Source organism: Lactuca saligna, chromosome 8 (genome assembly GCF_052625555.1).
Source record: "Lactuca saligna cultivar CGN05327 chromosome 8, ASM5262555v1, whole genome shotgun sequence".
Classification (NCBI taxonomy): domain Eukaryota; kingdom Viridiplantae; phylum Streptophyta; class Magnoliopsida; order Asterales; family Asteraceae; genus Lactuca; species Lactuca saligna.
Window position 1 is genome coordinate 3,675,586 of NC_136424.1, and position 139,034 is coordinate 3,814,619.

The following is a 139,034-nucleotide window of genomic DNA, read 5'->3' on the forward strand; positions in this document are numbered from 1 at the left end:
GTCTAAATGGTGTTAGACATAGCAAGGGTTGCTGCAACGTTCATGAGTGCTTATGAACTGGTTTTGAGCATTGGAATAAACCCGCGCTTGCTGGAATCACCTTATGGAATACGATATAAAAGGTGATCGCAAGACGATAATATCATATGGTCTTAAAACCTAGATATATGGTTTATTATTTATTAATTGATTGTGCATTGATAATGCGAAAACGCATCAGTAACTTGATGTTATAAAACGCATTGTTGTGTATAGTTGGTTAATGAATAAGTAAATGCATATAAGTCGAAGTTTATCTGTAAATTTTATCCTAAGAGGATAGAAGAGATATCTTGGCCACTCGATGATTTGATTTGACTTATGTGCCGGGCCCGGTCAGAACTGAATTGATGTGTTCGATTAAGTTCTATGTCAAATAAATCGGAGATCGAGAAATCTAAATGCTAGACTAACCATTCCATAGGATTGTCAGCATGATATCTAACAGAGGACTGTACGATCCCTTATCTAAAGGACAAGATTGATTAGATCAGAGTTGACAGCGTCTTTGAGAGCTACGATTGCAAACCGAATTGTACTTGTATAGTTACTAGACTTATCCAAGTGGGAGACTGTTGGAATAGTGTCTAAGGCTATAACTATATTCGGTTGTGCATGGTCCTTTTGGGTTGCCTTCACCATAGCAACTTGAAGGATGATTTATTAAGAGAGAGTAAATATTATAAGGAATAATATTTAGCTATTTGATTAATATAAGTCATAAATTAATTGGTATTAATTTGGTGACTTAAAGAGATTAATTAAATAAGAGGGTATAAACTGTCAATTGTTTGATAGTTAGACTTTAGACTGTAAATCCATTAGGATATACCTTGGACGGATTCTAAGAGCTTTTAGGATAGCTCAAATCGTCCATAGGGTTATCTATGGAATGGATTTGGATAGCCTTAAGAGAAGATTATCCAATTAGGGTTTAGGGTGAAACCCTTAAGGAGTCTAATAGTATAAATAGCCCCTATGGGTGAGGGAATTCGACACACAACCTTAAGTAAGGAACCTCTGGTCGAATTCCTCCCCTCTCCTCTCTCCTAAATCATCTTGCTTGCTATTGGTGTTTGTAAGCCATTAGAGGAGTGACAATTGTGACTCTAGAAGCTCCAAGACAAACAAGATCAACAAGGAATTCAAAGGTATGATTCTAGATCTGTTTTAATATTGTTGTTTAACCTAATTAGCCATTAGAAGTCTTGGATTCAAAAGCATGTTTATTAGAAAGCCTAGATCCAAGCATTAGGGTTTCGCATGCGCACATAGGAAAGTTCTTATGGCTAAAACCCATCACCTGGAACCGGCTTCCCAAAGCTAAGGAAAAGCGTAAACCAATTGTTGTAACGTTATCTGAACTCCCAGCTCATCCAATGAAACCCTAATTCCCAGGGTTTGAGACCTATTTAAAGGGGCTTATGGCCATCATTTGCGGCCACCAACCCCTAGAGAGAAAACCTAAAGAGATTTGAGCGTTTTGGGTGAGAAAAGAGACCATTATTGACCTTTGGAGCTTGGTTTGGCAAGGCAAAGGAGATTCTAGCTAAGAGAAGGCAAGGGAAGTGGACATTCTGTGATTTTTGGAGCTCAGAGCATCATCTTGGAGGTATATCTTGGTTTCCTTTTTCGCTTTTATGATGAACATGGGGGTTTAGGGTTTCTTGACCCCTTTGTTGGTTAGATTTGATGTCCATTTCGTCCCTATTCATGATAAGGCTTGAGATGAGATCCATAGAGGTCCAGAAGAGCTGTATTCCTTAAGCTTTATGAGTGTTCATGAGAGTATTGGCCTAGAGTTATGAGATATGGGGCTAAAACATCATTTATGAGCAAATAGTTGTTGTTTAAGCCCCAAGGTTTGGACTTTACGTGATTATCATGCTTGGGGAGGCCAGATCTATGAATGTATGGAACAGATCTGACCTCAGGAGCGAGTTTGAGTTGTTGCATGGCATGGACTCGCCGAGTCCGAAGAACAGACTCGACGAGTAGCATGAAGATTGCCCAACACCACTCAGCGAGTGGTCTTGCCGAGTTAAGGGATTGACTTAGTGAGTCAGGGAGAGTCAGAGTGAGTTGACAGGTGGACTGAGTTAAGCTGGGACTCGCCGAGTTGTTCTTGAGACTCGGCGAGTTGAGTCGTGGAGGCCCCACAACTCATGCCAGATGGAACTCGTCGAGCTAGGAGAATACTCATCGTGTCAAGTGAGGATCCCAGGGAAATCAGTGTATGCGCATAGACTTGCCGAGTCGCTATAGTGCACTCGCCGAGTCCGGTCAAAGTTGACCGTTGACCATTGACCAGTGTTGACCTATGTTGACTTGATAAGGGATAGTCAACCTTAGTTGTGAAGTGTTATTTAGAGATGTATTGTGTTATAGGAGGATTATAGATCGGGAGATCGAGCACGAGTGATTTCAGGGACTTGAGAGTTACCGAGATACGCGAGGTGAGTCTTCTCACTATACATACCTTGAGTAGGTGACTAGAGTTATGTGATACAATGCTTGTATGCTATATTTGTGTTATGTGTTGCGCTGCATTATTCTTTGTGATTTATGTTGTGCATGTTTACAGAGTTAGAACCTGAGGGTTCACAGAGTTTGGGTGCACGGACCCACAGAGTTATAGGGTCGAGTGGCTAATATGTGTTATATGTGGTATTTTGGGGAACTCACTAAGCTTTGTGCTTACAGTGTTTGGTGTTATTGTTTCAGATACTAGTGATGACCGCGGGAAGGCGTCGGCTTGATCTGTACACACACATGGGATTTATGATTTTCAGATCTTGGGATTTTTTGTATTACTTGAATTGAATTTCAAACATGGTTTTTTTATGAATATTAAGTGAATTATGTTTTTATAAAATTCGAAGAAAACTGTCTTGAAATTTACGATGTTACAAGTTGGTATTAGAGCCTTGGTTTGAGGGATTCGGGTACACCTTCGGGAGTATTTGAACTCAAACTGAGGATTTGGAAAATATTTTCAAAAAGAAAACCAAATTTTCAAAAAAGTAAAAGATTTCTAGAGAAATTCAGAGGAGAAACGTGTGTACGATCAGTCAGCGCCTGAACGGTGATTTCCCAAAATACTCTTATATTATATGTTTATGAGATTGTTATGATGTATTCTCTTGCTAAAGTAGGCTAGGTATTCCTATTAGGACTAGAGTGCCCTGATTTGTGATGTCTTAGCCTAGGGAGAGGTGAGCTGCTATGAGATGCTTGAGAGAGAATAGGTAGCACCGAGGAGCTTATGAGAGATATGTTAGAAAGTGATATAGTACTTGGAAATTGGGATTCGAAGTGGAGGATTTGGGGTGTATACTGAAACGGTGTGGACAGTAGTATTGGGCCCGTACTACTGAAAGCATCGGGGTGGTGTACGGTCCAAGTAAGAATCTTCGGAATACCAAGGATCAAGGAGGGATGAGTGTCGAGTGTGAGTATACTCGAATGGATTCTAATTTATCATATGTTGTATTTCAGAGATTGATCATGGTGAGGACACGTCATATGCCAGAGGGCGTTGGGGCTAGCGATGAGGAGATCCGTCGGATCATTCACGAGGAGGTGGCTGCGGCCATCAGGGCAGAGATACCAGAGATGTTCGGGTCTATTAAGACCACGCTGATTGAGACTTTCGACGAGCGTTATGCTGCTCTTTCTGAGGCTGGTGTTGCGGCGGCTACCGCAGCTGTTGCTGCTGCGAGGCTGCAGGGTGGTGATGCGTTGGTGTTCCGGGAGTTCGGCAACACGAAACCAACAGAGTTTGATGGGACCCAGGACCCGGTGACGGCTATGAGATGGATTTCTGAAATGGAGGGGTGTTTCATCACTTGCTCATCTCCTGAGCATTTGAGAGTACGGTTCGCGCTGAACCAGCTTCGCTTGGGAGCGAAGGACTGGTGGAAGTTTGTAACAACGCACTTTTCGCCTGCTCAAAGGGAAACATCTTCGAACTACTGCTCCAACATCCATGGTATGCAGATGGCATATAACTTTATCATAAGCATGAAATATATTATTCTGAAATATACTTACTAACTCGATGCGGTACCATAACAATAAAATCATAAGCAGAAGCTGAAATGAAATACATACCAATGGTCTATTGCGGCTCAATCTTGACTTCCTACGTAACCATGGGAGACGGAACTTGAACTACCCCTCCCAGCTGGAGTATCTGTAATGAAACCGGAGCTGCCTTAACCCTTATGCGGGGGCAATTCGCTCTGATGTGTCCAGGCTGATGACAACGATGTCACAACTCTTCCTCCAATGTGCATTCTTGACGCTTGTGACCCTTCCGCCCGCACCTTCCGCACTTAGATCTGCTACGAACATCTTTCTGTACCACTTCGCCCTTTGGGTTTTTGACTCCTGCTACAGTCGAACTCAACTGCTCGGTTGGTTGGCTCAAACCATGTTCCCGCTTCCTCTTTCCAAGGTGCACATCTAACCCAATCTCTTGCTTCCGAGTTACCCCGACTACCCCACCAACGACCTGCATAGTCGCTGTCTGATGCTGAAACCTAGCGGTTACCCTGCCAGTAACAAGCTCAATAATATCGAGTAACTCCTCGTGGACGGCCCGCGAAACCTCCACAGCAATCCAATCCTGAAGTGAACTCTCCTAGAGACAAGGTGCATAACCCACCTCCGATCCCCGATGACAAGAGCTGATAATAGGACACTCCCTTTCGAGGGATCCCGAAGATCCATAAACATTGGCATATAAAACTAGTCTTTTATTAAGTTGATTTTTAGTATTACATACACATGTCTTAAAAAAATGAGGATTTTCTTTAATAAATGCAGAAATGGACCAAAATACCCCTTAAAAGTGGAATTGCAACAAATCATTAAAACAACAAAGAATATCCTTTCCCCTGCCAATCTTGGACTCAATGCTGAAGACAAGCTTCATATTAGGTATTGCAATTAAATGTAAACAAACAAAAAGACCATAATACCCTTTTTTGTTATTTTCAAAAGAAAAAAAAAGAACATGCATTGGCTTCCATCTCCCCCTTGTAAAAATATTCCTTCTGGTGTGACTTGCTTAAGATCTTGTTTGTATTTAGACAAACCAAAGTCTTCAAGATCTGGATACATGCTTCTGTCAAGCTGCATCAAATTCAGAATCATGTATTCAACCACTAAAAACACAATATGGAACTTCAAAATAAAAACACAACACAAAATTGATTTATTTATTATAGCATCTTACTTCTATTTATTCGTATAACAATGTCATGTAAAGACAAAACACCTTTCACTATTATATGAAGAAAATAACTGGAGGTATAATACTATAACTAGGTAGATTCATCAAAGTATGATGCCTTAATATGAAGAAGATTGAAAGTATAAGGAAATAAAAGTAAGAGGCTATTTTTAATTTTGGTGGCCAGATTTTGGGTATGATCAACTACCCCTTGTCTGTCATACCCGACAACACCAAACTGTTGGTACAAAAAAATATGAAATTTTGTATAATATTTCAAGATTAAAAAGAAAGAAATTGGTGGGAAATAGATATAATACTTCTTAACCCACCATTTGCCAAAAAAAAAAAAAAAAACACAATGAGATATATAGGCTGACAATAAGAACATTTTGTTTAACTGTAGCAAGAAACTCCTCCACTATAAAAGTAAAAAGAATCTGTTAGTACTTATAATCTCCATTTTTGTAACCATATTCCATAAATTTCAGTTAGTAAAAATAAAAGCATTTACATAAATTTCAGGATGATCAAAGGATCCATGGTGTCTGAAAATGATACACATACACACATGTTGGTACAAAGAGAAGCTAAATAATTAATTTTAAAATGATAAAATTTAAAGTATTAGAACTGTATGTAAATTTGAGACAGTATAATTAGGTGAAAAACTTACACAGATGGGTATAGCTTCAATAGGTGATGGGTCTATGCATCAGCAATAACCTGCTCCTTTGTCACCTACAGCTTACACTCACTGCATGGGTAAATTAGCTAGTAAATAAGTTACTTAACATGAAAGCATTGTAACATGTAAACAGATAAATTTATATACCTCAACATTTGGTTGTCGAACATCTGATTGATGCATACAACATTTGCAATTAATTTGAAGCTCTATTATAGTCTGTAGGGTTCAAGTGAAAAATCAGTTTCTTGTCTACAAGCTAAATGAAACAGAGCTTCAACTTTTCCGTATCATCTAAATAACAAACAATGAGATTCAGCACCAGTGAGAACATCTCACATATAATAATAATAAAAAAAAGGATACACTATTTGATCAAAAGAAAGACCTTGTGTTCTTTATTCTTGGAATCTTGGAAAAATACATAAATTTATCATACCCATCATACCATATACTCTGTTATATAATCATGGGGCACTGCAGAATACAATAGGTTGAACTCAATTCCCCCATGTATTCCAAAAATTTCATGTTGTCCTTCCTGAATGAAAATACAGTGATTAAGTAAAAAAGAAGCAGAAGTGTTGTCAAGATGTGATTAAGTAGGAAAAAAAACCATTATCATGAAATTTGAGTTTCTTACTCCATGATATGATCTGGTTGGACCTTTCATATATGCATGCCAAAGGAAGATAAGAAATATATATATTATATATAAGTAAAATAAGCATGTGCATTATTAGAAGAAACAATTGACATTTACTTACAAATCCGATGGATAGGACTTAATTTCAAGACTTCCACCAGCAACATTGGCAATCAGGTTTCCATGGGAAAGTACAACTATTAGACTAGGATATATATATATATATATATATATATATATATATATATATATATATATATATATATATATTATATTTTGAATATATTTGGAGATAAGGCATGTATATCAGGTCCTAAAATAAAGGATCTCAAATTGTACCTTATATATATCATCAACCAACACAGAAACGGGACAGAATCTTTTGATACGCTTTTATGGTATCAGAGCGCTCTCCTTGATTTACCCTAATTCTGCCGCTAGTCCTCCTTCTCCCCTGTGATCGGATTTCTTCTTCTTTCCTTTCAACGATCGCAACCTTCAATCAACTACTATGGATAAGCTACATCCAGCAATCACAGTGACAAACATCCACAACGTCATCCCTGTAAAACTTGAGATGGAGAACAGTCAATACTCGTCATGGGCTGAACTTTTCAAAATCCATTGCCGAGCATTCGAGGTGCTTGACCACATCATCCCTCACACCATACAGCCTTCCTCTTCAAGTACAGAAAAAGCAACAGATAAAGAAGCTGACAAAGACAAAACCAAAGCAACCACTGATCAACTCTAGAATCGTGTGGATGCCATTGTGTTGCAATGGATTTACAGCACAATTTCTCATGACCTTCTGCACACCATTCTTCAACCTGACTCAACAGCAACCCAAGCTTGGGATTCTCTAGCCAACATCTTTCAGGATAACCGCAATACCCGTGCGATCTATCTTGAACAACAATTTAACAATACCCGGCTTGACAGTTTCTCCAATATCACCTCATACTACCAGACACTAAAAATTCTCTCTGATCAGCTTGCAAACATTGGCTCTCCTATCTCAAGTCAGCGACTAGTCTTACAACTTATCTCTGGACTTAATTCTGAATATGATGGGGTTGCCATGCTTCTCCAACAGACGATGCCTCTCCCAGACTTCTATCAAGCAAGGTCTAAACTAATATTGGAAGAGACACGCAAAGCAAATCAGCAACAACCTGCCACTGCTCTCCATACCACCACCTCTCAGATTACAGCCGCCTTACCATCCCCCTCTCCCTCTGAACCATCTCCTCAACCTGATGCCCCTCCCTACTCAACAGGGCATGGCAGCGGTCAAACACGGGGCCGTCGACGTGGTCGTGGGACTCGTGGACCACATCAACCCAGGTATTATTCTCAGCAGCAACAACCTTGGTGAAATACTTTTCAACAACAGCCGATGTGGGGTTGGTCACCACCAACATGGGCAATTCCTCCATGCCCTTATCCGAACAGTCCTCGTCCTTCAGCTCCAAGACAACAGATGGGTGCCCCAGGAATTCTAGGACCGAGACCACCCCAGTCAAACTATGCAGCATCTGAGATCGGTTATGCTCCAACAGATATCGATCAAGCATTGCACACTATGTCGCTTAACCCACCGGACAACAATTGGTACCTTGATTCTGGCGCCACATCCCACATGACGAACACACAAGGTAATCTCCCGTCTTCTTTCAACAAGTCTCATTTAAAACATATTATTGTTGGTAATGGCTTCCAAATCCCAATCCAAGGTACTGGTCATTCCACCTTACCAACTCCTTTCCCTCCTCTTCAACTAAATCACATTCTTTATGCTCCTAACCTAATTACCAATTTACTTTCTGTTAGGCGTTTAACAACTAACAACAACATATCTATTGAGTTTGATCGTTTCGTTTTCTTGTAAGGGATTTTCAGACCCGGATACCTATAATTCGATGTAACAGCACCGGATATATATAGGGATGAGCATAGGCGGGTACCCGTCTCATTTGGCGAGAACCGGAACCGGAACCGGCGGTTCCTAAAAAGTTAGAACCGGAACCGGAACCGGTCTAGGCGGTTCTTAAATTTTTGGATCCAGTCCCGGAACCGGCGGTTCCGGTTCCGGGAGCGGGTAACCCGGTTACATTAACTTGTTTAACTTTTTTCGATAAAACCGCAATTTAGTTCGATCCACATCGAATCAATTCGGACCAAAAAAGGACATAATATATTCTAAACCGGTCTAAGTAACACACACATATTTATATGAAATACCAATATATATATATATATATATATATATATATATATATATAAACCGGTTTCGGCGGGTACCCAGCGGGTAGCGGTTCCAAAAAAAAGAGAATTGGAACCAGAACCGCTTAAGGCAGTTCCATAACTTTAGGAACCGGAACCGGAACCGCTTAAGGCAGTTCCAGTTCCAGAACCGACAGTTCCAAGGCGGTTCCGGTTCCAAAAGCGGGTACCCGGTTCCGATGCTCATCCCTAGATATATAGATGCCTTATCTCCAAATATATATATATGTTCAACTTTGGTAGACTTGAAAAAAAACATTAGTGAATAAGAAATAGAAACCTTTGGTGTCCACTTGTAACAACATCATCTGGTTTTGGTGGATGAAAACAGAAGGGTGAATGGTTGTTACTTCCCTAAAAACCACCAATTCATATGGCAAATACATCGGTATGAAAAAATTAAAAACTCAAATAATAATAAAAAAACTCTTGTTATTGGAGGTAAATGTTTAAGTCTGTTATTACGATAACAAGACAGAATTTGCAAAAAGTTCAGCAAAGCCAAACACACTACATTATGATTCAACAAAAAGGATTTGAAGTTACCTGAGTAATAAGTTTTGAAAATGATACAGCATCTTTTGGGTCTAGTTTCACTAGTGTGATTGGGGCTAAATGCAAGACCAGGTTCTCAGAACATCCCACGTATACAAAAAACAGGATAAAAAGATAGGGGCAAAATAGTCATATTTCACTTGGACTTCACTGGCATTTTGCAACACCATCAGTCCCTACCAGGGACAAACCTTGCAACAAAACGATACTTTTATCAACCTCTCGTGCAACAAACGAAATATCTAGATGAAAACCATAACTTTTGAGATATATCACAAGGATAAAATTGTAATTTACTCTATAAATAATAATAATGGCATGTTACCTGGCAATAACCAAGATCAAAGTTGTAGAACTAGGCCTGGCAATGGAGCGGGTTTTGACCCTGATCCGATCCAAACCCTTAAAATTATATGGGTTTGGAGTATAGTTTTTGATCCGTTTACCCGTTAACGACCCGTACCCGCTAACTCTTTTATTAAAAGGGTCAGGTATGGATCAGCACTGATCCGCTCCGTTTATAACCCGCCCCATATAAATTTTAGAAATATAAATTTATATTTTATATTGCTTTACATTAAATTCCAATCAGAAATCCAAAGATTAAAGGCCAAAAAGCCTGCACATTCATTCATTATAATCAAATCCATGTAATTTAAATGGAAGAATGAGAAGCAATGGACTTTAAAAACTTTACATGTAACTAACAGGATGATCAACGGATCCATGGTGTCTGAAAAGGATACACATACACACATGTTGGGACAAAGAGAAGCTAAATAATTAATTTTAAAATGATAAAATTTAAAGTCTTAGAACTGTATGTAAGTTTGACACAGTATAATTAGGTGGAAAACAAGGTTCTTATCAGAGACACACTTCGTGAGATCACACACGTGGAAGGTATCGAGAAATTTGTTGATTTCTTGAGGTAACTTGAGTTTGTAAGCTATCGGACCAACTTTTCCCACGATCTCCAGGGGTTTAGTTTTCCAAATATAATGACACTTTTACATGGTGAAAGTGTCATTATACTAAACTACACAGAAATTAGAGATACCTAACTGGCTATGCTAACGTGAGACGCAAACCCCTGGAAATCAAAGAGGAGACATCTATGTCCATACAAGACCTGAAGAGTTTTTTTTTTTTTTTTTCCAACAAACAAGCAGCCTTTATGCTAACGTGATAACTATTGCTGTATAAAAACTCTACTAGCAGTAAGTGGGCATACCATGCATCATCGATGCATATCAAACAAACACGAAGCATGTCTTCTAAATTTTGTATCATCCTTCAACCCTGTCTATCCGTTTGTGAATAAAATGTTGTACTCATGTCTAGTTTGGGTTCCTAGGGACCTCTGCAACAATTTCCAAGATCTAGAAGTGAATCTGTTATCTCGATCTGAGATAATAGATATTGGCACACCGTGTAGTCTGCCTATTTCCTTAAGATGGGTCCTGGTAAGTTTCTCTATTTTTTTATTTTATATGATGGTTAGGAAATAGGCAGACTTGGTCAAACGGTCAACCACTACCCAAATAGTATCATAATCGATCGAAGTTTTTGGCAACTTCATTATGAAATCAATGGCTATTTGTTCCCATTTCCATTATGGAATCAATGGTTACCCTCATAGAACTACAATGACCTGTCATGTCCTTACGTTAAAAACAAAAACAAAATACTTAAATAAAAAAGCAAATTTTCAAATAATTTGAAATGTATGGTCATTTGCATACCACATCTTTCTCGATCAAACCCTTCCTTTCTCTAATTTTTGTAAACCTATACTCTACAACATGAAATTGCAATAAACATAATATGTAGGTGATGGAAGTTGGAGGGTAAAATGGTCATTTACCTGCCAATGGTTTTTTTATAGTCATGTACTCTAAGATACCACCCCTCTGTGTATGTTGAATCTTATGAATAAGATCCCATTAAAAATGCCCAAACCTGGAATTACATGTCATTAACAGATTTAGTTAAAATTAGCCAAAAGGGTAAATACGTAAATTTTACCAAAGCATAAAAAACTTGGAATTACATGTCATTAACAGAAGTGTTGTCAAGATGTGAATAAGTAGGAAAAAAAATCATTATCATGAAATTTGAGTTTCTTACTCCATGATATGATCTGGTTGGACCTTTCATATATGCATGCAGAAGGAAGATAAGAAGTATATATTATATATAAGTAAAATAAGCATGTGCATTATTAGAAGAATCAATTGACATTTACTTACAAATCCGATGGATAGGACTTAATTTCAAGACTTCCACCAGCAACATTGGCAATCAGGTTTCCATGGGAAAGTACAACTTCAGGGCCAGACTTACATAGAATGAAACTAAGCCCCCAAATCAAAGGGCACCACATAACCCAAATTTCAATTAGGGGATCTCGATCCGGATTCTCCATTCGCGCACATCAGCAGAACCGCATAAACCATTATCCACGGAAGCCATTCTCTGTCCTCTGATTTCATTCTCCATTCTCCTTAAGCCGCAAAAACCACTACCTGTTTGATTCTCTGATTCTTCTTCCTGGCTCTTATCGATTATTGATTATTGAAAAATCAAAAAAAAAGATTGTTGATTATTCATTCTGAAAGTCTATCAAGTTTCAAGAACTCAACTGATTTGGTGATTCATGAATCTTGAAAGGCATGTTCTTCCTTTGATTCTCTATTTCTCTATAACCGATAACTGTCCATTGTTGATTATCTATGATTGTGAATTTTGTGTCTTGTGATAATCTGATAATCTATGATAAATTTTGTTATTTTGATGAAGTTAAATCTATTTGATGTGGAAATCTGTTTTGATATAGAAGCACCCGATAATTAAAAAGTCTTAATTTCTACCTTTCCATTGTCACTATTTCTCAAAACATGCTTGTCTTTTTGTAAAGTATATAACGTCTTTAATGTACTTTGGTATGAATATTGCAATATAAAACCAAATACTAACCTTTGGAAACTGGGACTTATCATTTATGGAATTCCAACATGACCATAATAACAAAAAGTAAACAAGCTTATGGCAACTGGAAACCCATTCTACTTCCAGAGTTTCCCTTTCTCATGGAATCCAATTCCATCAAAAGCACCAGCTCAAGATATAGCCAAGAACAGAATCACTGATGCAATTACCCAACCAGCAAAAAAACATATGCCAACACCCCTTAATTTTCTTAGCCAGGTTATAGGCAATACCACAAGAGCAGTCACCAAAACAAACCCTTTTCCATCCAATTTTCATTCCAAAAATATCAAAACTTTCCTCTGGAAATGTGTAAATTTTCACCTTCCGTAATTAATTAAAAACTCAACTGCCACCAAGAAAAGCTCGAGGCACATGAAGGTTGAAATAATTGCCCTCCCTTTTCTCCCAAATGCCACTTTGCCTATGTTAGGGTATGTTTTGATGACAACGGGGTCTGAATCCAGGCATACGGGATAGAAAGTATTCCGACACCTATATAACGAACAAGATGATGTTTGTTAGCTGGGTAATATGAGATCATGCATAAAGTATCTAAAAAGGCTAAAAAAGTTAACGTTATGTCTTATATGTATTCACAAAAAGACATGTACATAATAATAATAAAAAAAAAATTCTAACTCCTCTATTTAAAAACCTTTTTAGATTGTTATTGCCGCTCCCAAGCCCGACTAAAAGAGGAGGGCTTATAACATTAAGTATAGTAAATACCAAAGGGCCCCAAATTTGCAAAAAGTTCAGCAAAGCCAAACACACTACATTATGATTCAACAAAAAGGATTTGAAGTTACCTGAGTAATAAGTTTTGGAAATGATACAACATCTTTTGGGTTTAGTTTCACTAGTGTAATTGGAGCTAAATGCAAGTCCAGGTTCTCAGAGCATCCCACATATACAAAAAAAGACAGGGGCAAAATAGTCATATTTCACTTGGACTTCACTGGCATTTTGCAACACCATCCCAGGGACAAACCTTGCAACAAAACGATACTTTTATCAACCTCTTGTGCAACAAACGAAATATCTTAGATGAAAACCATAACTTTTGAGATATATCACAAGCACAAAATTGTAATTTACTATAGTGGCATGTTACCTGACAATAACCAAGATCGAAGTTGTAGAACAAGTCAAGAATATATCATCACCTTAATAGAGCGACAATTACCTGTCAGTCCTTACCTTAAAAACAATAACAAAATACTCAAATAAGAAAACCGCATTTCAAATAACTTGAAAAGAATTTGCAATAAAAATAATATGTGGGTTATAGAAGTTGGAAGGGCAAAATAGCCATTTACCTGCTTAATAGTCATATACTCTGATGTTTTAATTAACTGAGACAAGATAAATAGCTTGTGTATTGAGTGTATATTGAGGATTCTTCTCAAAGAGAAGACCCATCTTTTTTCCCTAAAAAACTCTCTAAACTGTCAAATTAGTAGTGTAGTTTGTGAGGGTAGAAGAGTAAAGTTAGTTGCCACTTTTTGAATTGGATCAGAATCGAATGGAAACAGAAGCAGTCGTTTTGTTTGAAGTAGTCGTGCATTAAGTTGCCCTATCAAAACAAAATTAGACATGTTAGAAACCGCAGCTAAGAAATGGAATAGCGGATACCGACAGAGTCGGGATTCGAGATTCCATTTCATGACGTATTTGGTTGACAGACAATTGGGACATAATTCAGTTCTGTTGGATTTTCTTGAAATTCCATTTTTAGTAATCGCTTCGCAGCCAAGAATTGGAATTGTGGATTCCAAGGGAATTGGAATTCGAGATTCCATTCAATGTTGCATTTGGTTGAAAATTTGGACAGAATCAACTCTGTCAAATTCCTTTAAATTTATAAATTGAAAAAAAAAACACCAGAAAGCTTGTGATTCATCTTTCATGATGAATAATGATATTGGAGAGAGATCACTCAAGCACTGTGAGAAAAAAAATAGTTTCTTACAAACATTAGCAAAATATTGTGTATAATAAAAAAACCACAAATAATTAACAATTTAAATTTAGTTTTTTTGCAATGTTCGTCCCTTGCACTAATGGTGTTAAAAAAGGTTTTAAAGAAATATGACTGATTAGTTTTAAGTAAAATGACTTTTTTGCCCTTATCTTCATCTTCTCAATCTCCTTTAGTTTTCTGTTTTTTTCTTCAGTTTGTTGGTACCCTGGATCTTAATTTAGTTTTGGTTTTAGTTTAATTTTTGGGTTTTGGTTTGTTTAGAATTTAAGATGAAGATTTGAGGAATTTTAGGTTTAGAGGATGAAGGAGAAAAAGAGGGGGACAAAATAGTCATTTCACTTGGACTTCACAAACATTTTGCAATACTATCAATACCAGGGACAAACCTTGCAACAAAACTTCTATACTTTTATCTGGATGAAGATAATAACTTTTGAGATATATCACAAGGAAGAAATTGTAATTTACTCTATAAATAATAATAATAATAATGGCATGTTACTTGGCAATAACCAAGATCAAAGTTGTAGAACAAATAAGTCATCAATATATCATGCACAATGCATACATTTGGATTATCATCGCCCTCATAGAAAGGCAATGAGATGTCAAGTCCTTACCTTAAAAACAAAAATAAAATACTTAAATAAAAAACCACATTTTAAATAATTTTAAATGAAAATGTATGGTTATTTTCATACCTTATCTTTCTCGATCAAACCCTCCCTTTCTCTAATTTTTGTAAACCTTTTAGTCTGTTTCGGAGAAATACTGAAATTGCAATAAATCTAATAAGTGGTTGATAGAAGTTTGAGGGCAAAATAGTCATTAACCTCCCAATTGTTTTTGACACCATACTGCGTCTTTGCGTATGTTGAATTGTATGAATAAGATCCTACTAAAATTGCCCAAACCTGGAATTACATGTCGATAACAAATTTAGTTAAAATAAGCCAAAAGGGTAAATGTGTAAATTAGGAAAAAATTTCAAAGTACAATGTCTTGATAAAGAAAAAAGTTGAAAGTACAATAATGTAATAGAAAGAAAATGAAAACATGATGCTATAAAACGCTTATATAAAATGCACATGGATTTGATTCATGATCAAATGCAAGTGTGTTTCTCTTGCTCTGTCTGTATCACATGCAATTATGAACTTCATATATATATAAATATATATATATATATATATATATATATATATATATTCGATAGCCTAATCACAATAAAGTTGATATTTAAGGAGTGAAAACCTCTTTGTGGACTGAAACAAATTCTTTTAGAACCTCGGGATCCATTGCACCATTACTCTAACAAAAACGGATAAATCATTCATATATTCATTGATAATTGGAAAACAAAATTATCTTCTATTAAAGTATTAAGATAGGATCCAGTGACAAAAATTGCAATACCTGATCCCATTTATTGTACAGATCACCAGAAAGAATGAAATGAAATCCATATTTTCTTAACATAATTGGAACAAGCATCACAGCTGAATGAAGAGGTTCCTGCTAAAAACTGAAGTTATTTTAGAAAAATCCCAAATATAATAATTTTTTTCACAAAAGGGAATTGACTATTACCTCATAAGAGAAATGAAAGCAAACACCAACACCCTCTTTATCCACCAAAGGCCACACCATGAGGCATTGATGTCCTAATATGCTAAATAAAAGCACACCTTTTAAATAAATAAACAGAAATGACAAATATTTGTTGTAAGGAACTACCAGACATACTACATAAGTGCTGAAGGTGTTTTCCGTGCAATATTCAGTATCTTTTTTGATTGATTCAACATGAAGTATGCTAATCCCATCATTTCCTGCAGATAATCTGAAATGTATGGTCATTTGCATACCACATCTTTCTCGATCAAACCCTTCCTTTCTCTAATTTTTGTAAACCTATACTCTACAACATGAAATTGCAATAAATATAATATGTAGGTGATGGAAGTTGGAGGGTAAAATGGTCATTTACCTGCCAATGGTTTTTGATAGTCATCTACTCTACTAACATACCGCCTCTCTGTGTATGTTGAATCTTATGAATAAGATCCCATTAAAAATGCCCAAACCTGGAATTACATGTCATTAACAGATTTAGTTAAAATTAGCCAAAAAGTTAAATACATAAATTTTACCAAAATATAAAAAACTTGGTCACAAGGTTGTCACAAAAGAGTTGTAAAGTTGTTTTCCCAAGAAAAATTTGATCAGAAGAGGGTCCTGAAAGTTATTCACAACAATCAATGATCTCTGAAACAAAAAATGAGTTGTTATAAACAACAATAACTTCTAAATTTATTTACGGTTTATTTAATTTGATTGAACGTAGAAATGAAAGAGAAGAAGATGACAGGGGCAAAATGGTCATGTACAAATATTTAACATCGGTGTTGTTAAAGTTGGCAAAATGGTCCTTTTCATAAATTTAGCATATAGGTTGTTTGAAGTTGAGACCAAACATTATCAAACCAAGAAATGAGTACCATATTTTAAAAAAAGATTTTTTTTTTTTTTGCTCCTTCAGCATATATGATAATTCTGTTTTTAAGGAGAGATAGAACTTTGTTGAAACTTCATCACGCTCCTTGAAAATGGAAATGAAAGAGATGATGATGAAAGGGACAAAATGGTCATTTTCATAAATTTAACATCTACTTGACAACCCTGGTACCAAAAGCGTTATGAAACCATGAAATAAGGACCAAAATTGCAAAAAAAGACTCCTATTAGGACCTAAACCACCAACCTGACAATAAGAACATGTTGTTTAACTGTAGCAAGAAACTCCTCCACTGTAAAAGTAAAAAGAATCGGTTAGTACTTATAATCTCCATTTTTGTAACCATATTCCATAAATTCCAGTTAGTAAAAAGAAAAACATGCAAGGTCTAACAAACAGACCACAATTACATATGCACATGAATTTGACATTAATAACTTTTTAATTAAGTGAACTTTTCAACATAAAAAAATAGATTGAACTCTTTGCTAAAAGAAAGCAATTTTTATCAAGTCAATCATAGATATAGACACAAATCCATAAAATATAAAGATGTCATTATTATTCAGGTAGCACTTTATCAGTGCAGCACTTAATAAAAAAGAAAAAGAAAAAGAAAAAAAAAAGGTTATTTGCCTTATATCAGGAGCACTACACAGCCTGATTGATATAAGCTTTTTTCCAAAATCGGTTGGATATGCTAAATATCAAACCCATCAGATGTAACATATCAGGAAAAATTAAAGCCCAAAATTTACAAAAACATGGAAGAATCTGAGCAAAACCCTTAAAACATGGAGAAACGTAACAGAAATGAGTATACAGGTTCTAAAAGAGCATGCCAGGTGTCCCCAAATAGAAAAATCCTCCTCCTCTTCATAGAAGTATGGCAGTTTTAGCAATGCCATACAAATACAAAGCCATTTCACTTCTTAATTAGGTAAATCTTTTTAGGTCCCAAAAAGCAAAAAAAAAAAAATTGAAAGTTCGATGCTATAAATTAATGGGTAGATTATTTGAAGGATAATGTCACAATAAGAAAAAAAAAATCGAAGTACAATTTTATAATTGGGTAAATTTTTTGAAGCGTAATGTCCTAATAAAAAAAGATGAAAGTGCAATGCTATCCATAACTGCTGCAACTGAAAAAAGGTTAAAGGGTTTATATTTACGGATGGTTTCATAGAATTGTTATTTTTCCAGAAAATTGTACTTTATGAAAAAATCCAAGTCACAAATTGTATTACAGGAAATGCACTTACATAAAATTCCCAAGGATTTGGTTCATGATCATCCTGCAAATGTATGAACTTCACAATATATATTTGATACATTTAAATCATAAGAAAATTGATATTTATGGAGTGAGAAGCTCTTTGTGGACAAAAACAATTTTTTTTGGAATCTTTGGATCCATCATATTAGTTGATAGGAAGGATCCCTGTCATTTGAAGAAACAACCAAAAAGCCTGCACATTCATTCATTATAATCAAATCCATGTAATTTAAATGGAATAATGAGAAGCAATGGACTTTAAAAACCTTACATGTAACTAACAGGATGATCAAAGGATCCATGGTGTCTGAAAAGGATACACATACACACATGTTGGTACAAAGAGAAGCTAAACAATTAATTTTAAAATGATAAAATTTAAAGTATTAGAACTGTATGTAAGTTTGAGACAGTATAACTAGGTGAAAAACTTACACGGATGGGTATAGCTTCAATAGGTGATGGGCCTATGCATCAGCAATAACCTGCTCCTTTGTCACCTACAACTTACACTCACTGCATGGGTAAATTAGCTAGTAAACAAGTTACTTGACATGAAAGCATTGTAACATGTAAACAGATAAAGTTATACACCTCAACATTTGGTTGTCGAACATCTGATTGATGCATACAACATTTGCAATTAATTTGAAGCTCTATTATAGTCTGTAGGGTTCAAGTGAAAAATCAGTTTCTTGTCTACAAGCTAAATGAAACAGAGCTTCAACTTTTTCGTATCATCTAAATAACAAACAACGAGATTCAGAACCAGTGAGAGCATCCCACATATAATAAGAAATAGAAACCTTTGGGTAAGGAAAGGTTCAACTTTGGTATACTTGAAAAAAGAAACATTAGTGAATAAGAAATAGAAACCTTTGGTGTCCACTTGTAGCAACATCATCTGGTTTTGGTGGATGAAAACAGAAGGGTGATTGGTTGTTACTTCCCTAAAAACCACCAATTCATATGGCAAATACATCGGTATGAAAAGATTAAAAACTCAAATAATAATAAAAAACTCATGTTATTGGAGGTAAATGTTTGATTCTGTTATTACGATAACAAGACAGAATTTGCAAAAAGTTCAGCAAAGCCAAACACACTACATTATGATTCAACAAAAAGGATTTGAAGTTACCTGAGTAATAAGTTTTGGAAATGATACAACATCTTTTGGGTTTAGTTTCACTAGTGTGATTGGAGCTAAATGCAAGTCCAGGTTCTCAGAGCATCCCACATATACAAAAACAGACAGGGGCAAAATAGTCATATTTCACTTGGACTTCACTGGCATTTTGCAACACCATCAGTCCCTACCAGGGACAAACCTTGCAACAAAACGATACTTTTATCAACCTCTCGTGCAACAAACGAAATATCTAGATGAAAACCATAACTTTTGAGATATATCACAAGGACAAAATTGTAATTTACTCTATAAATAATAATAATAATGGCATGTTACCTGGCAATAACCAAGATCAAAGTTGTAGAACAAGTCAAGAATATATCATCACCTTAATAGAACGACAATTACATGTCAGTCCTTACCTAAAAAACAATAATAAAATACTCGAATAAGAAAACCGCATTTTAAATAACTTGAAAAGAATTTTGCAATAAACATAACATGTGGGTTATAGAAGTTGGAAGGGCAAAATAGTCATTTACCTGCCGCCATTGCTTTTTGATAGTCATATACTCTGATGTTTTAATTAACTGAGACAAGATATTGCCTCTGTGCGTATGTTGAACCGTATGAATAAGATCCCACTACCTGGAATTACATGTCATTAACAGATTTAGTTAAAATTAGTCGAAAGGGTAAATTCGTAAATTTTACCAAAAGTTTTTAGCTTCGTTCTAATTGGCTTTTGCCTTTTATTCACACACAAAACTTTTGCTTCCGCTCCAATGCATAGAGATACTACTAGTGGTCACAGCTTATCTTTTGTAATCAGTGTATAATTTCTATGTATCACATGCAATTATCAAATTCATATACGGATTTTATGCTTCAGATTAATCAGCAAAATATCTTTGCTATCACATGCTTTTCTTGTCAATATAACTCTAGTAAGCTGATTTATAGGCTAGAAATATGAGATTCAGGGTGATAAATATCTTGTGTATTGAGTATATATTGAGGATTCTTCTCAAAGAGAAGACCCATCTTTTTTCCCTAAAAAATTCTCTAAACTGTCAAATTAGTAGTGTAGTTTGTGAGGGTAGAAGAGTAAAGTTGCTTGCCCCTTTTTGAATTGGATCAGAATCCAGTGGAAACAGAAGCGGTCGTTTTGTTTGAAGTAGTTGTGCATTGAGCTGCCCTATCAAAACAAAATTAGACATGTTAGAAACCTCAGCTAAGAAATGGAATAGCGGATTCTGACAGATTCGGGATTCGAGATTCCATTTCATGATGTATTTGGTTGACAGACAATTGGGACATAATTCAGTTCTGTTGGATTTTCTTGAAATTCCATTTTTAGTAATCGCTTTGCAGCCAAGAATTGGAATTGTGGATTCCAATGGAATTGGAATTCGAGATTCCATTCAATGCTGCATTTGGTTAAAAATCTGGACAGAATTCAACTCTGTCAAATTCCTTTAAATTTCAAATTTGAAGGACTTCAACCATTCATGATGGCAGGTGGTTTCAATTTCATTACTCTTTTTTTTTATTAAACGGCCAAAATACCCTAGATCACGGTTGAAATTTGGACCTAAAAGAAAACACCAGAAAGCTTGCGATTCATCTTTCATGATGAATAATGATATTGGAGAGAGATCACTCAAGCACTGTGAGAAAAAAATTTGTTTTTTACAAACATTAGGAAAATATTGTGTATAATAAAAAAAACCACAAATAATTAACAATCAAATTTAGTTTTTTTTTTTTTTTTTTGCAATGTTCGTCCCTTGCACTAACGGTGTTAAAAAAAAAAAAAAGGTTTTTAAGTAATATGACTGATTTGTTTTAAGTAAAATGACTTTTTTGCCCTTATCTTCATCTTCTCAATCTCCTTCCTCTTAAATCATAAAAACCTAAAACACCCAAAAATTAAAACAAAATCAATATAATAAAAAAACAAAAAATTCTAACCAAACAACCTTTAGTTTTCTGTTTTTTTCTTCAGCTTGTTGGTACCCTGGATCTTAATTTTGTTTTAGTTTTAGTTTAATTTTTGGGTTTTGGTGTGATTAGAATTTAAGATGAAGATTTGAGGAATTTTAGGTTTAGAGGATGAAGGAGAAAAAGAGGGGGACAAAATAGTCATTTCACTTGGACTTCACAAACATTTTGCAATACTATCAATACCAGGGACAAACCTTGCAACAAAACAACTATACATTTATCTAGATGAAGATAATAACTTACTTTTGAAATATCACAAGGAAGAAATTGTAATTTACTCTATAAATAATAATAATAATGGCATGTTACCTGGCAATAACCAAGATCAAAGTTGTAGAACAAGTAAGTCATGCACAATGCATACATTTGGATTATCATCGCCCTCATAGAAAGGCAATGAGATTTCAAGTCTTTACCTTAAAAACAAAAATAAAATACTTAAATAAAAAACCACATTTTAAATCAATTGAAATGAAAATGCATGGTTATTTTCATACCACATCTTTCTCGATCAAACCCTCAGAAGTTCCTGGAATTACATGTCATAACAGATTTAGTTAAAATCAGCCAAAAGGGTAAATGTGTAAATTAGGTAAAATTTTCAAAGTACAATGTCTTGATAAAGAAAATATTGAAAGTACAATAATTTAATAGAAAGAAAATGAAAACATGATGCTATAAAACACTTACGCAAAATGCCCATGGATTTGATTCATGATTAAATGCAATTGTGTTTCTCTTGCTCGATAACCTAATCACAATAAAGTTGATATTTAAGGAGTCAAAACCTCTTTGTGGACTGAAACAAATTCTTTTAGAACCTCTGGATCCATTGCACCATTACTCTAACAAAAATGGATAAATCATTCATATATTCGATAATAATTGGAAAACAAAATTATCTTCTATTAAAGTATTAAGATATGATCCAGTAACAAAAATTGCAATACCTGATCCCATTTCTTGTACAGATCACCGGAAAGAATGAAATGAAATCCATATTTTCTTAACATAATTGGAACAAGCATCACAGCTGAATGAAGAGGTTCCTGCAAAAAACTGAAGTTATTTTAGAAAAATCCCAAATATAACATTTTATTCACAAAAGGGAATTGACTATTACCTCATAAGAGAAATGAAGGCAAACACCAACACCCTCTTTATCCACCAAAGGCCACACCATGAGGCATTGATGTCCTAATACGCTAAATAAAAGCACACCTTTTAAATAAATAAACAGAAATGACAAATATTTGTTGTAAAGAACTACCAGACATACCACATAAGTGTTGAAGGTGTTTTCCATGCAATATTCAACATCTTTTTTTGATTGATTCAACATGAAGTATGATAATCCCATCATTTCCTGCAAATAATATATATATGCACAAGTTTTAGGAACAGAGGGGTATTTCTGGAAATAAACAAACAAAGTTACAGACTAATTTCTTTTATAAGCAGTGGATAAAAGATGGAAATCACACAAAACCTTTATTTGAGATTCAATGGAACTAAAACCGTATCTTTGTAGTAGCCTTGCAACAGAAAAATCACAACACCTCTTGGAAGTATCCTCATTTGATTAACATTCAAGCATTTTGACCTTATGCCCCCAAAAATCAAACTTCAATCTCTAAAATCCTGCAGTAAGAAAATTACATACTTGAGTCCTAATATTTTTGTAGCAATGACAATCAAAATCTGTTTCAAATATGAAAATTTTAAAGTTCATCCTAGTGTATATTAATTGGAAGTGAAACCTAACTTAATTAAATAGAAACACACAATTTTATATGCAACTTTTAGTTAGAACCAAAATACAATTCTATTTCTGAATGAGTTAAAAACGCAAAGAATAAATTATCTTTCCCTAATTGAATCTCTAATCGCTCAATAAGTTGTTTAATATTTAAATTTGGCTTGTGCTTATTTGCTTCTCTCTACATAATTTAATCTAATAACATTTTCACCCTCAAAACAACTCTTCAACTTAATTAAGGCATTTCATCAAACACCTAACAGTGTTTACAACTAAACAATACTTTTTTAGGTTTCAAGACTACTTAAATTTTACCGTTGCTTGACCAATCATCTTCATTCACTTGATGGGTGCTTTCTATTACGTGACCTGGTTCAAAAAAACAGCAAAACAAAAAATAAATGGACGAGAAATAGAAAGAAAAAAGAAACCCAGAAATCAGAGGTGAAAAATACACAATTAAACTCACAACCTAGAAATCAGAGGAGAAAGACCTGGACTATTTTTCTTGATCGATGACGACGGTGAACCAAACTGACATCGGAACCAGACGTCATACTACAACTACAAAGAATAAAGGTAGAACCCAATAGCCCGATGAATCCAGTGAAGAGGGGATTAGCCTAATTTTAAATACCTAACAAAAACAAAAACGAAATCAATAGAATACACAAAAAATAAAAAATCAAGAACATTACCTAACAAAGGAAGAGGGAAACGCAGAGGATTGTTCGAACGCCTGAGAATGAAAAAAAGAGGAAACGGTGGCGTCGATAGAAGAAAAAAGGGAGGAAGATGCTGCGTGCAAATAAGACCCTCTTCTTCAAGGAAACATGTATGTCTCCGGCGGTGTTTGGAGAGAAGCGAGAGGGACGAGTGAAGAAGGTTATTTTAAGCGCGAATACACCGACCCAACCCTTTCGACTTCCAGATTTCTAACGGTTCTTTTTATAAAACATTCCTAAATTACCGTACTAACAAAATATCATTTCCATTTATCTTAACTTAACTTTTGTTTTTTACTTTTCTAAACCACGTTTTTATCTTTTACTAAAAACTGATCCTTACGTTTTTTATTCTACACTTTGACCCAGCTTTTTTTAATTTTATTACAAATTTGTTCTAAACTTATTTTTTTGTACAACTTTCTTTTTATATATTTTCTAAAATTTAGGCTTTTTTTTTTACAACTTTACAAATTTTATTTTTTACAAATATTCTTTTATTTGTGTTTTATATATGTTTTTTTTAGATTTCTCTGATTTTATAAAATTTATTTTTTAATTCATTTTTTATATTCTACAAAAATTATTTTTTACATATTTATTTTTTTAATATGTTTTTAAAAATTAGTATTTTTTTTTTAGAAAATTCTTTTTTACAAAGATTAATGTCTTAGTTTTTATGCATGTTAAGGAACTTAAATAGGGTTCAAAACCCTCAAATTAGGGTTTAGCATCTGATCACGTACGCGCAATGTACCAAATGGTATGCCAAGCGTACGCTCTTCAATACACATCTTTATCAGCTAGTATGCTCGACGTACTACTTGTTGGATTAGGTGTCTAATCTCATAACTATAATTGGTATAAATTTGAATTGATGGTAGCACAATCCTTTTGGGTTGCCCTCAAACCTATGAATTGGACAAAATTGTTTTGGAGATATAGAATGATTTATTATTTGATCAATAAATTGAAATGAATGGTTTGTTAATATATTATGGAAATAATATATTAATTAGAAATAGTAGCTTGATTGTTCAACATAGATTGGGGCATTGTGATCTGTTTTCCCATTACCAAGGCTAATTCGACATCAGTTAATGCAAGACAACCGTAGTAATTGTCTATAAACAACTTGATATGAGAAAATCCATTTAAGAATCTTATTTGCTTGTCATTTGAAGCTTTGAGACATCAACTCCTTTCAAAATTCTTGCAACACAAATCAGGTCCTGAAGATTCAACAAAGGGAAGTCAGCTACCGAGAAGTCAAATGCTACATTGTTTTCTCAGACAACATGATATCGAAAATTCTACAACACTATCTCGAAGAAAACGTCTTTGGAAATGTTTAGAACTCGGACTATCTTGACCAAAGACCAAATATCCACTTCCCTTTTTCCCAGTATTGCATGGAATTGAATCTTCATTCGTTTATATTCTTCTTTGCCTTCGAACTTATCAAATATTTGATATTGTTCAGCCATGAACATCATTTTGTTGATTGGAAAGTCCAGCTCATTAAAATCAGTGTTGTTTGTAGCATAACTCTTATTGGGAACTTTTTCGAAATCGTGCATCTCTTCACTTATAACCAGGCTTCAATATTTTCGTAGCAATAATGCTTTGAAGGATCACCCTTTTCAAGACCAGGAGGGTCGCTTTCCCTTTGACGAAGAATGCTTTGAATTTGCCTTTACCTTTCTATTTCTTTTCCCAAGGACACCTTTTTCTCTTCGACAATTGGTTCTGTAGAGATACCCTTACCTTTCATTTTCATATTTTCTGTTGATGGAGGTGGCTTCGATGAACTTGATCCTCCAACACCAGAACCAATCACAACACCTTTCGTCAATGGTCTTGTTGTTGTTGTTGTTGAAGTAGTTGTAGACAAAATATTTGGCAATGAAGTGCGAAATTTGTGTAGACTTGATCTTTCCAACCACTTTCACATCACCATCGCCTTTCCTTGATCCACTCACTCCCATACCAACGTTCGATCCCATGCCAACACCATCCTCCCCCCCCCCCCCCTTCCACCCTGTGTGAATAGGTGAGCAACCGTTGGCATAAAGTTTACCAGTTTCGTGTGGAGCTAACTCTGTGTGAATAACAAATTCCAATAACCGAAATTTCTGAGTTAAAAACTTAGGAGTAAGTAACTCAAATGAAGAAGATCCAACTTTCGAAACTAATACAGTAAGAGTATTCAAGATTGTTTTCAATACTGCAACTTCCTGAGCATCAGACTCACCCTTCGTATCAAATTTTGGAATAAAGGAGTTATACCACTCAACCAAATTGGTGACAGCATCAACAATGATATCCACTGTGGTGTAAAAAGAAGAATAATCATGATGAAGAGTTGCAACCTCCTTAGCCATTTCAGAATGATGTTCCTCAATTTTCAGGTTCACATCCTCATGAGCCTTTTTGACATCCTAAACAAACAACACATGTCGTTCCTTCGCAACCGCTTTCAATTACTTTAATGCATTTAAGAAAGAATTAGATTGAGACTTCACCCGCAATTCATTGCTTCTATTAGGCATGTGCATGGGTCGGTTTTGACCTAAAACCAAACCCAAAACGATGATGATCGGTTTCTGAAAATTTGAACCCAAACCGAAAACCAAACCAATGGGTTCAGTTTATCGGTTTTCGGCTTTAAACTTCGGTTTCACGGTTCGGTTTTGGTTTTTTAATTCAAACCAAATCTAAAACTTATTTCTTAATCTTACCTCAACTCACTAACTATATAATGGTGAGGATATGTGATATTTAGATATCCCAAGCGATGTGGGACTCAATCAACGTTGGGGATAATAGAAAGAAAGAGGGCGGCAAAGTTATATAGAAGAGAATAATGGTCGAGTTTCGGTAATGGGGCGATGTGGGATGTGGTTAACTCATTGGCAAAATAAATGGAGAAAAAAGACGCTAGCAAGTTTCGAACCTGCACCGATTCCTACAAATGCCCAACGTGTTAACCACTAGAGCAACGTATTTGTTTGTGTTTTATAACCCAATGACTACGTATATATACATATATAAGTCACAGTACATATAATATATGAAATTTGGTTTGGTTCGGTTTCTATCGGTTTTACCAAACCCAAAAACGAACCCAAACCGAAAATTTTGGTTTTTGAAAATTCTAAACCCAAATCGTCGGTTTATCCTTCGGTTTCGGTTTTGTCGATTTTTTGGTTTCCGGGTTCGGATTTGCTCACCCCTAGCTTTTATCCATCCAATCCTAAGTATCCTTTAAACGAAGCTCATGGGCCTTGATCATAACATCAACTTCAATAACATAAACAATATTTCTACCCCCAACATCAACCTGAAGCTGCAATAAGGAGTTGATCTTCCTATTGAGTATTTTGAATTGTTTACCAAACATTAACATATGATATGGGATGTTCTCCACTTCTGGATCAAATTGGATTTCAGCAAAAGATCCCATAAATTCACCATCTTCTATGGTATCATCCTCGTGAATGGATTTGGGGCCATCCGTAGATTGTGACGGATATAAAGAAGTGATTGGTTGATCCATAATGTTTTCAAAAGTGGGTGAATAAGTGGATTGTGGTAATGTAGTAAAAATGGATGATTAAAATGGTGGTAGAGAAGTTGTGGCATTAATAGTAGATGTTTCGAAAGAAGATGAAATGATAATAGTAGAAGTATCTTGGGCTTCGTTATTCAACACCCCATCACCCTTGTTGACATTTGTGTCCATATGAGATATGTTCGCAGGGATGCTTGAAGTTCGAACATCCTCAGAAACTGATTCAGCATTCGAAACTTCAGGTGGTGTGACTATAGTTTGCTCAGGAGTGGATTGTTTCGAATGATCACCTTGATTGATGGTTGTGTCCACAAAAGATATTTCCACATTACCACCAAGACTACCAGTTTCCTCGAAATTCGACTTAGGCCTGGAAATCGTGTCGTGTTCAGGTTGGCGGGTCAAAATATGTCAACCCAAACACGACCCATTTAAATCTACAGGTCACGGGTTGGCGGGTTTGGAACATTAATCCATATATGACCAGCCAACCCATTAATTTATACGGGTTCATAGGTTGGCGAGTTCGTGGGTCAGATTCTATAAATAAAATTCACAATTAAATATGAATAAATTCTTGATGATTGATGCAAACATATCCGAATTTTAGACACTTAACTACTTAATTCTTAAACATCCAAATGAAAAATAAAAACAATCATAGAAACATGTTCAAACTAAACATTAATACAAATATAGATAATACTTATTATATAATACTTATCAAATATTGATACTTGACACACAAATACATTTAAAAATAAAAAATATATTTTATATACCTGCTCCTTATTATATAATACTTATTAAGTTGTAGGTGACAAAGGAGCAGGTTATTGCTCTCTGCTCTTACGAATTGTTTCTCATACTCGCTATTTTTTTTATTCTCATCGCTCCTTTTTTTTTTCAAACTTACAGATATTTTATCTTTATTTGTTAGAAAACATATATTGAAATCCACGTTAATTGTGTAACGGAACATACAAAAAGGAAAGTTTATTAGCCTATTGAGTATAACTAAGAGATGAGTGACTTACACAGCAATTTGAGAGTTATTGATGGTTATTTTGTAACATCAAGCAAATAATAGTTAGATATTTAATTTATATATAATATTTACTAAAATTTAAATAAAATTTTGAATATAAAAGAAAGTTGTCAATTAATTATATATGTCGTCATTAAGACGATTCGTTGGATCTAATTAGGGATGACATCGGTCCAAACTCATACTTAACTGAATCGAAGAACCAAGAACCAATTTAGTGGAAAATAGAGAATTGAAAACACGATTAAATACCTCATTTTTGGTTATGTCTACTAGTAAGTGTGATCTTTAAGGATATGTGGTTTCGGACCCGACCTAACCTGAATTGAAAATTGAAGATATTTAAAATAGAGAGAACATCACACATATACAAAAAATAGGAAGAGGGGCGATGACATAAAAAGGCCCACAAAAATCACAACACCACTTGGAAGTATCCTCATTTGATTAAAATTCAAGCTTACCTTCCTTATGCTTCCAAAAATCAAATTTCAATCTATAAAATCATGGTAAGAAAATTAAAAACATAAGTCTAGATTTTATTTGTAACAATGACAATAAATTTTTTTTACAATATGCAAATTATATAGTTTATTCTAGTGTATACTAATCGGAAAGGAATCCTAACTTAATTAAACAGAAACAAACACCTTTATATGCAACTTTTAGTTAGAACCAAAATACGCTTATATTTCTAATTAAGTTAAAAACAATAATGATAGGTTTTCTAGCATTCTATACACACTAGTTATGGCAACGTAAGCAATATAAAATTCTATGTGTACATACACCCTAAAGGATCTAGGTTTATTCTATTATAGCAACCTACTTATGAAAATAACAATAGAATTACAAACCTCTTGGTGTTATTGATCTTCTTGATCTTTTGGAAGACTCCTCAACTAAGATTTGATCACAACCACCTTTGCTTCGGATGAAGAGGTAGTAGAAACCCCTTTCGTTTCACACCTAACTCTCCAAGAGAGTACCAAACAATAAACTAGGATAAGGGTCAATTTCACAAACCCTACGAGGGTAAGAAACCATCCACTAAGAAAGGAGAGGAAGAAGGACAGCGAAAAATCAAGCCAAAGTTCAAGGAGAATGAAAATCCCAACCACCCTATTTACAACATGGATCCTTACATTAGTTCCATCCCCTATCCCATGTTGGATGGAGTGAATTTTGTGTTTCATCTCCCATCCCTTGTGGGATGGAGTGATTTTCAAATTTCTCCATTCCAGTCAGTTAACATTTAACTAATTAATATTCAACCATTTAATTAATTAAAACTATTTAATTAATTCATAATAATTTATAATTTAATTATTAAACTATAATAAATTAACAAACTTATTTTCTCTTATTTCTTTTTATTCAATTGGGTCATAAGGGCAAACCAAAAAGACCCTGTTATTATTAGAAAATATTACCTATAATTAATGACCTTTGACACTTTTTCCAACAAATAAATTTTCTTTCCCTAATTGAATCTCTAATAGCTCAATAAGTTGCTTAATATTTTAATCTGGCTTTTGATTATTTACTTCTCTTTACATAATTTAATCAGAAAATGACATTGTAGCCCTATAATGTTTCTAGAGTTGGTTTAATCTGTAACGTCCCATTCTCATAACCAAAAATTTTCATTTTATTACGGTAAAACTTCCCAATCATAAATCCATTATTAAGAAAATTGTTTATTCTGAAATACATTTATTGAAAATCAGAGTAATATAAGAAATGTGAAATCCTGAATGTTTTGATGAGTGTGTACAGTCGCGCCTTTGCCTTCCTACGAGCACCGATAAAACCAGAATCGAAGAACCTTGAAACACTGTGATACGCTCTCTTCTGCACTGTTGGCTCCCACGAATCCACTATCACTAAAACCAGATATATTCTTAATCAATAGTCCAAAATCCTCAAGTTTAACCCAAAGTCAAACTTTATCAAAAAGTCAACGAAAGTCAACAAAAGTTAAAGTCCAAGGCTGGTTGAGTATGTCATGCGTACTTAACTTACGCCCAACATACTCAACTTACGCCTTTTGGGGTTGTAAAGTTATTCATTCATGACTTTGTAAATGTTTGACTTTTGTAAAATCCACTTGCATGTGGTGCTTTAGCCTTTAGACCCATTTGTTAGTGAGAGTGAGAGAGAGACATGTAAACACCTCTATATAAGGTGGGTTTGTCCACTTGTAGAGGTGTGCTTGAGAGATGTAGAAGTGAGTGTGTAAGTGTGTGTTAATTATGTAGTCTAGATCTAGATCCTTTTTGTAACACCATATACATTCAATATATCACTTAAACACCCAAATCACCATGTTCAATTGTACAAGCTTTAATTCCGCATGTCAAACCATGTTCTTTGTCACTACAATTGGTATCAGAGCGGGTCTTCAAGATCAATGTGATATTTGAAGAACGATTCTCGGTTTGGCAACATTTGTCGCAATTTGAATAATTTTGGTGAGTCTCTCTCTATGATCTCTCGTAATATTTGATTCGTGCGTTGCGTTTTTGTTTTGTGATCATTTGACTCATTGGATCAAATTTTTCTTGAAAAACCCCATTGTTGATCCAATAAATTTTTCTTTGATCAAGCCCGATCCAATCTTATTTGTTTGTCTGATTTGATTTTCAAATTGCAAAGGTTCTTTTGAATTGAGATTTAAAATCAAAATTCATTTTATAATCTAATATCTTGAATCATTACTGTTCATCGATCAAGTTTTGAGCCCAATTTTATGATCTTTTCACTGTTCATCATTTTGATCGGTCCAAAATAAAATTGTTTCTGAATTCAATATTAAGATCAATAAATGATAAATACCTTTCGATACATAATAGACACAAATTATGTTGACTTTATCATACGCTTTAAAGGTTTGTACCTCAATGGCTTTCTTCTAGATCGAGTTCATGTGTCTCATTTTCTTTCACTGGGAATTAATCATCTCTTCTATCGAATCATAATCTTTGTTTAAAATCGATTTTGACCGGAATTTGTGAGTAATAGAAGCTGAATTTGATTTTGACTGGTTTTATTTTGAAATCGTTTGAATATCGAGTCAAATTGATAATCAAAATCAAATTCTAAATCGTTGTTCTTATATGCGAATGTTGATGAGTTAAAACTGAAAGTCAAAGCACGATCGATTAACAAATAGTTATCGATTGTTGATGTTGACGTTTGGTGTTGGTTGCTAGTTCGCTAGATCAGTGTTCTTGAAAAATCGAGCTTGAAGTTGAAAGTTAAATTGGGTTTGGAATCAATGGTTTGTGTATCGATTTTTGTGTTTCAATGGTTATGAAGTCGAAGGTTTGAACGATTGATGAACAACAGTTGATGAAATATGATTTTGATTTCGAATCATAAAAGTCGATTTCTTGCTTGTATGTGTATGTGTGTTCATTTGCATCTACAAGATTGGGAAGCATTGGGTTATATAAAAACGAAATCTGTGATTTGGATTGAGAAATAGATTTCAATTTTGGAGTCGTGTTCATTGATTAAAAATGACCTGGAAAGATTTTGGAGTCGTTCATGTCGATTTTGCGAAAATATATAACCTGAGTTTGCATCTATGGATTGATTCTGTTGTTCAGTTGGATTCGCATATGAAATCAATTGAATTCGCATATGAGTGATTCAATGTCGAGTTCGCATTTGTGATTTCAAAATTATTAAAAAACATGGATGATTATGCGAACTGTATTCAGAACAAAAACATGAGTTCGCATTTGGATGAGTTTCAGCAATTATTCAAAATTATTTTTGATTTACACACTTGTCTGATGAATCGGGTTCGCATTTTCCAATTGAGAGTTCGCATTTGGTTACTTGGGTTAAAAATGCGAAGTCAAATGCGAAGAATAAAAATGCGAAAGTTTTTACTGTATAAATGCGAATGGGGGAAGAAAGCTACGAGTTTCGCATTTGGCCCCTGTTCTTTTCACGAAATAATTCAAATGGTCCAACTTCACAAAATGGGGTTATAAAATGACAAATTGCAGAATTTTCATTTCGCATCCCTGCAGTCTTCGCAAGATGGAAACTTTTACCCAGTTTCGCATTTGGGGTAAAAATTTTGAGAAATGGGAATATTTTCGAATCAGGTCCCTGCAGTTTGTGAGAATTTACACATTTTACCCAGTTTCGCAGATGGGAGTGTGTTTCGCATATTTGGCTGTTTTGGGCGCACCGGGTCACTGCAGAATTTTGAAATTGACAATTTCTACCCATTTTTGAGAAATTTTGTCAAAGGCGATTCATGAACGAAGCTAAAAATTCATTATTTTTTTGGGTTTTCCGGATTGAAGCACAAAGTTTATGTCACATGTTAAGGGGGAGTTTTGACATGAAAAATTCTAAATAAAGCACGTTCTTTTTTCTTGGAGTTTTATAATCAAATTTCGATTATAAAAGGGGGAGAAGTTTTATATGGAAATTCGAACTTGAATTTTTCATATTACGCGAATTTGAAGACCGAAGTGATCTTAGAGTTTTGAAGCTACGAGATGATGCAATTGGATTTTCGGAAGTGATGTGTTCGAAATGGGTTTGGAATTATTGAAGATTTTTGGGGTGTGTTTTTATGCGCAACTTTGGGTGATTATTTGGATTTTGGAATACTCTTGATCATTCGTTGCTGCTCGGATTGTATAGTCTGACATCCTAGAGCCCAAATTGAAGAGTCATGAAAGAATTGAAGATTGAAGTTCGTTTCGACATGTGTCACCTTTGAGGCCCGAACCGCGTAGTGCTTGATTTTGGAAGATTTGAAGTGGGTCATTCATTCATAACTTTGAGGGGGAGAATGTTGGGGTTGCAAAGTTATTCATTCATGACTTTGTAAATGTTTGACTTTTGTAAAACCCACTTGCATGTGGTGCTTTAGCCTTTAGACCCATTTGTTAGTGAGAGTGAGAGAGAGAGAGACATGTAAACACCTCTATATAAGGTAGGTTTGTCCACTTGTAGAGGTGTGCTTGAGAGATGTAGAAGTGAGTGTGTAAGTGTGTGTTAATTATGTAGTCTAGATCTAGATCCTTTTTGTAACACCATATACATTCAATATATCTCTTAAACACCCAAATCACCATGTTCAATTGTACAAGCTTTAATTCCGCATGCCAAACCATGTTCTTTGTCACTACAACGCCCAGCGTACGCGAGATGGATCCAACATTTCCATTAATCACTTTATCCCTTAAGACCTTTTGTCCAAAACTCAGATCTAGACTATAAACATCGACTTAAGCCATAAAGTTCAAAACTCCACCTGAACCCAACCTTAGAGGGGCCCCCAAATCCTGACGATGAACGGATCCTCGCCCAACTTAATTTAACTCCTAAAGAATAACCATTTCTACTATGCCCGAAATCCAAAATCCTAAAACCTTTTCTGACTCCCCGACAGATAGCTCATACTAAACCATTGCTAATTCAACTGCACTTCGTATTCCAAACTGATCATCCAACTTCTGATTGTCTTGTTGTTTCCACTAGAAAATAGAATCTTCAACCATTTATTGCTGCCAGAAACTTTTCACTTGATAAAAGGGATTAGATAATCCTTTGAGTAAAAGACTTATCCCTACAATGGTTAGACTCAGACGAGAGTTTCACGGTAGAGTTGAATCAATTACTCTGAGATTATTTAACCTATGCAGTATGTGACTTAACATGTTCACTTAACACGAATCCCAATCACTGGTACAACCAACTTACCAATATACTGGATTTCTAACTAGTTGCTAAGGTTGATAGCCTCACACAATTGCACCACACGATTCCTGAATGAGGGTCTAACTGACAAGAGTTGCCCTAGTTGGCTTGTCGTATTGGCTCCAACAACCCTCCAGATCCAACCAAGGATAACGTAACCAACCATTAATCATAATCGAATCCTTCAATTGAGATCAAGAGAGACTCCCAATGCAAGTCTCACCCTAAGTGCCAGACCAATCTAAGAAAAAACTCACATCCATGGCGACCTTCCACTGAACTAGGATAAAAATCCCTAATCCACCACTGAGACTGACAGCCTCACACCTGGTCTAACTATCAGGCCCCTAATGAGAGTCTACCGGTAAAGGCTACCCTAACCTATACATTACACGGGTACCAATCACTGACCACAAAGTCATCCCACTCAAAACATAGCCAAATACCTTGATCCAACCGATCTCCTCTAAGTCCCACCCGCATTATCATAACCATGCAGGCCTTGCCCACGGGTCTCACCTAGTCGAGTGCTATACAAGTCTAAACTTTCCTCAGATCCAACGATCCTCGTACCATACACATCATACATACATACATACATACATACATACATACATACATACATACATACATACATACATATACATGCATACATACATACATACATACATACATACATACATATACATGCATACATACATACATACATACATACATACATACATACATACATACATACATCAGGCCCCGCTCATCATCAATCATACCCTGTCTGGCATTGGTCCGCACCCGATACATCCATCAGACCCTGTCTGGCATTAGGTCGTACCCGACACATCCATCAGACCCGACCAACCATAATCATCATGAGCCGAACCTACACTTGACTATGCCCTAATCAGGTGTTTGGGTTATGCTTCAAACCCTAAAGCCTTAATCTGACAAGAACAGGCAGAGAGGCCCTAACACGACCCTTAACTTGTTCCCTTCTATATACACACCATGCATCACTACTGATGTGCAATGAAACCTGAATATTCATTCTTATACAACCCTTGGACCAAACGATCCTACCCCACTAGGATTCAACTGTGCTCTCCCAAACCACAACAACTTATGGATTCCCAATCCATCTCAGAACCTTACAATTCAAACTTTCAACAACCTGAGCTCACCAGAGCAAACATTCATTTACTGACCAATCTTGGCAAGCACACATATCCCAAACTAAAGGTACACTTCCCGAAGGATGAGACCACCCATGTAAACAACACCTCCCTATTACTTATGAGTAATATGTTACCACTACTTATCCCTTGCTGATAGCAGTAGTCGACAACTTCAGCTTTATAATGGCTAGCTTTCCTTGACTAGCCAAGCCAACGCTTATACATTCCAAGACCGGGTGATTATTCCTAATACCTCAATGAATATCAAGATCTTTAAGCACTTTCCACTTAATCCACCACAAGCCCTCGACGACTTATCGAATGACAAAGATCAGCATCTCAAATATCGAAACGGATACCCAACCGACTCCACGACCTACAAGAATTTAGATAATTTCTCGAGGTAATCCGTATGCACAAGAGGCTCGGGAGGAGTGGTTAGGTTGAGGCAACATGCCAACATACCCGGGGTAATCCAATATGATGACTGCGGACCCAATATGCATGCTTGTATGTGTTTGTTGTGTGGGGTAATTTGGGGAAGCTTGCTAAGCTTCATGCTTACCCAAATGTTTATGTTATTTTTCAGGTATCATTGGTTTTCGTGGGAAGGCGAAAGCATGACTGTACACATTCATCAGCAGCAATAAAGATTCCGTGTTTACTATATTACTCTGATTTTTTAAACGATGTACTTTGCAACAAACGATTTTCTTAACTTGGTGAATATGAGAAATTTTACCTTAATTAAAAATGAAATTTTTAACTGTGAAGATGTCACATTACAAAAAGTTTTTAAATTTTTTTATAATGATGGATTTGCCCTTTGTTATTTTATTTTTTATTTTTCTTTTATTACAACAATTAAAAAACAATTAAAATTAAAACAAAAATAAAATACCACTCTCTCCCATATTTGAGTGTGTGTTTACTGTGTGAACACAAATCCACAAATCCATGACAATCCTCCCCCCCAAATCCACCACATGTCTTGAACTTGAAACCTACCTTCAATCTCTCTCATCCGTCAGAGCATTCATTATAGCCGGAGGAGACGAGGTCAAACCAAGATCCGATGAGGTCACCAGACGATCTTTTGATAGAGAGGGAGAGAGAAAATCATCGTATGGTAGCTTAAACAGTTTTATTAGAACTGCCACCGTTCAGGGTTTCAGCCCTCCCGTATCTCTACTTCTTCGACGATGTTGTTGTTCCAACTCTGAAACGAGGGTTTGCAAGCTCAAACAAGAAGGACATCTCCGCCCCATTTTCACTCACCTACAGATCGACTTCGATCCGTCATTGCAAACGCTACAAACTGGAAACCACTACCTCTCCAATCTGCAACTCGACAAATATGATGTTGAGTCTCTGCAAACCGGAGCTTTGTCTTTATAGATCTGCAACTCGTTATTCACTTTGCTTAAGCCCCTTACGATTTTGGATACTTTCAAGTCTTTCGGTTGTTGGGTTGACCCTGATAAAGGTGGAGGCCGTTTCTAACCTCAAGGTAGCCATTAACCAGTGATTAAAGTGTACCCTATGATGAGTCTAATTTCTTAATGAATTTCAGATTATAAAGATGAAAGTGTGTGTTCATCAGATTTCATGTGTGTGTGGGTGTTCATCTGATTTCATGTGTGTGTTCATTAGATTTCGCATGTGTGTGTTCATTTGATTTTGTGTGTGTATGTTTGTGTTCATTTGATCTAATTTTGTATGTATATGTGTATGTTCATCTGATATGATTTTATGTGTGTGTTCATCCAATCTGATTTTGTGTGTATTTATCAAATATGGGTGAACTCAAGAACAAACTCAAAATTTGTGTAAGGTTTTTGTTTTTGGGATGATTTTTTTTGTCTGATATGAAGTGACAGAAAAAGTTTAGGTGAAGATGGAGGTGACAGACGGTGGTTGAACGGTAGTGGCAGCAAAAGATGTTCTTGAGTGTTCTTGAATCTATGAATATGTTATTAGGTGTTTATCAAACACACACACATAGAGAGAGAGAGAGAGAGAGAGGTAGGTGGGTATTTTTCTTTTTTATTTTTTATTCCTATAATAATAAAAAATTGCAAAAGAAAAAAAAATACCAAAGACGAATATATCTTTATAGAAAAGTTTTGAAAATTTTATAAAAGAAAAAATGCCACAACAAATATATCTTTATCAAAAGTTTTGAAAAATTTTGGTCAACAAAATCAAACTTTTGACTAATAAATCTTTTCCAAACTTGCCTAACATAACCATTGATGTAATTTTGTAAAAAATTAATAAAAATACAGTTTTTATGAACAAAGTAGTTAAGTAGAGATAAAAAGACAAAAATGCAAAAATGGTCCCTATGGTTTGTCATTTTTTATGGATATGGTCCAAACCTTTTAAAAATTGGATTTCTGGTCCTTATTGAAAGGTTTGTTTGTGGAACAAGTCCCTGGGGTTAACAGCCATTTGTTTATGGCTGTTAAACCCCTCACGTGCATTGCACACGAGGGCATAAATATCTTTTTACTTGAGGGACCATTTTTACAATTCCTGAAATAAACCCACTTGTTACCGTCTTAGCGTCATATTACACACAAAATCACAAAATATTTAGTTATCTCTTCCACTTCCATCTTCTTTGTCATTCGTTTTGAACGCAAAAACCCTAGTCAAGATTTGGTCCAAGGTGTTTACTTGTTTTTGCATTTCAACTGTAAATGGTGTTTGTAATGTTGGCGATTAGGCCAAAAAGCGAGACGTATGACATCACAAATGAATATGGTTAGTTTCACTTATACTTTGTTTACGAAATTTTGTTGGGTTTCTTAATGATCTGAAGAACAGAGCCAAAAATACAAACATCTGATAATTTCTTAATGTTTTTTGTATCTTGTAGAGCGTGTACTAACAATGTTCACCATAAAGCTACACCATGGTGGAAATTTTACGAAGCTTCCAAACACGAAATATGTTAAAGGAGAAATGCGATATATTGATTTAGTAGACATTGATGAGTTCTCAGTTCATGAACTAGACGCGATGATGCTAGAGCTAGGTTACTCTGTACCCCCAGTAATATATTACTATTTTAGGATTCCTCATGAAGACTTGGATTTTGGTCTTAGAGATTTAGGGAATGATAATGATGTCTTGAATTTGGCTCAATATATTGGAGATAACAAGGTCATTAAAGTGTATACAGAACATGGACAAACTAATTTGTTGACCTATTTTATGTCTCCAAAAGGAAAGCAAAAAGTTATTATTAAGGAGCTCTGTGATGGTGATCTTCCAAAATAAGCAAATGTACCTCAAGTACCAGCAAAGGATAAAACCCCAATAATAGATGAAGCTAATGATCAAACACAGTTGGTAGGATATATGTCCTTGATACTCTTTGACAAAGTCCCTACACAAGTTTCACCACAATATAGAAGAAATGGAAGGGTGAACTCAATAGTTGGTCAAAGTTCTTATGCCAAAAAGCTTTGTTTAGTTGAATTGGATGATGTAGTAGAAGATCAAGGTGGTGATCATGCTAAATTGGATGATGTTGTACAAGATCAAGGTGGTGAGAATCCTAACTTAGATGATGTGGTACAAGATCAAGCTGGTGAGCATGCTAACATGGATGATGTGGTACAAGATCAAGATGTTGAGCATGCTAACATGGATGATGTGGTACAAGATCAAGGTGGTGACCATGATAACTTTGATTATGATGACTTTCATTATGAGAACTTTTCTCATGATCACTTTGATCCTTTTGATGGAGAACATTATCAACCACCAGAAGATGAGAATGTTGAAGACCATTAGTCTGAACATGAAAAGTCTGCTGACAGTGATGATCTTGGGCAACAATCAGAAGAACAATATGATGAACTTGTTGATGATGAAAACAATGTATCAGAAGTGGAGATGGATATGACTAACTTTAACCTCAATCTTGATAAGGATTATGGTTGTGTTCAAATGGATGGGTTTCATAACGAGGTTGGGACAAGTGATGAACATGAGGACATAGAAGTCATTGACAATGATAGATGGGATTCTTTAGATGAAGGGTCAGAAGATGAAAGGAAAATAAGATGTGTTCTTAAATATTTGGCTAAGGAGAAAAGATGCAGTCTTGGTAATGTCCATAAGGCCAATTTTTATGTTGGGCAAAAGTTTAAATCAATGAAAGAAGTGAAAGAAAAAATTAACATGCACGCATTAGAAACTAGGAGGAATTTATATTATAAAAAGAATGACAAGCTTAGACTTCGGGCATTGTGTAGAGGTGTAGTCCCTGTCATAAATGCAAGTGGGGTGGTGGGCCTTAATACCAAAAATAAAAGCAAGGACAAAGAGGTAAATTCAGAAAAAGTAAATTGTAGTTTGTTCCTTCATGCTTCTAGGTCAAACACAAAATCTCCCTGGTTTGTAAGGACATTTAATGACAACCATACTTGCCTTCAAAGTAGGAAGATTAGAGCTTGCACTACTACTTTTATATCCAAGTGAATCATGGACCAAATCGACACGAATCCAGGGATTCCTCTTCGAGCATTGCAGGAATAACTTCAAAAGGACTTTGAGGTTAGTGTTTCTATTGACAAAGTATTCAGGGCCAAGGCTATTGCAACTAAGATCGTGGAGGATGACTATACGAAACAATATGAGATCTTGAGGGATTATATCCTTGAATTGCAAGCAACCAATGTTGACACAACTGTCAGGATTGATGTTTACAGTGAACAAAACCCATCAAACCCAACGAGGAGGTTTAAAAGAATCTACATTTGCTTAGGTCCCCTGAAAAAAGGCTTTAAGGCTGGTCTTAGGGATCTTTTGGGTTTCGATGGTGCGCATATGAAAGGACCATTTCCTGGGCAGGTTCTAACTACAGTTGGGCTGGACTCTAACAATGGTATTTACCCCCTTACTTATGCCATTGTTGAGACAGAGAACAAAAGTAGTTGGGTATGGTTCTTACAGTTTTTAGGAGAAGACTTGGATCTTGGTTCAAACTCTAACTTTACTTTTATCACAGATCGACAAAAAGTATCTATTTCTAACTTGTATTATTAATTACTTATTATTATATAAACTAAATACTTAATTTTTGTTATTGTTTTAGGGTTAATACCAGCAATAGCCCAACTATTCCCATGTGCTGAGCACATGTATTGTCGCAGGCACATACATCAGAACATGAGAGTGAAATGGAAATTGAAAGAGTACAAGGATCATTTATGGAGATATGCAACTGCAACCACTGTACCTGAATTTGAACATTTCATGAAAGAATTTAACAACTATGACAAGGAGGCATGTGAATGGCTTAGAAAGATTCCTCCAAAACACTCGGCAAGAAGCCATTTTACAGGTACATAACTTACCATAAATTACTATATGTTAAATGTGCACTTATACTTAAAACAATATGTTAATTTTTTTAATAGTCATAGCAATCTTTGACATACTGTTAAACAACCTTTGTGAGGTATTTAACAGCAAGATAATAGAGGGAAGAGATAAGCCTATCATAGGTTGTTTGGAGTATATTAGACAATACTTGATGAAGAGAATCTGTAATGTTATGAAGGTGATGGACAAGGAAAAAGGGCGTTTAACACCCACTGCAACAACCATATTGGATGTAAACAAGTCTCACGCATCACATTACATTGCTAGGTGGAATGGGGGTGAGAAATACCAAGTCACTGGGGTATGGCAAGATCAACATGTTGTACATGTTAGGAACAACACATGTACTTGTAGAAAGTGGGAGCTAATAGGCATCCCCTGTAAACATGCCATTGCAACCCTTTATGAAATAACCAAGAACTCAGGGGATGTTGGTGACATTTACAAGTGGTTCAATAAGGTATACTGGTTGGATACATGGAAGAATGCATATTCCTATAAGGTAGAGCCCATAAAAGGAAGAATAATGTGGCCTAAAAGTTTGTGTCCCACCACACTTATCCCTCCAATACATCATAAACAACCAGGTAGGCCTACAAAGAAGAGGAAGAAAAGTGAGGATGGAAAATTGAGTCAGAGTTAAAGAGGGAGTCAAAGTCAGAGTGGTACTCATGGTGTAAGTCAGAAAGAAGGCTGTAAAGTGGGTCCTGATGGAGTTCAAAAATTAACAAGGAAATATGTCAGTGTAACATGTGCAAAATGCAAAAACAAAGGTCATAACTCAAGGACATGCAAAGGTCAAGGAGGTGGAAGTTGAAGATCAAGGTTGTGTTTGTTTTGGCAAATATTATTTGCTACTTTTGGAAGTGTTTTGATGTTAAAAAGCTTATGACTTATGGTTATTTTGGTTTTCATTAGTATGATAAGTATTAGAACATATATATATATATATATATATATATATATATATATATATATATATATATATATGGTTGCATATTTTGGGATATGTAATTGCACTATATGCTTGTAGTCTATTATGTAATTGCAGCCTTGGTTATTATGGTTTTTGGTTATTGTTGTGTATTATGTAATTACAGTCAATTATTCACATTAACCTTTCTTTCACCTTACAAATACTACAAAGAACCTTACAAACAACATAAGCAATTCCATAAAATTCATATTTATATCAGGAAGTCATTTACTACATAAACAACTTACTTTGACCTTACAAACAACTACAAAGAACCTAGGTCAAAGTAACAAAAACCATTAATCCACCCAAAAACCACACTTTGATCGATCTTTAACAAAAAAAAAAAAAAAAACCCACCCCATTGCCCTATTACCTAAACCTACACAGTGTCACACCCCCGAACCAGATGGCAGAAACGTCCGGGGGCTTGCGCGTGACTTCATCTTGAAATATCATTACAGTGAATATAATTGAAACATAACATCATCATCATCACACATGTAATATTACAACATTCATTGTTTACATCGAGTATTGTATTTGAATATTACATTCCAAAATAGTAAGAGTATGATGAAACAAATTATCACACAATATCCATTAGTTTGTTTCGTTCATCGTGCTTCAACGGTATCCTGAGAATACAAGTTATTTTGAAAAACGATCAACATAAAAATGTTGGTGAGTTCATAAGCATGTTTGTGAAAATGATTTGTATAACTTTGAAAACCACCAAAAAAATTCGATATTTTCTGAAAACTGTTTAGTGTGTTTGTGTTAGATCTTGTATTAATGCATGTATGCTATTGTTTATTTGACTAAAAAGGTAAAGAGAATGTAGAGAGAATCTAAGAGCATGTAAAGAGAATGTTCCCAGACAACCCGACGTTGCCTAAACAAAAGAAGATGTCTTCCGTAAACTTCATAACGTTAATTCCTCTAAGTGAGCCATCATAACCATACTAAATAATGACAATTTCACCTGTCTTGGCGTCGTTGGATGCCGACGGAAAATAGAATAAGGTTTTCGTCACCCTAGACTGAGTAAGTCTAACTGTAGCGAACAGTTGAGATGTGGGGTGTCAACCCCGTATAGATCTATACACAAATCCGCGTTCTCCCTCCAGGAGACTCTGGTTATAACTACATGCTACGATCGTACACTTAATAGGTGCCAACCGATAAAAACTCGCTAGATCCTTAATCGAATTTACGCAAAGAAAAATGTATAAACTCATTATAGGGCCAATGATCCATGTAAGTGAACCACTAAGGCGTCGCTAAACATGTAAATCATTTCAAGACCCAAATGGAATGAGATTATATAACATGGGCCCGAAATATACATGAAAGGACAACTAAGGCCCATTTCACATATAAAGTATTTACAGGCCCAAATAGCACACAAATAGTATCCAAGGTCCGTCGCACATGTTAATGGGTCAATGAGGCCCAATAAACATGTATATAGTATACAAGACCTATCACACATAGAAATGAGTCACTAAGGCCCAATAACCTAGAAAATGATCAAATTAAATCCATTTGTTGGTTTATCATTAGTTTTAGTTCAAGTATTCACTAAAATAGCATAAAAAGAAGAACGCATATAAAACTCATTCACAGGCCCAATAAACATGTAAATGGACCACTAAGGCTCACTATACGTGTCTATTATTTCCAGGCACAAAAGGAATGTGAATGTCTATCCTAGACCCAATATAGATGTAAAAGGACACTAAGGCCCGCTAAACATGTACATTATTTCCAGGCCCAATAAGGATATGAATATCGTTTTTAACCCGTTTGTTATTGTTTTGTTTATTTTAGCTTGATTATTTACTAAGTTGATATAAAAAGCCTACCTTTTTGTAAAAACGACGTTCGTGGCCCAATAAGCCAAAAATTTACAAATAAGGCCCAATTTTTGTAAGAATAACACTTTAATCTCCAATTTTGTTAAAAACTTGTGTTGATGGCTACTTTATGATAAAAATAACATTTTAAACCCATTTTTGTCAAAAATATCATTTTTGGCTTGGTTTTTGTGAAAATACACATTTTTCTGGTTTTTGGCTTTTCTGACCTAGTTTTTAGAAAATTTGTAGAAAACTTATCATAAGTCGAAATTTGGATCCGTAAATTCTGGAAGTTTGAAAATTTTGTCTACTTTATTCACAATTTTTCTCATAAATTTTGATGGCCTCAAACTAGTGTGAAATTACTCATCTTCACAGGTTGATCCGAAATTATTTCAAATATGATAGGCAGTTTTGTAAAATTTGCCAAAAATTGTAGAAAAATAGTATGAAAACGTCCGAGTAGTCATTTTAAAGGTATAAACCTGAACTTTAACCATGTAAAACAGTTTTGAAAAATACATCCCTTTGGATGGTCAAAACAGTTCTAGATTGGACCAAAACATTTCTGTCAAGTGTTGTTTTGTGAGTTTAGTTTATAAATCTTTGAACACAACACTTATTTTTGCTATATAGAGTATGCAAATCCCAGATCTACATGTTTACATGTAACACTTGAGATAATACATACTTTTCTCATGTTTCATATGAAGATCCTAGTGATAAAGTTCAAGTTCTTGACATATTTTTAGATTAATGAAGTAAGCAACATATAATCACCAAATGATTCAAGAAAACACACATAGTCATGCATATACACATAGATCTACACAAAGCAACTTGTATTCTCCCCCAAAATCATGTGAAAAACGAAAACAAGGGGTATGAACTCACCTTGGGGTTTGGTTCGGTTTTGGTGAGAAGATGGAAGGAAAATTCGGCCTAGCTTGCTTTTTAAGAGGAGTTTTCGAATTCAAGATGGATCTAAGAGTCATGATCCACGAAAATGCATGAGTTAAGAGAAGATTTTTGAAGTAATCAAGAGACTAGACCATGGATCTAAGCATAAACTTACCAATGATGATGATTTTGGTGAAGAATCCTCTTTAAACTACACACCAAACTCGAGATTTTTGATGAAAGAAGGAAGAGGTTTTTTAGAGTGTTTGAGAGAGAAATGAAGGTGGTGAGAGTGTTTGGCCGAGAGTATGGAGAGGAGAGGGAAGAGAGTTGGTGAGGTGACATGCTTGGAAGTATGGGGGTCCTTGCATAGATATATGTTGAACATTATGGAAGTGGCACCTCCTAAGTCAACTCTTATTGCATTTCTCTTTTTTTTTTTATTATTATTGATGTTGGGCCGAGATCCTTGGGCCAAGGGGTGGTAATGGAATATTTTGAGCCCATTAACATTTAGTTAGGATTTTTGAAACCTAAACATAAGATTTTCGGCCCATTGGGCTCATTAGATAGCTCACGGCCCAAATTAGCATAAATGAATGGATGTGAATCCATTAAAGCTAATTGAATTTGTTATGGCCCAATAAGGCCCATTAGAAATAAGATGGATCATTTTAGGCCCAAAGTAGTCAAGTTGAAAGTTTATTGGTTCGTTAGACCCAATAAGAGAATCATAGTCCATAATAATCTTGAATTGGGATTTCTAAGGTTTCCAACCCTTAGTTGAACATATGAGATGTATTTGAATGAGAATGAAGTATAGTATTCACTTATAGTACAAGTTATTACACTAGGTGAATGATTGCATGAGAGTATAATTTCCTAGCAAAAATGCTAGTTGTGACAAACAGACATTATGAACAAAATCACAAAAAACACCCAACTAGCCAACAACAGAATCTTTAGAGTTGTGCACCAAGTTTGCATTCGGTTCATATTTCTAAATAGTCCAGGAATAATGACTTTAGACCTTTCACACATGGGGGGATCAACCCATCCGATGAAGCGACAAGCAGAATCCTTCAAAAAGGGAAAAATAACAAATGTTATTTGATTACAAATCAAAATGGGTGCAAACGAATTTCTTTACCTTTTAGGGGCAAGCATAGAAACGTCTGCCTGGGTTCTTCGGTGTCCATGAGCATTTAACAACAGCAAACTTACCACAAAAACAGAGAACCATCATGTGATTAACTGACAAAACGACCATTAACAAAGGGGAACGAGAGAAGGAAGAACAACTTGAAAGTTGCAGAACAACGTTTGGGGAAGAACTTGAACGTTGGGGAAGTCTTTATATATTATTTCAGGAATTGTAAAAATGGTCCCTCAAGTAAAAAGACATTTATGCCCGCATGTGCAATGCACGTAAGGGGTTTAAGAGCCACAAACAAATGGTTGTTAACCCCAGGGACTTGTTCCACAAACAAACCTTTCAATAAGGACCAGAAATCCATTTTTTAAAAGGTTTGGACCATTTCCAAAAAAAATGACAAACCACAGGGACATTTTTGCATTTTTGTCAGATAAAAACGTTCAATCTTTTCGTTATTTGCTTCACCCTTCCGCCGCTCGCTGCCACCATCGCCGCCGCCACCGCCACCGCCACGACGTCATCGGTTATCAGCTCCAACTATAGAGTACACACCCACACATTTAGTTTTCTTCTCTTCCTTGCGTATTCTTTGTGTACAATACACAACATTCACAAACACAAAACGACGACGTTATACCTTCTAACCCTTTTTTTCTTAAACGGTTTTACTCTCTATTCCTGTTTGAATTGAACCGTAAAGGAGTAAAAAAAACCCTAGAATTGCTTTTCTCCTTACTTCAGTGCTTCAAGACTTCAAAGCCTCAAGTATTGGTAGAATTTGAGATATAGCTGGGCAATTTACTAATTCCTCCCTAAAGCAGTTCGAAATTCCAAATTCTACACTTACAGGTGAGCTTGTTGTTCTGATTTACCTTCGAATTGAGTTTGAGAGCTCAAGTTTATTTTACATTGAGAGTTATCTGCATACTGCAACAGTGCTACTTGTTGTTTGTTCTTATTTTACATTGTAACTGTATCTTAGTGCTAAGATGAACTCAATGAAGTTCCTTTGAGCATATCATAATGAACTTAATGAAGTTGCTTGTTACTGTAAATTTGTGTTGTTAACAATGAACTCAATGCTGTAACCTAGTGCTAAGAATAAACTTGTTTTTCATAATTAGAGAATTGCTAAAATATATAATTACAGAGTATTGGATATTGGATATCATCATCCAATACTTTGTAGTTATGTATTTTAGTCATTCTCTAGTTATGTATTCATATTTAGTTTACCATTTCTGTAACCATTCTATGATTTATTTGTTACCTGTTACCTGTAGTTGCATTGACCATATCACCATCCAGTACTCTGTAATCTGTACTTTATCATTTGTAATCTGTTATCTGTTGCTTGTTGCTTCAGTTACCATCTCTTTAATTATTCAATCTGTTATCATTTCTATCATTTATGTAATTCTGAAATACATAATTTTGTAACTATGTAGTAACCATTCTGTAATCTGTTCATTTCTGCCTTTCTGTTAATAATCCTGTCTACATTTTTGTATTTTCAGTTTCAGCCATTCTCTAATTATGTATTTATGAGTTTCTTCCAACAACTATCGTGTTTAACTTATATTTATGTCATCTTTGGTAGAATCTTATGATTCAATCCCGATCTAATGACTCGAGGATTACTCATGCTCCCACATTACAATGCAAAATCACACTTAATTCGAATCGGATTATCATCATCCTCAAAGAATTCCCCTAAATTTCATACCTTTTCTTCCATTTCAAGAAAATCAATCCATGTTCGATTGCTGTGTGGTTGTTCCTCTAATCTCCAAGATGAATCAACTGAACTCTCAAAGTACAAAGAAACTTTCTCAAGGCGGATGGCTATGGCAGGTGTCAAACCCCATCATCATATTGGTTAGTTTCACATACCCAATTACACAATCATATTTGAATTATTGAATTTTCTTTTCTACTCATTTTTGTTTTATTATTTTTACAAATTGTATCTTGTTTCAGCTGTGGGTGTCTCTGGTGGTCCTGACAGCATGGCATTATGTTTATTAGCTGCTGAATGGAAAACTCATGGACTGAATGCTGCTTTAAGGCAAAACAAAGATGTTATTGATGGATTATTGGCAATAATAGTTGACCATGGATTACGTCCTGAAAGCAAACAAGAAGCAGAAACAGTTCAACATCGAATCCTAAATATGAGTACAGATTTTGAGTTGTTTTTGCCAGTAAAAAGTAAAAAACTCAAAACTTTTTACAGGACAAAAGATGGTTAATTTTGGATCTTTGTAGGAATCAGATGTGAGATTGCCCATTGCAAATGGACAGATGGTAGGCCAAAACTCAGTCATTTGCAAGAAGCAGCTCGTGATATGAGGTATCAAGAGTTCTATATATATATATATATATATGTGTGTGTGTGTGTATATATATATATATAATCTGTTGATAGTTTTGCTATATTCTTTTCAGATATGAAAAGTTACAGAATATTTGCATTCAACACCAGATAGGGGTGCTACTAATAGCACATCATGCTGATGACCAGGTTTGTGATTATTATAACCATTTTCAATGAGAAAATCATAATGTCAATTTCTATCTTTGAGATACTAAAAAAAAAACAAATAAAATTCAGGCGGAATTATTTATTCTTAGGCTATCTCGCAATAGTGGTGTTCTTGGATTAGCTGGCATGGCATTGGCCACTCAGTTATTTGGTAGACATCAGAGTCTTGATGATGGAATTTCAGATAGCATTCTACTTGTTCGCCCACTTTTGGATTTCTCAAAACAAGATTTGTATAAGGTATGCTATTGTTCTTACATTACTTTGAGTTTTTTGATATTTATTTATATCTCATTCACAGATCTGTGAAGAGGGTAAACAACAGTGGGTGGAAGATCCCACAAATCAAAATACAATATTTGCACGCAATAGGATCCGAATGTCATTGGGAAACTTATCATCATGTGAGTTTGATAGCTATATTATTTTATAATACTTACTATTTGTAGATGATATATATACTGATTTGGATCCACACGATTCATTTGTTATGTGATTACTAACTACTAAAGGGTATTTTAGACATTTCACAAATAGACACCTTCCACAGGTATATTTAAATCAGAGTTGCAAGCAGTTATATCCGCGTGTCGTATGACTCGTGTCTATGTTGACCAGATTTGTTGCAGTTTGATGAATCAATCTGTGACTGTTATGCCAGTAAGTACCTGTACCTGTTTGTTTCTACAAAATTAGTTTTTTATATCACAAAATTTATCCTATCCTCATGAAATATAAGAAATCAAGAATTATATAAATTGAGGAAAAAATGAAAGTAGTTCTTGCATTCAACTCTATTTTATAAACATCATTTATTCTTAATCAAGCAGCTTTCTTGTTTGTTGGATATGCAGGAAGGATACGCCATTATTGATTTAAGTATTCTAAATCCATCAAAAGTGCTTGATATTTGTCTATCCAAGTTTCTGACACTCCTATTACAGGTTTCAACAATTGAAATTACAAAAAAAAAAACATTTATGTTGAAGATTTTTTTAATTCTCCATGATTTGTCATATTCTATTTCTAGTTCATATCACAAAGGCAAAGACCAGTTCGTGGGAGTGCACAAAAGTTACTATTGGATTACATACGTATGTTTCCATGCAAGGTTTGTGTTCATTTTTACCATCTTCAACTCCCATTTTACCTAAATGTAAATTTACCTTTTTGCCCTTTGCAGTCTTCTTTTACTGCAGCAGGTTGTTACCTATGTCCATCGCCTAGTTCCAAAGGCACCAAGCTTCTTATATGTTGTTCTGTGAATTCCACTTTACCTATGAAGATGATGAAATCATTCTATGCTGCTGCTTCTTCTAGTGAAGAAGTAAAAGTTTCAAGCGAGTTGACTCAGATTATAGAAAATGGAAGATTATATTTAAACAAAATGGTTTTCTTAAATACATCTGATATGCATTTTCTAAACACAAAATCTTCTGAGTCTGTTCTATCCGAAGCCAAACGTGTCAAGATTCTTAGCGAGTCAACTCACTCAAGCATTTGTTCATTGCAAAAAAACGAACACGAAAAATTCAAATTAAAAACCGACAATGGATCATGTAAGGTGGTGGAATTGGTTAATAATGTTAAACAACTTCATCAAGGGCAAATTGGTCATTTCATGGATAGGTTCTTGGTTTCATGGGAGTTTGTTTCCGGTGGTTGTTGTGGTTGTGTGTTTGGTCAATATTCGGTCATGGAGGTGTGCCACATGGTTGATGATGATTGGTTATATCTTTCTAAATTAAGTAAGAGTGAGAATTTGTGCTCTGATTTTGTTAAAGTATCCGCACGAGAAGCTCTGATGGTATTAAAGTCAATTCCTGTTGCTGCAAGAAGAAGCCTTCCGGTTTTAGTTAACCCCGAAGGGCAGATTTTAAGCATTCCAGTAAGCTTAACCCTTCCTTTAAATAAGTTTATTTATTGACTTTACTTTAATAGTAACTATTTTTTTTTTCTTTTAGAAAACTTCATTGTTTCATATAACCATATAATCTAACAAATTTTGCTATTTGGTTACAGAATATTGGCTTTAACATTTGCCCATGTTTGAAGGTATCTGCCAAATTTAATCCAAGAGTACCTCTTGGTGGTGGTTACAGTTCGTTTTTGTGAGTTTTGGCTAACGAGCCAAATGTGTTTTTGTAGTTCATTTTGTAAATCATCATGTTTATCTTTTATAATCTTTTTTTTTGGTTAATTAGTTGAATATTTCGATTTTCGACAACCAATAGTGTTATATAATATTTAGTTTTTTGGCCATTAGACCTCGTTACCTATTTTATTATTCTTGTTTAGTTTCGAATTAGTGATTTTTTTTTTGGGGGAACTCATTCGTTGCCACTATTGCTCCAACCCAATCGTGATTTGATAAGATGATAGAGTACAAGCAAAACGAGTGTTTCTAATTTTCTGTTATGAATTAATACAAAATTGATTGTTGAAGGGTAACGAAAAAAACATAGTGAATCAAAGAAGATTTATTTACTTATAATTTGTATTGGACCTAAGAGAATAAGAGATTGTCAATAAAGATTTTCCAAAGTTGTAATTAGTTTATGACTATGTTGCAAATGTTTTTAATGCTAGTAAGAAAACAGGAAGTAGATGGGCAAGTTTGAAGAAAAATGGAAGCATATAGAAAAAAATTTAGTAATGTTGAGAGTGGGATTTGAACCCACGCCCTTTCGGACCAGAACCTTAATCTGGCGCCTTAGACCAACTCGGCCATCTCAACTTTTGTTCGTAAAAAGAGACTTTGAAATAATAATCATAAATTATTATTCTTAAGGAAAAATGGCTTGGTCACAGAGTTCGAGATTTCATTTCTTTGACGTGTTTGGTTGACAATTCGGATGGAATCCACTTCTGTTGGATTTCTTGAAATTCCCTGTTTGATACTCACAACTAGGAACTGGAATTGTGGATGCCGGTGGAATTGGAATTCAATATTCCAATGTGGTTGAAAACTTGGACGGAATTCAACTTTGTCAAATAAACTCCTTTGAATTTATTATTTGATGGACTTCAATCATTTATAGGGGCAGGTGGAAGGAATGCCAGGCTCATTCTTGCCTTTGTGTTAAATGACCAGAATACCCTCGATATATATTGAGATAGGTTAAAGAGTTGTGTGTGCATGCCGTTTTGATCATGGTTGAAATTTGGACCTAATCATTCCATTAAAGAAACAAAACACCAGAAAGCTTACGATTCAACTTTTATGATGAAAAACAATCAAATTTAGTTTTGCTACAAGGTTCGTCTCTGGCATCCACGGCATTAAAAAAAAGGTTTTTAAGTAAAATGATCAATTAGTTTGAAGTAAAATGACTTTTTTGCCCTTATCTTCATCTTCTCGATCTCCTTCATCTTAAATCATAAAAACCAAACCAATTTCAATAAACACCCAAAAACTAAAACAAAATCAAGATCCAAAAAATAAAAATAAAACTTCTATAACCTAATAATTTTTTTAGTTGGCTGTTCATGTTTTTTTTTTTTTTTTTTTTTTTTATTACTTTTAGTTTAATTACTGGGTTTTGGTTTGATAAGAGTTTAGGATGAAAATTTGAGAAATTTTAGGTTTAGAGGATGAAGGAGAAAAAGACAGGGACAAAATAGTCATTTCACTTGGGACTTCATGGACATTTTGCAACACATCTGGTGTAGCAGGGACATTACTTTTCGTACATAACAACATACTTATTCTTCTACCCATATTTTCATTTCCCTAATAATATGGGCAATGTACTTTATTTGTTACAATATTGGCATGTTGCTATTTATTGGTAAAGGAATTGCAAGTACGATGCATTTATCTATAAAAGAAATGTAAGTATCTTGATATTATGGCTTTCCCCATACCAATAACAATTTATCAAACTACCAAAAATATATGAAAAATAATAAGTTTGTCGTGATGGTGTGTAACAATTATATGACAGCAAAGCCTAATTATTTTTGGTAGCCATTTGAAGCCCAATTATGTCTCCTTTCATTTTGACTTTGACTTTGACAATGACCCAAAACAAGGTTGTTTCCCAGGAAAAACAATAACTTTTAAATGTGGAAATGAAAGAGATGATTTTTTTTGAGTTTTTATTTAATTTGCTTGAACATAGAAATGAAAAAGAAGAAGAAGGGGGCAAAACGGTCATGTACGAATACTTAACATCTGTGTTGTTAAAGTTATTATGCTCCAGACAGATAATTTTTTAAGAGAAGTGGTGAATTTTGTTGAGGGTAAAATATGATCCTTCAACATGGAAATGGAAGAGATGAAAAAGACATTGGCAAAATGGTCCTTTTCATAAATTTAGAATATAGGCTGTTTGAAGTCGAGACCTTATAGACCAAATGCATTATCACACCAAGAAATAAGTACCATATTTTAGTTTTGCTCCTTCAACATATATGATAATTGTTTATAAGGAAAGAGAGAATTTTGTTGAAATTTCATCCTGCTCCTTTAAAATGGAAATGAAAGATATGATGATGAAAGGGACAAAATGGTCATTTTTCATAAATTTAACATCTAGGTGACAACCCTAGTACCAAAAGTGTTATGAAACCTTGAGATAAGGACCAAAATTGCAAAAAAGATTCCCTTTTGGACCTAAACCACCAACCTGACAATAAGAACATGCTGTTGAACTGATGATCAAGAAACGGACTACTATCTGTTAGTACTTATAATCTCCATTTTTGAATCCATATTCCATAAATTTCAGTGATTAAAAAGAACAACATGCAAATTTTAACAACCAGACAACAATTACATATGTACATAGTGGGAAGGGGGGTTTCAGGGAACCTCCACTAAGAGCAAGAGAAAGACCACTGATATAGACAAGAAAGCATCACTTAATTATGAATTTGACATTAATAACTTTTAAATTAAGTGAACTTTTCAACATAAAAAAAATAGATTGAACTCTTTGCTAAAAGACACAAATCCAGAAAATATAAGACGTCATTTTTAGAGTAAAATGTCCTAATAAAAAAAAAAAAAAAAAGGAAGTTTGATGCTATAAATAAGCGGGTAGAAGGCAGTAATCACCCAGCACCCTTGTTTGAGATTCAATGCAATAGCCACACACCTAGCTGAGCATCAATAAGCCTTACTGATTATAAAATACAAAAGAAAATACAATCTAAAGTTTTGTCCCCCCTTAAGTCTAAAACAAACAACAATTTTGTCAAGATGTGATTAAGTACACTAAAATCCAACTGAGCCACCATAATATCATCTGGTTGGATTTTTCATATGTGTACCAATGTAAGATAAGATATATAACTAAAATAAACATGGGCATTATTAAAAAGAAAATTTAAAGTGTAATTCTACAACTGGTAACCAATATAAAACATGTTTAGATTTTCAATAAACAATGTCTTAATAGGAAGAAAAAAAAAAGGTAGAAGAAAATATCTTACTATGTTATAGTTGTCTAGATTTCCAAAGTACATTTTCTATGTAGGATAATGTCTAATAATATTAGATTTTCAAAGTAAAAAGTCTTAATAAGAAAAAGTTCAAAGGTAAAACTTTTGCAAAGTTCGTTGTCTCGATAAGCAAAATAAATACAAAATACAAGGTTTTAACTAGGTTAGATTTTGAATATAAAATGCTATATATGGTTAACCAAAATTAAACAAGTTTAGATTTTCAAAATACAAAGTCTTAATAATAATAAAAAAAAATTAAAGTTACAATGCCATAGAAGGTTATATACCTTAACTTGATTGAAAAAATAATAAATTACAATGTCTTAATAGGTTTGATTAAGAAAGTATAATGTTTCAATAGAAGGTTAATATACCTTAGCATCTAAATAGTTAATAGCACTCAGTTGCAACACACAGACCGACTTATAATTTTTTATTGTTACCGTATTAGACATTTTGCTACCGTATATTAATATTAAGTAATCAACAAAGTAGAGTTTGGTTTCTTACCTGCTATTGGTTTTTGATGTTTTAACATATTGTTGAATCGTATGAATAAGATCCCAATAAACATGTCATTAACAGATCTAGTTAAAATTGGTAAATTTCATCAAAATATAAAACCCTCTTTTTGCGAGTGTTCCACTCCCCTATAGAATATTCTCTGTTTTAAAGCATCTGGATCCATGACTCAGCCTTGACAATCCAAAAGGCTTGACCACTGTATAACATTATTTAATTTATTTTTCCATTAATTTTATTTATGAGCATACAAAAGGGCAACTTGCTTGGAAAAGCAACATACTATACATTTTTTTTCCAATATAGGCAATGTTCATTAGTTTTTACACATAGCAACATGCTTTTTTACCCATAATAGCAACGTACTTACATTTTTTTTATCCATAATAGCAGCATACTTGTACTTTTTATCAGTAATAGGAATGTTGTTTTATTTTTTTTACCCATAACAGCAACATACTTAAACTTCCTTTCTGATAAAAGCAATATACTTGGTTTTGTATCCATAATAGCAGCATTTATTACATATTGGCATATTGCTATTATTGGTAAAGAGATCTAACTATGTATTGTTTCCATAATGAGTAATGCTTTAGTTTTATCTATAAAATAATGTAAGTATGTTGCTATTATTGGTTACAAATTAAAATATAAAGTAAATAATGTTGCTATAAAAAAACTAAAAACAAAAGTGTGTTACTCTTCAACCCCCAAAAGATGCAGTTGTAGCTTCCCCCAGATCAGTGATAATTTATCACACTGCCAAAAATAAATGAAAATTTTGTCATGATAATGTAAAAATTATATAAGAGCAAAGCCTAACTATTTCTCTTCCTTCGATTTTGACCCGCTTTAAAGAACTATGTCAGAAGGCAATCTTTCACGCAGCAGGTAGCAAAACTTATGAAACAATTATCATAAAGTATTCTATTTTTAGAGAATCTTTTCAAAAAGTATTATTTTTTTAGAGATTCTTCTCTGGGATTAGGGTATACTTATGCTCCTTAAATGTATGGCAGATAATTTTTTATGACAAGTGTGATTTTGTTGAGGGTATATTATGACAAAAACAAGTATATCTTACTACTATAATACAGAATCCAATCAAACATACATTACAAAAAACCAAAATACTACTTTAAAGGAATAGGGCATTTCCATAAATAGTGAAGAGCCTTACTTGATCAACTTCAAACCTCTCTGTGGCATATTGAGTTGGATGAATTGTCACATTATCCTTGAGGTAAACCTTCTTGATGAGCCATAAAACAAATCAATAATAGGTAGAACATACAGATACAAGATATGTGCTTCTATATAAAGTCAATGTAAAGCAACATGAAATGATGACCAAGTGACAAATTACTATCTGTTAGTACTTATAATCTCTGTTTTTGTTTCAATAAATTTCAATTAGTGAAAAGAATAGCATACGAATGTTGATTACAGAACCACAATTACATAAATATATATATCTTAATAGGTTGGATTTTGAAAGTATAATATTATAAGTTGTTAGATTTTCAAAAAAAAAAATCTTAACGAAAGAAATTTGAATTACATTGTCCTAATAGAAAAAAAAAATTAAAACAATGTCTCAGTAAGTTCGATTTTAAAAATGGAAATTAATTAAAAGTATAACGTTATAACTTGAAGTATAATGCTTAATTAGTTATACTTTTTAGAGTATAATGTCCTAATAAGCAAAATAACGGAAAGTTCAATGCTATAAATAGGTAGACTTTTCAAAGTATGTCACAGTAAAAAAGAAAAAAGAAAAAAAGATGAAAGTGCAAGGCTATAATTGGGTAGGCATCTGAAAGTATAATGTTCTAATAAGAAAATAGCTAAAAGTACCATGCTATAATTGGGTAAAAATTTCGAAATACAAAATCTTAATTACAAAAAGTCAAAGTCCATTACTGTAATAGAAAGAAAAGTAAATTACACGAATAGTCCCTATGGTTTTGGGTAATTTTCACACTTGGTCCCTAACTTGTTTTTTTAACTCGGAAGGTCCCTACTGTTAGTTTTTGTTACATACTTGGTCCCTACAGTTTGTTTCTGTTACACGCTTGGTCCCTATCTTACCTAAAAAGATTATTATTTAAATAGGGGAAAATGGTGAGGTAGGTAAGATAAGATGAGGGGGTGGGGGTGGGGTTTGTTTATTTAAAGAAATTAGAAAATCAAGGGCAAAATAGTCTTTTTAGGTAAGAAAGGGACCAAGCGTGTAGCAAAAACAAACAGTAGGGACCTTCTAAGTTAAAAAATGAAGTTAGGGACCAAACATGCAAATTACCCTAAACCATAGGGACCATTCGTGTAATTTACTCTAGAAAGAAATGTAACTAGGATGCTAAAAAAAACAAATAAATGAAATTTTGTATATTAGACAAATCTTCTTTGAAGTCCTAAGAAATAACCTACACTTAAAGATAATATGAGACAAATATTCTTCAAAGTTTTGTATATTTGTTACCTTTAAGTAATGCATCATTAAACAGTCTTTTCTCTCAAGACCACCAGATGACTTCACTGCATTCTTACACCTAACTGAGAATCAATAAGCCTTGCTGATTGAAAAATACATAAATTTATTTGTATGTAGCAATATCATCAGGTTTTGGTGGATGAAAAGGGTCCTATAAAGCACCAATTCATATAGAAAATAGATCAGTAATCAGATGGCAGAAAGGTGTTCAAAACAATATTAGAATTTAAAAGTAGAATGTATTATTAAAACTAAAATATCTTAATAGGTTAGACTTTGAAAATACAATGCTACAGCTTGGAGAATAATGCTTGCAATTAATTATTGTTACAGAACCACTGATATTCGATAATGAAAATTGTTACTAATAGTAAAACAATGTTATCTATTTAAAGTATTAAGATATCCATACTTTCTCATACAGATCACCAGAAAGAAAGGGATGAAATCCATACTTTCTTAACATAATTCGCTTGGCTGAAAGGTAGAAATTGAATTTTTATAACAAAATTCTCATATATAATACTTTTGTTCACAAACAAGAATTGAATACTACCTCATCAGATATAAGAAAGTAAACACAAGCATCCTCTTTATATTGACCACTTGATTTTAACATTTCAATCCACCAAAGACCACATCTTGTGACATTTCCTTCCCTAATGTCCCAATTTGCTAAACATAATTCCCATATATAACCCCATCATTTCCTGAAGTTAATATATAAGCACAAGTTTTAGAAACAGAGGGGTATTTCGAGAAATACACAAACAGGGTTATAGACTCATATCTTTTGTAATCAGTAATAAGAAAAAAAAAAGATGAAAAAGTACAATGCTATAATTTGGTAGAATTTTCAAAGTACAATGTCTTAATAAGAAAAAGTTGAAAGTCCATTATTGTAATAGAAGAGATGAAACTAAGATGCTAAAAAGGACAAATAAATAAATGACACATTACATTGTGATTGAATAAACAAAAGGATTTGAAGTTATTTTTGAAAATGACACAGCCTTTAACCCAATCAATATGAGTTCTTGAAGGTTCTAGCATGAAAGAATCTTATCAAGTTGAAAATTTGGAACTATGTTAGTAAAAAATCAAGTTGAGAAGTTGCAAGGACAAATAAATAATTTTAAAATGATAAAAGTTAAACTCTTAGAACATACAGAGGGGTATAGTTTCTATAGGTGATGTCTCTATGCATCAGTAATAACCTGTTTTAACCACTCATTTGTCACCTACTTCAAAAAAAAAAAAAAAAAAAAAAAAAACATTTCTCAGAAACATCTAAAACTACATGCATAAACATTTTGATAAATACAACTCCTAATGAAAAAAGAAGAAGAAATTACAAGAAAGCCATGATCAAACCTTTTGATTCAAGCTAAATGCAACACTGGCTACTTTTTTTTCTTTCATCTACACATCACACAATGAGATTTAGAAACAGAGAACATCACACATATACAAAAGCATTTTAACCTAACAAAGACTTTGTGTTCTTTATTCTTGGAATCTCAGAAATAAGAAGACAGGCGATGACATAAACAGGCCCACAAAGAAATCACAACACCTCTTGGAAATATCCTCATTTGATTAATATTCAAGATACACGTCTATTTCTAACCAAATCTCTAATGGCTCAATAATTAAGTTCTTTAATATTTTAATTTGGCTTTTGATTATTTACTTATGTCTACACAATTCAATCCAATAACATTTTCACCCTCAAAACAAAGAAAAACAACTATTTATCTTAATTAAGACATTTCATCAAACACCTAAAGTGTAGACTAGAACGATCTACACCTAAACAATACTTTTTTGGGTTTCAACATTATTAAAATTTTACCGACATCACCACTTGCTTGACCAATCATCTTTACTTAATAGATGCTTTAGATTAGGCGATCTGACTCGGAAAAAAAAAAAAAAAAAAAAAAAAGATAAATGGAGGAGAAAGAGAAAGAAACCCAGTGAGGTTGTAGCGTTAATTAAGGCTTCAATTAAGTAAAATCATGTCATTAATTTACCTTTGTTATAGTTCAAGTGGATCCTTGGGTATAGTGTTTGATCCTTTTAGTGACGATGACGCAATTCTTAGAAGGAAAAAAAAAAAAAAAAAAAACAAACAGAAGTCGTTGTTGAAAAGATACACGCTACCTAGAAATTAGAGGAGAAAAATATGCACTTTTTTTCTTGATCGATGATGACGGTGAACCAAACTGACATCGGAACCCGACGTCATACTACAACCTCAAAGCATAAAGGTACAATCCAATATCTCGATGAACCCAGTGATGAAGGGAGGGCTGAAGAACCTTGGCCTAATTGAAAATACTTAACAAGAACAACAACGAAATCAATAATACGCAATAACAAAAGAAATAATGCACAGAAATAAAAAATCAAGAACGTTACCTTAGAGATGAAGAGGGGAACGCAGAGGACTGTTGAACGTCGGAGAATGAAAGAAGGAGGAAACAGTGGTATCGATAGAAGAAAAAGAGAAGAAAGATGGTGCCTCAAAATAAAACCCTCTACTGCTTCTTCTTCTTCTTCTTGAAAGGTGTTTGGAGAGCAGCGGGAAGAATGAAGAAGGTTATATAAAGCGCCAATACACCGACCCAACACTTTTGACTTCTCACTTCCAATCAACGGTTATTTTTTAATCCCTTACCAAAATTAACACCTTCCTTCCTAAATTACGATAAACTTTTGATTTTTACCTTTTTATCACAAGTTTTTATCTTTTAAATCGAAACTGGTCCTTACTAGTCCATACTTTTTTTTTTACAATTTCTTTATAGATATTTTTTTAAACATCGCTTTTTTTTAGATAATTATCTTCTAACAAAATTCTTTTATACAAAATCATTTATAAAATTAGTTTCTTACAAATATTTTTTTAATTCATTTTCTATATTTTACAAAAATCATTTCTTTTACATCTTTTTTTATCAAATCATTTTTACAAAATTAGTATTCTTTAGAGAATTATTTTTTATAAAGATTTTTATCTTCGTTTTTATGCATGCATTCTAAGATTTTCTTATATTTAAGAATTATGTTTTTGTTAGAATTCATTTCCTATTTTTTACACATTCATTTTCATGCATCTATAGTTGTAAAAGCATGTAATGGTTATGTTTTTTCTTTTTCTTACATATTTGTTTTCTTTTAAATCAAAATCGTACCTTAAGGAGTGCACTTTAATGTACAACTGAATGTAATCCTACCGTAAATTACGGTATGCTTATTGTACATATGTAACACCCGTTTTCCAACTTGAATAGTTAAAGAATTAAAGATGTCAAAAATAAGGTTTTGGAGAAAAACCTTATGCCACGACGTGGTAGGTTGCTAAAAATAACGTGGCCATAACACTTTAATAAATAATGCGTCTCGCTGGTTAGCACAACATGGCGAGATGGTGACCATGACATGGTTGTTGTTACAGCCCAAGCCCAAGATCCTAGGGTTTCTCCAGTATTTAAAAGCATTAACTCTTGGATTAGGTCATTCTCTTCGGCCTCCATCCTCTAAATTCGAAACCCTAGCCCTATGCTTGATTATTGAGCTTGTTCCCTAGGTTTTGAGCTTGTCTTCTTGGTTTTTGTAAAGCTCGAGAAAGAAGGGACTTCATCTTGGTGCAAGGAAACAAAGAGATAGCTTAGATCCATCATCTTCTCCAGAACAACAAAATGCAATAGTAATACCATTTAGGACCCACACATTATGGGCCAACTGTTTTTTTATAAGTTTTAGTTTTTGAAATGAAATACACCAGGAGTCAATGAGAGATCCCCACTCTTCCACATCCATTGTTTTGAAGGTGGACTACAAAGAAGCTCTAAATATTCTTTTGGTTTTAGTTTCACTCATGTGATCCCCCCTCCATTGTTTTGAAGGTGGACTACAAAGAAGCTCTAAATATTCTTTTGGTTTTAGTTTCACTCATGTGATCCCCCCATTTGGGGCTAAATGCAAGTCCAGGTCACAAAAAAAAGTACATGAATGAAACACAACTTCATCTTTTCGAACACTAAAAGATCACAACACCTCGTTTGATTAAGTTTCAAGCATTTGACCTCATGCCCCTAATTTTCAAAATTCGATCTCTAAAATTCTACAGTAAGAAAACTACAAACACAAGTCCAAAGATATTTGTAGCAATGACAATCAAAAACCATTTCAAAAATATGCAGATTATACAGTACTTGGATGACAGGCAACACACCAAATTCATCCTAACTTAACTAAACAGAAACACACAACTTTATATGTAATTTTTAGATAGAACCAACATACACTTCTATTTCAAATTGAGTTCATCATCAGATGTATATTTCATCTCAGGAACATCCACAAGCTTTACTTCTGAAACGTGAATATTATACATCAACATCGGTTTAAATGCAAGAAATAACAATCTACTTTCATTTTTTTGTTATAGCATTGTACTTGGAAAACTATACCCAGCTAGAGCAATGTCATCAACATGCAAAGCATTTTTCACTGTTAAGATTGGATAGATTTTTGAAAGTACGATGTCTTAATAAGAAAGATTAAAAGTGCATACAATTTGCAGAATGCAATGCCCTTATGATAAAAAGTAAGAATTACAATGTTGTAACAGGAAAAAAAAATGAAAGTGTTCCATGTGTTGGACAAGATTTCATACCCCATCATCTAGATGAAGATAATAACTTTTGAAATATCACGAGGAAAAAATTGTAATCTACTTTATAAATAATAGTGGCATGTATCCCGACAATAACTAAGATGAAAGTCGTAGAACAATTAAGTAAACAATGTATCATGCAAAGGCGTACATTTAGATTATCATCACCCTCATAGAACAAAAATGACCTGTCAAGTCCTTATGTTAAAAACAAAAATAAATTACTTCAATACAAAAACAACTTTTTAAATAATTTGAAATGTATGGTCATTTGCATACCATATCTTTCTCGGTCAAACCCTTCCTTTCTCTAATTTCATAAACCTAAACTTTGCAACATGAAATTGCAATAAATATAATATGTGGGTGATAGACGTTGGAGGGTGAAATATATTGGGGTTGGAAAACTCTTCTATTAAACACTAAAATAGAATTACAATAGGAGGAGCAACTCTCACACTCAACTATTAAAAAAAATCTCACTCTAAGTGTTATACTGTCTATTTCTCTGTGTTTGACATGCTTCACAAATGCAGATGAAGCCTCTATTTATACCCATGACAACCACCATTTGTGCAACATTCATTAATTGTGTTCATTATAGGGTAGGAAGAAAAACGTGTCATTGTAGGTTTCATTTTGTCAACAAAGATGGCTATTGTAGCTTTGGAGGCTTTGGAGGCTGGAACACAACAAATCTCCCCCTTTAGTCTCCGTCTAACAATTTGTTGGGTTATGAGCAAAACATCAATCATATGGTGCACATGCAAAACCTAAAGATTTGGATCTAGGTTTTTCTAATTGTACATGCAATAATCATCCAAAGCTTACAAACCCTAGATCTAACATATCAAAATTGAAATCAACATAAATAAACTAGTAAGAATGTTACCTTTGATTATAGCTTGATGATCTTGAGCTTATGAGAACGTAGAACCTCAAATGTGATGCCTCTAATGGATCACAAACACCAAAGCAATTGGAGAATCTTAGAGAGAGAGGGGAGAGGTAATTTCCGGCTCTTAAATCCTTCTAGGGTTGTGGTAGCCGTAAAAGTGAAGCCAATGGGTCCTTTATATAGGTGAGCTGCTAAGGTTTCAGTCAAAACCCTAATTAGCCTGATCAGGCCTTAAGCAGTCCACATGATCCTTCCAGAAGGCCTCCTATTGACGATTGCTATGTAGGCTTCCCCATAGAATTCGTCCATCCCTTATTTAGGGTTCCTCGGACCATATTGCAACTATCACATAATTATAATATCATTCCCCTTAATTTAATTAATCTCTTTTGACCATAAAATTATTTCTAAATTAAAAACTGACCAATATTAATTATGTAACATCCTAATTTTTCAGACCAAAAATTTCATTTTTGATATAACGTTTTATAAAACATTTATAAGAAAACATCATCGAGTCTTATCATTTCAAAAACCACAATCACATGTCTCAAACCATATCATAAAAACAGTAATAATGTTAGAGTACTATCCTAAGAATATCATAATGCGTAAATCTTGTGTGTATGACGCGCTGCTATCGTACCAGCTCCTTCCTATTAGATGAAGAGGTACCTGAAAACAAAAATGAAAACTATAAGCACGAAGCTTAGTGTGTTCCCCTATCATACCACATACCATAAACATATAATGCCTATCCCTCGGTATCTTTCAACCGGTATCTGACATGCATAACTGGAAGCTGGGCTTCGCTTCGGTATCTTTCAACCGGTAATCGAGAGCTGATGTAATGTATACGTCCAGTTATTGTGTTTAAAATGAATAAAATTATATGTTTTTTAGTGTTGATTTCTAACAATATAGTTTTTACGAGATTTTAAGTAAAACTACGTTTAGAAACATTCGGAAAGTATTGGAAGTCTTATGAGATTCCAATCATAAGTCAATTATTGAAATCAACAAAAAAATAAATGTAGCACCTGGTTCCTGGTATGTATTTTAATTTAAGTATTTTTGCATTTTTAGTTGGGACTCGGCGAGTTGTAGGGCCGACTCGCCGAGTAGAGACGAGATATTGAGCACGTTTAAGTTAGCAACCCGGCGAGTCCATATCCTGGACTCGGCGAGTCCGCTGGAAGAAACCCTAGATCCACGGGTTTTACACCCTATTTAAACCATGTTATGAGCCCCAAACTCCCCTCCTTCACCCTGATAGCATCATTTAGCAAACCCTAACCATTCCTTGAGCATTTTGAGCATTTCTTGTGTGAATCTTGAAGTTTTGAAGAGAAGAAGGAAGCTAGATCCGAGGGAGTAGAAGGAGATCCAAGATCTTGCACCCACTATAGAGTTTATTGAGGTAATAATATGATTCCTTATGTTTCTATGATTGATTCTCCATTATAAGCACATTTAGGCCATTTTATCCATTTCTTATCTTGTTTATAGTAGAGAGATCACATTGGGTTGATTATCCTTCGGATCTAGCCATGTTTCACTCCCAAAAACGTAGATCTAACACCTTTATGGAGCCATTTTGCATGAAAGCCCTAGATCTACTCTTTTAAGTGTCTTTTGAGCCTTTAAATCCCTTTTCGTGCATATGTACACGTAAAGTTGGAAACATTACGTGGTAAACAAGCCTTAAGAACCCAGATCTATAAATTGTATGCAGTAGTTTTGATTAGAATCAATTATATAGAAGTTGCATGCAACCGACTCGGCGAGTCGTTCTTTAGACTCGGCGAGTCGGGTCGCGAGTCCTAGAGTTTTCCCCCTTCTATGTATTATGCCGAGTGGAACCAGTGAGTTTTAGGTGGACTCAGTGATTCGGATATCAGACTCATTCATGGAGGGACTCGGCGAGTCAATGCCCTAACTCGGCGAGTCCAAGGCAATTTTCATATCTCAAGAACAGACTCGCCGAGTTGTTCGTACACTAAATTTATTTATAATAAAATAATAATTTTTATACGTTTAAGTAATATTTATTTCTTATAATTTAGGTTCTCGTGGGGGAGTTATCTATGGAGTAAAACATACCCTAAATTGTCGGGTATGTTTAAGAAATTTGAGGATTATATGTCCAACCATCCAACAAAAGCGATTGTGTACACACTATCGGGTTTTGTTATTCCGTTGAAGGTATATTTAACTAATTAAAAAAATATATTTAATAATTTATCGGTTTTTATTTTATTTTTAAAATTTTAGTTATTGCTAACTCTTATAAATTAACGTGTATTTATTACAAGATATGGATATGGGAGATGTTTCCAACAATCCGGGGAAATGGTGTGATACGACGAAATTATTTATATATGCGTATATTGCGATGATTTCATATTAGGAGGTTAACTTCCGCAAAAGTCTGTGATCTTTTCAATGTTGATCAGGACGAGGCGCATCAACCAAAAAGAAAGATGATTGCCTCAGATACCGAGGCCTCTACTCCACATTATCTGTCATATATTTATAGTCTGAATTGTGAATCGTCTGAAGTCCCTTATTCTGTACGCTACAACTTTAGAAATGATGTAAGTAACTTTGTAAAAGCATAATTTAGTATAATAAGAATTTTCAAGTGTTATTAATATATGAAAAAATTTATGTAGGGGGCATCTTCGTCAAAAACAAGCTGTGGAAACAGCCAATCTTTCAAGTCTACCGAGCGAACTCATACGGTGGAAATTACCAAAAAGACCGCGCGAGAAATAATGGCAAGACTTGAATCTTTGGAGGAAGAAATTCAAGGAATGAAAAATAAAAGGTGGTACTCGAGACGGTATCTTTAAGGACGCTTTTGAGGTATTATTTCTCGCGCGGTCTTTTTGCATCTTTATTGCATCCCCCTAACAGATTCTCAGATGTCAGAAGTTTACGTGTTAAAAAAATATATCATGGAAATAGAGGATTATATAATAAAAAGTACATATTTGTCAACACCGAGAAACCAAGTTTCATAGTGATGTTTTTCTGGTTTCCATTTACGGATTATCCGTACTTGTATCGGATCTTCGACACACGCATACTTCAGTTTTGAAATGAATGTCATGCTTTGATGGCTGTGTCAAAAAAAAAAAACAATCAGTGGTTACATAGAATAATATATGAATTTGAATTTATAGTAAGAAGAGTAGTTTTGTATGAAAATATCAAATGAAAGAAGAAGCATAGATAAGAACAAAGTTGTTAGCACAAACAGATAGAAACCCTTTTTATATCAACTTTGGATAATAAATCCTTATACACAACATTTTTCGTTACATTATATGGGGTGGCTTCATTATTGTTTATTACAACTTTGATTGAGTTAGGGGATGTAGCCCTAGATAAGGCAACATAAAGCTGACCATGAGCAAAAACTGGTTGGGAAAGGTAGAATCCTATTTTCTGTAGTGATTGTCCCTAGCTTTTGTTTATTGTCATTGCATAACAGGCTTTTAATGGGAACTATTTTCAGGAGAAGGAAATTGTAGATTTGGTGGGTTATGGATGAACTTAATTCGAGGTATGTACACCCATTTGCCAGCACATGTTCCAGTGATTATGGTTCCAGTGATTATGATTGGAGCTTCATCCGAGACAATGATGGAGGTTTGCCTCAGTAGTTGTCCGAGGCAGGTTCTTTTTTTGATATCACATGCTGTTTTTTCTGATAAGTCAATTGGTATTCTGAATCTTGAGTGTGTCGTTCTTCCTGAGGGAAGAAGAATGATGCTATCCCGGAAGTAGCTACTGCAAGAACAAATTTTCCAATGGATCTAAAGTATGCGATTATAAATGTCCAGAGGAACGTCTTTCCAGTGTCGCCATGTCCATACACGAAAAGAAGATGTTGTTTGTTTCTTTCAGATGTGATAACAGCCTGGTAGATTGCTGACTGTTCAACATTTAGTTGTGGTAACATCTGCAGGTGTTGTATTTTTAGTGATTCTCTATCGTATGTGGTTTATTCTATGAGGAGACGGTTGTGCAGTGTATCTACCATGGAAGTTGATGGCATCTGTAGGTTGAAATCAACTAAAGATTTGGATGGTGTGGAGGATTAAAGTGTGTTTTCCAAATCTAAAAGCAGCTGTTGTTGGATGATGTTGTCGTCTGTGCTGAAGTGTTTCTCTGGAAAATCAAATTGCATCTTATGAATATAGTCGTCACTCATCTTTTGTGATGCAAGCTGCCATAACAGATGTGGATCAGTAACCTCACAAAACAGCAATAAATGACAAAAAAGGGAACGCAGCTGAGAAGATGTTGCCCATGCAGATGCTTCTATAAAAGAAGTCATCCATTCAACATCGTTGCCTACTAAGCCCAAAGCATTACATGCACTCCGAAAGTTTGGATGTAGTTGACTAGATATTGTACGGACATCTTCATAACAGGTGCAACCTTTTTGATGGCACAATAACATCCGCAGAAAGAATAATTCTCCGGAAGATGGATGTACAAATAGAAGCCTTCCAACAGCCTTAGAAGACTCATATGCCCTAGGTGACCATTCTTTTGAGTCACTGTCCCACTTGTATTTACTTGGGTATTCTATATAAGTAAGTGTACGACCTTGAGTCACTGTCCCACTTGTATTTACTCGTGCTTCCTTTAAAGATGACATGCTGCATATATGGAAGATGCACAGGAAGTCTATGTACTGATGGGTGACGGAGATGGATTTTGAAATTGAGAATCCGCCATGCTGCTTCGTGGGGACAGATGTAACGGTCATCCAGAAAGTTTTGAACCTTGTTGATTGGCTGTGTTGGGATGTTTGGAGATGTGTTATCATTAGATTCGGTTCTTTGGATGTGAAATCTAACTCTTTCAACACCTTTTGATATGTACTTGAAAAGGTACTTGATCAGCACATTCCAACCGCAATATTTAACATTTATGTGGGTTTGAAATCTACAACACAACCTTTTGTTGTAGGGAACGACATATCCGTTGTCGACTACAATACTGTTTGGCATAGTGTGACATGCATGTGGATTCCTTCTATAGTGTGCATATCCTTGTTTGTCGAATACTGTCAAATCTTGGAATGGTTTTGGGAATTTTTTGCTACATTTTTCTTGTTTCATACATGGAGCATTTTTGTTTAATAAACCACAGGGCCCATGCAACATAGAAGTTGTGACAATCTCGTACAGTAGCGGTTATGATATTAGATCAGGTAGATCCGCACTTATGTATTTGTCGACATCAGATGGTTGTTTGATTTTTTCGGAAGGTGCGATCCATAACAATGTGTGGCAGTGTGGGAGACCCCTTTTTTGGAATTCTATTGTGTAGAGGTCCGTAATTGTATGTGAAAGCAGTTAGAGGAGGGGTTAATGAAGTCAAATTATGATAAAACTATCAAGACAGAAATAAATAAATGCAAGCATATGAAGTAGAAAGTTGTTTACATACATGCTTCAATAGAGCCGAAGGTTTTATCATCTTTAATAAACTTGATGAATGCACCCACCTTGATCTGGAAAACTCTGACGATTATGTCAGCTCTGCTATGCACATCATGTTGATGATGCGAACCCATATAGCGGTTGATTTCTGGCCACTTTACATTACATGTAAATGTAACAAAAAACTGTGGATTGCCATAGACTTTACATATGGCAATGGCGTCCTGGTAGTGTGTGTACATATAACGGGGACCGCCTATAAAGGATGTAGGCAGGTATATTCGTTTACATACAGTATGACTGTCTCTATCGCCTTTCTGAAAGCGCGTCATATAGACCACTGATGTAGTTTGTATGGAGCTCTTCCTGATGATGCAGTATGTAATCAAGGCGTCCCTCTTCAATGCAAGTGTAAGAGTCAACTAAATATTGTTGGAAAAGACGACCAGAATCTAGAATGTGAGAATGAATATGATGGCGTGCGTGAATCTGGTAGGTGTAATACATATTAACCGTAAGATTTTTCGGAGAAGAACCTGTTGTGTTTCGAAGTTTCAGCCGGGGGGACCAACCTTCTTCTCCATAAGGAAAAAGAATGGGGTACTGTAGATGCATATAATTGGGATGGAGTTTGCTAACACGGTGCGGACGGCCAGATTTGGATTGTAGAATAATGACATATGTTGCACCAGCATTCTGATCTACGATGATTATACCACCAAGAGTACCGAGAGCTGGGGGAACGTAACAACGATCAGGAACACTGTTATACAGACGAACCAAGTATGTATCCAAGCCCATATCCTCTGCGATTTTTTTTGTTGTTTTAAATGTCCAAACATATTCATTATGGACTGTGAGACATTGTATAAGCAGTTGTTTAATGGAAGGGTCAAGGGTTTTCTTCTCAGGGGTAGTGAATGCATTTATTTTGTTATGGATTTCATTTTCGGTATCATGTATGTAAAGTTGTAGGAATCTTGGTGCATCATCGTTATCTGGGTAAATAGACCCAATTGTATGGAAAATATGACCTGATAATTTGAAAACATAAGGACCGCGACCTTTATTAACCTCCTTATCTACGGTTGCTCCGAAGGAGGTCAATGAAAACATACTATTATATGCCCTAATGTCAGCCATGAAGGAAACATTTGTATACAGAGCACGAATTTCAGGCGGTGGAATGAGAACATAAGGCAGAACAACACTACTGGACATACAACATCGGGTATATTGGGGATGAGCAACTGTCGACTGAGCAAGATTTCTTTCAGCAAACCAAAAAAGCGCTCCACAGAAATCGCAAATGTAGATACAATCTCCACAATCATAGAACGCAGTCATAGGTGAGACGGTAATAAGGCAGAGACGGCGGGAAGAATATCTGAACCCGTCAAGCGAGGTAGACGAAGAAGATGGAATGGAAGCATGTTTACGTTTAGGCATAGGGAAAACGAAAAACGGAAGTACAGGAGGGCAAACACAGACAATATAATAATATAACAAAAATTAAAAGCAATAAAGCAAAGAAAATAAAAGGGGGTGAGACCTGGAGAAGAAGAAAGCGGAGCCGGCGAAGACGATCGGTGACCAACAACAGGAATGGAAAACTAAAAAAAGAACACGTAAAAGCGCATAAACGGTGGACCAATAAGGTGGAGACAAATGAGGAGGAGAAGAGGGAAAGCAATCCACAAAGAAACAGCTGGGAAAATAAAATGGGTGCGGACAAGAATACCCCTGCATTCTACAAACGGTTGCTGTAAAATAAGGAAAAGGAAAGCGATGAGGGGAATTCGTCCAATGAAGAGTAAGCAAAGAAAATTTGGTCCAATTAAGAGTAAATACTGTTAAATTGGGAACATTATTTTTATATAATTATATAATAGTATGTTGAAAAGAGTAGTCAACTCTCACGAAACAGTAGTCAACTCTGAAGAAAAAGTAATCAAATTTAACAAAACAGTAGTCAAATAAAAAAAAATAGTCAAATTAACAACAAAGTAGTCAAGTTTACCGAAAAAATAATCAAATTCAAACCAAATAATTGTTAAAATTTAAACAAAATAGTTGTTAAAGTTATTATATAGACACTCTTTTTTATTCTATGTATTTAAATAAAATAAAATAAATTAAATTAAATTAAAAAAAATACCAAAACGTAGTTTTTTGAAATAATAGTAGATAAAACCCCCAAAATAATAGATAAAAAACAATATTTTTTGGACAAAACAATAGATAAACCCCCTAAAATAGTAGATAAAAAAAACTCGTAGATTTTTTCTCCAAAATCGTAGCCTACGGTTTGGGAAACAGTACTTATTAGAGAGAAAACCGTAAGTTATATATTACCTACGGTTTTGTATGTGAAAAATGATTTTTTTTTTTTTTTATAGAAAACACGAAATAATAGACGAAATGGTGAAACAGTAGGCGAATCTCGAAACCTACGGTTTCATGGGCTATTTTTGGCTATCTATTAATTTTTGGCTAAAAATTATTAATCACCCATTTAATTTGGCTAGATTAGTAATTAGCCCTTAAATTAAAAAAACATAAAACAAAAATATAGAATCTACCCCCTATTTTTGTTAATGTAGCCTGCGTTTTGGTAATTTTGTGATCAGCGTAGATTCGAATTAATTAGACGGCCGGATGATTGTACACCAAGTTCCTTCACACGGTTCACGACCATCCAAGAAATTCCCCATTCGACGTTTGATTTCTGAGTAAGTTGGTTCATCTTTCTTAAAGCTTCCTTTACTTTACTCATATTCACACCCTCCCTAGTCGCCACTCATCAATCTTCCTTGCTAAATTTCTGCGAGTGAGCGACACAGGGTATCATAGTGATCAGTGATGTGGGTAGAGATCATATTTGGTCTGGTGATCTATCGCTTGGTACGCCGTTTCTTCTCCGATGAGGAAGAGCACATTGATTTTGGTTCCAGCGGTTCCAATGCACTCTTCGCCGTCGCCGATAGGTATCATCTATAATCACTATCATCCACCCTTTTCCCCCATCGCTTACCTTTCAATTTCATTATCTTATAAGATAAGAGCGTGGATACCAAAATCACGAAAAGTACCCACGCTTTACCTAATTCAACTATATGACTATACCTAACAATTTCAGCTCCATTATTTCCCATATGTATTGAATTCATATTACTAAATATTTGTATTTTGAAAGGAAAATTATTGAAACTATTAATTAAGAGACAATTGTCGACGTAAAAGATCGGCAAGTTCTAATATGGATTTTACTTATGTATACAAACTGCACTTTGCAGGCTTCAAGCTCTGTATGGTGGCAAAGCTTATGTCGGGCTTCGTATTCCAGACCCTGATACTGCTTCTCGACAGAATATTGATTTGGTCCTCGTCACCAAAGGGTAACTTTCATCTCTCCTCTCTGCTCATGTATTGCAGTTATTTGCTCCCTAAGAGAATGTTAGATGTAAATATGATCTTATTTCAGGGAAGCGGTGGTTGTTTCTGTGATAAATGCATCTGGAATTGTATCTGTTGATGGGGATGGAACTTGGGTTTGCACCGGTGGTTCCAAGCACAAAACAGAGCGCCTTCCGGATCCGGTAATTTTTTTTCTTCTATTTGGTTGTTTTTAAGCTGTTGCATCAACTGATGATGATGTCAATCCAAGTTTATGGTTGCAGTTTACTCTACACACTAATTTAGTGTTGAATTGAGTCGATAATATATGTAATTTTTCTTAATGTTATCAATGCCTCTATTATTTGAAGTATTTCTTAATGTTTCTAAAATGAATTGACCTTTTTAAGAAGCTCATTTCTTACTTCAGCATTTTTTTGATTTTTAATAGATTGTGGAGGCCAAAAGACAAGTTGCAGTTCTTGAGTCTTATCTTGAACAAAGGGGAATCACTCTCCCAGATGGATATTTGTCATTCAAGATTGTGTGCCCTAACCCAGACTTTCGGTAAAAACTAAAACATTTTGTTCTTCTAACTTCAATTTCCTTTTATAATTGTAAATGTTGCTTTTTACCTTGACATATTTTATATTAAAATAACTTATGTTCAACAATTATTTCTCCTTCCAGCACCATTCATTTAGATTACTTTCCACCTGAAGTTGTGACACATGAACAATGGTCAGAATTAAAACCAGAAAAAAAGAGTATATCTGGCTGGATTAAGGGTGCTTTACCTTTACGTAGTGATAAAAAAGAAATGCAGGAATCTTTTCAACAGAATCTTGGTTTTATTATCAGCACTGCTCCAATGTGGGATAGGTATATTATATTCAAATGATTCCAAGATCTTTTAATCTTTGTAGTTAGTTGTTTATATTTTAAGTATTTATTTCGTTTTTCGTGCAGGTTGGAGCTAAAAAACAACAAGCATTTGTTAGGAGAATTTATGGAATTCAAAGGGAAGCAAGATGATATTGTGCTGTTGAGAAATATAAAGAGATCAAAAGTTAGCAAAATGATCATCCAGAAAACAAGCATGTTTGGTTTAGGTACTTACCTGTTTCTTTCTCTATTTTAAATATCAATGTACTTTCATTGATTTTTTTTTTTTTTAAATTTATTATTATAACACTGTCATCTACCATTTTTCAAAGTATAATGGTGTAACAAAATGCAGCTCATTCAAAGCTTCAAGTTCTATATGCACCACGGGATTACAGGAGTGAAGGGAATTCAAGTTTAGAGCTGAATGAGGTAACAGTGAGATCAAGTACAGAGGTTTTGTTTCAGCAACAAGACAATGCTAAACTTCAAAAAATCAAACTATCCTCCATCATGTCCATGTCTCTAAGCCCTTAAACAACTTTTCTGTTGTGGTTAATGTTGATTTTAACCTTGCTTTGTTTACTTTGAAACTATGAGTGTAAGATGCTGTTGCTTGGAGTTGTAGGGGTTTATATGTAAATTACTCTTTGTTTTTGGACCATGGAATATGAATATCTTTTATTGCATTTGGCGTAACAATCTAATTTTTTCATGATTAACAACTATGAAACTTGATTGTGAACATATCTATTACCAACAAAACACCAATTGTCACATATTGACAACTAATAACTAAACTAAATGATTATATAAAAGCTGCTAGCTTACAATAGATGTTATTTTGGCCAAATCCACTTTATGATATTTCACTATATTCCATTTAAAAATTAATAACCTGTTATGTTTAAACATAAAGTACGAGAAAAATCATCAAGAAATTGTTCCATCTATCGACGCCTAATTCTTGGTCATGTGGAATATACATCACATACAAACATGTTAGCTTATGTTAAGTGAGTTCATAGATGTATAAAGTTTAAGCAACATTAAAATGCACATGCATGTATGAAATTCGCCCCATTTATAAGGTAATGGTGGATAGTGACATGAGGTATATGCCAAAATTCTTTTCCAAGGTTGTACATGGTACTTGGAATATGGGAACAGAAGCAATTGTGCGCATTAATTAGATGACCCCTAAAGAATTTGGTCCAATAACATTTCATCTTTTTTTTTATATAAATTTATAAAACAAATGTTTTTTACACAAAATAGGCAATATTATGTCATTTTACAACCAAATAATATGATATTCTACCATTAATATGAAGGGAAAATGTCACTGTAGCTCCACTAACTTACAGGTTTTGGTTTAAAAGGTCTCTTATTTTATTTTTTTGGCTTTAAAAGGGCATAAACTAACATTTAACCGGCTAATTTGGAATTTTGACCCAATTCAACCGGTTTGCTTGCCATGTCATCATCCAAGTAAGCTACTGAGTCAACTCAGACGAGTCGGTTTACACGTCATCGACTCACCACCGAGTTCACTTACTTGGGCACTAAGGGTTAGGTGGTCCCGTACTATATAAATGGATGGTCTCTTGGATAAAACCCTAAGACTTTGTTACCACTTCCGGCCAAACACAACCCGACAAACGAAAATAGAATACTCGTATTCCCTTTCACTGTCTTCCATGGAGCCTACCCCACCACCATATTCAGATACTATAAACTCCAACAACTTGATTAGCTCAAGAGACGGGCTATACTTGAACGATTTGCACACAATTTTCTGCGACTGTGGTGATAAAATAGCCGAGCAAAAAGGTGAGGTGGAGCGCATGAAGGAGGAGATGGGTCGCGATTACCTTCATTCCAGGGTTGATGTCCTGAACATGCAGCAAAGGTTCGAGAAGGTTGAGAAGCAGATAAAAGTTATTGCGTTGTTGGTTGTGGGTCTTGTCGTGGTGATGCTCCTGCTAATGATTTCCATCATTCACTTGATAGTCAGCAAGTGATTCTCAAGGAGGTGAATAGTAGTGGTATGATAATCTAGTGTTCGTCGTAATCGTCTATTATGTTTAAGGTTTTTATTGTAATATATGTTATTAGGATTGTGTGTGTTCGTTTGTGTTTGTGGTAATCGTGTATGATGTTTGTGGTAATCTAGTGGTGGTTGTTTACGGATGTTTTTTGAAGTCATGGGAACATGTAACAAGCATTTTGATATTATCTTGATGAAATGTAAAGACCTTGAATGCGTTTTGATTTGTTGAGATCAATGTTCTTGATTAAGACTAACGATTTGGACACTTGGTTGGCTTAATTAATGAAATTTAATTGTTGTTGGTACACCAACTGTGACAGATGTTAATGAAGTCAAACATTGGGGTAATTTCGTCAAGGGGTAGTTTCGAAATTTACAATTTTTAAGAACTTACTTCCTTACTCAACTGGGGTATTTTCGTCATTCGCTCTTTATAAGTACTTTACCTCCTTTACTCGGCAGTACATCCCATTTCTTTGTACATGTTCTTGTTTGCATTTTGAAGTATCTCGGAAATAACGAAGCAAAAATGGTGAAAATGCTCATGTCGATGTTTGGCCATAATCAGAATGTCTTCCACTCCATCAAACCCTGGAAGACCATTCTATGCTTTCCCCACTAAGGTTTGTTTAACTTTCTTTATCGGGTCAATGTAGCTCTAATTTATTTGTTTTTATCTTTGCATTCTAAACTTCTAACTTTTAAATTGATTTTGTTAGGGACCTCGTAATGGTTTTATTTGTTGGGTAGAAGAAGCAGACACTAAGAATATGAGTGTTGAAGCAGTTATGATTGCAGGATTGGCTAGGTCAAAAAAGAAGCTTGAATCAAATATTTGGAAACTGAAGATGTCTTTAGTTCTAAGTTGGATTATTTTCTTTAGCATAACTGTGTACAAGTTGTAATTCGTATGTAGTAGTTTTTTTATGTCCTTGTCAGGGAAATTGTTATGGTTATTTACATTATCCTTGTAATGACTTTCAATCACTAATGTCAATAATAGACACCAATGCCATGTTCACCTAAAGTAAATGGGACAATATATCCAGCACTAATGTAAATAATGGATCCCAATACCATGCACGCCCATAAACACAACACACCATCATAAAGACATTGAAACCTTTTGCATACATAACACCACATTGAGTTCATAACATAGTAATAATATTAGATTCAAATTAAACAAAAATAGTACATAACATAAAATCAAAACACTTAATCCAACATTGTTTAGCATAACCAAAGTGACTACATAACACCACAGTGAGTACATAACATAAAATTCAAACACTTAATCCAACATTGTTTAGCATAACCAAAGTGAGTACAAAACATCAAATTAAAACACTTAGCCCGAAATCAGTTTTCATAAACACATTGACTACATAACGATATTGACCACGCTTAACCTATTCAAGTTCCATTAGCTTGTCAATAGTGTGGCCTTCCCCATTTTTATCCTCAACCCGTGTACCAAGTTTTTTCTTCAAAATTCTTTCCGACTTCCTTCTTGTCTTGACAATTAACTTTTTACCCCTCTCTCCTATATCATCTTTACCATCCTTTGTCTTCCTACCATTGCTTTTCCCCCTAACATTACCATTACTGCCCTTTTTACCCCTCCCCCCTTTATCATCTATAACATCATTTGCCTTCTTACCACTACTTCCTTCCCCAACTTTTCCATTACTGCCCTTATTACCCTTCCCCCCTTTATCATCTATAACATCATTTGCCTTCTTACCACTACTTCCTTCCCCAACTTTTCCATTAATGCCCTTATTACCCCTCCCTTCTTCCTCATCTGTCATACCTTTTGCCTTCTTAGCACTTCTTCCCTCCCCATCAATAACATATGATCTCTTCCTTTTCATTACCTTTAGTTTTGTTGGCTTTTCATATTTAGAACATGTAACCTTGTTATGTCCTGCTTGTTTGCATACACTACACATAATATTTTTCCCAACCTTTAACACAGTATGTCTAGCACCCCTTTCACTTTAATCCTTTCTTCTATTAACTTTAGGTCTACCTGACATTTTTCTTTTCAATGGTGGAAAAAGTGGAATGAATTTAGTAGGTGGCCACATGTTGCTACCATTGATCCCACGCATAGGATACTTGTAGGTGTTCTTATAAATTGGTCCTTAGTACATTGGATCCACATAATTACCAACATCAATGTTAAGGTATGAGATTGTTGCAACTGAATGCACACATCCATACCCATTTAGTTGCCACACTCTACATGAACAAGTCTTCTTATCTACACCACAACATAAGACTACCAAATTCCTTGTTTCAAACCGGTTTAAACTAGTAGGTAAAACCTGCCAATACATGATGCAATGGTATAAAAGTTAGGGTGTATAGTGGAAAAACTAAATAAAGTATTAATAGAAAAGAAAAAACCTTTGAGCTCTTTTCAACTGATTCAATAGGATTGTAATGGTTGGGCATGGTTTATAATCAGGGCATGAACAACCTTTGATGATGATATTGAATTGCCTATCCATAACATACAACCTAATTTCTTTTAACATTGTGATTATTGGTTTTTTCCTTGCATCTCTAATAACATTGTTGAAGCTTTCAGATAATCCATTTTCAACTGCATCACACATTCTCCCCTCTCTAAAGAAAGCTCTACACCATGATTTTGGGTTCTTTTCCATAAGGTAGTCAAATGTTGCAGGATTTAGTACTTGTATTTCCTTCATTGTTGCATTGAATAAAGGTTCGGTTGGTGCTTTGCAAGCTTTCCAAAACATCCTCTCATAATGCGTACCACTTAACCTTTTCCTAAAGTTGGCAACAATATGCCTTGCACACTGTCTATGTTCAGCATTAGGCATTACTTCCTTCACAGCCTCCAATAGCCCTTGTACAATTTAAATTCATATGTTAAGAAAAATGGAAATTTATTAACAAGAAATATGAAGTATAATAAGTGATTTACCTTATGTTGATTTGACATCACGGTGATACCACTACCATCATCAACTTCTAGATCATCTTGAAGATTCTCCAAAAACCATTTCCAGTTTTCTTTATTTTCCACACACACAACTGCCCATGCTATTGGGAAAATATGATTGTTAGCATCTCTTCCTACGACACATATCAATTCTCCACTACATAATCCCTTTAAGAAACAACCATCCATGTTTATTACTCTTCTACAACTTCCTTTCCAACCTTGTTTCAGCCCCTCAAAGCATATGTAAAACTTACTAAAATATATCTTCCCATTAGGCATACTGTTGACATCCAATTTGACAGGTGATCCTGGATTGAATCTTCTTATCTCTTCACCGTATGACCAAAGCTTGGCATAATGCTCAACTAGTGTACCTTCAATAAGTTCAATTGCATATTTCTTTGCTCTTCTACACTGTCCCATACTCACATTAATTCAAAATTTTTGTTTTACTTATTCCTTTAGTAGCCTAACACTCATTTTTTGTTTTTGTAAAAATTTGGATGTGAAATGGCTACCAATCCATGCATAGATTACAACTGACCCCATTTTAAAATTTCTAGCACAATTATGGTTATCTATAAGAGACCTAATCTGAAAAGATTTTTCCTCACTCATCCATGAAGCCCACAATCTAAACTTGCATTGCCCTGAACAACATTTAGCTCAAAGTCTCCTACTATCATTTTTTGTAGCACAATTGATATCCTTTAGCAACATCATAATTACACAACATATGGTTTAATTGTTTAGGATTTTCAAATCTCATTCCTAACACAGGTTTTTGTTTTTTCCAATGAACATTTTCATTAAAAGTTGTTACCTCCTCATGAATTGGGTCGTGTTCATCCATCTAATCAAATGGATCTTCATGAGATGGATCCTCTTGAGGTGGAGTGTCTGGAGTTGGCTGCTCCTTGGGGCAGAGGTTGTTCAAAAATACATCATTCAAGGTCTTGTTCATGGGGATGCAATCTCCATCTTCAATGTTATTGTCCAAATCACCTTGCACTTGTACTTCATCTAGGTCAATGCCTCTTTCTGTCTCAACATGCAACTCTTCTACTACTTCACCTACACCAGAAAACTTGTCATCGGGGGTGCATACTTCAACCATCTCATCAACAATCCATTGATGAACATGAACACCAACATGATCCATGTACACAGAAATTACACAACCAGAATCATACCCTACTTCGATAAACTCCTGGTAGTCTTTCTCAGTTGCTATTATCCTTAGTCCTTCAGGGAACTCAATATCGGTCATGCAAAAGTACACATCAAAACATGTCTCATTTGCGAATATTTGAATGAACACTAGAAATTCGTTTTTGTCAATTCCAGCAAAATCCACATCCTCAAACCTTTACTCCACTACATCTGAGTAACTGATCACTGGATACCTCGTAAACAAACCAGCAAAATGAAGATCTATCTTCATGTAGACGGCCATAGAAAAAATCCAGGTTTGATTTTCGGATGAAAAATAGAAGAAAAATGAGATATTGGTAGATGAAACCGATTAAAGACGAACATTACTTGGAAATGAAGGGTTGGTGTCATTTATCGATACACTAACACATGGCATATGATTTAGTTTAATGACCTGACTTTCTTTTAATGACATGTCCAAGAAATAATGCTGATTGGGATTGGGGTCACCGGGTGACCCCTTCACTTTATAAAAAATGACCTAATTAGCCGGTTAAATGTTAGTTTATGCCATTCTAAAGTCAAAAAATAAAATAAGGGATCTTTTAAACCAAAACTTGTAAGTTAGTGGGGCTACAATGACATTTTCCCTTAATATGAAAGCGGTTGAATAATGATCATATTACTCGAGTAAATTACATATTGATAAAAACTAAATGATTGTTTGATATGTTTTTTTACCGTGTCTCATAAGAGGATAGACCTGACCCGATCAAATATAGAATGTTTGATATCATATTTAAAAGTCTCTAATTTGGTCATGTGACCTTTTACTCCAACCCGTGTCTAACTCGATCAGATCTCCCTAAATGAGCAACTATAAAAAAATAAATCTTTAGATAATATTAAATTTATTTAGAAAAACATGAATATTTTAACTAATGAAAAACATTATTATTATTGAATAAAAATATATTTAACAAGTGACACCTAATTGTATATTTTATCTGAAATAAACTTTATTATATAAATTAACAAAATAAAAAACTATTGCATAAATATAAGAGCATTGAGTGTGGACAACTAGTCATAACATCATTTTGAAGCCACCTCACATGCCACATCACCAATGATGTTATAACACAAGTGTGAAAATGATCACCATGTTATAACACAAACTTTTTTCCACTTTATAATTTCTTATTTATTATTTTTTTTTTGATTTTTTTAATTTAAACAAATATATTTTAAATATAACATAATAAATAAAACATAATAACATAGAATAAAAATAATTTTTAAAAATTAAAAATAACATAGAAATTAAATTACACATAACATCCAAATTCATACAACGCTATTTGTTATCGTTGTCATTACCATAGAAGATATAATCCGCAAAGTCCTCTCGAAGTTGTCTGTGTTTATTTGCATCATGAATCTCAACGACTTGATGTAAATACTTTGTTGTTCCTGTTTGAAATTGAACGTGTATGGGTTTCGTTAGGATATAGTGTGAAATATGTCATTCTTTATCGTCTACTACCATGTTAAGCGTTATGATACATTAGGGATGAGCGTGGGACGGAACCGGTACCAACCCGTACCGTTCCCGAATTCTCGAAAAATGAATTTTATCGAAAGTCAATCCCGAGTACCGAACCGAATTACCATAATCAGTATTGATTTTCGTTACTAGTACTGGTGTCGGTGGTACCGAATCCCAAATTTCATGTACTTGGAGTACCGAGTACCGTCCCATTATTTCAAATTCGGTACGATTCGGTACCGGTTCCGGTACGAGATCGGGATTTGGAACAAACTGCTCATCCCTATGATACATGCTGTGACATCCCCAAAATCTCGGCCAGAAAAGACCGATTTTCATTTATGCTTTTAAAATAATTTCAGAGTAAATCCATTTGGTTTGAAAGAATTGCGAAATTTGTTCCCAAAAACAAAACATGATAAAACAATGTTTACCAAAGCATTTCATAAAAGAAATGTATTTTTCATTATATAATCAAAACTCGGGGTGTCATGTTCCGATATAGACCAATAAGCATACACGATAACATTACAAGTCATTCAACAAATATATACATATACAGACTTGTAAACAAAACAACTTGATGGTTCATCCATCTTACGCCCTTGCGCCACTTCCTGTAATACAAATAAAACTGAGTGGGTCAGGCTTGGGAGCCTGGTGAGCATATAGGGTTTTCAACCCACAATAAATAATTAAATTAATTATTATCAACCAACAATAACCCAGTTACCCATTCCCGTTATTCTCACTTTATGTCCCTAAAATAACTAACACAAGGGACCTAATCTAAGAATATTTTCATCGGGGTGACAACACATGCTGCGGAGGTTCCTCAGCAATATAAGTCAAATAAGGCAACCACGAGGGGGATGAAATACAGCGAATGAACACCCAAGTTCATTAACACCTACAGGTTATGAGCCTGCTAGCGTTCCACTGGACTGTCTAGAAAAGTCCGTGGTCGTCATCTAAATTCCGCTAGATTACTGGATCAAAACAACAACGAGGCCTCTCATCTGTTTATTACACACCAACTATCTACCCATGTTCTACCCAACATATTAGTAGATAAAAACATACATTTTTATACATATTTTCCAAAACCTGTATAGCATGCTTGATCAATACATTTTCCATATAACAAATGAGGCACACACACATAACACATATTTCATATACAAATAATCAGATCTGTAAGATAGAAGAAAGTGAATATACATTCACACACATAACAACAAAATATACACATAACACGTATCTCGTATAAAATACTCCATAATTATACATTAGGAGAAAGTAACAACGCACTCACACATATAAACAACAATATACTTAATACACTCAAACCATACTTTTATTATTATTGCGTTTATGAAAGGTAGTACACACTCACTTAATCAGAAGATGATCGGACAGCACTACGACTTGCAAAAGTAGTAATCCTCAGCAGATCTGAAAGATCTCTACGAAAATCGAACTTCTCGCGGGCAGAGCTTCGGCTCGGAAACCGCACTTCTCGGGATCTCGGGACTTGCTTCGGGACTCGGGAATATTACCGGGGCTTCGGGGTATTTCTGCATGCAAATCGAGGCAAAACGGGAGAGAGAATGGAGAAAAATAGAAAAGAAGCCGGCTGCCCTCGCATCCTATTTATGAGGCTGGAGCCTCGGAGTACGCGGGGCGTACTGGTCCGAAATCGTCACTGCGTTCGTCATCCGAAGTCCTCGAGTACAAATTATTTAATAAACTTCGGAAATTCATATCTTCTTCATACGAACTCCGTTTTCGACGTTCTTTATATCCACGCGAAGGTGAGACTACGCTCTAAAACTTTCGTTTAGAATCCGTCGGCTAATTTTGACTTTATTTTTATTATTTATTTTTAATAGGTCGGGACAGAAAATTTCGTTATAAATTCATAACTTCTTCGTTTGACGTCCGTTCTCGCATAACTTTTTATCACTTTGATACTAACAACGAGATATTCGATTCTCGTTTAGATCACTAAGGCTAACTATCGCTCTAACGTGAATTTCACTTTTTACGTCATTCAGCGTTGCCGGTTCTGTCACGAAACTTCGACAGGTCATAACTTCCTCGTTATAACTCGGATTTCGGCATTATTTATATCTTCGGAAACCTTGTTTCAACTACTACAACATTATCTAAAGATATCAAGTTTATTTTACACTTAAATTTTGACGCTTATTTTTATTCTTAATTAATCAAACCACATAATTAAGCAATTAAACACAAAACACATAATACTAAAATAATACACTTCTATTATTTCAAAACGGGTTACAAAGGTTAACCTAGACTATCACATTGCTAAAAATGGCAAGCCCATAAACACAGACGTTACACATGCATACATGATATATCATAGAGTTTCTAAATCCAATGGTCGTGCTGCATGTTCAACTATATGTTTCTTCGCCTTCAGCACTCCCAAATCACGTTCCACATCCTTATGTGCTCCTTCTTGTCTTCTCTTAAAAAATTGTCTCTTTCTTCAACCGGGTGTTGGAATACCTTCACGAATGTGAAATACCGAGGATATATTCCGTATGTAATGTAATACCCATATTTGTATTCGTTTCCACTCACTGTGAAAGGAGCATCCATAGCCTTTCCATTTCAAAAGATCGTCGAATATTGATGAGTAATCAAGAACGTTGGCGTCGTTGTTGGAACCCGCAACCCCAAAAAATGCATGCAAAATCTATAAATCTTGAGAAACAACATCCTCTAAAACCAATGAAGGCGATCTGTGATGACCAATTGCGTATTGCCCTTTCAATGCTACCGGATAATTTTTCCATTTCTAGTGTGTGTAATCAATGCTTCCGATCATTTCGGGAAATCCATGATGTTCTTCATGAGCTACATACAATTCTTGTAAATAATGTAACAAATGTTTCCGCAAATACACGTCTCCAAATGTTTCAATAACACCCATTGACAATGTATACAAACTCTCCATTGCGATTCTTTTGGACATTCTCATGTAGTCGTCCATGTTGTCGGGTGACTCCCTCATAGCCATCAAACAAATGGCCGAAACACATTTCTACAACGTTGTAAACCCTCGTCTACCTCTAACATCATATCTCAATTGGAAATTTTCATAACTAAACATAAATTAACTACAATTTAAAAGTATTTTGTTGTAAAATTAAAGAAACATGTAGTACATTTGTATAAAAGTATAATAAAAAAGCAATAACGACTTTTCAAGGCGTTGGCGATTCGTAGAAATACATTCCTACTCAAACAAAATCTTATTTTGAAGTCCTTAAACTCGTATACACAATTATCCACAAAGTAATCGCAATATAGATGTTTGTGTACTTCCTTGCGGTTTTTGTTTAATATCACACACCTTGTTAGTAGTGGGGCTGAGTCTGGTTGTAGCACATCGGTAGTGTAATAATGATATATCATACTGAAGAAAATATTGTCATATGAATTAGTGGATGAGTCGAAAGAATCCATATTTTTTTGAAAATGATACACCAGTCAGAAACACCAACACCCCAATACCTTCGTTTGATCAACCGATTTTCTCACCTCCGTATTACCACTATGGCGGTATGTTTCATTCTTTTCCACAACGACCAGGGCAACCACATCCACAGACACCACCACTACCACAACCCGACCCGAATTTTAATCCATTTGATTTTTTGTCCCAACCCGAGTTTGTTCAACAAACACAAACACAACCAGAAACGGTTGTTTCTGATTCTGAATTGGAATTCGTTACAGAAACTCAGCCCACTCGAGCAGCGACTAAAAGAAAAGAGAAGGTGAAGGCTAGATGTTGGGAACCTTTGGAAGCGTTAGTGTTGGCACAATCTTGGATTGATATTTCAGAAGATGCATCGGTTGGAAAAGACCAAAAGCATGACCGTTTTTTGATTCACGTTTTACACAGGTTCCATAAAGGAATGAACCGTGAAGAATACCGTTCAAAACATCAAGTGTACTCCAAATGGGGGAAGATGAACAAGGAAGTCATGTTGTTTAATGACTTGTGGAACAACATGAAACGTCAATGGAAAAGTGGAGAAAGCGATGAAGTCATTTTGAAGAAAGCGTTGAAAGTGTATCAAAAAGAAAATCTGAAGGCTTTCAAGTTTCTTGAAGTTTGGAATTTTTTTGAAAGATAACAGGAAATGACTGAGTAACAAAACATCTGACCAACATATCGACAGTTGGTCAAAACGCAGCAGAACATCTGAGTCCGACCACACTACATCAGATGCTCGTGTTCAATTTGATCTGAACGAAGATGAACCTGTTCCAATTTCACCACCTTCCTGACCATTGGGAAGAGACAAATCAAAAAGCAAAGAGAAAGGCAAAACGTCGGATTCAGATGATTTGAAAGAAATGAGAATCGACATGAAGGATATAAAAGAGAGAATGGACAAGATTTTGAAAATTGCTTCTGAAAGAGAGCTTCGGAAAAAAAGGGAGAGGGACATGCGAATACTAGCAATGGACACGTCGAATATGATCGGGGCCGAGCTTGAAGTGGTTTGGCGATGAAGGAGGAAGTGAAAAACCGTTACATGAATCGTGACTAATTTCTAGTTTTTTTTTCAAGTTTTTAATGGTTTCTTGTGTGTTTTTTTAAGTTGTTGATTTTTTGTTTCTAGTTTGTTTTTCTAAATTTTTAGGTTTTTTTTTTTTTTTTAAATTAAGTAATGTATGGTATTTGTATTTTTAATTAATGAAATATTATGTTTTTAAAATTATGTTTTTTTATTAAAAAATAAGTTTTATTAAATTAAAATAGTTAAAAAAAAAAAAAAAAACTAAAACTGTAGCATCACATCATTGGTGTGGCAAGAAACCACACTTAAATGGTAAAAAGTGACGTGATACTTAAACGGCGAAAAAGAGAGTGCACTTTCGGTGGCATCCTCCCTCAAACCTTAAGACGTTCAATGGCCGCATAACGTTCTAGTCCCATACGGTCTCGTCTAAAAAAGAAAAAAAAAACAAGTTTGGGCTAAAAAGTCGCACACTCGTCATTGGCAGCTCGCAGCATACAAAAGAGGAGGGAAGGCCTCCTTTCAATTCAAAGTCTCTCTCTCTCTCTCTCTCTCTCTCTCTCTCTCTCTACTCGTCATTTGTTCTGCTTCATTTTGAAGCTGTCTTATTTATTATATTTACTTATCTTTCTTCTAGAATCTGTATATACCTTCCTCCTCCTTTTGCATCCTCTAGGGTTTCGTCCGTACACTGCTTCCTTCAACGGGATTTTCTGCAAAAAAATTTCCACTCGAGGGTTTCGTCTAGGGTTTTACACTTGCACAATTTCTCTGCGATGGCGGCGGAGAAGCTTAGGGATTTAAGTCACCCGATTGATGTTGCTTTACTTGATGCTACTGTTGCTGCCTTCTATGGCACCGGATCTAAAGAAGAGGTTTGTCGCAATTCATTATCCCCTTTCCCCTTACTTCTATAAAACTAGACGAGGAATGTGATGCCCTGGAAACAATTTTTCATTAGTTTACGGATTCGGGGTTAATTGGTGACTGTTTGACCATCGTACATTCAACTCTAAGCCGTAAACGGACTTTTGACCTCGTTTGTACAGTATTTCTTTTACCAGAGTGATGAGAAGTGCACCTATTTCTCGTCTTGCATGAAAGAGATATAGTAGGAAGTGCTTAAGAACAAACTCGAGACCTGATTGTGGTGGCAATAGTATCAATGGCTCAATTCATCACAAGTTTAACGTTTATCTGGCTTTTGCATGTCACACCTATGCTAAATTAGGGTTGCATCCTTTTAAACATTTTGACCCAGTTTACCGGCTTCATGTATTAATATTTGCATCATCTCAAGTAGTACCATTTGAAATGACTGATAAACTCATGCCAACTGGTTTTATAGCAAGTTATATATATTTTTTACAATGATCATTGGTTACAAGCTTTTGATTATGTCGGCTTGTTGCTTTGCTTATATCTTTGTGATTATGTTTTTCATGCTTATATGTTAATAATACAGAGGACTGCTGCTGATCATATACTGAGGGAATTGCAAAACAATCCAGATATGTGGCTTCAAGTTGTTCACATATTATCCAATACACAGAGCATGAACACCAAATTCTTTTCTCTACAGGTGACTATCTCTATCATCTGGGATATGCTTCTCACAAACATTTTTTTTTTTTAATTACAAGATTATTGGTTTCTTGTCTACAGGTTCTTGAGGGTGTTATCAAGTATAGATGGAATGTATTACCTATTGAACAACGGGATGGCATGAAAAACTACATCTCTGATGTTATTGTAAAGGTATGGAATTCTATAGGTATTTTTTTAGATTCTCTTTATGATATATTCATAAAATTTAAAAGTAAATATTTTTTTTTTCAGCTTTCGAGTAGCGAGGGCTCTTTCCGCCAAGAAAGATTGTATGTTAACAAACTGAACATTATTCTAGTTCAGGTGAGCTGTTGTTTGCTTCAGTTTTAAGTTGAATTTTGCCATTAGAAACAATAATGAAATGACCTGCAAATGGATATGCAGATTTTGAAACATGAGTGGCCAGCCAGGTGGCGAAGCTTCATTCCTGACCTGGTCACAGCAGCAAAAACCAGTGAAACAATTTGTGAGAATTGCATGGCGATACTGAAAGTATGCTTGATGTTATTCATTTTACTTGTGTCTTGTTGCTTTTAAGCTTTCATATGTGGTCTAAATGTCAATCTTTGCTTTCCAGCTTTTAAGTGAAGAGGTGTTTGATTTCTCAAGGGGTGAAATGACTCAACATAAAATCAAGGAGCTTAAGCAATCCCTCAACAGGTAATGGTGACATCGATATTCTTTCTATTTAGTTTGACTATTGATGTTACATCTAATCCAACTAAAATTTACTTATTTGTTGTGATTGGTAACAGCGAGTTTCAACTCATACATGAATTATGCTTATATGTACTGTCAGCATCTCAAAGAACAGAGCTAATCAGAGCTACATTAGCTACATTACATGCTTTCCTTTCATGGATTCCTTTAGGCTATATCTTTGAATCACCACTGGTATGCTATTTTCCTTTATGGATTATATTTTTATCATGGAAACTATAATTCCACTAACATTTTCTACTGCATATTAAAGCTGGAGACACTCCTCAAGTTTTTTCCTGTGCCATCATATCGTAATCTGACCCTTCAATGCTTGACAGAGGTAATGCTAGGCACATGGAGAGGTATATATGTTGTTTTTAATGAAGAATGCAACTAACTCTTTTTTTTGTCATGCATTTATTGGCATAGGTTGCAGCCTTGAACTTTGGGGATTTCTACAACTTGCAATATGTTAAAATGTATAACATATTCATGGTCCAGTTGCAGGTATGTGAGAAAAACTTTTTATGTTGTGTTTTGCTCTATCTTTGTGCTTATGTTCTTTTGAATTATTTCTATTGTATGTTTTGTTTATTTGTAGACGGTTCTTCCAACTACTACAAACATACCAGATGCATATTTAAATGGCTCTAGTGATGAGCAGGTGATTATAGGGTTTAACAAGAAATCCATGTTATGTTTAACCTTGATTGATTTGAACAAAGTGTGACTGATAAGTTTTGTTCTTCTTTTCCCTCTTTTCAGGCATTCATTCAGAATCTGGCATTGTTTTTCACTTCATTTTACAAGGTAAGTATTTATTTTGTCTCGATTATTTTTCTCCTTCTGATAATTTTATTACATTAGATCTAATCTGGCACTCTGCATGCAGTTTCACATCCGTGTACTGGAATCCTCACAAGAGAACACTGCTGCACTTTTAATGGGCCTTGAATATCTCTTGAGCATTTCTTATGTTGATGATACAGAAGTTTTCAAGGTATGACGCACATTGTTTTTGCTTTTTTTTTTCTTTACAAATGGAACAAGATAAAGATACATTCTGGTTTATATAATATTTTCTGTGAATGTGTTTGAACAGGTTTGCTTGGACTATTGGAATTCCTTGGTGCTAGAGCTTTTTGAGGCAAATCACAGTCTTGATAACCCTGCAGCAAATGCAAACATGATGGGACTGCAGGTAGATTATGTGTCCACACATCTTATATTCCTACAGCAATCATGCACTTAACTATTTGATTCTTTTTTCTTTTTGGCATTTGTTTTCTCATGAATCTTATATCTTTGTGCACTAGATGACAATGCTTCCTGGTATGATTGATGGCCATGGTACTAAACTATTGCAAAGAAGACAACTTTATGCTGCCCCCATGTCTAAATTAAGACTGCTTATGATATCCCGCATGGCGAAACCTGAAGAGGTTCTGATTGTTGAAGATGAAAATGGGAACATTGTGCGGGAAACCTTAAAAGACAATGATGTCCTTGTTCAATACAAGATAATGAGGGAAACACTTATCTATTTGTCGCATCTTGATCATGATGACACTGAAAAGCAGATGCTGAAAAAATTAAGCAAACAGCTGAATGGTGAAGATTGGACGTGGAACAACTTGAACACATTATGTTGGGCAATAGGATCCATATCGGGGTCCATGATGGAAGATCAGGAGAATAGGTTTCTTGTGATGGTTATTCGTGATCTGCTAAATCTCTGTGAAATTACTAAAGGAAAAGACAACAAAGCTGTTATTGCAAGTAACATCATGTATGTTTTTCTGCTTACTTCCCTAAGAGACATTGCATTTAAACTATCTAATTTTTGGTGCACTGTCAGGTATGTTGTGGGACAATATCCAAGATTCCTCAGGGCCCATTGGAAGTTCTTGAAAACTGTTGTAAACAAGTTGTTTGAGTTCATGCATGAAACACACCCTGGTGTTCAGGATATGGCTTGCGATACATTTTTGAAAATTGTACAAAAATGCAAGCGCAAGTTTGTCATAGTACAGGTAATATATTATATATACTTATTGTTTTCTTCTATACCATCTTTGTAGATGCAAAAGTTGTAATTTTATTTTGTTAATAATGTAATCTTTTTGTTTTTCAAGGTTGGGGAGAGCGAGGCATTTGTCTCAGAACTGCTTACCACCCTCCCAACAACCATTGCAGATCTTGAGCCACATCAGATACATACGTTTTATGAATCTGTAAGTCTTAACGGGCTAGTTTTTTTTTTTTGTTTTTTTTCATTAAGTCATGTATGGGTAAAGTAGACGAATGGGTGATGATGTCTGTCTGAATAACCATTTTACCTTTACATTCCAAGACACAGTTTCATAATATTCATCAGTTGGAATGGAAAAGAAGGGCTAATAGGTAAATGGATAGTATCTTAATACATTAAGCTAAGTTTTTGGCTTAACCTGTTAAGTAAGTGCTTAACCCTTTTAGTATTGAAGTCAAAATGAAACAACCCTCAAGTGTGTCCTCATTACATGATATCAATGCACTTGTTTTAATATTGTTGGAGGTCTTTGTAGTAAACTTTTGTTGCAATATTTGATGTGGTAGGTTGGTTGTATGATTCAAGCAGAATCTGAGGTATCAAAGCGGGAGGAATATTTGCAAAGGCTGATGCATCTTCCGAATCAGGTAGGAAACTCATTCTTAGAAGGATGTTAGTTATTATTTTTTTTATTATTATGGATGGAGTCGTGAGCATTGTGTGATGCTGATATGATTGAGTTGTTTTATATGCAGAAATGGACAGAGATTATAGGACATGCGCGAGGCAGTGTGGATTTCTTAAAAGATCAAGATGTGATTAGGACCGTGCTTAATATTTTACAGACAAACACAAGTGCTGCCACTGCACTCGGGACACATTTTCTTTCTCAAATAACACTCATCTTTTTGGACATGCTTAATGTCTACAAGTATGTTTATGTTTCACAATCCAATCCAATCCAATCCAATCCAATCCATCCTTTTTTTTTTTTAAATGGTCTTACCAATCCGATATTTTCATGTGTTGCTCAGAATGTACAGTGAGCTTATATCATCCAACATTGCTGAAGGAGGGCCTTTCGCTTCTAGAACTTCATATGTGAAACTTCTAAGGTCTGTGAAGAGGGAAACACTGAAGCTCATTGAGACTTTTCTTGATAAAGCTGAGGATCAACCACAAATAGGAAAGCAGTTTGTTCCACCAATGATGGATCCAGTTCTTGGTGATTATGCTAGAAATTTACCAGATGCACGTGAATCAGAAGTTTTGTCTCTCTTTGCCACAATTATTAACAAGTATGTATATGCATGTTGTTTGCTTTGCTTGCTGTTTGACTTTCTTGCACTTCTGTAGGTTGACTTTTCTTGATTCCATTGTAGGTACAAGGGTGCTATGATTGATGATGTCCCACGTATATTTGAAGCTGTTTTCCAGTGCACACTAGAGGTTAGCCTTTCTTAATCTTTTAACATATATATTGTCTTTTTTTTAAGTGTTTATAATAGTTGTATTTGTTTGAGGTAACAGATGATAACCAAGAATTTTGAAGACTACCCTGAACACCGGCTCAAGTTTTTTTCATTACTTCGGGCCATTGCCACACATTGTTTCAGAGCTTTAATCTTGTTGTCACCAGAGGTTTGGTTTGGCTTCTAAGACTTGTTATTTATTTTTATTTTTTTAAAAAAGGTATGATTTTAATGTGTTTTTTTGATGTATGTATGTATGTAACAGCAATTAAAGCTAGTTATGGATTCGGTGATGTGGGCTTTCCGACACACTGAAAGAAACATAGCTGAAACAGGGCTTAATTTGTTACTAGAGATGCTCAAGAACTTTCAGGTTGGTTGGTTGATTTGATTAATAATAATAATAATAATAGTATATATGTAACAAATATTGTTGTGTGATGTGGCAGGAGTCAGAGTTCTGTAATCAATTCTTCAGATCATACTTTGTGGTGATTGTGCAAGAAATATTTGCGGTGTTAACAGATACATTCCATAAACCTGGTTTCAAGTTGCATGTTTTAGTGCTTCAGCACTTGTTCTGTCTGGTACTTTTCTGATTTTTATCTTTTTTTCTTTTTACAACATTTTGTGTAATCTTACCAATAAACTTGCAGGTGGAATCTGGTTCGTTGACTGAACCTTTATGGGATGCCTCAACAATTTCATATCCTTATCCTAATAATGGAATATTTGTTCGGGAATATACCATTAAGCTTCTATGTGGTTCTTTCCCCAATATTCCAGCATCCGAGGTACATCATGGGATTTATTTTGAGCAATAAGTAAATTACAAGTTCAGTTTTGTTGCAAATGCAAGCTCCATCAAGTCCAAAGTACCCAAATTAATCGTCAATCTTGTTCATCTTAGAATCTAAAAACAAATCCACTCAGTACCCAAATTAAAAGAAACCAGTTTTGGGTCTGTTTAGGGGGGGGGGGTTGGTTTAAAATTGAGGAATTCTTTTAGAAATTTGAATTGAAGAGTAGAGGATGAAAGAGATGAAGATTATAGTTGACATAAACAAGAGTAAAGGAAAGGAAAGTATATAAAAAAAGTAGTCAATATGCAAACAAAGAATTATTATTTATGTTTTATGTTTTGGCATAACTCACACCCGTTAGTGACAAAGGACAGAAGCTGAAAGAAAAGTAGTAAATATATATGCAAGAAAGAAAGGAAAGGAAACATAAGTTGTGAGTTATGTGTTATGAATATGATGGATGGAGGTCTTTTAAATAATAAAATTAGGTTAAGTGATTGTTTTTGGCTGGCATATCCAGGAATAATTGAGATTTGATTGTAGGTGACAAGGTTTGTGAACGAGGGGCTGTTTGAGTCAAAAAATGATCTATCTACATTCAAGAACCACATAAGGGACTTCCTTGTGCAATCTAAAGAATTTTCAGCGCAGGTAACCAAACTAAAAAACATATATACTATAAATGGTCTGTTGGATAAATAAAATAGTATTGTTGATGATGGTTTTGGTGATTGGTGGCAGGATAACAAGGATCTATACGCAGAAGAAGCCGCAGCCCAGAAAGAAAGAGAAAGACAGCGGATGCTTAGCATTCCTGGATTAATTGCACCCAATGAAATAATACAAGATGAGATGCTTGATTCATAAAATCAATTTTTATATTTTTCTTCTTGATTGTGATTATTATTTAGTAATGGAGGTATGTGAGCCAGTCACAGTGAATCATGGTGAAGCTCCGTCTATCCAAGACAGACATTGGAAGAAGAAATGATGATTGATGATTGATATGTAGAGTAGTGGTAGACGACTAGTAGTATTATTTTAGGTGGTTTTTATGTAAGCACTAAGCAAGGAAGGTTTTATTTTGTTGATTGGTGTAAGTAAGTAAGTAAACAAGGAAGAAGAAAAAAGAGCAAGTATTTCAATTTGATCAAGTGCGCGTGGGATATGGGGGTTTTGCTTGTTTCTAAATAGCTGCATGTATTATGTATAACATATGACGGGTGGTTGCTACTTGCTAGCAAGTTTTGAACAAAATTCTTTTTTATGTTTGTGTTTATGTTTATGGTGTGACTTCAGACCCAGTATCTTTTCGATTTAGACCGACTTTGGTTTACCCTTTTCTGCTTTATCTTTTTTAGTCGAAAACTATTTTACTTTATTATTTCTTGGATAAAAATAAATTTAAATAGATTGATGGTTGCATGTTTGCTTCTTTTCTAATATATATATATATATATATATATATATATATATATATATATATATATATATATATATATATATATATATGCACTTGAATAGTTATTAAGAGAATCTTGATTAATCAGGTGCATTTCATGATTAAATTTATATTTCCAATCAAATGATTTATCGTATCATGGGTTCTGGACAAGTCTACAAACGAGTGGAATCAGAGGTGTTGTGATTTTTAAGTTTACTTGGTTTTAAGATCGAATTCAAGGGATAAGATACAACATCAATATGTATAAGATCATGCAATTTTTGCAGACACATCACAATAATATATATTGAGGTAAACGTTTATGCTGATAAAAATACCTCTTATACATAATTATATCCTTTTGCAGATAATTGTTGACAGCTGACCACAGTAAGTATAACATAGATCATGTTTTAACGAAGTTACCCTTCCGAAACATTTTTCATGTACGTTATGGCCTAAGAATGTTACAGTTTTTGATACTTTTGAAGTTTTACTTTCATTTAACTTTTTGAGGAAAATGACTCAAGAGGATAACCAAAATTTTGAGTTTGTACTCATTTGGTCCCATTCATTTTTTATGTATCTAATATACCATCAAACTTATTGTTTGTGTTCACCATATCTCTTTGACCGGCTATCACATATCAAAAGCCGGTCAAAAGGGTTATGGTAAACTCAAACAACAAGTTCGATGATATATTAAGTACAAAAAAGAAAAAAGACCAAATGAGAACAAACTCAACAGTTAGTTACCCTTTAGAGTCATTTTCCCTATATTAATTGGCTCATGCTTCTTTGTACTTGGAGCAACTTAAGGAACAGGTTAGGTTTGTGGGATTCTCTCTGTGATTTCTTGAAATTTGGAGTACATTGTCGGTGTTTGGTGTAATCAGCCAAACAACTATTTATATATTTTTTTTCCCAAAGGGATCCGATAAATCAGTTACTTTGTTTCCGTACATGTCGGATTCTAAACAAAAGTTTGTAATCTTCATTTCATATAATCGTTATATTTATAGCCAACAATATCAAGTTTACCTGGTAAAAAGTTTTGGTCCCGTTTAAATATAACCAATCGTTGAGATGCAAATGTTGATGCCAATGACATTATTCAGATGATCAACAAACTACTTGACCTAAGTGAGGACTAATCGGTGAACCGAATTTGTAAACTAAATAGTTTTAGGAACATCAAATATAACCAATATTTTTAAGAAACAATTATTGAAAGACATACTGTTAACAACAATACAAAATAAATATCATACATATTTTTTTTTTATTACAAAATGTAGATTATAGTATTGAGAAAAATGAAATTAAGTGAGATCATTTTCAATATTTAGATGTATGAAAATAGTTATATAAAGAGGGAGACGTTTGAACCAAACTTATTATAATTTGGGAAATTGACTTGATAGGGTAATGAAATTATTGGGAGTGTTCATATTTATGTAATTTTTTTGTACATATGTAGATAATGATCCATGAGCATAATGAACTATTGATTTTGTTCATATCTAGACAATTTTCTTTTTTTTATTCAAATTCGACCATTTAACTTATTAAACTTTATATAATACTCATTGTTTCAAAGAATTTAATTGGTAGTTGAAGTCGTGAAACATTCGCTCCACTCTTGTTACCTCAAACCATTTATGACCTTTGCTAAACTATCACCAATTATTACCCCTAATGTATTGATACCAATGCAAAAACCATTAATACATATAAAGTAAGATATAAATCAAACAAGCTAACAACACATAATAGCAAATAAATAAATCATCTTCTAAAGTATGCTAATGCACATTTAAAGTTCTAACTAGCCAAGCATAAGGTCCGGTGAGTTCGTGTTTTTAAGAAAAATACCTTAACGTACTTAAACCATGTTAAAATTTCATCTTGATGATGTCGGTAAGTTAGGTGTATTCGACAAGAAGATTAAAAATGAACTATACTCACTTTACTGATATAATTTGACCGCACAAAAGAAAATAAATATACAAGCATTTGATTTGTGTGGGAAACTCTCAACCTCACAAAAGCATCTGATGTGGATTGACAGTTGACTCCAATTATTTTTTTTTTTTTAAATAAAATAAAAGTTTAATACATATTGATTGAAGGCAAACGGGCAACAAGCTGCGCCGCTAGCTCTTTCTGGATGGCAAAACCAATTCTTTTGAAAATAATATTTGTGGATCTAGGAGATATGACATTAGAATGCATGACCCGTTGGACTCTATTAAGGAGCTCTACCGCCTCCGGTGCGAGAAAACCAAATGTATCGAATGCAAAAGGAACAAACACATGTTGATTTTATCTACATGCATTCTCGTGCTTTACCACTTTGCATGCAGCGACTTTCAAAGTGGCATGTCCAACTGTGAAACCCCCACTCCCCAAACCAACGAGTGGAGAGACCCCAGTAAGATCCACGCACGCATGCTTCTCTCCTATCCATACAAGACCAAAATGTCAGCCGGTCTAAGTGTGGACCTGCCATCCTGTAGGTTCGTCAAAAAGTTCACTGGCGCTTCTTTCTTCACAGCAATACCAACATGCCGACAAGCATCAAAGATAACATCCCGAACCACATCATGTCTATACTTGAAATCAGGGAGCTCTCTACAATGAACCGCGTGTTCCCCAAAGGTATCCAAACATGCCTTGCGACAAACTGTGCATATCTCGTCAATTGGGAATATGGGAATCATGAGGCGGTAACGAAGTATAGTTCGGTACTCCATAGGAGACATATGTTGGCCAAGACCATCAATAAGGATAGTTAGCAGAAAATCCGGAGCATGAGGCGCCCGCAGACACTCAAAGAATGCTTTCTGTCTGACAGTCATGTTGAAGTCGACTTCCAATTATTGATTTAAATTTCTAAAATAATGGTACTATGTGGAAAACTTTAATAAGTTGGATGGTTGAATGTATTAAAAAAATTGTGAACAAAACTAATAGTTAATTATCCTTTTGGGTATTATCTTTATCATGTATATGCTATGTAACTGTAACTTGCTACAATAGTCATAATGAATATATATGAACGATTCCAATAAACGATTCCAATAAATTCGTTGCCTTTATGTATACAAAAAAGGTTATGTGAACAAAACAAAAAGAATATCACCCTAACAAGTCAATTTCCCTTCTTCTTCTTATTATTATTATTATTATTATTATTATTATAGCCCTCTAGTCTAAATAGTTGGCCGGTCCACTAGGAACTTCTTGTGCTTAAGCGGCCAGGGCACTAGTCAGCAGCCTAGACCAATTTGCATGCAACAGCCAGCCGTAATGATATAAACCGGACAATTTTTATTAATTCCTTTGTTCAGGGAATGCTCAAAGAAAAATTGATGAGAATTCTATGAAGATACAGATTGCCGGTTGTCTAATTTAAACTTTCAGCCTTGAGATTAGAAACACAAAATTCTATAGTATTTCAAATCATTCATCTTCCAGTCATTTCCAAACCATTTTACCAAGTGTACGTGTGTGTGTGTGTGTGTACACAAACACATTTACTGGAGCAATTTTACAATTAACCGCAGCAATGCAATGCAATGCAATGTATACTTGAATCATCTCTCAACACAACTCTAATGATACAATTAACAATGAAATGACATCATGAATATCGGAATGCTGATGTGGCAGGCATCTCTCTTTCTGTCTGTCATTCAGCAACCGCAATAAAAGGAAGCCCCCTGCCAATAATACAATTCAAAATAACATCATAAAACTAAGGGAATTCACACCTTCAAAAATCAAAGCTTTTAAATCCATCCATAAACAAAAACATTTACCAGCCTCCATGTCTTGAAAAATAGTCATTATCCAAAGACACAGCCAGTGCAACTGTCACTGCCCTCTCTGACAATGTCAATCGACGCTCCACATTAAATTCTCTCACCTACAACAAACAATTAAAAAACATCATCATCATCATCATCATCATCATCATCATCATCAGTAGCTATTTAAGTACCTTTCCAGAGAGGTGTGATGTGGCAGCACTTTCAAATCGGATGACATATTGACCAGCATCAGTCAACACCTCATAACCAAAACCTCTCCAGTCACGGTCAATCTCAGCCAACACCTCACCATGAATCCCCTTTAAAGTAAATGTCCAGTGCCAAAAACCAGGATTCTCTACCACTGCAAACTGCTCATCACTGCATGCACAAAAAAATGACCAATCTCCCCTCCTCAATATACTTACTAATTACCATAGGGAACCAAATACAAACAATTTACAAATTTACCCCAAGTACAGATCATAAACCCTCCTCCAAAGATGCCATCTTCTATGAACCACACCAATTTCCTGGAGACAAAATTTTAATAATTTTATTCTCGAAAATTTTTCGATTTCAAAACAGTAAACCCATCATTCATACCTTTCCACCTACTTCTGCATAGATTGAGCTTGTTATCCACCAAAAGGGCCTTCTCACCTGTATATATTAATAAAGTAAATAAACTTATATATATAATGAAGGGGTAGTAAAGTAAATATATGTCCATTAGTCTTACCCTAAACAGCTCGTTACCATAGCCATCTGTTATAGTAGCAACAAAAGGTCGCCTAAGACGAAGCAACTGCCAATACAAATTGAGAAAAAGTCAAAGCATCGTATTCACCAATATAAAACATAAATACAATCTACCTGTCTCATAATCACATTGCTCTCCTCACGAATAAAACCTGCAGGCTGAAAAGAAAAGAAAAAAAATGTTATCTTAATCCCTTTTATATAACATCAAACATTTAAAGAGAAAATGGATTTTGGAAAAAAAATACCTCATGTGGGTTGCTCACATCAACTATTGCATATCTGTTCGCCTAACAAACGTATCGATATTCATAAAATAACACAATCATTATTTTTTTTCTTTAAACACACAAAAATCATTATTAATACCAAGTAATGAGTGTTTCAATTACCTGTTCAAAGCCAAGTGTAAGGTTGGCCCACTCTATGTCCCTAGTAATGAGCAGATTAGATCTTGAAAGAAGAGGTGCAATCCAAGCCTGGAAGATTAATGCATCATTTTCTTTTCTGTCTTCAACTCTTAATCTTACTAAGGAAGTAAATTCTACAAAAGAAATTAAAACCTCAACTCACCTCCTCAGGGGAAGAAGATTCTAGAGGCTCTGTGGATAATTGTTTGGGTCCATCATCCCCACTTAAAGACCTGCCATGGAAACCCCTTTCTTCTTTAACACCACTCTCAATAAACTTTTGCTTTCTTTTTTCATGTGTCTTTTTCATTTTAGCATCTGCAACCCACAGCTTTACTAGAAAATCTCTACTCAAGTTACTTCCATTGTGTATTGCTCTAGAACCATAGTACCCTTTGCCCAAACCAGTTTCCTTGAATACTGGAATCTTATCAGCAACAAGAACATCATTTTGTTGCTTCTTCACTATAGCTCTAATGACTTTTGGCTGAGTCACACGCTGCAAATTTTTTATCCAGTTCATTGTCAACCAAGTTCTGACAACTTAAACAACACTTAACCCTTGTCTTACTCCATTGACTTCTGTTTGAAAGCAAAAAGTTGTAGTTTAGAACATAAGAAATCACATCTCCATTGTTAAACACAAAGATTTACTTAGAATATTGATGCAAAATTCACATTTGTAATATCTAAATTGAAAGATGAACTCGTTGTTGAGGTTGAAAAGCTACAGGTACCGGTTATTAAACAGAAATGAGAAGTTCTAAAAATGTTTTTCGGATCTTAATCTGGAACTAGCGTTCAATGAAAATGATTGTGTGAAACAATCATTTTCATTTGTCATTTTAATTATCTGAATCATTTCAAACAAAAAGATTGCTTGATAAAACTGATGATAAACATTAGATAAGAGGATAGTTCTCATTTTTCTCTAAACATTTTGTAGTGGCTAATTACTAAAGGATCCACCAAGCCATTTTTAAGGATTTGTTATAATTCCATGTCTATTATAAGCAACTACATATAGATGCACCAAATGGAAGAACTTCTGACTTCCCTTGTTAAGCAAAGCTCAACTGATTTGTCAAACTTAATCATCCACGCATACTCAAACATGAGGATCAATCTGAGTTTTTGTCTAAATCATTGAGGCATTTTATCAAACAGTTGGTGCTCATAAAAAAATCACTACAAAAAGTTGAAACCAGAACAAATACGAAAAAGGAAACAACCAGTTATCCATTAAAAAACAAAATCCTCGTCCTACACTTCATCTTCACTACCAGCGGAGACGCAACAAGTACATAAGAATCATACAAAACACAAAAAGAAGCAGCAATACTAAACGGAGGTCATAGAAAACGCAATACCAGCAGAGAAGAGAAATCGCCGAATAAGCTCTGGGGAGGAATTGAAAAGCAATTTCTTGAATACTCGACCTCAATTGCTCCTGGGCTTCTCTAATGCGTTTCTTGATAGTCGACGCTCGATGATGTCTTGATCGATGGTAGCAAATTGAAGAAAATGTGTATTTGAGTTGTTAATTGACGGTAATCCCTTTATTTAACGGGATACCAAATTACCAATACCAATATATCACTTCTCGTCTTTTTCCTTTGCCCTTTTCAACAATTTGACTATCTATTAAACATTGTCGCATTTGAAACATAGCTGACAAAAAGAAATGCACACTTATATATAAAGCGAGTTTGACCCGTATAAAAAGAAACGATGGGTCAACGAGGTTGCGGCCCTTTGGGGTTCCACGGTCCAAGGGGTGGAACCCCTAACTAGATGGTGAATTAGATCGATCAACGTATTGGGTCTACGAGGGAGAACCCTTGGAGAATGATTATTTTATCTATCAACGGTGTCCCGTGGGGGTTGGGGCATAGCTCATGAACTTATATGAAATTTTAGAGTTGGAATGGAGTGGAAAAACATGTTCGAAAGTGGCAAAAGTTGTGGAGTCACCTACTTTATGGGTATGGGTGTATACTCAACATACATGGGCTATGCATCAGCGGATTTAGGACCGCTGAGTGTAAAATGTTGATCCTTAGATTGGGTCTACCAAGTGCAGACGGCTGATCCGTAGACTTGGAATCAGCAAATCCAACGCTTTTAAAAAAAAATATGAAAATAGTTGTAGCTTTTAGATATCTGGTAATAACTTCCAAAGCTGTATTTTGTCAATATTATGCATTTTGGGAATACAAATAGAAGAGATACTCCATATTTTTGGGTCTCTCTCGTAGAACACTCCATATACTCTTTGTAATCTTGATTTCTTTTTGTGTCTAAGTCGGAAGTGCATTTGATAAATTTATTATATTTAATTTTGTCTAACCCAGACAATTAGGATTGAAATATTAATCACGGAAAATGAACACACACGATATATGAAAAATCTAAAATTTGATTACCAATTTAATCATGGTTTATACCCAAATTCTAACACACTTGAACCGGGGGAAGTAACTTTAGTTGCCGATTAGAAGCTTCACACTAATGAATACAAATTCATGAAGAAAAACAAAAAAAACTAGTCGAAGAAATTAGGAACCTATACGAGTTTAATATGACGAGACCTAGATGGCCACATAAGCACTCACAAATTTTAGTTTATTATCTTCTTAGTTCTACAATAGTTTGTAAGGATGCAACCTGCAAATATCTACAAAATAAAAGCATCTTCATTATTTGTGGTTTATTACAAAAATGGATTTTAAAAAAATTTGGGCAAAATATAAGGACCTTTCAAATGTTAGGTGCTGTTTGTTTTTTCTAAAAAAATACTCCAGACCACTTATTGTTGCGCCGTGCAACATACACGCAGTACTTGACCCTTTGCAGCTGTTTGTTTTTCAGAAGACTTCTGACTTAAAAACTGTTGCGCATGTGCTGCGTGACGCAACACTAAACCAACTGCTTCAAACCTTTTCACGCCTTACTTTAACTTACTGCAACAGTCTGCAGACGTTAAAAAACATACTTTTTATTAAATGCTGCAACCGTTTGTTCCACCTCTTCTGCTCCAAAGGGTTGCAGAGGTGGTCCGCAAACTTCAGACATTTTTGCTTAGAAAAAACAAAAAACACTTTAATCATGCTCATGTATGTTCCTTTTTTTCCATTGTACTTCAATGAGATAAGTTTAGCATTGGTACATGTCTTATATCTCTCATTCTAAGCAAAGTACTATTGAACATATTCAAGGAACATATTGTCATTTTCACCATCACGGATAGAGCCTTGAAACTTTTGTGTAATTAAATGTCTCATAACCATTAAGGAGATACGGTTGGATCAATCCCATTTTTTGAATTGCTGCGACATCATTGACACATCTTCCATTAAATACCTATATAACTTTACTTTTAACACCCACAATCCATTAAACACCCATTTAATCCTAATCACCATTTGTTATTCATATTGAACCATTCATTTATCATTAAACCCTACTCCAAATCATCACCCACACTCCATTAAACTCATATTCAATCTTAATCATCACCTTATTTGTGACATCCCCATTTTCTTGGCCAGAAAAGGCTGATTTTGTTTATGCTTTATAAAAATCAGAGTTCTTCTTTTAATAAAAATGTTGCGGAATTCGTTCCCAGAAAAACACGATAAATATGTTATTAAAACATTTTCGAAGAAACGTATTTTATTCATTTTAAAACGTTTGGGATGTCATCGTCAATATAGGAACATAAGCATAAACAGAACTTACATTTATTTACACTAGTGATCTACATCTCTTTAATCTCTCAGTGTAATGTGACTTCATATCAACACCTGTGATATAAATAAACTGATTGGGTCATGTTGGGAAACCCGGTGAGTACATAGGGTTTTCAACCCACAATATTATAATTATTATGTTTAAACAATCAAACAATCAACCCAATTAGCCATCCCCATTATCTTCTTTAGTCTTAAGGATTTATCCTAAGAGTCATCTATTCTGCATTCGTTTATTCCGAAGTCCCTTACTTCCAGGGTTATAGGACTGACACTAAATCCATAGCTTCCAATGTTCGTTCATAAAGCACTAATTCCATAGCTGCTATAGTCTATTCATCGGGTACTAAATCCATAGCTACAAGTGTTTATATAATAGGTACTAAGTCCATAGCTACCAATTCCTTAACAGGTACTAAATCCATAGCTACCGGTGTTTGTCCAATAGGCACTAAGTCCATAACTGCCGATGTTTATTAGGCACTAAGTCCATAGCTGCCAATGTTTACTCACGTCATCTTTTATCTCTCATCGTTCATCTACCCATGTCATACCCAACATATTCGTATATATAAAATACGTATACAGTTTAAATCCTTTAAAACATGCATAAAAACGTTCATCCAACATAGACAACAAGTATACAGATAATATGCACACATAGCACATAGTTTATATAAAATACTTCATATATATGTGTAAGATGAAAGTAACTATGCACTCACTTGAAAAGGTGGTGATTCCGAACTCAGACAGCGCTTCACTTCTTAAAAAAAAAAAATTTCCTTCGACGAAACCTAGTATTATTACCACTAGAGTTTAGTGTATTATTCACCGAGACTAATTAATAGTCTAGCTATTATTACTATTATATAATCGGGAAATAATAGTTATATAACCTATAATAATAGCCCAATTACTTATTATATGTTCTTAATAACGTTAAGATAATTAAATAAAAACTATATTAAAAATAGCGTAGGCGTAGCTCACTTACAATGGGTTTTATAGAAAACCAGGCTTTGCTTGGAGCAGCATTCCCATGTGGAAAAGCTCTTCTTCTCAGAGCCGTCGAGCACTTAGGGGCTTTCGCCTTGTGCTAGGGAGGTTCCTTAGGCTTTTCGGGGGGTTTCGGGGCTAGAGAGAGGTTCTAGAGAGAGAGAGTAAAGAGAAGAAACAATGAGAAAGGTGTGAATAAAATGAGGGTGAGAGAGGTTCTATTTATAGGGTGAAAATGGCTGAACTTGGTGCCACATGTCACCATCTAGTGACAAGACTTGGGGAGAAAGCAATGGCCAAGATTGTGCCACATCACCCATTTTCGCACAACACACTTCCGACTTCTAAAATCCATAACTTTCACATACGACCTCCGTTTTTGACGTTTTTTAAATCCACGCGTAGGTAAAAATAATATCTACAACTTTCATTTTGACTCTGTCAGCTAATTCTCGACCGATCTTAAATTTATCAGTACGAGACTTTTAGACTGTTAAATGACCGCGAAGAATTCGTAACTCCTTCATACGGACTTTGTTTTCATCTGTCTTTTTACTGTTAAGTTCCTATTAATGAGATCTTTAACTCTCATTTAAGTCACGTAAGCCAAAAACCGCTCGAACTAAAATTTGAGTTTCGGGTCGTGCACTTCTAAGCCGAATCTTAGAAAAATCATAACTTCTTCATACGAAGTCAGATTTGGGCGTTCTTTTTATGGATTTTCTCAGTTTAACATATTATACGACTTTCGTTTAGATCACTAAGGCTAAAAAGTCCTCCATCTTAAAATCAATATTTACGCTTCCGGTGCCGTGTCGGTTCCGTCGCGAAACTTCGACGGGTCATAACTTCTTCGTTATAACTCCGATTTCGACGCTCTTTATATGTACGGAAACCTTGTGACATATTCTACAACTTGGTTAAGATAATTTATTCTAAATAATCTTTTGTCGAAAAGTCATTTTCGACCCCTATTACCTCTAAATTGACTAGCCCGGATCTACGGGCGTTACATTATTCACCTATTATACTACTTGCATTGTGGATGCTCTAAATCCATGTAAAGTAGAGCCGGTTCTTTGTTTTCATAGTCTTTCACCTAAAAAAACTATAAATGCTATTGTGAACGTAATGTTCAAATAGTGATCAAAGAACAATCTTATTTAGATCAATTGTTGCCCACATGAAAAATTATTTTAGATTTATCTTGTAGACACACATTGTAACGTCTCATTTTCACAATCAAAATTTTTCATTTTAAATAACATGAAATCACCATTTACAAAAAAACCCAAGTTATGAAAATTGTTAATGTATGGTCCATTAGCATGACCCAAACATCAAGACCTGGCGTGCCAGCCTTGCCTGACGCTCGCCTGTCGAACTTGTCTAGCTCTTGCGCTTGACGCTCGCCTAGCGCCCGGACGGTCTTTTCCAGCTCCTTGCTAGTTGGGCCTAAGTTGGGCTGGCCCAAGGCCTGACCTAACTCTCCCTTAACCTAATTGTACCACATAAATATAATGCTTCCTCCTCACTGAGGAGGTAGTCCTTAACGATCTAAAAACCCTATAGCTTCTTACGAGATTCTAGCCACCTTCTCCAACCTAGAGCCTCTATGGCCAAACTCTCACCCAACACACCAAAATGGTTATCTCCAGCTAGGGATAATGTAACGCTTAAGTCTTGGTAAGTTCTTCTTTTAACCTTTTATATTTATATTGTTCCATTTAGACCTTTGAGTTGTACGCGGGGCGTACAACGAAGTACGCTTAGCGTACAAGTAATGAGGCGAGTACGCGGGACGTACCTGGTGGTACGCTTAACGTACTCATGCGAGGGTGATCGAGGGTTCCGAACGCGTACGCGGGGCGTATAGTTTCGTAAGTGGGGCATATGCGATGGTTAATGAAAACCCTAAATTTAGGGTATGACCATTATATAAGCATCCTTATGGACTTGAAACTCTCATTTCACTAGCCTCCTTGTTCCATTTTACCCTACTTTCGAACCCTAATCCTTCCTTGTTTGTTTTGGAGCTTAGAAGTCTATTAGAATAATATTTTGGTGCTTTTGAAGAAGGTGTTCACTCTTGAAGATTCATTGGAGAAGTTAAAGCTTTTAGATCCATAACCTTATGAGCTTTTGGCTCTCATTTGAGGTATAAAGTCTTGAGCTTGGTGTTTATTTGCTTAGATCTCTTTTGGGTTGGGTTTATGGACTCTTTTGGTCCTATTGAAGAAGTCTCATGAGTCCATGTCGTTTTTGGAACTTAGAGTTGCCACTCTTAGTGTTATTTGGGATCTAGAGTCATCAAGTTGTCATTTTTTGGGGTAAACCCACCCATGCATGAGTTAAGGCCATTTTCATGGAAGTAGAATGCTATTTTCGGAGTTTGGGCTTATTTGGGGCATGCAAAGTCACTAAGTCAGTAACTTTATGGGTTTAGACGTTAAGTAGGACTCAGATCTGTGATTTGGACCATTGGTTTAAAGCATTAAGGGCTTAGTAGCGAAAAAGACTTAATAGAGGAGTACGTTGGGCGTACAAGCTGGTACGCGCATCGTACATGTCATGAAGCCAATACGCTCTGCATACAACTGAGTATGCCCCCGCGTACTCAGTTAGAGTATGCTTCACATATGTGGGCCTCGGTTTGGGCCATTCCATGGACTTCGTTGCTTTGAGCGTTAATGGGTCATCATAAAATAGTTTTTTGGCTAAGAATATGTTTGGGCTTTAGGGAGAGGCCTATTTGAGGAGTTTGGGCTTGTTATTAGGCCTTTCATATGATGGATTTGGGCTTTAGCCATGGGTCAGATTAGGCCAGGGGTCAATAGGACAACGACTAAGGATTTTTCTTTTGTGAGATTCAGCATCTGAGGTGAGTTGCCTCACTGGGCTATAGCAGGTCTAAGGCACCAATGTCGACCCTTTTTGGTTATGCTAGGATGCTAGGAGTCTACGTGACCCTTGCATGTGTTATGTGTTACTATGTATACCGAGCGGGGCTCGATGCCAGGCGAGGCCTGAAGATTGGAACATATGCTAGAGTTTATGATTGTTATGTGTATTAGTATGATTATGTGATATTGATTGAATGAGCATGATGGGCGAGGCCTGAAAATAACAGATCTGTAAATCGAGTGGGGCTCGATGCCGGGTGGGGGGCAAGTATGTGATTTATTATGTATCGGTATGGGGTAGTTTAGGGAGCTCACTAAGCTTTGTGCTTAATGTTTTCAGTTTATGTTTCAGGTACTTTTGGTAGCAGAGCTCGGGTTGACTGCATCGCACACACCATTGGGATTCCGCATATGATGTTTTACTCTGATTTTTATGACTTTTGATACATTGGATATTTTGGGATGTATGGATGATGCTTGAAAAAAAAACTATTTTATCTATTTTAAATGAAATTTTTGGGACTATATTTTTGGGATGTTACAGATAACCATCTCATCTCTACCAACCGATCTAACTTGATCATTAGAGCTTGCACCCGGAGCATAGTCCTTGGGGAAACTCCAACGACTTTGTTGTGATGGCAAGTTAGGTATCTCACCGGAAACTCGCTAACAACACCACCCTCAGATCTTCGATCCAGATCCAACACAGAAGACCCGACGTCCTGATCACATGTAGCAACATGTGGCGTCATCTGTGGGACCAAGAGAGAATAGCTATCGCCTCTTGATCTTAAACTTAGTTTCGCCTCCGATCTGTTCAAATTTGTTGTTCTTCGCCTCAGGTTTGCTCATACCTGTTCATTTCTGTGATTATCTATTTAGCTTTCGCCAAGATCTGTCCAGATCCACTCCCCAAACATTCAGATCTCTAGATCTGCTTCGTGCTTTCTCTCAGGTCTATAGATTTACTCCGTTTTTGCCCATATCTCTAACATCTGCTTCATTATTTTTGCTCAGATCTCTAGATCTGTTCTGTTCTTGCTCATCTGAGAATTTCTAAAGTCTACAAAAACATTTTCAAATCAATTTTCGCCATATTTTGGTGACTTATTCACAAAGTTGAGGAAAGAAGAAATTTCTAATTCTTTTATTTGTTCATTTTCATGATTTATTCAGTTCTTATCTTATTCTCAGCTCATATTATCAAGAAAATCCATTAAGTTGTTGATTGTACACATAGTTGTACAAATCGTGTAAAAAGATATATTTCTTGGTGTACTAGTGCTCCATTTGAGCCGACAACAAAAAGGGGAAAAAAGAGAACACAACATATCTCGAAAATTATACCTTATAGATCACACTTGTACAATTTATACATAAAAAATACAAGAAAAGTACAATGTTTATTCTTTAGTTTGTCTCTTTCTAATTGACAAGAGAAGAAAAAGAATACAGCTGGACCTGTTTTATTTACATACAAGGCATACATAAGCATATGGGTCCCACACGTTGAAAGTTAGAGTAAAAGGACAAAAGATCCTAAGGCCGGTCCCACCTGGTCAACCCTCTCTTTAGACAATCGGGGGACTCTCCAAATCAGATCCCCTCTCACCGGACTACAACAACTAGTCATCTTCGACTAAGAAGCAACCGTCGCCGATGCAACCGCTATTCATCTTCGGATAACCAAGATGGTTCCGAAGGAATAATTCTAGCAACAATCGCCTCCTCCGAGCACCACCAGTCACTACTGACTCTGCTAAAGAGCCTCCGGCGGCAGTCGCGCCATCTACTTCCTCGCTGCATCACCGGTGAACAAACCTAAAGCAGGACCGGTCGACTACTTCCTCCGACCAAAACATCCAACAACAATGACTCTAACATCGAGTGTTAACGCCCTACCATACCACTTATGGGCCACTGGTAGCAGCTAACAAGTCGTCGTCTTCGCTATCAATTGCCCCTAATCCCGACGACCCAACAGACCCATGTTGCTAGTGAAATCGCACTTCCGATCGTTAGCTACAGGTGACGAATTCCATCTAGGAACCAACTCCAAATAGTGACGTAGCAGAACAACTATTCCATTGGCAAAATGCTGCTCCAATTCTCCCTTGCTGCTGATGAACTCCGACACCCACCTCTAGTGGCCATTTTTATCTTTCTTTGGCATCATACACTCCTTGTTCCCGAGTTCTACTTAAGGATGGAAATAGGAGGATACGGAGGGAAAGTGAGGGTGTCAAAGGAAAATCATGTTCTTGAGTTTCATTAATGGAAGGAAAGTGAAGGGAGGGGAAGGATTTTGGAGTCATATTTTCCTTCCAAAATTTCCTCCCAAATTGGGTGGATTTGGAAAGAAAGTGAGGGGAAGGAAAATTTCAAGTTTTATTCTCTTTTTCCTCCTAACTCGGGAGCACAAAAACTTAAAATTTTCCTCTCATTTCTTTTCATTTCCTTCAAACTCGGGAACACGGTATAATGAATATTTTCCTTCCTCTCTCTTTCTTTCGGTCAAAATTTTCCTTCCCTTTCCTTTAATGAATTTACAAAAAAACTGGGGAACAAGGCCATAGTGATAACGAAGTGGGGGATGCGGCTGGGCACCTGATTATTTTCATCCAATTGTGAAAAGCATCGTGGACCCCATGTGGTGCCCTAAAAACTCTTGCAAGTCGTTAAAAAAATTGGATCAAATTAACAAATGGGTTAAATAATCTCCTCCTTGGACCTATAACTCGAAAATGGGCTCCAAGGCTTATACATTTTATTTGGGCAATCCCAACTACATAAAATGGGATCTCATCACATATGAGTTGTGATTCATTAACATGGGATACCATTAAATCACATTTTAATGGGCTAGCTCAATTACAAAAAATGGGCCATATTGCAAGACGAGCGACGACATGGATCTAAGTGGGCTCGTCCTTCCCCTGTCGGGAGCCATAGGTCCCTTTCTCGTCATCGCCATCGCCTAGAGTCTTATCAAGGTTGTGTAGCTCTAAGTACACGCCAGGATGGGCCAAATGTTATGATAAGTGCTTCGAACTTATCACTGTCACTTGATGGCTCAGGTTGGGCTTGAGCCTTGTAATCACAACAATGAACAGAGAACGTCAATTGACGTCCGGGAGGTGGTCCCGGGACGAAGCCGAATTAAAGGCTATTAATAATAAATTTCGTTTTTGATTTATCAATTAATTATGCTATTTAATTGGTCGTTGCATTTTGATGTTTAATGACATCAATGACGATTTACAGTATGAATAGAGCATCTCTTTAACTATTCAGTTTATACCGAATGAAATGAAATCACTCTCTTCCTCTCTTACGATTCTACTTCTTCTTTCATCTCTTACTGCAATCAAGGTAATTTCCGGACCAAGTAAGTGTTCGAATGATCTAGAAGACCCACTTACTACTGTTGTATCCTATGAAACAAACATCCATATAAAACATATTTGTTTTAAAGAAACTGTATCAAACACAAGCCTCAGGAACAACTTCTGATTTTTGCTCTTTTGTGCATTTTGGGTTATACTTTTCCTAACACATTATTGATATAAATGAGAAGCCAAATAATTATTCTTTAGACAAAATTGCAAAAATGGTCCTTGTGGTATGCATTTTTTGGGGTTTTAGTCCAAACTTCGACTTTTTTGAATTCATGGTCCTTTTAACCTAGTTTGTACGCAAAATTAGTCCCCCGACTTAACTTCCGTTAAGTTGTTTCTGTTAACTCCCTCACGTGCCTCCCACATGAGGGTATATTTGTCTTTTCACTTCTAAGAGACCATTTTTGCACCTGGAAAAATATATCCCCCTTTTTAAAAAATATTAATACCTATTTATTTATTTTAATAATTAAAAAATAAAAATATGGTCCTTGTGGTATGTATTTTTTGGGGTTTTAGTCAAAACTTCGATTTTTTTGGATTCATGGTTCTTTTGGCCTAGTTTGTACGCAAAATTAGTCCCCCGACTTAACTTCCATTAAGTTGTTTCTGTTAACTCCCTCACGTGCCTCCCACATGAGGGTATATCTGTCTTTTCACTTCTAAAAGACCATTTTTGCACCTGAAAAATATATCCCCCTTTTTAAAAAAAAAAAATTAATAGCTATTTATTTATTTTAATAATTAAAAAATAAAAGAGGTCTCTCTCTCTCTCTCTATCTCTTTCTCTCTCTCTCTCTCTCTCTCTCTCTTTATCTCTCTCTCTCTCTTTCTCTCTTTCTCTCTCTCTCTCTCTCTCTCTCTTCTTCAAGTCTATTTTCATCATCTTCAATGTCTTCATCTTTCAAGCATATCACACAAACCACCGCCATAACACCGCCTTTCAACCATCATCTCCAACCCTGGTTTTCAGATTTGTAATAAATGTAGTTTTCAGATCAAGTAAGGAAAGAAACGAGCGAGGAGGACGATTGGAGTCTTCAGCAGTGGCTGGCGATAGTGAGGAGGGGTGGCGTTGATCTCCAGCGAGCCCTCCTTCACTGTTCCTTTTCCCGATCCGACATTAAAACACACATAGGAGGGAGGCAGTTGCAGTCGCCAATCAAATAGAGTGTCATGGGTGCTCAATCGGACCGATGAAGGAAGAATACGATTGAAAGCTGTAAGGGCTGCTTAAGCATTGATCTTTGAAGGAGAAGGAAGGAAGGAAGATCTGAGGGAAATAGGTAAGCTACGACAGCAAATTCAGTGAGGAAAAGTGCAAAGGGGGAAGATACAGTGAACAAACGAAGGAGGTTGTGAAGCTGCTCCCCGGCGAGCCGCATCGTGGTTTCTTTCTCATCATCAATAACAACGATTCGGAAGGGAATCAGAGCAGCTGCATCAACAACGATTGAGGTAGGGTGTTTGGGGTTGTGCTTTTTCGACTGTAGGAGGGTTGCGGAGGTGTTGAACATCGATTTCAGTCGTTAAGAGGTTGAAACTCCTCTTGATCTCGCCGGAAACAGCCATCCAAGGGTGTGTTTGTTTGTTTGATGCTAGACAAGGGATTTTGGGTGATGCTTCTTCAATAATGGTGTTTGGGAAGAAGAAAAGGGAAGAGAGAGAGAGAGAGAGAGAGAGAGAGAGAGAGAGAGAGATCTTTTATTTTTTAATTATTAAAATAAATAAATAGGTATTAATTTTTTTTAGAAAAAGGGGATATATTTTTTCAGGTGCAAAAATGGTCCCTTAAAAATGAAAAGACAAATATACACTCGCGTGAGATGCACATGAGGGAGTTAACAACAACTTAATGGAAGTTAAGTCGGGGGGACCAATTCTACATACAAACTAAACTAAAAGGACCATGAACTCAAAAAGAAGAATTCTGTATATACCATTCTTAAATGTTAAAATATCATATTTATCCAACGTAATTTCTAAATATCATATTTAGCTTACATAAACTTTCAAAATATCATATTTGTCCAAATTATTTTTTTTAATATTTTATAATCATTTTAAATTGTTAGTTTTATTAATGGACTATTATACCCTTTGTTATTATAGAATTAAAATACAAATATAAGTATATAACTTAATGTCAATCAATATTGTCTTCTTCATAAAAAATTTCCTCTGTTTCTCGAAAAATGATTCTCAATAAATTATTCATCTTTTATGTTCCACGTAAATCAAGAGGAGAACATTGAGATATTCACTTCATGATTAACATATTTTGCTGCTCATAACTTTTCAACTCGTTTGAACTCTAACAATGATTCATCGGTTGAGTATCAGCTTCTTAATTTCTCCTTTCATAATCTTAGATTTTTTGGATCAACTTTGGTGAAACCAACTGTCATTGTGTACCCGGAAATGAAAGAACTATTGGCCAAAACTAATACATATACCAGACAATCATCGCTATAAATCAGTGCATGGATTGAATCTGGTGGTACCTTGGTCAGACCTTTTGTGCCATAGCAAAAGCAGTGGTTTCCATGGTTTCTCAGTCGGATCTTGCCCACCTATCGGAATAGGTGGTCACATTTCCGGTGGTGGAATTGGGTTGTTTTCTCGGACCACCACACAAGGGGGAGCACGTGTTTTGGCCGATACAAGGTAGAAAGTGACAGAGTTAGCAAACAAATGGCAAAACATTACGCCAAAACTGCAAGACGACTTTTACATCTCATGTTTTGTCGATGTAGGTTGCATAAACGAAAAAATAAACCTGTGATATTAGCCACATTTAAATGGGTTCTTTTTAGGAACAAAACGAAAGCTATATTCAATCATAAACCAAACTATCCCCAAGCTAAGAATCGTTGATTTAAAATCCATGTTGAAAACCATTAGTACGATTGATGAAAAACGAAGGATTCATCGGAATAATCTTTTTTTAAGAGGACGATGTTAATTAGAATTAGGTTAATAATGTAATTTAATTTAATAATAAAAATAAGAAGGGTATAATAGTCAATTGATAAAAAAGAATAATTTAAAATGATTATAAAATGTTTAACAAGAAAAATAATAATTTGGAATATTTTTTAAGTTTATAATGATATTTTTAAATTAGATTGGATATATATATATATATATATATATATATATATATATATATATATATATATATATATATATATGATATTTTAGTGTTTAAGAGAAGCATATATGAAATTTTTCCCTAAAAAATCTGAGATTTGAACTGAAACCACCAAAAAATACATACTGAACCATTTTTGCAATTGTCTATTCTTTGTATCTTTTACAATCAAATCTTAATATTTGAATTTTAAAACCTTAACTTTTAGCTACAACAGTATTTTTAGATTAAACATACATAATAACAATGTAATTTAAGCCCATTTGAATTTTCAATTACAAACATTACATTTTCTTTTCGTATGATATAGTTGAATCGTAAATGGCAATCATAAGAACAAAATTATGATGGAAGAATGAATGTCGGTTACTGAAGGCCATAAACAAGTAATGCTCCAACTCCAGCAAGACCGGCAACAAGTCCAATGATCACCCCGATCGGAGGCAGCGTCCCACCAATTGGTTTTCCGGTGACTGGATCGTACCCTGTGAACCTCTTCTTGGGTGCTCTACATTGTGGGCACAAGTACCCATCCGGCTGCAAATTTCCATAACCAAAATCACCATCTTTTTTGTCAATTAAACCTATAAAATTTATGATTCAATTATGATTAAATGCAAAAGTTGAGAGCTTGCCTGCTCCTCGAAAGGCTTCGATAATGTGTATATGAATCCACAGTCCAGACAAATATGCGTCGCTCGTGCCTTTTGGGCATCTGTTAGCTTGCGTCCGAATCGAGGAGGAGCAGGTCGCTTTGGTAGTCGTTTGACATCTACATCAGCTCCCCTGAATCAAAATCACTCATCGTTTATGGTTGTTGTTTCAATCAAATTTGGTTTCAGTAACGATTAAAGGGGTTGAGAGAGAGAACCTGCTAACGACAAAGTAAACGGAATCCGGCACCGCCTGAATGGCGGTTTTGGTGAAGCCAAGCTTATCAGCAGGCCAAAGTTCATCGCCGAAGAAGCTGCTTGTGTATATGACTTGATCCCCAACCTTCAACCCTGCTTTTGCAGCATTCCCGCCTCCTTCCACACCCTGAACTCGAAAATCACATTGATTGAGAATCGGAGAAAGAAAAAAGGTAAACGAAATTAATTACAGAGATGTGGAGAGAACCGACGTACGGTGATAACAACGCCACCACCAGCACCAGGTTTAGGACCCAAAGTGAGGCCTAAAGGCTTGTCGACTTCAACTTCGATCTCCTTTGAAGCACCTGCGGTTTTTCTGGCTTTGATATCTAAACCTCTTCCTCCTTTTACAGACACGATGGTCTTGTCGCTTGTTCCCAAGAAGGAAGTGGAGACGCCCCTTTTGGCATCTTGAATGGACAGCCCTTGAAATGTTGTTTTCTGTTCCTCAAAAATAGGGTGAAATCATTAATCAACGACTATTTTTTTTTTTTTCACCATTATTAATGGAATAGAATGAAGACGAACCTGATGAGGTGATGCTAATGGATATGAAGTAGTAGTTTTGATGGAAAGGGCGTTTCTTGTTGCGAAGGCTCCACCTGCACCTATGGCGGTTGTCGTCGACATTTTCTTCTTGTGACTGGCACAAGACAGAATCGAGAAACAGGTGGTGGCTGTTTTGTTGTTGATAAGGGAAAATAGAAGCAGTTGTGTGGACGTGATAGGCCTCCATCACCACCGGATAAGTTGAACTCGTTGCCACACGCTCACGCTCAGAATCCGTCCCAATTGACTTTTTTATTTTTTTTATTTTTATACTAGTTTATAACCCGTGGAACCACGGTTATAAAACTATTTAAATTTTAATAATTAAAAATTAAAATTATTAATAATTTATTTTAAATAAATTATTAATTAAGAGGTTTTTAATTATATAAAATTATAATCATTGATTTAAATAAATATGTAAAATTATACCACTTTATAATTTGTATTAAATTTACTTTGACTTTTATTCTAATTTTGTTAATTTAATGTAATTAGAATGCGAAATTTAAAATTTGAAATTTGAAATGGAGAATCAATATGTTGACAAATGGTATGTATTAATTATGAGACATAATAAGGTGAAACATGACAAAAGAAAAATAAAATTTGCATTAATTATGAGGCTTAATATGACGATACATGTCAAAAGGAGAATAAAACTACTCTTTTATTAGAATAGGGAGATTGGATTGGATTACTAGGTTTAAAAATATATATTACACAGTTGATTAAAAAATTAAAATATTATAATATAAATGATAAATAATTTTTATAATTATATTTTGAAATAAGTAACATATTAATTAAAATATTCTCTAATAAATGAATGTTTTTTTTACCACTTGTCATACTCTCATTCATTTTGTTACATATCATTTTGTTGTTATTTTGAATTAATTTTTATTCCATGTGTAATTTTGTGGTTTTCCTATTTTATTAAATTCCATATGGTATTTAAATTTAATAATAAATGCATATCAGTTTAATTAATGGACTTTCCTTATAATTTCGAAATTTTAAAATAAAATCTCATTAATTTGCTTTGATTATTTTTTCTTAATGATTTGTTTAAATTAAAAAAAAAACACTTTAATTTTAGTAATTCAATATTTTTCTCATTTTTCTTATAAATTTAAATTTCTTAAATGTTTATACATATTTAATTGTTTTAAATACACCCATATAATACATGAAGCTCACACCTACTTTTTATAATATTTATTACATTTGATAGTTTACATATAAGTATAAGCATTATATGGCCTATTAATATTAAAAACTGAAAAACCATAAATTGATATTTGAATATTATTTATTTAAAAAATATCACAAAATGACAAGTATCAAAACTAATTAGAGATTGACATGTATCAAAATTATCTTCATTTATTATAGTAGATGAGACATTTTTTTTCTTTTTTTTTTCTTGGGTCAATTCCATGGCATATGTAAACATGTAGATTCCAACGTTTAGTATACATAGTAGCACATGTTTAAGAAAAAAAAATCCAAATATTTAATGGTTTAATAAAAACATTTCTTATGAGAGTGTCACAACAAATAGTCAAATACCAAAACAATGTTTAAGAAAAACATTAAAAACCAAATGTTTTCTAAATATCCAAAGTTTACGAGTCACATTAGCTTCTAACAATATATACTAACCTGCAAAATAATTATCAACAAATTGATTAGGCTATGGGGAACCTACAGAGTACGATTCCAAGGTTAGGCATTATGGACAGTGTATTAATAAAAACTTTTGTTCTTACATCAATACGCAAACCATACCTTCTAAAAACAAAAAATCCACAATTATCAATTCGGGTAAAAAATATACTTCATCCGTCCCATATTAATAGTCTATGTTTTCTTTTTGGTTTGTCCTAAAATAATATCCTACTTCTAAAGATAAGCATCCATTTTACTAAAATATCCCTCATTATTAGTTAACCTACCATGGAATTGAATGCAAAAAAGGGTAAATCTATCATTTTATTTAATAAAGTTAGTGACAATTAATGTTTCCTAAATCTGTTTGTTTTTTGTCTGTGGACAATAATTATGGTATGGAGGGAGTATCTTTTAAAAAAGTACATTGTTATTTATGATAATTTCCATACAAACTTTAATGTCAAATAAACCGTACCAAGATAAACAAATAATACTTATGTGAGCTAAATCAAGATAAAAATCCAATTTACTTAATTCAATGCTTCCAAAACATCCACGACACATATGTATTGACTAGGGTTCAAAATCAAAACATGACATAAAGGTTTCATATACCCATAAGGTTTTCTTAAACATTTATATCTCCAAAAGAGACAAGTAAGCTCCAGAATATGCATAGGGGTGAAAACAAGATCAATGACAATAAGTAAGATGCAATTTATGTGTCTACTCCTAACCCTTTGTCAATCTAAAAATACAGCTCATAACAAAAGTCAGATGTAAAGAACTCATGACAGACAACCAACTAGTATATTCATATCTGACAACAAAATAATGATAGTGGGGTGTGAAGAACGTACGACAGAAGAAATTGCCGAGTCGCCCTTATACCCACAAACAATGCACTAGGGACCATCCAACATAGGTCATATAAGGGGCAACGAGCCTCTACTCGTGTATGTGAGGATTATCTAGAAATATACTAACAAAGAAATAACAAGCAACAAACAACTACCCATTGAGTACTCAGGACCACAAAGTCACACCCATCCAAACATGATATGCATGTATGCAACAAATAGGATGCCAAATCTCTTTTCTCAAAATAAGCATCTTTAGCTTTTTAATAACCAAAATCTTTTTTGAAAATATAATTTCATGAATGCACAAATAATCCTCATACGGGCAACTAGTAATCAAATATATGCTAGATAGTTTCAAAACACAAAAGAAATAATAAAGGATGTATATTCTTGGGGGTTCTAAAACAGAAAGTCAAGAATATATGAATTCTTACAGTCAAAAAATAAGGTAAAGCCCCTCAATGCAAAACATTTTCAAAACATGCCCTTTATTTAATTAATGTCGTCCCCGAATTATAAAATATAATATCAGGTAAAAGAGAACACTTAAGGGATATATAGAGCTGAAATCATATTTATATACGCAATTTTACTTCAAATAATGGGAAACACATATAACATAATCATATAATTGTGACAGTGTTCTAAGGTAAAAGTACTCAGCTTAAGTCCTAAGCTTGCAACACCAAGCTCCTTCTTCACTTGAACTATGACACTTTAAGCTCCAAACTTCCCAAATCAATCACCCAGTATCATTACAAGGTGTCAAAAGACTATAATACCCTTCTATGGGTCACTTAACATCTTAAGCTCAAAATAACCCAATATGTCCTAATATGGATCATAGAAGCAAAAAGGAACATAATGAAAGAACCAGACCTAAGGCACAAGCACGACACAATACTGAAAATAAGGCACGTCAATAACCGCGCCGTAACCAACTTTGGTCTTTGCCACAGGAACGACAGTAGATGCAAAATTTTGGTTTTTATTTCTCATTTAGCCAACAAACTTTCAATAAAACTTCAAAACAACTTCAATGATTCAAAAATTTAAGATACATGTTTAAATACTTCAAATGACATAGGAAAGGATCCCCAATTGGTTCATATTCTTGGAATAACCTTATACCTCCTAGCCTCCTTATAAAGGTAGAATTTCATATATGCCCTTCTTAAACATCAAAATATCATATTTACCCAACTTAATTTCTTAATATCATATTTACCCTTCACAAAAAATTTAAATATCATATTTACCCTTCATAAAATTTCAAAATATCATATATATCATTTTTAAACATCAAAATATCATATATGCCCTTCTTAAATATCACAATATCATATATGTACTTTTTAAACATCAAAATATCAATGGTAATATCTAAAATATCTTTCATCTACAACATGATAATAATCAACAACAACTAAAACTAAATAATCAAAATATACATTCCATAGAGAGGGTTGAAAATGAATCTTTTTGTTTGTCAAGAGGCGACATTCCAACAATTTAGAAGTTCGCATTCCATTATCATAGATGTAAGGATAATATGTTAAAACTTTTAAATATTATAATAATTCTAAGGTATAAAGAATGATTATAAAATATTAAAAACATTATTAAAAAGGATTTGGGCAAATATGATATTTTGAAGGTTTATGGAGGGTAAATATGATATTGAGAAATTAAGCTCGGCAAATATGATATTTTGAAGTTTAAGAGGAGCATATATGAAATTCTCCCTTTTATAGAAATCATTTTTTAAAGGTCAAAGAGCATAAGACTATAAAGTTGAAGCAATCATTTCAAAAGAATATTTATTTGATTCAACACTTACAATAAACACTTCAAAACCATCTCATAAAGGAATAAGGCCGTTATGAAACATAATCTAACACCAAATTCCGATATTCTTATAAATTTTGAAACCATAAATTCTCAAATATGACACTAGATGGATAAATTACTATACAAATCATGATTTTTTATACATATATGATTGTTTCAATGAAAGATATGAGTTTTAAGCTTTTAATGCATGGTTTTTTTATAAGTTTTAAGTTGTGAATGCATGATTTTTTTATACAGATTTGACTGCTTCAATGAAAAAAAAAATTGTGAATGTTGTGAATACAATTTTTTTTGTAAGTTTTATATTTTCTTATGTTGGTATTTTTGAAAATAATGATAACATCGGTTATTTGAATTATGAATTGTAATGTTTTAATGTATCATTTATTGTTTCATGTTAGTTTTTGTAACATCCCGATTCCTAGGTATGAGATTTAGGTGTTGTTTGTTTTTTCTATAGGCAAAAGTTCTGCAGTCTGCGGACCACATCTGTAGACCTCTGCAATAAAAGAGGTGGACCAAACGTTTGCAGTCTGAAAAAAGAAGACTGTTTGTTTTTTTTTTAACGTCTGCGGGCTACTAAAATAAACTGAAATCTGAATAAACTGGTTTTTTTAACTTCAAAGTGATTTTTTAAATATTTTTATGGCTTTGTTATAAATAATTAACGAATCTAGATCAACTTTTATGCATTATTGTATAAAAAATAAAAATAAAAATGATATGAATTAACGTATATATTTGATAAAAACCAACAACTTTGGTTGCAAAGTTATGACTAAACATTATAATTAGTGATCAAAGAATTTGATACATAAATTGATGGAAATAAATTTCGATTTTTTCAATTAAATCCATTGAAAATGTATCATAAATATTTCTCAATAAATTGACGATACTGTATTAAATAATGTTTTATAAAATTTGGCAAAAAATATAAGAATATATTATGATTTTTTTTCATATTTATATAAACAACTTCAACGATTATTATTGTAATAAATCTTTATTTATAAATTTGTCAAAAATATCATGTATGTATCGTCGAACGTTTTTTAAAGTTTTGTAATTTTTTTTTTCAAATTGTTTATTATTAATAAAGTTAGAAAAATTATAAATTAAAAAAAAAAAAAAAAAAACTTAAAAAAAAATAAAGATATATATGATTTTTTAGGCTAAAAGATGTTTGAAGATGTTAGAAGACTCTGGTCCACATCTGCGCCAAGAAGAGGGCGCACAGACATTTTTAGGTCTGCAGTCTTCAAAAAAACAAACAGTCTGCAAAGGCTAATATCTGCGCGTGGTCTGCGCTGCGCAAACAAAAGAGGCCACGCAGATCTGCAGACAAAAAACAAACACTAACTTGTTGTTCAAAGACAAATTTCCCTTGGAACTCGTCGAGTTGATGGCCTCAACTCGACGTGTTGAAAAGCTTTGGGTTGCGCTTATTTTTGGACCAACTCAACGAGTTGGAGAGGAAAACTCGACGAATTGGCGGCTGTTTGTGAAACCCTAAATCTTAGGGTTTGCATAATATATAACATCCTTAAGTCCTTGAGGTTGATCTTTTATCAGCCTCCAAACCATAATATCGGCCTTGTGAACCCTAATCTTCATACAATCTCATATTGTGAGTTAATGTGGCATTTTGGAGCAAAAGAAGGAGAAGTTTGAGAGAAAGAGGCAAGGATCTAGCAAGAAAAGCCCTTCTCTTCAGTTTGGTACTCTTTTGGACCATTATAAGTGTTCAAGATCCGATTGTTATCTATCTTTGTAGCTATATCTTGAGTTTTGTCCCTTTTTCTCATTATTCTTGGATGTTGCAATGGATGGACTTCATAAAATTTGCAACTTTATGAACCTACAGGTTAAGGTGACCTTAGAGTGGGTTATATCTTGTCCTTAGCCAAGTTTGGATGCCATGCATGGAGTTTAGGTCATATTTCCACTTTTTGGCCCATTTTTTGGTTTAAGACATGCATTGGGCATGCATGTTGATAAAACACCCACCTTTGGGATGTTTTTGAGGCTAGAATATCCTCTGGAAAAGTAGGGTTCCAAATCTCAAGGATTTTGTACTTAATGGTTAAGCCTTTGAGTTTTCAAGCCTTGTGGAAGGTTTTTGAGCATTTGGAGTAGCCCCAAAGGATAAATTTGGAAACTTTATCCTTTTAGACACATTTGGAGTTCAGATCTGAGCCTTAGAGTCCATGTAATCGAATCTGAATGTGTTAAGTTGGGGAAAACTCGACAAGTTTCCCACCCAACTCGGCGAGTTGCCTAGGGTTTTCTCTGACGCTCTGAGTACTGTAGAACTCAACAAGTCCAAGAGGTGCACTCGAAGAGTTGGGTCAATATGGATTGTTGACATTGACTTTGACCATGGTTGACCAAGTTGGACTTTTGAGGGCATTTTGGGTATTCTGGGATTTTGATGGGTTTGTTCATGATGGTTGTAGGCATTGATTCAGGAGATGAGATTCGGAGTCAGACCTTATCAGTTCTGCACTACTCGTGAGGTGAGTTTTCGTCACTGTACTTGTGGGTCGAAGGCACCAATGTCGGCCCATTAGATTAATATCTTGTTATGCATGTTATTTTATGGTTATGATCTGTTAGACGGGTATCCTAGTAGATAGGATGTTTCTATGCTTAGTGATATATAGATATGTGTGATTGGACGTAGAATGTTATATGATTATCTATTATATGTTCATATGATTTGTTGGTGGCTGAGGCTTCACTGATTTATGCATAAGCCAACAGGCCGAGGCATTCCAACCTGATGGTTGAGGGTCTAGGGTATTCCATCCCAAGGATGATTAGACCCATAGTATGTTGGCATTCCAACGTGATGGTTGAGGGCCTAGGGTATTCCATCATGAGGATGATTGGACCCATAATATGTTGGCATTCTAACCCAATGGTTGAGGACATGGGTTATTCCATCCCGAGGATGATTGGACCCATAGTATATTGGCATTCCAACCCGATTGTTGAGGGGCCTGGGTATTTCAACCTGATGGTTGATTGGGCCCAAAGTATCGTATTATTATAATTGTGTTACGGTTGTTGGAAAATATTTATATGTGATTCTCACTTGAAATAAGTTGAGTCCTTTTATATATTTGTCTAACAAACATTATCAGGACGTTTCAGGTTGGAAAGATGTTGAAGATTCAACAAGTGTTTGAAGAATCAGATGTTGGAGCACTTGAAGCTTACATGGAGCACCTGTTGTTGACATGGATCACTTGCTGAAAGCTAATTGGATCATCATGATCTTAGATGGCATATCTATATCATATGTGGAGCATCAAGAAACTGATGGATCATTTGGAATATTGATACTCATCAGAAACATTGTTGACTCATCCACAACTCTATGGCTCAACAAGAACACTTGGTGGCTTAACTCAAGTCAATGGATCAACATGATCACATAGATGACTCAACAAGGTTGCACATGACACATCATGTACAATGAAGGCACATCCAAATGCTCAAATGAACATGAATTTCGTCCATGAGCCATCGTGAACATGTGGTGGTACATCTTCAAGTTCAAGACACGGTCCAACATTCAAGAAACTACTCAACTTGGTCAACAACACTTCTGGAAGTTGGCGACATCTAAGAAGACAATTGAGCAACATGATGCTCATGTTGATCATCACTTTTTCAATGTTGATCAAGAAGGTTCAAGAATTATGAAGACTCGTAACTTGGATGGAACCCTAAAGGAATACTAACGGAACTGGAATATTCCATCCATTCTCCGTTAAGTAGGGCAAAGGTGTCAAATGATGACTTAGTCATGATGACGTGTCAACACCTGATTGGTCAAGCCATGTCATGGGCTTTTACAAAGCCTATAAATAGTCCCCTTGGGATCCATTATAAAGTTGCTCTTCCTTGCTTATTTCAGATCATTCTACACAATTGTTGTTTAGATTAGTCTTCAGAGAGCCATTTGAGTGTTTTAGCTTGTCTATCATTCAAACACTTGTAGCTGAATCTTGATGAATGTGAGACACTTTTGAATCATTGATATTGAACATATGAAAACGTTTTTGTTATTAACTTGGTGATTCACAACACTTTATTTTCCGCATTGCTTGCCACTTGACGATTCTGAAACTCTGTTTCAGTATTTTCAACACTTGGACTACTCTAGTCTAGGTTTACTGAATTTTTCTCATTTCTTCAGTTATGTTTTGGTATTTTGGGGGAACTCACTAATCTTTGGTCTTATAGTTTGGATTATGTTTCAGGTACCTCAGTGGATCACGGAAAGGCGAAGGTGTGATCGTACACCTCCTCATGTTTTGATTTTACGGTTTTGGGATTTTTATGATGTGAAACTTATTTTGAAAACAAATTGTAATAAATGATGGTTTGTGGTTGTTTAAAAAGTTTTAAATTTTCAAGAATTTTACGAATGCTACAAGTTGGTATCAGAGCCTTGGTTTGAGTGAATTGGAGGAACACCCGTGTGAATCCAGTCTCAAACTAAGAAAATATTTTCAAAATGATTTTTCGAATGGTTTTCAAAATATCCAAGGAGGATGTGATGCTTACGATCAGCCGGAGTCGGTAAGTAGACCCCAAAATACCATACTGTTATTTGATATTGTGATATGTTAGAACAGCATGCTAGTAATAGGCTAGGGATCTTCAGGAATCGCATGATAGAATTTCCTAATTATATGATGTATAATAGTCTAGGACATTTCTTTTACAGAGTTGACATTATTATTGTAGTTTCTTAGTGTACACATCATGGTTATATATAACTAAGATCTTATAGCCTGAGAATGTTAGGTTTAGCCTTATTTCTTGTTCTTGTTTGATGAAGGGCTTAGGGTAGGCTCAAATATTTGAATGTCTATAGGGTCAAGTGTTATGTATGGCTAGCAAACACGAGTGTTGCAGGGTTGGTGGAAGTTTCATGGATGAGTCGTGTGGGATTAGTCGGCCAGTCATGAGATTTTTAGCCTTTCCTCTAGGGAATGAGGATTGAGTGTTTGTCTATGCTTATGAGTATTGTTAGGGAATTGTGATGATCCTTGAGACAAATCCAGGTAGGTGTAGAAGGTAGTATGGGCCCATACTACTGAAAGCACAAGACTCGTACGCGTAGCAAGGAAGTCACACACCCCTAGGGCTTCGTTGGGAGTTGGTTCCCTGTTATGATATATGGATTATCTTATATCTTCCTGGTGTATTTTCAGCATGGTGACTACGAAGCGATTTGATATCGGATCCAAGTCGAGATCAGGAGTTGGCTGATAGGGTGAGCCAGTATTGTCAGAGGACCACGTTAGGGAGATCTTTCGCGGGGAGGTAATTGCTATTGTACATGGTCAGATTCCGGAGATGTTCAGGTATATCAAGACCGTGGAGTTCTTTGATGATCACTATGCAACCATTGATGAGACGGCTGCTGTTGCGGCCTCCGTAGCCGTGGCGGCTGCAGGTGTTGGGACAGGATTCGATAATACAAAGTCCCCGACTTTGGACGAAGTTTAGGACTCGATTATAGCCATGATATGTCTATTTGATGTGGAGGGACGTTTCTGCACTTGTTCATGCCCTGCTGACTAGAAGGTCAGGTGCGCTCTGAACCTTCTGAGGTCCGAAGCGAAGGATTGGTGGAGGCTCACTACTAGTTCTTATTCTTGTTAAGCAAAGAGATGCTGTGTTATAGGAACCATTTTCTGAGATGTTCCGCTCCATATATGTCCAACTGGTGGAGCGTGAGAGGTTAGCACAGGAGTATCTAGGTTTGAGACAGGGTTCTAAGATGGTGACGAAGATTACCAAGATGTTCATGGAGAGAGCTATGTTCTGCCCTGAGTTTATTACATCCGAGTAGACTCAGATGGACCGTTACTTGAGCATGCTCAAGACGGAGATCGGGTAGTTTTATTCTACTCGGTGATATGGTTCTTTGTTGGAGATGCAGAAGGCCGCCAGGCGGCGTGAGATTTAGATTGAGTTGCAGACTCGGGAGTTGAGACCGACCCCGACGCAGTCGCAACCTGCGCCAAAGCGGTTCAGGGTCGCTGATTCCAGGTCGATGAGTCATAGGGGTCGCACTTGTGGGAAGTATGACAAGGTATATGATTGTGTTTTTCGTTCTTCTTTGGGTTTCCACATATATGGTAAGAAGGGACTCATTGCGAGGGATTGTCGGCAGTAGACTCCAGCTTCTGGCATCAAACTTTGTTACCATTGTGATTAGGTGGGCCATATAAAGGCTCAGTGTCCCTTGTTAGCTGCCAAGCAGGCGCATGCTCTAGAACTGGCTACTTTGAGGATAACTAACGGGAGTCAGGTCAGGGCGGAGCCCCCGAGGGCTCGAGGTCGCACTTTCTAGCTTATTATCGAGGAGGCCAGGACAGCACCAGATGTTGTGACTGCCTGACTGGTATGTTTTTATCCATTATCTTATTTATTATGTTTGTTTTATGATCATTTGTTTGTACCTTTGGTAGGTACATTTCTAGTGAACTCCTTGCCTGCTTTAGTGTTATTTGACTCGGGTGTGAGTCGGTCCTTTGTTTCTCGATCTTTTAGTAGGGAGTTTGCTTTGCCCTTAGGGGAGTTGGAGTGTCCGTCGCGAGTTTCTATCGCCAACGATCATGGGGTTTCTACTTCTTCGGTTTATCAGGGTTGCATTCTGGAGATCTTCGGAGTATCCTTCTCGTTCGATTTGATTTCTATTCCCATGGGGGATGTCTACGTGATAGCGGGTATGGATTGGCTGAGTCATTTCAGTGCCATGATCGACTGTGAGGGTCAGATCGTGGTAGTTCGAACCCCAAGTGGGGGAGAACTGGTTATTTATGAAGAGGGCACCAGGTTGGGTTCATGGTTTTGTTCGGCAGCCAGGGTTCAACAATATATTCAACACGGGTGTGCATGTTACTTGGCTTATGTGGTGGACACGCTGGTTGGGGATCAGGTGTCAGTTGGTGATGTTCCGGTAGTTAGGGAGTTCGTTGATGTATTCCTGGAGGAGTTACCAGGTGTGCCTACTGAGAAGCAGGTTGAGTTCAGGATCGACCTTGTGCCAGGTGCGACCCCTATTTCCAATGCGTCGTACCGATTGGCACCGCCTAAGATGCAAGAGTTGTCATCATAGCTGCAGGAGCTGCTAGGTAAGCAATTAGTCCGTCCAAGTAGTTCTATGTGGCCATTTATATTCTTCAAGAATATGGATGGTTCACACTGGATATGCATTGATTATCGGGAGTTGAACAAGTTAACGGTGAAGAACCGTTATCCCCTTCCGCGGATTGATGATCGCTTTGATGAGTTGCATGTAGCTTCTTGGTTCTCCAAGATTGATATGAGGTCTGGGTACCATCAGTTCAGGGTGAGGGAGGAGGACGTGGAGAATACCATGTTCCAGACTCATTATGGGCATTACGAGATTGTGGTGATACCATTCAGTCTCACCAATTCGCCTGCAATATTTATGGATTTGATTAATCGGGTATGCAAGTCGATGCTTGATCTTTTTGTTATTGTGTTGATTGATGATATCTTGGTGTATTACAAGACAAAAGAGCAGCATGAGGATCACCTTCACGAGCTTCTGGGAGTGTTGAGGTGGGAACAAGTTTATACTAAGTTCTCGAAATGCAAGTTTTGGTTATGAGAGGTTCAGTTCCTAGGACATCTCGTTAATTAGGATGGGATTTTGGTCGATTTGTCCAAAATCGAGGCGGTGATGCAGTGGGAGATTCCGAAATCTCCCTCAGATATCAGGAATTTTCTAGGTTTGGTAGGGTACTACAGGGGATTTATTTAGGATTTATCCAAGATTACAGTACCCCTCACTCATCTGACAAGGAAGGAGGTGGATTTCTGGTAGGGCCCTATGCAGCAATTTGCTTTTGAGACCCTTTGGCAGAGACTTTGTGAGGCCCCATTTTTGACCCTCCCAGAGGTAATTGAGGATTTTGTGGTTTTCTGTGATGTATCCATCACCGGCTTGGGAGCAGTCCTCATGAAAAGAGGAAGGGTGATAGCTTATGCTTCGCAGAAGCTGAAGCCGCATGAGACAAGATATCCCACGTATGATCTTCAGTTAGGTGCGATGGTTTTCGCCCTCAAGATTTGGAGACATTACCTTTATGGGGTCCGTTGTACTATCTACACAAATTGCAAGAGTTTGACGCATATTGTGGATTAGACGAACCTAAACTTGAGGCAGCGTAGGTGGCTAGACGTTGTCAAGGATTATGACTGCAAGATCCATTATCATCCGGGTAAAGCAAATATGGTGGTGGATGCCCTAAGCCACAATTCGATTGGATCTTATGTTCTGGTGACATCTATAAGGATATATGCGGATTCTTCACTTATGAGTTTGATTAGGGAGGCTCAGACTGAGGGTGTTCGAGAGGAGAATTAGAAGATTAAGAGGATCAGGGGTGGGATTTCCAGATTTATTCCAGACAGTCATGGTTTATTGACCCATTGCGGTTGGGTATAGGTTCCTGTGTCTGGTGGGCTCAGACGGATTATGCTAGATGAGGCTCATAAGTCTCACTTTTCTATCTAGTCAGAGGCCACCGGTGGTCGTGCATGAAGAGGGAGATCGATGGTAAGTCGAGCGGTGCTTAACCTGTAGGATGGTCAAGGCCGAGCATCAGAGGCCGCATGGAAAGCTACAGCCTCTGGAGGTTCCCATGTGGAAATGGGAGCAGATTTCGATTTACTTCATCACCAAGTTGCCGAAGACAGCAAAGGGTTTTGATGCTATTTGGGTCATCGTGGACCGACCGACCAAGAGTGCCCATTTTCTGGCAATTCGGGAGAGCTCGTCGACTGTGAACTTGGTCGATGTGTATATTCGCGAGATTGTTGATTGCCATGGGGTTCTAATCTCAATTGTTTCAGACTATGATGTTTGGTTCACCTTCCTATTTTGGTAGAAGTTTGATGAGGAACTAGGCAAGAGGCTACACTTCAGCACAACTTATCATCTACAGACCGAGGGCCAGAGTGAGCAGACCATTCAGAATCTTGAGGATATGTTGCGAGCTTGTGTTATTGATTTTGGTGGGAGTTGGCACTCCTACCTACCTCTTTCCAGAGTTATCCTACAATAATTGTTTTCAATCTAGCATTGGTGCTCCGCCTTTCGAGCTTTTGTATGGGCGGAGATATCGCACCCCAGACTGTTGGGGGAGGTTTTTCACAGGGTCATGGGTTGGACTGAGGTGGTTCTGCGGACTACAGTGATGATCCATCAAATCAGGCAGATATTGCAGACTGCTCAGATTCGACATAAGAGCTATGTCGACCGACGCCGATCTAAGTTGGAGTTTTAGGTCGATGGCATGGTGTTGTTGAAGGTCTCACCTTGGAAAGATGTGATTGCTTCAAGAAGAGGGGGAAGTTGGGCCCCGTATATATTAGACCATTCTGGATTGTTTCCAGGGTTGACAAGGTTGCTTATAAATTGGATCTTCCGGAGGAGCTCAGTCACATTCATAGCACTTCCACGTTTCGTAGTTGCGAAAGTGCGTATTAGACGAGGATGCAATAGTATCATTGGATGACATTCAGGTTGATGGGCACCTGAACTATATCGAGAGGCCGATAGCTATTCTGGAAAGGAAGGTAAAGCTTTTGCGTAGCAAAGAGGTACCTTTGGTAAAGGTACATCAGCAGCATCGGAGGGGATCTGAGTGGACCTAGGAGCCGGAGGTTGAGATGCGGGAGCATTATCCAGATTTCTTCACCAATTCCCTGGTATGAGATTTATTATTCAAAAGGAAAACTTCCCTTGGAACTCGGTGAGTTGAGGGCCTCAACTCGTCATGTTGAAAGGTTTTGGGTCGCACATCTTTTTGGACCAACTCGACGAGTTGGAGAGGAAAACTTGATGAGTTGGCAACTGATTGTGAAACCCTAAATTGTAGGGTTTTCACCCTATATAACCTCCTTAATTCCTTGAGGTTGATCTTTTATTATCCTGCAAACCCTATTATCGGCCTTGTGAACCCTAATCATCATTACATCTCGTATTGTGAGCTAGTATGGCATTTTGGAGCAAAAGAATGAGAAGATTAAGAGAAGGAAGCAAAGATCTAGAAAGCAAAGCTCTTATCTTCAGTTTGGCACTCTTTTGGACCATTGTAAGTGTTCAAGATCCGATTTGTATCTATCTATGTAGCTAGATCTTGAGTTCCCCCCCCCCTCTTTTTCTCCTTATTCTTGCATGTTGCAATGGATGGACTTCATAAAGTTTGCAACTTTATGAATCTCCAGGTCAAGGTGACCTTTTAGTGGGTTAGATATGGTCTTTAGCCAAGCTTTGATGCCATGCATGGAGTTTAGGTCATATTTCCCCTTTTTAACTCATTGTGGGTTCAAGATATGCATTGTACATGAATTTCTATAAAGCACCAACCTTTAGGACATTTATGAGGCTAGAATCTCTTCTGGAAAAGTAGGGTTCCATATCTCAAGGATTTTGTGCTTAATATTTAAGCCTTTGAGTTTTCAATCCTTTTGGAAGGGTTTTTTTGGCATTTGGAGTAGCCCCAAAGGATAAAGTTGGAAACTTTATCCTTTTACATGCATTTGGAGTTCAGATCTGAGCCTTAGAGTCATTAGAATCGAAGAATCATCTGAATGTGTTAAGCTAAGGAAAACTCGACAATTTTCCTAGCCAACTCAGCGAGTTGGCTAGGGTTTTCCTCGACGTTCTGAGTTCTGTAGAACTCGACGAGTTCAAGAGGTGCACTCAACAAGTTGGGTCAACATGGCCTGTTGACCTTGACCGTTGACTTTGACTTTGACCATGGTTGACCAAGTTGGACTTTTGAGGGCATTTTGGGTATTTTGGGATTTTGATGGGTTTGGTCATGATGGTTGTAGGCATTGATTTAGGAGCTACGATTTGGAGTCAGACCTTATCAGTTCTGCACTACTTGTGAGGTGACTTGTCCTTACTATACTTGTGGGTCGAAGGCACCAATGCCGACTCATTGGATTGATATCCTGTTATGCATGCTATTGTATTGTTATGATCTATTAGATCGATATCCTAGTAGATAGGATGTTGTTATGCTTAGTGATATGTAGATCTGTGTGATTGGACGTAAACTGTTATATGATTATCTGTTATATGTGCACATGATTTGTTGGGAGTTGAGGCTTCACTGCTTTGTACGTAAGCCAACAGGTCGAGGCATTCCAACCAGATGGTTGAGGGCCTAGGATATTCCATCCTGTGGATGATTGAACCCATAGTATGTTGGCATTCCAACCCAATGGTTGAGGGCCTGGGGTATTCCATCCCGAGGATGATTGGACCCATAATAAATTGGCATTCCAACCTGACGGTTGAATGGGCCCAAAGTATGATGTTATTATAACCGTGTTATCTGTTATTTATTGGTATTTTGGTGGAATTCACTTAGCATTGGGCTTACACTTTGGATTATATTTCAGGTACCTTAGTGGATCACGGAAAGGAGAAGGTGTGACCGTGCACCTCCTCATGTTTTGATTTTATGATTTTGGGATTTCTCTGATGTGAAACTTATTTTGAAAACATATTGTAATTAATGACGGTTTTGTGGTTGTTTAAAAAGTTTAAAATTTTCAAGAATTTTACGAATGTTACAAGGTACACCACTCACTGCCTGCCTCTCTATGACCCATGTATCCATTGATGGGTTTTGGTCATAAGACATCCTATGTGCTCATACAAACCCTAATGCTTGGATCTAGGTTTCTCTATTGTACATGCTTTGAATCCAAGACTATAAACCCTAATTCTAGTATACAAGTAATCATATTAATATGTAATTAGGTTTAAGATCATACCTTGATTGTTATGTAGCAATAACAATCCCAATTCCTCCTTGAATTGACTTTGGAAGGCTTAGAGTCACAAGTGTCACTCCTCTAATGGCTCACAAACACCATAAGCAAGAGGATGAACAGGAGAGAGGTTGGAGGCTGCCAAAAATGTGTGTAAACCCTTACAAGAACATTAGCCACGTTTTTGAGCCTTAAGGGGTCTTTATATAGTTGGGCTATTAGGGTTATCTAACAAGGAAACCCTAATTTGGATGCTTAAGCCCTAAGCAACCCATAGACTCCTTTAATTAAGCCCATGGACGATTTCCTTATGGGTTTCCCATTAGAATTCGTCCATCCCTTAATATAAGGCAATCCATGGCCCAAATTGCAATTATCCTATAATTACAATTCCAGTCCCTTAAGTTTAATTAATCTCTTTTAGTCACAAAACTAATTACCAATTAATTATTGACTAATATTAATTAAACAATATGATTTCTCCTTTAATATATTATTCTCATAATACATTAATAAATCATATTTAATCCTTACTCTCCATAAATCATCCTATCAAGTTGCTTTGGTGAAGGCAACCCAAAAGGACCATGCACCATCGGGTCAAGTACATACCAAAATAGTTATGGACTTAGACACTAATCCAACAGTCTCCCACTTGGATAAGTCTAACAACTATTATGCGTATGACTTCAGATCCCGATCTGCAATCGTAGCTTTCCAAAGCCGCTGTCAACTCTGATCATATCAGATACGCGTGTCCTTAGATAAGGGATCATATATTCCTCCATTCTAGATATCGTATGAGATATGATTTCTAATCATTCTATTTGTACTATATCTCGATTTCCGATTTATGACGACAGACTAATTGAACAAATCAAATTAGCCCTAGCCCGGCCGAGCATTTACGTATGTCATCACTAAACCATCGAGGGGCCCAAAGATATCGCTTTTATCCTACCTTGGATAAAAGGAATGGATAAACTTTGATACAATGCTCGCTTGCACTCACTAACCAAATCACACACAACAATATGTTTTATAACACCAAGTTACTAGTGCGTTTACATATTATCAATGTGCAACCGATTAGCAAGATACAACTCACACATCTCGGTTTCAAGAATATAAGATGTTATCGTCTCACTAATCACTCGAGATAGTGATCCAAGTGAGCGTGGGTTTAATCCAATGCTCGAATCATATTCATAAGCACTCATGAACGTTTCAGCAAACATTTGCTTATGTCTAATACTCTTTTAGACAATCCACACACCAATTCACGACAATCTTCATTCATATCTACTTCCAACATATGAACGACTGTGGCCCGTTCGAATAATTCGATTATTCTTAATAAACTCAATTATTCTGGAAGTCAAAACATGCAAGGTGAAACACAAGAATAATACTAATCCCATATGGCCTCAAACCTTTGAGTATAAACAAAACACGTTTTATTTATCACCATATCGATTACTCATTATTTGTCGTTTCGGGTAATCAACTTCTTACTTGAATTCCAACACTTGTCCCATGCTCCTAGCATGCACACAATGTTTACTTATGGTTCTTACTTTTGTAAAATAGACAAATTGAACACGTTTCCAATCATTCTCATTTTACAACTCCAAATCCATTTTCTTAAGTGTAAGAATATCAAATTCTTGTTACTTATAGAATATACTAGATTCTAACACTTTATGCAATGATCCTTTTGTAATGTCACTGCACCAAAGTCTCAAAGACTATTGCCAATGATATTACAAAGTCCTCTATCGGAGATTGTTACAAGACAATTCCTTAGATATGATGTCTCTCACTCAAAGTACATTCCTTTGAACATCCTTTTGCATAAAAGTTTCTAATCTAGACATAGATTTTCAATATTTACTTCCCAATATGGACACGCTTCCATATTTTCCATATGACAACTCATTCTTAATAGAATCTTATCTATTCGTAATGATGTCGATATTGTCCATCCAATATGAAACATTTCCATAATTTCCAATACTATACTTCCAACTACTCACAAGCGACCAATCCTCGTCGAACTTTGGATTGTCCTTTGATAGTTGTTTAATTATTTTAGTCAAAACCGATTCTAGTCCCTTTTCCCTCTAAATGTGCGAAAATTTTAGAATGGTCAAACATTAAAGCATTTGCAATCGATCCTATACCCGAAGCGTATGGGACACGACGCATAATGTTTTATTTGCTATGTTCTCAAAATTCGAATTGTGAAGAGGAATGCCGTAATCACAATCGAAATTTTAAGAACACACTATGTACCTTTGACTAAATTTATCAACATTTCTCAACCTAATCCTTTAGATTTGAAATGAAGCATAATATTCTCTCCCTTAATTATAGCAAAACAACCTTTCAACTCTTACAACTTTGCAAAGTATGACTCTTGTTTTCTATAATTAATATTGCCAACTATGCAATACGTGCCTTAATAATCATACAATCATAACATTTATGCTCCCACTATCATGATGATTATTATAAAACATAACACTTATGCTCCCACTAGCTTCGACATGTATTCATAAACATCTTAACTTTCAGAAAAACAATACCTATTGAATTTCTTAAGTCCATGTTTCTAATACTTAGTGCTTTGATAATCTTTTATCAAGGCTTCTTGAACTTATACACCTTTGCCTTAGATAGTTCATATGTGTGTCTTAACGATTAAGACTAATTGCCAAACCTCACAATTCGAATCATGGAAAGGGATACCGTAACCATAATCGAATTCGAGAATGCAATTTTACAATCACTATCTTCTTAAAATCTTTCTTAGTGAAAGCATTTCCTCACAATCATTTACATGAAGGAGGAAATCTTATGACACTTAGATTTTAAACGGTGTAAATGTTCCTATCCATGTGAATTTGTCAAAACCAACGTTTACGACAAATTCAAACTCATACGGATCGAACTTCCTTAATCTTGATTTCTTGCCTCATGGTAGCACAGCTGCCCACCACGTCTTCCAAGTAGTTAAGCATCTCACCTTTTCCTATCAATGTACCTTTCATTGATTAAGGTGCTTTGCCTTTTATGCATTCAAAATGAGAACTCATAGGACTCACATGCATAATTAACTCAATTGGAACAGCACAGAATCAAAATAATGTCAACACGATAGGTTGTAAACCTCAAATCGTGTGCTAGTGATGATCGATTAGGTTTATTTGATTTGTTCTTGAAACTATTCAAGACCATTAAGACTCCCACTGACTCCTTGACATATAAGATTCTTTTGTCAATAAACATTTCTTGACAAACAAATATTCAAGAGTTAGTGTAGCTTTTATCAAAACACTTCATAAATTGGTACTAGTTGGCCTTTGTCTTATTCAAGACATCACAACTTCCCACATTTGATGAATGTTATAAACCTTTAATACTTTTCACTCATTGTCACAATCTTAACTTTAAGACTTGTTATGGAACGAAGTATGATAGACTTCTTGATTTAACCATTTCTTCAATCCTTGACTCCTCTTTTTAAACATACAATTGTACTAAGACTCACTTAGAAGATCAATTGAGATATGGTTCTTAATCATTAAGACCTATCATAAAGCATAAAAGCTACTCTCCCTTCTTCTTAGAATGGAGAAACTTTTATCTTTCTGCCTACATGATTCTTCTTATTCGTTCTACTATTGATCTAAACCCTTTAATCAATTTAGAATTACACTTAATCTTGTAAGTATAATCATATTTACTAAGCCTTTTAATAAATCATGACGAATATATTTGTTATTCTTATGGTGAACTTGATCAACACACAACTTTGTGTACTCGATCTCCTAGTCCTTCACTTGACACATTGTCAACGAATTTGTCTAATTTCCAAATATGAAATTTCTCATTCATCATGCAACCAAGTTGCGTGATTCCAAATTTCTATCCAATTGAAACTTTGGGCGATGAGAAACTCTCCCTATTTGGTAAATTCTTGACACTTCCATAATAACATTACTAAGAATCATATCCATTCGTTGTAGAAATATTCGAACATCAATTTTTCATAACGATTTCATTGCAAGGAAGTAAATAAATAAATAAATAAGTCAAAATTTATTTTATTTATAAAAGCACCGGAAAACATTTGTCCTTACAATGCAAAATCTATTGAAAACTATGTAAAAAGAAAATTTCTAACAACTCTATCATAACTATCTAAGCTCAAAATCCAATCTTCAAGTCCATGAGATCGAGATCCATCTCTTGTGATTAGATTCATCTTGCTCTCTTATCAAGCTTCCTTTCTTTTCACCGATCCTTCAAAACCTTCAAATGCAATCTTATCACATCATGTATTAAGAATCAATGATTAGGAACTTAATGGAGTTAGATAGTGGATTCTTACCTAAAGCATAGTCATACTTTTGACTCTCCCATCTCTTAGATCTCTTAGGTAAATAGGGCAACTTCGTCTCCAATGCCCCTTCTCTTGGCAATAAAAGCAAATTGATTCTTTTGGAACAACACATGGAACTACTTCAGACATCGCCTTTCACTTATGATCAAACTTTTCGATCATTGCATGTCTTTCATTGCCATTGTCTATATCCATAGAGGTCTTGAAGGCAGATTCACCAATCAACTTTGCTTTTCTATTGCGCCAAACCATTGTTGATTCAGCAGCAATAAGCATGTAGGTGAGATCCATAAGGGTCACGTCGCGGTCATCATATAGTACTCTCTTACAAACTCACTATATGAGTTAGGAAGTGATTGAAGAACCCAATCAACAGCCATCGCTTCACCGACAACGGATCCCATCATTCTTAATCTATCAATGTGTGACTTCATCCCTAAGACGTGTGCACACACTGACTTGCCCTCTTTAAGTTCACTTGCCAAAAGGGCTTGAGTGATATTGAACCTTTCAATTTTACAATCTTGTGGGTTAGGGAGAATAATTGGAGGAGGAGAACGAAGTGAAGCATGATTTCTTGTTCCTCGATCGAATCGTGGAATATCATCTTCATGTGGAATGCTTGTTCCACGGGACTTGAGAAGACCATAGTTGTCGAACTTTGACATCGGGAGAAAAACGAATTCAAGTTCGTTGATTGATTGAGTCCTTGGTAAATCACCCAAATGAAATTCCAAGGCTAGGACCCAACACAATATCCTACAACTCGGGAGAGGGATGCCGTAACCCAAATTGCAGAACATTTGAAGGTAAGTGAATGACGATTCACTAGTTTCCACCATGAAAAACGAAAAAGAAATTTAAGTTTTAAATCTATGAAAACTCCTAGATCCTTTGAGATTCATTGATCTTTCAATGGCATGTTTAAATCTCGATATGCCCCTCTAGTTTGTGACTGGGATGCCGAGGATCACAAAGCGGGTGTGAAGAACCATGCAAACTACATGATGCCCTCACATGTTACAATCACCTATTCGATGTGCCGGTAAACCACACACGCTCCACCGAACTATGACAAACATTGAGTCACCCTTTGCTACCTTTGCTTAGAACCATTTAGTGTGCCGGTAAACCACACACGCTCCACTAACGTCTTCGCAAGGGCACAAAGTGTAATTTCATGGAATTGCATCAATTCACTTTTGCCTAAGTAACTAAGATTGGGAATTTGAAAAACATTTAGTTACTTGGTATTTCATTATACTTATAATGGAAGGTTTTGTCCTATCCTACCCGTTCGGCTAACGACCCTCCACTAGTCAAGAGTGCGGTGGGTAAGAGTGGATACCCATTCAATCGCCATTTTATAGGCAATTTCCTTAAACACCCCTTATAGACCAGCTTCGTGAATGAGGCCTACTAACGGTAAGACTGACTTTTACTCATACATATATATAATGTTAGACTTTTAATGTTATATATAGTATAGGGTGTATTTTATACTTTTAAAATATTATATGGTTAACTTTAACAATTACACTTTTAATTCAATTAAAAGGTTAACCTAAACTTTTATGGATTTATTAAACCTCTTTTAATTATACTCCTTAATTAATTAATAAAACCATAAGGGTGTGATTTGAACTTTTCAAAACATTACTAGAATTTTAGAATTTAACATTTCTAATTAAACCTTTTAATCAACTTTTAAATTCCAAAACTTGAGGGCAAGTTTTGAAACCTTTTTCAAAACATTAGGGTTTTAACTATTTAAATTTCAAAACTTCAAAACTTTTGGGTTCAAATTTAAATTATAAAACCTAAAGGGTAAAATATGAAACTTTTCATAACAACAAGGATCAAATAACAAATAATCTAAACTAACATTTAGTTACATAATTATCCATATTTGATTTGTTTAATGATTTCTTGCAAAACAATTTATCAATTTACTCAAAATAATTAATCAATTATCTTATAAGGAAACAATTATCTTGTTAATTGATAATTATCTTTAATTAGATCAAGAATATAGTCATATATATCATAAAATCGGATTTATATTGATCTAACATGATAAGGTAACTATCCAAATGCAAAAACAGCAAGAAATCCCGAGATAAGCATTATCTGACGCTCGACTCGCCGAGTACTACACTGTACTCGCCGAGTTGAGGGGTACTCGCCGAGTTCCCCAGCCATAAAGCCCAAAAAACGATTTTCCAGTTATACAATGCATCAATACAACTGAAACCAAGCTAGGCTCTGATACCACTGATGGGTTTTGGTCATAAGACATCCTATGTGCTCATACAAACCCTAATGCGTGGATCTAGGTTTCTCTATTGTACATGCTTTGAATCCAAGACTATAAACCCTAATTCTAGCATACAAGTAATCATATTAATATGTAATTAGGTTTAAGATCATACCTTGATTGTTATGTAGCAATAACAATCCCAATTCCTCCTTGAATTGACTTTGGAAGGCTTAGAGTCACAAGTGTCACTCCTCTAATGGCTCACAAACACCATAAGCAAGAGGATGAACAGGAGAGAGGTTGGAGGCTGCCAAAAACGTGTGTAAACCCTTACAAGAACATTAGCCACGTTTTTGAGCCTTAAGGGGTCTTTATATAGTTTGGCTATTAGGGTTATCTAACAAGGAAACCCTAATTTGGATGCTTAAGCCCTAAGCAACCCATAGACTCCTTTAACTAAGCCCATGGACGATTTCCTTATGGGTTTCCCATTAGAATTCGTCCATCCCTTAATATAAGGCAATCCATGGCCCAAATTGCAATTATCTTATAATTACAATTCCAGTCCCTTAAGTTTAATTAATCTCTTTTAGTCACAAAACTAATTACCAATTAATTATTGACTAATATTAATTAAACAATATGATTTCTCCTTTAATATATTATTCTCATAATACATTAATAAATCATATTTAATCCTTACTCTCCATAAATCATCCTATCAAGTTGCTTTGGTGAAGGCAACCCAAAATGACCATGCACCATCGGGTCAAGTACATACCAAAATAGTTATGGACTTAGACACTAATCCAACATCCATAACATAAGCCACAAATTGGAGCATCCCTTATGTAAATAACTCATAGCCCTCACAGCTAAACAAAAATCTGGTACCCAATGAATGTCATCACCATGAATAACCAATTCTCCCCCACTTGCGGTTAGAGCTCTCACCAGTTGATGCTCACAGTCAATCATAGCCCCATTTTGGCTCAACTAGCCCATGCCCACAATAATCTTAGTCCACCGCAAACGAATAGGGACTAGATCTATCGAATACTTCTCGCGGAACAACTCCAGGACACAACTGTAATGAAAACTTGGAGCACCCACAGTATGGTCATCTGCAATCTCTACCTCTAACGGGTAATCCAAAGCTCCTTAAAACATCCCTAAACATGATCAGATAAAACATAAGTATAAACAATGAAAGGAGGAAAAGACATGATAAGGATACATACTAGTGACAACATATAGCACTGATCGGGCCTCTTTGACCGTCAACTAAAAAACTATGCTTCTTACAACGGGAGTCTCTATCTTACCCTCCTGGCTATCAATAATCCTTAATGTTGTTGGAGCGGAGGCCTTTGTCGCTCCACCTGATTATCTTGTGCAATTAGCCTTCTTGTGGCCCATTTGATTGCAATTGAAGCATATGTTGCTCCCCGAGTTCAATCCCTGTTGTAATGACCAGTCTGCACGTAATTAAAGTAGCTCCCTCCCTTATCACGACATATATCCTCGTGAGACCTCCCACACTTGGCATAATGGCCCTGTCCCTGCTAGTCTCTCGACAACAAATCAAAAATCTTAGGACTCTTCACCGGTCCCATTGATGTCTGAACCTGCTCTTACTTGCGTTTCGTTTGAAGCTCCAACTCGATCTCCCATCTAAGGATCTGGTAGTCATATCATTCAAGATCTTGCAGCTCAACATACTCACAAACTCTCGAATATCATCCATGAGCATGTCACGATACCTCATCTTTTTCATCTCCTCATTAGCAACATACTATGGAACTAGTAAATCCCTATCCCTAAACTTGGTGGTGATCTCTGCCACAGCCTCTGTCGTCTGGCGAACGTCCTAAAACTCCCTCGCCCACTGTTTCACCTCGATAGCAGGTGAAACCTTCACCCTAAATATCATCACAAAATCAGTCCAAGTCATGGGCCTCACACCCTCATCTCCCAAGGCATAACTAACCTCCTCTCACTAGTCGCGAGCTTGATTCCTCATAAGGAAAAATGCAAAGCCCACCTTTGATCCCTCAGGGACGGAACTCGTCTGTTGAGTATTCTCCATATCTGAAATCCACCGTCTGCTGGTGTGACATCCCCAAAAATCACGGCCAGAAAAGACCGATTTTGTTTATGCTTTATAAAAATCAGAGTACTTCTTTTCATAAAAATGTTGTGGAATTTGTTCCAAGAAAAATACGATAAAAACGTTATAAAAACATTTTCGAAGAAACGTATTTTATTTATGTTAAAATGTTTGGGATGTCATCGTCAATATAGAACCATAAGCATAAACAGAACTTACATTTATTTACACTAGTGGTCTACATCTCTTTAATCTCTCAGTGTGACTTCATATCAATACCTGTGATGTAAATAAACTGAGTGGGTCAGGTTGGGAAACCTGGTGAGTACATAGTGATTTCAATCCCACAATGTTATACCATATATATATAGTTTAAAACTCACAAAATATACGATTTCACCATATATATATATATATATATATATATATATATATATATATATATATATATATATAAACAACTCTTATCCCACCCCGTCGATCCTCGCAACGAGGCTATCCATACTCTCGGACCTACGATTAGTCGTTTTACCTACTCCATACTCCCGGATCAGAAATGTATGAATTTACCAAATCCATACTCTCGGACTAGGGACAAATGACTAATCCATACTCTCGGATTAATGATGAATGATTATGCCTAATCCATACTCTCGGACTAGGGACAATGACTAATCCATACTCTCGGATTAATGACGAATGATTATGCCTAATCCATATTCTCGGACTAGGGACAATGACTAATCCATACTCTCGGATTAATGACGAATGATTATGCCTAATCCATATTCTCGGACTAGGGACAATGACTATGTCTAATCCATACTCCCGGATAAGTGACATATACTAACTTCTATTCTCTGAGTTTAACTCACTTGTACTCGTAAGAATATACTACCCAATATTCCTCATATCTAATTTAGGTCTACTCTTTATCCTGAATTATCAAATATAATTAGGTAT

At 35.4% G+C, this 139,034-nt stretch overlaps 7 protein-coding genes, 4 long non-coding RNA genes and 1 other non-coding gene across 34 annotated transcripts; 3 read left to right on the forward strand and 9 right to left on the reverse strand.

The window, feature by feature from the left end:
• Window positions 1-4,891: 4,891 nt before the first annotated feature.
• On the reverse strand, window positions 4,892-16,515 carry LOC145008205 (uncharacterized). Of its 5 annotated transcripts, none has more exons than XM_078966833.1 (14): window positions 16,422-16,515; window positions 16,178-16,352; window positions 16,022-16,103; window positions 15,848-15,946; window positions 15,686-15,742; window positions 13,767-15,345; window positions 13,562-13,647; window positions 13,257-13,438; window positions 11,706-12,939; window positions 11,321-11,415; window positions 6,415-6,507; window positions 6,114-6,185; window positions 5,955-6,035; window positions 4,892-5,178 (listed from the first exon to the last, which is right to left on the reverse strand). In XM_078966833.1, the coding sequence occupies exons 2-6, from the start codon at window positions 16,258-16,260 to the stop codon at window positions 15,220-15,222; spliced, it is 447 nt and encodes a 148-aa protein (XP_078822959.1). In that variant the 5' UTR covers window positions 16,261-16,352; window positions 16,422-16,515; the 3' UTR covers window positions 4,892-5,178; window positions 5,955-6,035; window positions 6,114-6,185; window positions 6,415-6,507; window positions 11,321-11,415; window positions 11,706-12,939; window positions 13,257-13,438; window positions 13,562-13,647; window positions 13,767-15,219. The 5 variants fall into 5 exon arrangements, with proteins under 5 accessions (XP_078822959.1, XP_078822958.1, XP_078822957.1 ...); XM_078966832.1 differs by having other exon boundaries at window positions 6,114-6,260; window positions 6,406-6,507; XM_078966831.1 differs by having other exon boundaries at window positions 6,114-6,260; window positions 6,355-6,507.
• A 677-nt stretch (window positions 16,516-17,192) lies between these two features.
• On the reverse strand, window positions 17,193-19,996 carry LOC145013119 (uncharacterized). Its single transcript, XR_013664840.1, has 9 exons — window positions 19,900-19,996; window positions 19,694-19,779; window positions 19,367-19,556; window positions 19,102-19,175; window positions 18,820-18,891; window positions 18,661-18,741; window positions 18,497-18,532; window positions 18,212-18,418; window positions 17,193-17,241 (listed from the first exon to the last, which is right to left on the reverse strand). It is a non-coding gene; the product is annotated as an uncharacterized LOC145013119 (long non-coding RNA).
• Window positions 19,997-20,499: 503 nt separating this feature from the next.
• LOC145008697 (uncharacterized) lies at window positions 20,500-22,164 on the reverse strand. Its single transcript, XR_013663601.1, has 4 exons — window positions 22,055-22,164; window positions 21,862-21,893; window positions 21,674-21,780; window positions 20,500-20,555 (listed from the first exon to the last, which is right to left on the reverse strand). It is a non-coding gene; the product is annotated as an uncharacterized LOC145008697 (long non-coding RNA).
• Window positions 22,165-22,888: 724 nt separating this feature from the next.
• LOC145008489 (uncharacterized) lies at window positions 22,889-23,734 on the reverse strand. Its single transcript, XR_013663491.1, has 3 exons — window positions 23,596-23,734; window positions 23,439-23,492; window positions 22,889-23,005 (listed from the first exon to the last, which is right to left on the reverse strand). It is a non-coding gene; the product is annotated as an uncharacterized LOC145008489 (long non-coding RNA).
• A 22,392-nt stretch (window positions 23,735-46,126) lies between these two features.
• RSY3 (Adenine nucleotide alpha hydrolases-like superfamily protein) lies at window positions 46,127-50,501 on the forward strand. Of its 3 annotated transcripts, none has more exons than XM_078970939.1 (12): window positions 46,127-46,521; window positions 47,273-47,550; window positions 47,653-47,850; window positions 47,941-48,025; window positions 48,121-48,196; window positions 48,287-48,457; window positions 48,519-48,621; window positions 48,768-48,877; window positions 49,048-49,161; window positions 49,248-49,328; window positions 49,401-50,105; window positions 50,240-50,501. In XM_078970939.1, exons 2-12 carry the CDS (start codon window positions 47,298-47,300, stop codon window positions 50,330-50,332), a joined length of 1,989 nt encoding a protein of 662 aa, XP_078827065.1. In that variant the 5' UTR covers window positions 46,127-46,521; window positions 47,273-47,297; the 3' UTR covers window positions 50,333-50,501. The 3 variants fall into 3 exon arrangements, with proteins under 3 accessions (XP_078827065.1, XP_078827066.1, XP_078827067.1); XM_078970940.1 differs by having other exon boundaries at window positions 46,128-46,521; window positions 49,072-49,161; XM_078970941.1 differs by having other exon boundaries at window positions 46,128-46,521; window positions 47,417-47,550.
• Window positions 50,502-50,873: 372 nt separating this feature from the next.
• On the reverse strand, window positions 50,874-50,954 carry TRNAL-AAG (transfer RNA leucine (anticodon AAG)). Its single transcript has one exon. It is a non-coding gene; the product is annotated as a tRNA-Leu (tRNA).
• A 3,294-nt stretch (window positions 50,955-54,248) lies between these two features.
• On the reverse strand, window positions 54,249-59,481 carry LOC145008474 (uncharacterized). Of its 5 annotated transcripts, none has more exons than XR_013663474.1 (8): window positions 59,109-59,481; window positions 58,851-59,027; window positions 58,059-58,106; window positions 57,854-57,928; window positions 57,241-57,394; window positions 56,673-56,835; window positions 55,371-55,442; window positions 54,249-54,949 (listed from the first exon to the last, which is right to left on the reverse strand). It is a non-coding gene; the product is annotated as an uncharacterized LOC145008474 (long non-coding RNA). The 5 variants fall into 5 exon arrangements; XR_013663472.1 differs by having other exon boundaries at window positions 54,252-54,949; window positions 55,371-55,439; window positions 57,854-57,925; window positions 59,109-59,471; XR_013663471.1 differs by having other exon boundaries at window positions 54,252-54,949; window positions 55,371-55,439; window positions 59,109-59,471.
• A 3,129-nt stretch (window positions 59,482-62,610) lies between these two features.
• On the reverse strand, window positions 62,611-69,592 carry LOC145012098 (uncharacterized). 12 transcript variants are annotated; one of them, XM_078970879.1, is made up of 3 exons: window positions 67,742-69,280; window positions 65,334-65,394; window positions 62,611-62,944 (listed from the first exon to the last, which is right to left on the reverse strand). In XM_078970879.1, exon 1 carries the CDS (start codon window positions 69,181-69,183, stop codon window positions 68,041-68,043), a length of 1,143 nt encoding a protein of 380 aa, XP_078827005.1. In that variant the 5' UTR covers window positions 69,184-69,280; the 3' UTR covers window positions 62,611-62,944; window positions 65,334-65,394; window positions 67,742-68,040. The 12 variants fall into 12 exon arrangements, 9 of the variants coding, with proteins under 9 accessions (XP_078827005.1, XP_078827008.1, XP_078827007.1 ...); XR_013664381.1 differs by lacking the exon at window positions 62,611-62,944 and adding an exon at window positions 69,287-69,578 and having other exon boundaries at window positions 64,480-65,394; window positions 67,742-68,132; XR_013664380.1 differs by lacking the exon at window positions 62,611-62,944 and adding an exon at window positions 69,287-69,577 and having other exon boundaries at window positions 64,480-65,394; window positions 67,742-68,468.
• An 862-nt stretch (window positions 69,593-70,454) lies between these two features.
• Window positions 70,455-72,704, forward strand: LOC145012159 (plasma protein). Its single transcript, XM_078970938.1, has 7 exons — window positions 70,455-70,721; window positions 71,031-71,132; window positions 71,219-71,333; window positions 71,582-71,697; window positions 71,821-72,012; window positions 72,100-72,242; window positions 72,371-72,704. Exons 1-7 carry the CDS (start codon window positions 70,597-70,599, stop codon window positions 72,550-72,552), a joined length of 975 nt encoding a protein of 324 aa, XP_078827064.1. The 5' UTR covers window positions 70,455-70,596; the 3' UTR covers window positions 72,553-72,704.
• A 12,161-nt stretch (window positions 72,705-84,865) lies between these two features.
• On the forward strand, window positions 84,866-92,207 carry LOC145008691 (protein EXPORTIN 1A-like). Its single transcript, XM_078967288.1, has 26 exons — window positions 84,866-85,198; window positions 85,789-85,905; window positions 85,989-86,081; window positions 86,163-86,234; window positions 86,316-86,423; window positions 86,509-86,591; window positions 86,687-86,825; window positions 86,905-86,973; window positions 87,063-87,140; window positions 87,235-87,297; window positions 87,399-87,443; window positions 87,526-87,633; window positions 87,736-87,834; window positions 87,950-88,422; window positions 88,492-88,666; window positions 88,769-88,867; window positions 89,232-89,312; window positions 89,421-89,596; window positions 89,700-89,963; window positions 90,048-90,114; window positions 90,196-90,306; window positions 90,403-90,510; window positions 90,587-90,724; window positions 90,794-90,931; window positions 91,484-91,591; window positions 91,682-92,207. The coding sequence occupies exons 1-26, from the start codon at window positions 85,100-85,102 to the stop codon at window positions 91,805-91,807; spliced, it is 3,237 nt and encodes a 1,078-aa protein (XP_078823414.1). The 5' UTR covers window positions 84,866-85,099; the 3' UTR covers window positions 91,808-92,207.
• Window positions 92,208-95,818: 3,611 nt separating this feature from the next.
• LOC145012465 (scramblase-like protein) lies at window positions 95,819-99,032 on the reverse strand. Of its 2 annotated transcripts, none has more exons than XM_078971268.1 (11): window positions 98,742-99,032; window positions 97,535-97,950; window positions 97,354-97,440; window positions 97,210-97,251; window positions 97,076-97,120; window positions 96,942-97,007; window positions 96,806-96,862; window positions 96,671-96,732; window positions 96,391-96,580; window positions 96,209-96,315; window positions 95,819-96,109 (listed from the first exon to the last, which is right to left on the reverse strand). In XM_078971268.1, the coding sequence occupies exons 2-11, from the start codon at window positions 97,892-97,894 to the stop codon at window positions 96,079-96,081; spliced, it is 1,047 nt and encodes a 348-aa protein (XP_078827394.1). In that variant the 5' UTR covers window positions 97,895-97,950; window positions 98,742-99,032; the 3' UTR covers window positions 95,819-96,078. The 2 variants fall into 2 exon arrangements, with proteins under 2 accessions (XP_078827394.1, XP_078827393.1); XM_078971267.1 differs by having other exon boundaries at window positions 97,535-97,953; window positions 98,742-99,031.
• Window positions 99,033-111,829: 12,797 nt separating this feature from the next.
• Window positions 111,830-113,195, reverse strand: ENH1 (rubredoxin family protein). Its single transcript, XM_078970865.1, has 5 exons — window positions 113,023-113,195; window positions 112,708-112,935; window positions 112,452-112,618; window positions 112,216-112,366; window positions 111,830-112,117 (listed from the first exon to the last, which is right to left on the reverse strand). The coding sequence occupies exons 1-5, from the start codon at window positions 113,122-113,124 to the stop codon at window positions 111,947-111,949; spliced, it is 819 nt and encodes a 272-aa protein (XP_078826991.1). The 5' UTR covers window positions 113,125-113,195; the 3' UTR covers window positions 111,830-111,946.
• Window positions 113,196-139,034: the final 25,839 nt, after the last annotated feature.

Coding starts and splice junctions, on each gene's coding strand:
- LOC145008205 (XM_078966833.1), bottom strand. CDS start 16,260: ATGATGGGATTAGCATACTTCATGTTGAATCAATCAAAAAAGATACTG. Junction 16,104..16,177: donor ACACCTTCAGCACTTATGTA/GTATGTCTGGTA, acceptor GCTTTTATTTAG/CATATTAGGACATCAATGCC. Junction 15,346..15,685: donor TTGTTTCAGTCCACAAAGAG/GTTTTCACTCCT, acceptor ATGTAATTCCAG/GTTTGGGCAATTTTAGTAGG.
- RSY3 (XM_078970939.1), top strand. CDS start 47,298: ATGACTCGAGGATTACTCATGCTCCCACATTACAATGCAAAATCACAC. Junction 48,622..48,767: donor ATTGGGAAACTTATCATCAT/GTGAGTTTGATA, acceptor CACCTTCCACAG/GTATATTTAAATCAGAGTTG. Junction 49,329..49,400: donor TACGTATGTTTCCATGCAAG/GTTTGTGTTCAT, acceptor TGCCCTTTGCAG/TCTTCTTTTACTGCAGCAGG.
- LOC145012098 (XM_078970879.1), bottom strand. CDS start 69,183: ATGCCTAAACGTAAACATGCTTCCATTCCATCTTCTTCGTCTACCTCG.
- LOC145012159 (XM_078970938.1), top strand. CDS start 70,597: ATGTGGGTAGAGATCATATTTGGTCTGGTGATCTATCGCTTGGTACGC. Junction 71,133..71,218: donor TTGGTCCTCGTCACCAAAGG/GTAACTTTCATC, acceptor ATCTTATTTCAG/GGAAGCGGTGGTTGTTTCTG. Junction 72,013..72,099: donor ACTGCTCCAATGTGGGATAG/GTATATTATATT, acceptor TTTTTCGTGCAG/GTTGGAGCTAAAAAACAACA.
- LOC145008691 (XM_078967288.1), top strand. CDS start 85,100: ATGGCGGCGGAGAAGCTTAGGGATTTAAGTCACCCGATTGATGTTGCT. Junction 86,235..86,315: donor TGAACATTATTCTAGTTCAG/GTGAGCTGTTGT, acceptor ATGGATATGCAG/ATTTTGAAACATGAGTGGCC. Junction 87,444..87,525: donor TTTTCACTTCATTTTACAAG/GTAAGTATTTAT, acceptor CTCTGCATGCAG/TTTCACATCCGTGTACTGGA.
- LOC145012465 (XM_078971268.1), bottom strand. CDS start 97,894: ATGAACTGGATAAAAAATTTGCAGCGTGTGACTCAGCCAAAAGTCATT. Junction 97,441..97,534: donor AATCTTCTTCCCCTGAGGAG/GTGAGTTGAGGT, acceptor TTAATCTTCCAG/GCTTGGATTGCACCTCTTCT. Junction 96,733..96,805: donor ATGCAGAAGTAGGTGGAAAG/GTATGAATGATG, acceptor TTTTGTCTCCAG/GAAATTGGTGTGGTTCATAG.
- ENH1 (XM_078970865.1), bottom strand. CDS start 113,124: ATGTCGACGACAACCGCCATAGGTGCAGGTGGAGCCTTCGCAACAAGA. Junction 112,619..112,707: donor GTGGTGGCGTTGTTATCACC/GTACGTCGGTTC, acceptor TTTCGAGTTCAG/GGTGTGGAAGGAGGCGGGAA. Junction 112,118..112,215: donor CGAAGCCTTTCGAGGAGCAG/GCAAGCTCTCAA, acceptor GGAAATTTGCAG/CCGGATGGGTACTTGTGCCC.